Source organism: Dipteris shenzhenensis, chromosome 2 (genome assembly GCF_047967505.1).
Source record: "Dipteris shenzhenensis isolate YYH24624 ecotype China chromosome 2, Dip_SZ_1.0, whole genome shotgun sequence".
Taxonomy (NCBI): Eukaryota; Viridiplantae; Streptophyta; class Polypodiopsida; order Gleicheniales; family Dipteridaceae; genus Dipteris; species Dipteris shenzhenensis.
The window spans coordinates 4563298-4707476 of record NC_141597.1 but is presented as its reverse complement, the minus strand read 5'-3'; the positions used below and the strand labels follow the sequence as shown (position 1 = coordinate 4707476).

The following is a 144179-nucleotide window of genomic DNA, read 5'->3' as shown; positions in this document are numbered from 1 at the left end:
CGTACTCAGTATGAATTTGGCCCTTGTCCAACAAGCCTTTTCACTTGCATAAGGCTCACACCTCCACACTAGCCATTCTCCCCAACCTCTCCTCGACAAACTCCATTATCAAAAATACATCTCGCAGTGCTAAACGAAAGATGATAAAGTAGTCCCTCACACATGCCGAAAACCACTGCTAGTTCGTTGCATGTGCTAGTGACGGATTGTCCATTGCAACATAAGATCGATAGGAGCTTTTCCCATGAGCCTCCTCTACATATGGCACCCAAACATGGCCATTGCCCCACATTTTCTAGCACATTTGAAGAGCCCGAGCCCGAGCCCAACCTCCAACTCTTGAGTATATACCTAGGAATGTTCATTGATGATAGTTCTTCCACCACAACCACCAATCATTCATCACTTGAACTCCAACCCACAGAAGGTGATAACCAAACTGACATCAACAATTGGATACATGTATTAGCCACAATAAACAACTACAAAACAATGCATCGAATGTTGCTAGATGTGGATGCACAAATGATACAGCTAGAACCACTAATTTGGGATGAAGAATCAAAGGTGCTAGATGTACCCATCTTCATGGTAGGCATAGAATGATATAGTGATCCCGAAGAGGACATCATTGAAGGCTATGGTAGAGATTTTGATTGGGATCTATAAATAAAAGTGGTGAATGCCACATTAGTTGAAAGGATGCAAGCAAGAGTGGTGGAACTACACTCAACCAAGCCCACCCAAGTGAAAGAACTACCAAAATTGAAATGGGACCCAAAGGTCCTTGAGGGCGCATGCATGGTAGAGGAACCTCTTTGAGAATTCAGTGTCAGTTTCCCAAAGCAAGAAGTTTTGTAATTTTGAATACAATGTGTAGTGGATGAAGAATGAGTTGGATAATACACACAAAAAATAAAAGCAACATGGTATCGATTCAACAAATCAAGCCTTCTTTAGAGCAAGCAGTAGCATGAATAGTTAGGCTACAACCTCACAATGCTATGAAAGCCTTAGGGAAGTACCTATCTATTTAAAAAATTATACAAGGAGAAATGCAACAATCACCATGCCTAGACCAATCAGGGAATTAGAGATCAAGGAAAGGGAAAATCCTAGTTTATGAGGGACTTATCCAAGGCCAAATAATAGGATCTTGCCTTGGAAGGAGAAGAGGAAAAGCCTGTGTAGATCAGTGAGCAACTCACTAAATAGGAAGAAAAAGATCTTAAAGTGTTGTTGATGGAATACAAGGATTGAATGGCTTGATCCATTGACTATATATTTTACAAATATCATCAAGCCCTAGTGTATCTTGTGAATCAACCATGTACCACTAGTTGGATAACTGGGATGAAGCTACAGTAGTGATAAAGGAAGATGCCAAAAGCACAACAAAGTTCTTGTATGAAAATTTGATTACATGATTTGGATGCTCCATTGAAATTTTGTCAAATAGAGGCACACATTTTGTCAATGAGGTAATCCAAGTCAGTAAAATGTAAAAATTGACATAATTGATTCTTGAAAGCTAGAACAAGATTCAGAAGTTGATCCAATGTGATTTGAAATTTGGAATCCAAAAGCTCTTTAAAGAACTCGTCATGTTCATGCTTGGCCTTTTCCTATATCTGACTTTTGTTTTTCAGTGTGGTGTCTGCAATTGGAACTATATGTTCCTCTTTGATTTCTGTCAACTTGACTCCTGTCAGCACTATTTTTCTGCTCTGTTGAGTCCGAGCTGTGGTTTCAGCTAGCAAATCATTTTTATCTTTTAGAATATATCTCTGGTTGGAAGAAGCTTGTACTTTTGTTTGTGTATCTCGAACCTTGTTAAGTTGTTGTATGTTGCCATGCTGAAGTTGATTAGCTACTGCAGCTTGACATCGGACGTTTTCTATTCGAAGACTATCGGACTGTTTTTGGAGTTGTCCGAGGTCAATCTTGGCCTTACCCTTGTTTTGGAGCTTGGATGTTCTTGCTTCTATTGATGCATTGTTGTCAAATATTTGATGTAGAGCTTAATTTATGACCTGTGCCTGATTGGGCTAGTTCGTTGGTTGTGTTGTCATTCTTGGTGCATCTCCAAGTCCGGACATGGGTTTTGTACCTTTAGATCTAGTCACTACTAGTTCATGTATATTAACCTAAATTCTTTGAGTTTGTTGATTGTAATCCTCATTTATAGGATCCAAGTACATGATGTGAACACCTGGTGGTGGCTGTTGCTGCTGCTAATTCTAGTTACCTCTTGCATTTTGCTGATGGGAATTCCTCTTTCTCCTCTGTGCTTGCACAAAGCTCACATTGAGGTCCTTTTCTATGGCCTTCCATGCCACAGTATGTGCATGATTCATCTTGGTTTTACCCTTGTTGATATCCCCACACATCGCAGTATAAACACTTTGCGACTGATTTTGTGGTGTTATCCCACAAGGCCCAAGCTTCCACCCATTTGGTACAATAATTCGTGGCTACTAGAGTGTAGCAATTCCTTGTGTGGCAGGCAGCTGTGGGCTTGAGTGGACCCATGAAATCTAGGCCCCATTTCTAAAATGGTTCCAGAGGCAAGATGGGATTATGTTTCATGCGGTCTCGATCAATGGGCTGCTGTCCCAACCGTTGGCAAAGGTCGTAACTTTTTACAAACCGTCGAGCATCTTTCTGTATGGTCAGCCACCATAACCCTGCCCACAGAACTTTTTTTGTGATGACTTCACCCGCAAAATGGCCACCCGAAACCCCACAATGGGCTTCCATCAACACTGCTTCCTGCTCATGAGGTGGAACACACCGCAACAGTGCCTCAGTTAGGTGTCATCGATACAACTATCCCAGGACTACTTTAAAGGATCGACTCCGCAATTCTAAGCATTTCCTCTTATCTCGATTCATGTACTTGGCCATGATGCCAGTAGACAAGAATGAGAGCATCTCATCATACCATGAGCATGGTCCTTCTAGGATGACTTCAACCTTGCCTGAAAAATTGCCGCTAGCTCCGCATCAGAAAACTCATCCTCCACTCCCATTGGTAGCTCTCCAGACTCCAGTCGGGAGAGGTAATCTGCAACTGCATGCTGTGAGTCCGAGTGATGAATCACAGCAAAGTCGTATTCCTACAAGAGCAACACCCATCATGCCAATCAGCCCGTAAGCTTTTGGTGCTTCACCAATTATAATGATGTGGAATGATCAACATGGAAGACAAACAGTTAGCCCAACAAATAATGCCAAAATTTCTTGACAGAATAGATCATGCGTAGTCCTTCCCGCTCCGTGATAGAATAATTCTTTTTGACAATTGAGAGCCGTCGGCTTGTGTAGTATATTAGTCGATACCATTTATTCGCATCTTCCTGCATCAAGATGCTCCCAATAGTGCTATCTGAGGCATCCACGAACACATGAAAATTCTTCTCCCAATTTGGAGATAGCAATACCGATGCTCTAGAAAGCTGAATCTTCAGTTGCCGCTGGTATGCTTGGTCACACTTTGCGGTCCACACAAATGCCTTCAGTTCCACATGTGCCAATCCATTCAAGGGAATCACCATGTGAGTCAGGAACTACAGATGTCTACCATGCCATCAAATTTGGCACAAGAACCACAAGCATTCCTTAGGCATTATTGGTGCTGAGGCTTGCATAATTATTGCCACTTTATCAGGATCCATTGCAATTCCTTCTGCCGAGATCACATGCCCTAGGAGTCGGTCATTGCGGACTGCAAATGCACATTTCATCAAATTCAGACTGAAGGAGACTTCCCTGCATCGTTAGAAACATTTCTGCAAGTGCTCCAAGTGCTCATCGAATGTGCCAAACACACTAAGGTCATTCAGGAAAATCCTCATGAAATCTATCAAATAGGACCCAAAGATCTCCTGCATTGCCCGCTGAAATGTCAAGGGAGCATTCTGCAATTCGAACCACATGCTGTGTAGACATAGACCCCCCATGATGTGATGAATGCCGTTTTGGGCTGGTCTTCTGGAGCCATTCGGATTTAGTTGTACCTGCTATATCCATCCAAGGAGTACACCTCATGCCCTGCCACTTCATCGAGCATAGATTCCATCTAGGACAAGGGAAATGGATCAGGAACTATGGCTGCATTAAGCTTGCAGTAGTCACCACAAATCCACAATTTCTTATTTTTCTTTGGCACAATGACAATCGGGGAAATCCACTCTAGATTTTCAATTGGTGTGATGAATCCCACCCACAACAAGCGCTCCAATTCTTTGCACACTTGCTTGGCCACGTGCATATTCATACAATACCTCTGTATCTTCGTCGGAGTGACATCTGGTTTGAGGTTGATCCGATGTTGGTAAAACTTTGGATCTAGACCCTTCATATTCGCATAGTCCTAGGCAAACACATTGGAAAATTCCTGCAAGAGGGCAATCAATTCACTGTAGAATTTAGTTGTCAACAAAGTGCTGACTTTGACTAGTTTATATGCTCCATCCGCAAGATAAACCATATCCATAGCATCTTGCTGAACTTGCGTGACTCTACTCATTTGTTATTTGAATTCCCTCTCTTGCTGCAGGAGATCCCATATATCCAATTCTACTACTACTTGCTGGGGCTCAGACTCCTCCGAAACAGGGCTGACCGCATCTGCGAGGAAACTTTGATGCATGTAACTATCCATAATTCCTTCCACATCGATGGTGAAGATAGGAGCCAACTCTGGATTTTTGCCTTGAGAAAGGCTTCCTCCTCATCATCCTCCAATCCGTCCACCATGTTCACTGTCTCTGCCAACACAGGTCAGCAGACCACATCCACCAATGGTGCTACCACTCCCATTGTGACCTACACTTTCTTCTTTCCTCTCCGTACTGAAATGACGTTCTGCTCCCAATTTCGCTTGACTTTTGCTTGCCGCAACCAAGGCCTATCCAAAAGGATGCTATACTCTGGTGTTATGGCTTCCATGTTGAGCACCACAAAGGACACCACAAATGATATGCCCACCACCTCTAGAACAATGGCCTACAAGATTTTGAGTGGTTGAACCCGGCGTTGATTAGCCATGCAGACTAAGAATGGCACCGGCTCCCAAGACATCCATCCCATTTCTTGGCAGGACTTCAAAGTGACAATATTGACCCCTGAACCGCCATCTACTAGCACCTGAGCAAAAGTCCGACCTTGTGCCTTTGCGAAAATCACTAGGATTTTCATGTAGGTCAAAGGAACTACTGGAACTGGGCATGAATCAGCTTGACATAGCTCCACCTCTTCTGGTTCAGACTCCATGTGCAGGGAATGCAATAATTGCCGGTGGAATCCCAAAACCAAATTAGCAATCTGCCCAATGAAATTTGGATAGGAGCCTCCAAAATGCACTCCAACCCCGGCTCCCTTTGTGGAGAATTAGCTTGCCTCTTAGCTTGGTTAGCTACCAACAATGGAGTTGCTTCGACCACCTTCGGACCATTTCTTGCTGGTAAGTGTAACTTGAACTTGGCTTGAGTCTCCACCTCCGATTGAACAACTGGTTCTGCAAACTGCACCTTACGTGCCTCACTGGGTGTTGTTACGAACTATGGCAGAGCCATCAATGCTGGCTCCTTCATCACCAACTCGTAGACTTGGCATCCAACATGCTCCTAAGCTAACCAATCCAACATCTTGTCACCGTTCTTGGGAGTTGGTCCTTGTAGCTTGGTACCAGCACAGGTGATTAGGCTAATCTCCGAGCAGACCCATGGATCATCATCAACAATGTGTGCCATCAAAGTGCTAGGAATTTTCCCGGACATCTTTTGCCGCTCCGCACATTGCTGATCCCATTCTTGAGCCTCCAGGCATTTGTTCTGCCAATGGCCTTTGCCCAAGCAAAACAAACAAGTTTTTGATCAATTCTGACCATGACCCCTGCCTCCACGTCTAAGTTCGGGGCCACCGCCACCTTCGCCTCGTTGTTGGAACATTTGTTGCTGGGACTGGAATGCTTTCTGCTGCTATGGCTCTTCTTGCACAAAAGATGTAGCCACATCTTGCTGTTGACCAATCGCTCTCTGATCATGCCCATTGCAGTGGCATCCCACCATGTTGTGTGTATTAGGCAAGCAAATTGCACACCAATTCGCATTAAGAGCACACTCGACTACGGAGTGACCAGGACTGTGGCAATGAGTGCACCATATACCCTTTAAGCCTTTAGGTATGAACACTTCCCTGGAAGCCACTAGCATGCCCTTACCCCCTTTAGAGGCTCTCCGGGTCTTCATCTCTGCTTCCGAGTTGGAATCCTCCAAACTGGTACCTTCAGACCTTTTGTCCAAACTGGTTGCATTCGAATCTTCCTCACTATCTTCTGACTTCTTTGATTTTGACATTTTCTTCTTGGATTTGCTCTTCTCATATTTGTGATTCCTGGATGTCCTCTCGTGTAGTGATTCCCTCGCTCACATTGCTTACACCATGATCGCCTTGTCTGTGTCCGATCCACTGTGGCCAACACCATCCACCAATCCCGTCACAGCCCTCCTATGCCTCGCATTGATGAGCTCTTTGATCAATTGCAAGGGGCAAAATACTTTACTAAAATTGATTTGATATCAAGATATCACTAAGTACAATTAGGGAAGAGGATGTTTCTAAGACATTATTTCGTACTAGGTATTGGCATTATCAATTTAAAGTAATGCCATTTGGATTAACAAATGCTCCAGCAACTTTCATGACACTTATGAATAGTGTCTTAAGGCCATATCTAGGGAAATTTGCTATAGTAATTTTAGATGATATCCTTATTTATAGTAAAACCAGGAAAAAGCATTTGGAACATTTGCGAAAAGTATTCCAAGTGCTTTGAATAATTCACTCTTTGCTAAAGAATCCAAATGTGAATTCTTTGCAAAAGAAGTGAAATATTTGGGACATATAATATCCCAAGAAGGGGTTTGTATGGACCCTAACAAAGTAAGGGTCATATTGGAATGGCCACATCCTACAAATCTGGAAGAATTATAGATATTCTTAGGTTTGTTAGGATTCTATAGGAGAGTCATCCAGGATTACGCAAAGATTGTTGTTTTGAGGATGTAAACCATTCTTAAGGGGAATGGAATGTTATGTTAGCCATAATTCTGGAACCATGTGGTGTGATTGTGGAATTAGGTGGGAAACCAGAGGGCTTAACGGTGCTTGCATACTATGCGGCCTAGAGGATTTGGGTCTAGGTCACACCTAGGCCTAGACATTAGTTAAGAGGTGCAAAGGGGAGCCCATGAGAGGGCTAGAAGGGTAAGGTCCCTTGTGGGACACATGGCACCAAGTGAGGAGGCCACATTGCAAGCATTGGGCTAGGGGGAGGTTTACAAAGAGAGATCTCCATGGTGATGGAAAAGGAAACAAGACTCATGAGATGGGGGATCATTGGAAACCATTGCTGGGAGGCAATTAGCAAAAAACCCCTCTATGTTGGAAAGATTGTGACACCCCTGCAAAACAAAAAACAAAAAAAAATTGCATCTAGCGGCCACCCAATTTGTGTTTTGGATTGGAAGGGGGAGGGGTGAAGGGAAGATAGGGGGGGGAGAAGAGACAGGGAGAGCGGAGAGGAAGAGAAGGGATAGAGAGGGGAGACAAAGAAGTGGGAGAGGGAAGGGAGAAAAGAGAGGGAGAGGGGACCAAAAGGGAAGAGAGGGACATGAGAGAGGGAGAGAGAGAGGGGAGAGGAAGAAGAGGGAAGAGAGGGAGAAGAGGAAGAGGAGAGGGAGAGGGTCGAGGGAGAGGGGAGAGGAAGAAGAGGGAAGAGAGGGAGAAGAGGGGATGAGAGGGGAGAAGAGAGAGAGAGAGGGGAGGAGAGAGGGATGTGAAGAGAGTGGGAGAGAGGTAAGAAGTCTCACTTGCAGCTTTCTCACATACACAATGGGGGAATACACACAAAGGTGGGGGCTGAAAATACTTTTCCTCTTCTTAGTTGTGTAAGCTAAAAGAACTCTCTCTTAGTACAAGAGGAATAGATGAACCCTATATGTGGGTCTCAAACCAAACCCAACTAACCTAGGTGGCATACTAACTGAGCCACTAACTAGAGTACATAAAGATAGCTGTCATCCAGCTATTATTCATGGGCGGTGTACCAACCGCATCTACAACTAACAAGTTGGTGACATAAATGCACAACGGTCACTCTAGCATATCACGAGTGGAGCTCGATATCTCAACACTCCCCCTCAAGCTCAATCCCAATTCCTGCACACCAAGTAGGTCTCTGAACTTGCGCAGCTTCTCTGTGCCCAATGCCTTCATGAATATGTCAGCTACTTGATCCTCTGTGCTGACATAAACTAGGTCAATAAAACCTACTAGAACCTTCTCCCACACATAGTCATAATGCACCTCAATGTGCTTTGTTCTAGCATGATAGACTGGGTTATTTGCCAAGTGTATACTGCTCATCATGTTGTCACAATAAATGATAACTGGCCCATGCATATCATAAAGTAGCTTATGCAACCAAGCTACCTCACATGAAGCCATTGTTGCACTCCTGTACTTAGCCTCTTAGGTTGTTTCTTGCTACTCAAGTGACTGTAGCACTCCCAAAAGAGAAAACATGTCCACTGGTAGATCGTCTATCAGAAATACTAACAACCCAATCAGCATCAGTGTATCCATCCAACCCTAATCTCATAAAATACTCCATACTGCAATGTGGACTTCACATACCTCAGTATGCGTCTAGCTACATCCAAATGCGGTTTCCTTGGAACCTGCATAAACTGACTTACCAACCCAACAGCATAGCTCAAACCTGGCCTGGTAATAGTCATATAAATCAAACTTCCTACTATGCATCTATACATAGTAGCGTCTTCCAGAAGCTCACCTGCATCTGCGCTCAACTTCACATTTTGCTCCAAAGGAACTGAAATAGGCTTATAGCATGTCTTCCCATATTTGGACAGCATGTCCAATCCATACTGCCTCTGCAAGAGCCATATCCCACTCGTGGATCCAATCACCTCAATGCCCAAGAAGTAATGCAGCTCACCCAAATCCTTCATCTCAAACTTCTTCTTCAATAGCATTTTCACATGAAGGATATCTTCATCACTATCACCTGTGATGATCAACTCATCAACATAAATGACAAGCAGCATAAAACCTTTCTCTATTTTTCTCACAAAAAGTGAGAAATCTGCCTTGGAAATCTGAAAGCCAATACTGACAAGATACTATCCTATCTTGTCAGACCATGCTCTGGGTGCTTCCTTCAAGCCCTATAAGGCTTTCTTCAACCTGCAAACAAACTCAGGATGAACAGCATGCACATAACCTAGTGGCTGCTCCATATAGACCTCTTCTTGCAAATCACCATGCAAGAAGGCATTCTTTACATCCATAGCAATCACTGCTCTTACGGTTGCCATCCTTGCAACCGGACTGAATGTTTCTTCATAATCAATGCCATATGTCTATGCATATCCCTTGACAACTAATCTTGCCTTGTATCTGCTCACAAAACCATCCAGTGGGAGTCATGTCCATTATGTAGACTGCTGTAGCAACTGCTTCAGCCCAATAATAATCTGGCAGGTCTTTTTCATTGAGCTGGCACGAGATACCTCTCCAATATGGCTGTTTTTCCTTTCTGCAAGTCCATTTTGCTGTGGGGTATGACTGCATGAATATTGCTGCTTTATGCCATGCTCCTGCAGGAACCTTGCAAACTCATTTGAGAGGTACTCTCCCCCTCCTTCTGACCTTAGGCATTTTATTTGCAGGCCTGTTTCTTTCTCAACCATAGCTTTAAAAGCTTTGAAATGCCCAAACACTTCACTTTTCTTTTTCATAAAATACACCCAAACTTTTCTACTGTAGTCATCAATAAAAGTGACGAAATAATGGCAGTCTCCAATAGATGCAGCTTTAGTAGTCCACACATCAAAGTGGATTAATTCCAATGGCCTCTTACTCTCTTGAACATGTCTAGGAAATGGTTTCCTTGCCTGTTTTCCAAATTGACAAGCTTCACATACCTTATGCATTTCTGCAACCTTGAACTTAGGCAATCCTGCAACAATATTTTGGGCCTGCATTAATTTAAGTCTCTGTACATTAACATGACCAATGCATTTATGCCAGATATCAATATCTACAACTACACTGGTCCCATGTGCAAACATTGCTGCACTCAATTCAGGCATGTCCACATCCAACGTAAACATCATGCCCTTCTTCTTCCGTTTTGCTATCAAGCGACCTTTATTTTTCATATCCTCAACAAAGCATCCATGAGGATTAAATCTGACCTGCAAGCCCTGCTCAACCATTTGACCAACAAAAACCAGGTTCTTGGTGATATTTAGGACATGAAATACATCAGACAGGTATTTATTTTTCCCATCTTGCATAGACAAAGGAATTTTACCAATCTACACAATAGGATGTGCAGTATCATCACCAGTCTCCACAAATCCTAGTCTTTCCATTCCTTGCATCCTGCATCCATTTTGCAAGACCTGTCATGTGGTTTGATGCACCTGAGTCAACATACCACACATCATTGCTTTCTTCTGCACTTGTCACCGAATTGGTCATGTGCTGCACCATAAACAAATGCTCATTTCTGTCATCACCCTGTCTACTAGAGGATGCATAATTGCCTTGCTGCAATTTTCCATTCATGATGTCATTCTACTTTTTGTAGCAGTCTTTAGCCATATGACCCATTTTACCACAGTAGAAGCATTCAACATTGTTGTTTGCATTTTGGCCTCTCTACCATCCACCACGACCTCTTTGGCTCCCCTTGCCTCTAAGGTTACCACGTCCTCCTCCATAGGACTGGTCTTCTTGAATTTGCTGCATATTCTAATTTTTGCCACGGCCTCCAAATTGGCCTGCTCTACCTCTGCCTCTACCTCTTCCAGCATTTGAGTAGAAGACAGCTTCTTTTGAAGTTCCTCCTGAAGAAGATGCACCACCATTTCTCTGTTGAGAGTTCACGCTCAACATCATGTGATCATGTGTGCATAGCACCATCACGTGATCATATGTGCATAGCACTAACTTTATAGAGTGCTATAAAGGAAAGGGTTAGATCCCCTAACCCTAACCCTAAAAGGGTTTGTATATATTCTATTTTTTCAACTAATTCTAGTGTACAGTTAGTCATTTGTGGTGTGCTCTCTAGCTGTGCCCTCTCTCCTCATCTCCACTCTTCTCCTCTCCCCTCTTCATATTTTGTCATGGTATCAGAGCTCCCTTGTCTTCCGCTGAGACATTGCGATTCTTGAGAGTGTGAGAGAGATTGTGAGATTTGAGAGTTTTTTCTTGAGTGATCTTCTCTTCCGTTGAGAGAAACTTCCGTTCACTTGAGAGATTATTCCGTTCATTGTGAGATTTCATTCATCAGAGATTTCCGTTTGTTTGAAAGAACATCTGTTCTTTCCATTGTGATTTGAGAGTGAGAGAGGTGTTTTCTTCTTTAGAGAAGTTCTTTGTAAGGTTCATTTCGAGATCTCTGAGAGAGAGATAGGTGGGAGGATCCATCCAAACGTGCACTCCCAGCTCTCGGGCTTCTTCAAAGGCTACTACAGGTGCATCTACTCCATCGACATCTAAGGCCCTCCAGTGATTAGGAGCTTCGATGTGGCTGGCTGACCACCGGCTCTGCAATGAGCCTCTACATACAAGCGCAACTAAGCTTCTCCAACGTGCCTCGCCATAGTTAAACGCAGCCAAGGTTCTTTTTTGGAGAAGGCCCAACTCTCGACCGGGTTGCTCTTGCTTTGCTGCTGCTAGCCAAGTTTGAGGTCGTAGCGGCCGAGCCAATCCCTCCAAAGCAGTTCTCTGCCACCAGGCACGTCGAATGGTGCAGAAGACAAGACTCCTCCCTGACGCACGGCCGATGGCAAGCCATACTCAGTGTGGCTGGATTCTCCAAAACCGATGTAGGCGCAGGTTGCTGAGGTTCGAGAGGAGTTAGTGTAGGGCGCAGGCGCGCAGGTGAAAGCAGGACGGAGCTTCCGCAACATGGCTTCAGCACCATCCACGCTATTACTCGGTCGCAGTAGTGCTCCAGTCTTCGAACGATCGCGGCTCCTGAGGCGCAGCCCAAGCTCCTTCCACGCCCGCGACCTGCAACGGCAAGCCTTATTGAAGCGTAGCCACAAAGCGCGCTTCCTCTTCGACAAGGTCGCCTCCGTCGACTCTTTCTCTGAGAGAGAAACTGCCACGTGGCAGATAAGGCCACGTGGCACTCTTCAAACCACACCCACCTTGGGTTAAGGTAATCTGGGTAGCGTTACTCTGGTTAGAAGTGGATAGGGTTGGTTACATTAACCAGAGTCTAGTTAACCTAGGATAAGGTTATCTCACCTACTGCCACGTCAGCTACCACGTCATCACTGCTACGTCAGCTACCACGTCAGCTGCCACATCATCACTGCCACATCAACTGCCACATCATCACTGCCATGTCAGCTACCACATCATCACTGCCATGTCAGCTGCCACGTCATCACTGCCACGTCATCAGTGACACATCATCAGGCCACGTCATTTGCCACGTCATCTGGCCACGTCATCTGTGCCATGTCATTTGCCACGTCATCTACCACGTCACTTGTGCCACGTCATCTGTGCCACATCATCTGCCACATCACTTGTGCCACGTCATCTGGCCACGTCATCTGGCCACATCATCTGTGCCACGTCATCAGTGCCACGTCATCAGTGACACCTCAGCACTGCCACCTCAGCACAGAGCTTCACTGGCACACCTCTTGCTAAGCACAGTGCCACATCATCACTACATGTGACTCACAGTGACACATCATCATTGAGCACCATTTGCACTCCTTTTGCCCCTCCACCTAGATCAAGTCATATCTCTTGATCCAGGAAGAATTTGAGGGTGCTCCAAAAAGGAAAGTCGCTCGATTTTTCGTGCTCTACGCGCTCGTTACATCACGCGCACATTTCGACGCAAGTTACACTCACATTTGAGCCTCGCTGACAAAACCACTTCCTTCACGCACATTTGCCTCTACATCGACGCATCTGACCCAGCACTTAAAAAGAACAAAGGAAAAGGAATTATTTGCTGCTCTTTCATCGATCGACGGTTGGTTTAGATCTAGATCAGAGTAGACTAGATCGCCATAGAGGGGACGCTTTGAATTCCCCAAGTTGCCAATCTAAGCCATGCCCGAAATTCCCGACTAGTACCTACTCGGAGTCAGTCCATACGCTAACATCCGATTTCATATCATTGCATTACCTGAAACCTTACGTTCATCAGTTCAGTGAGCAGACTTCAGAGTTCAGAGGCATTGCAGATTGATTCAGTGGGCAGATAGCACTTGATTTCACACACACATGCCACCATTGTAAAGCCTATTTGGCTATCTCACGGCATCGTGCACATCATTTTTCAGCCTTGTAAAGCCTCTTGGCTATTCCCGGCATCATTGCCACAAGCCTTGTAACACAGGTCAGATCTTATTTACTGCAGTTCTATCTTCACCGACGGTACAGAGATTTCACTTGGCATCTTCAGTGTATTTGCAGTTGATTCATACAGAGTTTTCCAGGACACTTTTGAGTACATTGCTTGCACCATGTCGACTAGCAACCTCAATCTGGAGGCATCTGCTAAATTAGACAACTCCAATTACGGTACATGGAAATACCGAATGGAGACCATTCTTGTGCTTCAGGACAAATGGGAGTATGTTGATGGATCCATACCTAGACCATTGGCCGATCCAGCCACCAGTAGCTCTACTCCATCTGTTGTCACAGCACCAGCAACGGGATCTACATCTACACAAACAGTTTCCGCACCAGTAGCAGATCCTGCCATTGCCCGAGCTCAAGCAGAATGGGATAAGAAAGACAAGTATGCCTATCACCTGATCAAGCAGAATGTGCAAGATGTCATGCTAGGACAGCTCAACACAGTCAAGACATCAAAAGAAGCATGGGATATGTTCGCAGCTCTCTACGAGTCCAAGAACACATCCAGGATTCTCACCTTGAGAAACCAGATCAACCAGAGTTTCCGCAATAGCAATGAAACTGGTCATGCTTATGTACTCCGCATCAAAGACTACAACAATCAACTTGCAGCAGCAGGAGAGACTATGAATCCCGCAGAAATGGTTCAAGTAATCCTGAATGGACTAGGAGAAGGATATGAGAATCTGGTCCAGAGTATTGCCATCCAACGGCAAATTCCAACACTTGAAGAACTTCAGTTAGTTCTACTTGGTGAAGAACTCAGGACTCAGGCCATTCAAGCACGTAAAGTTCATTCTAATGATCAGGCATTCACCGCTTCAGACAGAAGCAGAGGCAAAGGCAGAAACAGAGGTAGATCATATCAGAAAAGTGGTCAAAATCAAAGTTAGAATCAGCATCAGCATCAGCAGCATCCTCAGCAACATCAAAATCAGCAAAGAGGAAATCATTCCAACCGAGGAAGATTCCAAGGACGAGGGAATGCATCCACCAATGTGTCAAACATTCAATGCAACTATTGTCACAAGTTTGGACACTATGAAAGAGATTGCCGCAAGAAGCAGTATGACCAAAGCGGTCAATCCAGCAGTAATCGAGGGAATTCCCGAGGAAGAGGAAATCATCGTGGTGGACATTCTAGTCACAGTCATTTTGCAGATGAACATGGGAATATGTTTCTTGCAAGTGAGGAATTGCATCAGACTGATACAATGCACCTAGACACTGATTTCAATCCCAAAGAAGATTTCAGCTATCAAGTCGACCAAGTGGAACAAGATCCTTGGTACATAGACAGCGGTGCATCATCTCATATGACAAATCATCAGGAATGGTTCACAGAAATGAAGCCATTAGAAGGTCAAAAGAATGTCATCTATACAGCAGACAATACACCGAATCCGGTTCAAGGGACAGGTGTTATCCCTATGAACAATTTCACTGGTACAAAAGGATTAGTCAAAGATGTGCTCTATGTTCCGAAGCTCAGCAAGAACCTTTTGTCAGTAGGTCAAATGACGGAACACAACTACAAAGTCATCTTCGACGGTGATGAATGCACTATCAGAGACAAATCCAAAAGAGGTCAGCTAGTAGCAAAAGGTGTCAAGGAAGGACGCTTGTACAGGATGCTAGCTACCGTACCAGATAAACATGCCATGTCAGCTCAAATGCAACAGATGCCACTATCTGCAAAATGGCACAAGAGATATGGTCATGTCAACTTCAAGTACTTGTTAGATCTAAGGAATCAAAATATGGCAATTGGGATTCCGAAGCTACAGTTTCTTGGAAAGGTTTGTGAAGCATGCTGCTTCGGCAAACAAAAGCGAACCAACTTTGTCAGAAGTACCTCTCGTGCACGAGGTATTCTTGATTTAATTCATACAGATGTATGGGGTTATGCCCAGACCCGCAGCATCAATGGTTCACTTTATTACTTGACCTTCATCGACGACTACAGCAGATATTGTTGGGTCTACTTTCTGAAAGAGAAATCTGAAGTGTTTGCCAGATTTCAAGAATTTAAAGCCATGGTAGAAAACCAGACAGGCAGAAAGATCAAGGTCATGAGATCAGACAGAGGAGGTGAATACGTGTCTTCAGCATTCATGAACTTTTGCAAAACTCACGGCATTCGAAGACAATTCACATGTGCAGATACTCCTCAGCAAAATGCAATAGCTGAAAGGAAGAATGGGACTTTAGCAGACAGTGCTAGAGCAATGCTTAGTGAAAAGCATCTTCCGAATCAGTATTGGGCAGAAGCAATAGCTACAGCTAACTACTTGCTTAATCGGCTTCCTACCGAACCGATACAAGGTATGACTCCTTATGAAGCATTCACTGGACACAAGCCACGCATTGGGCATCTCCGCATATTTGGTTGCATAGCATATGCCCACATACATGATGATCATCGCAGGAAATTGGATGCGAAGTCACGCAAATGCATCATGGTTGGCTACAGTGAAGAAAGTAAAGCATACAAATTGTATGATCCCATCAACCACAAAGTCATCATCTCCAGAGATGTAATCTTCGATGAGGAATCAGAATGGAAAACCTCACCTACACAGGAGATAGAAGCATCGACTTCACAGTCATCTACAGAACAGGTTGATGAAGAAGAGCAAGAATTGCCAGCAACACCCCAATCAGCGTCACAGCAGCTTAGACGGTCTACTAGGGAAAGCAGACCACCAGCCAGATTGACATATGCTCAGAAAGGCAAAGCAATTCAGGTGGAAACCACCAACTATGCTCTTATGACTACCATCATGGCTACAGAAGAGCCAGTGTACTTCGAAGACGCAGTAGATAAGCCAGAATGGCAAACTGCTATGAATGAAGAAATGGATGCTTTGTATAAAAACAACACTTGGGAATTATGCGACCTTCCACCAGGAAAGAAGGCCATAGCCAACAAATGGGTATACAAAGTGAAGTACAATCCAGATGGCAGTATTCAGAGATACAAAGCCAGATTAGTTGCAAAAGGATTTGCACAACAATATGGCCAAGATTATGATGAGACTTATGCTCCAGTAGCAAAGATGGATTCCATACGGTTCTTGATATCACTAGCGACACTCAGTAAATGGAATGTGTATCAGCTCGATGTCAAGAATGCATTTCTCAATGGTTATCTAGACGAGGAAGTCTACATGCAACAACCAGCCGGTTATGTTGAACCAGGACAGGAGAACAAGGTTTGCCATCTCAAGAAAAGTCTCTATGGCTTAAAGCAAGCACCCAGAAGTTGGTACAGCAGAATTGACAAGTATTTTGCTGATCTGGGATACATGAAGTCCAATGCAGATCATACTCTCTACTACAAAGTTCAAGGGGAAGATATTACTATTGCACTTTTGTACGTAGATGATCTGATTGTGACAGGAAGCAAGGATAGCTTCATCAGAAAGCTAAAACAAGACTTATCTGCAGAGTTCGACATGAAAGATCTTGGACTTATGCACTATTGTCTTGGAATTGAGTTCTGGAGAGATTCAGATAGCACATTCATGAGTCAGCTCAAGTATGTTGACAGTCTCCTGAAGAAGTTTCATATGGCAGATTGCAAGATTGCAGCCACTCCCATGGAACAGAGTTTGAAACTTACTAAAGATTCAGAAAAGCCTACAGTCAATGACAGATACTACAGGCAACTCATTGGATCTCTTATATATCTGACAATCACACGGCCAGATATTTGTTATGCAGTAAGCTCACTAGCACAGTTTATGGCAAATCCAAAACAGTCTCACTGGAATGCAGCCAAAAGAGTCTTGAGATACATCAGAGGTACAAGACAATTTGGGATAGAATACAGAGGAAGTCATCCACGATTGCATGGATACTATGACAGTGACTATGCTGGAGATCATGAGACCAGGAGATCGACACAGGGATATGCATTTTTCCTTGGTCAAGGTGCTATATCATGGTTGTCAAACAAACAGCCAACTGTTTCTTTGTCTTCGACTGAAGCAGAATATAGAGCACTCACTACAGGTGCATGTGAGGCTATATGGCTCAGAAGACTATTGTCAGAAACAGATTACTTTGATGAGTCAAAGCCAACAACAATATACTGTGATAATCAATCGGCTCAAGCATTGGCCAAAAATCCAGTATATCACTCCAGGACAAAGCACATTGATGTCAGAGAGCACTTCATCAGAGAAAGAGTGTTACTTGGTGACATCACACTGCAGCATTGTGATAGCAAAGAAAATGTTGCAGATATCTTTACCAAACCACTCGGTAAAGAGCTATTCGAGAAACACCGACTAGCTCTTGGTTTGATGCAGAGGAAGGACATTCCCATTAAAGGGGTGTGATGGAATGTAATGCTCAGTCCTTCTTCGATTCCCCAGAATCATCATCTTGAGGGAAGGCCTACTTCATGATGTTGATCTTGAGGGAAGGTGTTGAGAGTTCACGCTCAACATCATGTGATCATGTGTGCATAGCACCATCACGTGATCATATGTGCATAGCACTAACCTTATAGAGTGCTATAAAGGAAAGGGTTAGATCCCCTAACCCTAACCCTAAAAGGGTTTGTATATATTCTATTTTTTCAACTAATTCTAGTGTACAGTTAGTCATTTGTGGTGTGCTCTCTAGCTGTGCCCTCTCTCCTCATCTCCACTCTTCTCCTCTCCCCTCTTCATATTTTGTCATTCTCTACTCTTTAGAAATTAGAAGAGCAATCAACTCCCCAAAATCAAGAAAATTCTCATGGATGGCAATGGATGTCCAGAATTGTGCATACTCTTTTCCTAGACGATTCAAGGTCATAGAAACTAAATCATCATCTTCCATTGGTGACCCAATGCAAGCAAGTGCATCTGCAATCTTCTTCACCTTCATGTGGTAGTCATTGATGCTCATATTTTCTCTCTACAGAGCTACATTTTCCTGGCTTGCATATTTGTGCTATACATTTTTGTCAAAGTATCCCACGCCTCCTTTAGCGTGCTTGCATCCTGAATGCATCCTGAATATGCATAATCATAGAATCTAAAATATTGATAGACAGCCAGTACATAACTTTCCCGGCTCTCTCATACCAGCCTTTAAATGCCTGCAACTCCTGTTGATTGGGAACATTAGGAATAATTGGTTCTTGTTCAACTCCAGTAATGAACTCCCAATAGCCTTTTCCCTTAAGGAAATTCGTCATTCTAAACTTCCATGTTGGGAAGTTGTTCTTGTCAACCTTTTTAGTGACTATTTCTGAAAGAGCATCAGACGCCATTAAGAACATTGCACAAATATTATGTCACTGCAAAAAACACAACTTCTTCCTCACAAGGGTAAATCTGCAAAACTGACGAAAGTGGTATTTGACCACAAAGTCACTTCCTAGTGATGATTTTGCATCAATAGGCAATAAGAATGATTTTGTCACTCCCAATATCTCTGCACATAGGCATACAATGCAATTTCTATGTCAACTTTTCACCGACCTATGGAACAGTGGTCGCACAGCAAAAATAGGGCACTTTTTTGAGTGCTTGCAGAAAACTTCCGCCACCAAAACGGGCCTCAAAATGGCCTCGAATCAAAAAAATAATGTCCTCGTGGGCTTTGCCCTCACCCGCAGCATATACTGCCCTCTTGCCGCACTACGAAGGGCATCCCAATCTGAGACAATGCACTCTTGCACTTTCTAGCTGTGCTACCTATAGAGATTTGCTCCCAAACTCCAAAAAGGAAAGCAACACTGATCCTCTTACCAAGACACCACGAACTTGGTTTGCTTTCTTGAGCTCCTTACCATGAACCGAGCTATGATACCATGTGAAGAGAGTGGGAGAGAGGTAAGGAGTCTCACTTGCAGCTTTCTCACATACACAACGGGGGAATACACACAAAGGTGGAGGCTGAAAACAGTTTTCCTCTTCTTAGTTGTGTAAGCCAAAAGAACTCTCTCTTAGTACAAAAGGAATAGATGAACCCTATATGTGGGTATCAAACCAAACTCAGCTAACCTAGGTGGCATGCTAACTGAGCCACTAACTAGATTACATAAAGATAGTTGTCATCCAGCTATTATTCATGGGCGATGTACCAACCGCATCTGCAGCTAACAAGTCGATGACATAAATGCACAACGGTCACCCTGGCATATCATGAGTGGAGCTCGATATCTCAACAAGGGAGAGGGCGGGGAGAGGGAGAGGGGAGAGAAAGGGGAAAGCTAAGGGAGGGAGAGGGAAGGGGAATGTGAGAGGGGAGGGAGACGGGAGGGGAATCTTGATATATAAGGCATGAAACCCTAAAATTTTTGAATTCAAATGGGGAGAGGATAGAGGAGCAAGAATTTTTGAATTCTAGGAGAGGGAAGGGAGAGAATGGCAAGGAGAGAGTGAGTGAGACATGAGAGTGCTCTCAATGGAAGCAAGAATGGAAGAAGGAGAGAGAGAGAGAGGGAGACAGAGAGCCACACAAGTTTTTGGTGGGTGCAGAACCACCCTAATCTTCTTTTTCATTCATTTATATATGTGTTTGAGTATTGTACATAACCGGGGTAAAGGCACAGTGACCTTTAACCCCCACAACCTCCCACTTAAAGGACAATGTGCCTTTAAGAGAGAACAACTAGTGAGCATACTATCCAATGCCCATCAATACACGACAATACTCAAACCGCTGACTAGGTAGACTCAATGGATCTCCTACTATCCACATGCCCTGCATAGTCTAAATCTGTGTACCCAAGTACATGCATGTCTCCTTTACCAAAGCAGATGCACATCTCCTTGGTACCCTTCATGTACCTCATGATGCACTTAACTGCCTCCCAATGCCTCTTTCCTGGATTAGCCATATACCGGCTAACAACTCCCACTGCAAATGCAATGTCTGGTCTAGTAGCTATCATAGCATACATAAGACTCCCAACTACTGATACATAAGGAACCTTGGCCATCATGGCCCTTTCCTCATCTGATTTGGGACTATCTGTATGACTCAGTTTCACATATGGAGGTATGGAGTACTCACTGCCTTCCCCCCCTCCATATTGAAATGCTGTAATACTTTTGTAACATACTCTTTTTGTGAAAGCCAAAGGAGTTCCCTACTCCGATCACGCGTGATGCGCATACCAAGAATATGACCTGCAAGTCCCAAATCCTTCATATCAAAGGCCTCATGCAACTTGGCCTTTAATGCATCTAGCTCATAAGTATTCTTGCTAGCCAATAGCATATCATCCACATATAGTGCCAAGATTATCAGGCTATTATCCTTAGCCCTTTTAGTGTAGAGGCAGTGATCAATTTCACTCCTTCTAAAACCTTGGGACCGAATGAAAGCATTAAACTTCTGATACCATTCTCTAGGTGCTTGCTTAAGACCATAGAGACTCTTCTTTAGCTTGCAAACTAAATGCTCTTTGCCCTTTTCTTCAAAGCATTCCGGCTGCACCATGTAAATTTCCTCATGCAAATCCCCATGCAAGAAATCTGTCTTGACATCCATCTGCATAAGCTCCATATCCTCTGATGCCACTAGTCCAAGCATGCATCTAAGTGTGGTCATCTTCACAACCGGAGAGAATATCTCATCAAAGTCCACACCCTTCTCTTGCTTGAACCCTTTAGCAACCAAACGGGCCTTGTACCTAGGCACATCATCACCTGTGACCTTCATTTTGTAGACCCATTTACATGGCAATGCTTTCTTTCCATGTGGCAAAGAAACCAAGTCCCAAGTCTTATTCTTCATAAGTGAACTCATCTCTGATTGCATAGCATACTCCCACTTGCGTTGATCCTCACGCATCATAGCCTCTCTATAGCAAGAAGGCTCCCCGCAATCAGTAAGCATCACATAGTCTACCCCTAAAACAAACCTATCAGGCGGTCTAGACACTCTAGATGATCTTCTCAAGGGCATTTCAGCTTGCTGTCCCACTTGCATATCAGCCACATTTGGCTCATCATTTCCATTAATAGATGATCCATCATCTACCCTTGATTGTATACCTGTGGGAGTACTTGGTGGTACCATTTCTTGCACATTTGGTGCATGGACAGCTTGCTGTCTATCAACATAGGCAGGTGGATTCACATCCTGGAAAGTGATTCTCCTCATTTCCACATCCCTCATGGGTGCCTTATGCATCTTCTTCTCATTGAAGACCACATCATGGCTGTGTATGATCTTCTTTGCTTCTGGATCCCAGAGACGATAGCCCATCTCTCCACTTTCACCATAACCTAGAAAGATGCATTTCCTAGACTTAGGATCTAGCTTCTTTCGAAGCTCTTTTGGCACATGTGCATATGCCTCACACCCAAATATACGCAAATGAGAGTAAGAGGGCTTCTTTCCACTCCATGCCTCTTCAGGAATACCACCATCCAAACTCTTACTAGGTGATCTATTGATCACATGCACTGCAGTCTTCATTGCCTCAGCCCAAAAACCACCAGAAAGACTTGCATTGGAAAGCATGCATTGCAACCTTTCTTGAATGGTACGGTTCATCTTTTCTGCAACTAGATTTTGCTCTAGAGTACGAGGGGATGTAAGCTCCCTCTTAATCCCACGAGTATCACAGAAATGCTGAAAGTCATGAGAGAGATACTCTCCACCATTGTCAGTCTGTAGGCATTTAAGCATTCTACCTGACTGATTCTCAACCAAGGCCAGCCATTTCTGAAATACCTGGAACACATCACTCTTCCGAGCTATAGCATAAGCCCACACTTTCCTAGTTGCATCATCAATGAATGTCACATAGTATTTAGCCCCGCCTAATGACCGTGTAGGCATGGGACCACATACGTCTGAATGCACCAAATCAAGCATTTCAAACTCTTTCTTTCCCCTTCTTTTATGGGCTGATTTAGTCTGCTTCCCATAGAGACAGTGCTCACAAAAATCAAAATCAAAGAAACTCAAATGCGGTACATAACCCAAACGGCATAAGAGTTTCATTTCATTCTGGCTCATGTGCCCCAACCTGCAATGCCACAAAGAAGTGCTTGGCTGCTCGGTTATTGCAACAACATGATCAAATACCCCTGATACATGTAAGGGATACACCCCTGATACATGTAAGGGATACAAAGTCCCACACTTGGCACCCCTAGCCAAAAGCATAGAGCCCTTTTGAATTTTCCAACTCTGAAAGCCAAAAGTGGTGTGAAAACCAGCATCATCTAGCTGACCCACTGAAATAAGACTCTTGGTCAACTTAGGCACATGTCTCACATGTTTCAAAACAAATGCAGACCCATTTGCAAAAGAAAACTTTATGTCACCTGCTCCCACTATGTCACATGCATAGTCATTTCCAAGATGCACACAACCTGTCTTTCCACTATCATAAGTGGAGAACCATTCCCTATGGGGAGTAACATGGAATGAAGCACCAGAATCCAAAATCCAATCCTGGGAATATGCATCATCTGAAGTGGTAACCAACTCTGTAGATAAACTAGACATGAAGAGAACATCATTGTCACTATCATGTGTGACTGCATTGATCTCCTCGATCTTCACTTTTCCTTTGTCCTCCCTTGGACTTTCTTCCTTTTGATTTGCACCCCAATTTGCATTCTTTTTCTTATCCTTTTGCTCTCTTTTCAGCTTGTAGCAATCCTTTTTTATATGGCCCTTCTTGCCACAATGGTAACACTCAATGTTCCGTGCCCTGGATTTGCTACGAGACTTCCCTCTTTCTTGGGACTTCCCCCTGAACTGTGATCTGCCCCTTTGCGCATTTAAGGCTGCATCCTGCTTGTTGCCATTCATAAACTTCCGTCTAATCTCCTCGGCCAACAATCTACCCACAACATCATCAAATTTCAGTACTCCACCAGGTGCAGAGTTATCGACAGCTGTACGGAAGGTATCCCATGAGGATGGCAATGAACATAACAGAAATATTGCCTTAGTCTCCGCATCAAAATTCATTTTCTGAGCCTGAAGCTGAGCCTGAAGCTGGCTGAAAATAATATTGAATTCATTCAAGTGAGAAGCAATGGAGACCCCTTCCTTCATCTGCAGCTCAAACAACCTCTTCATGAGGTAAACTTTATTAGAGGCAGTTTCCTTCTCATAAGTAGCGCACAGTTTCTTCCACAAATCTTCAGTAGTCTGCTCATTTACTACTGTGAAATAAACTGACTCTGCAAGATGAAGTCTAATAGTAGACTTTGCTAATGCATCCAACTCATTCCAATCATCCTTAGACATATTTGCAGGCTTAGCTTCAATCCCTGCCAAGGGTTTAATCTGCTTCTTTTGAATAAGCACATCCCTTATTTGTTCTTTCCACAAAGAAAAGTTTGTCCCATCAAACTTTTTAATGTTGAAAAACTCCTTTTTAGACATGGAAGAGGATGCCATGATGCAAATAAAGCAAAATCCCAAATGCTAGTCCCTGCAAGAGAGAATCACACCAAATACTAGGTGCACCCAAATGTGTATGCCACAATAGACTGAAATATCACAAAAAACTCAAAGCTCAAAGCATCAAAAGATGCATCTGACTCATGTGCATATACTATGCATCCATATGAGCAAATCTGGCCCAAAAGAAAATGCCAATAAGTGCCAAATGACTCAAGCATAAACACTGTCCACTGGCATATGCATCAATAATATCTCATCCAAGAGAGCATAGCACTATCAGTGCAACACCAACAATGTGTCAAAGCTGTCCCTCAGCATAAAATAGCATCCATGTGCAAAGCGTCCATAAAAAATAGCATCCCATAAGGCAATTTGGGCCTATCAGTGCATCCAATAAGGACCGCAATACCACGCACCATCCCCCAAACCCTCCAAATGCACTTTGATATACTCTGTGCACAAAACCTCATCTTCTGCTTAGACCTCACAGCTCCAGTTCCTCCTAACACCCTCCAAACCATCCTCCACCATAACCTCGACCATTGCTGCCCCATCCTAGCCATGTCATACTTCTCCTTAGATCTCTAACCCACTTCTCTCTCTTTTCTCCACCCCTCTGACCTCCACGCAAAGCCCGAGGAACTCGCCATGGATTTGCACCCCTAAAAGTCTACAAAAGCAGACATTAATTGGATGTAGACCTACGGCCACCTCTGCAATCCAATCCCAAGGGCCCCTTGCGGCATTCTAGTCCACCACCTACAAACCCCTCGGCATAATAATCCTCTTCAACACGGTGCTACAAGATCTCCAAGACTCACTTGACTCCTTGGTGAGAGATGTAGTCCATGTGAGAGGAAAGGGAGTGGCATGGAAATTGAGCGACACATGGTTTAATTTTTGCAATAATTAAGCTATGTGAGTGATTGCGAGATAGAGCCGAAGAGCAAAAAATTAATCTATTTTTGAGATGAGAGTGATTTTGCCAATGGGGCAACCTTATTTTAGAATAGAATAGTTTCATTTTGGTGTTAAGTAGAGTGAATTTGCATATAGTGTTGCCCCAAGAGGTAAAGTGTGGCTCCTAAATAGTTCGTGGGTTACCTATAGGAAGCTTAGGTTCGAATACTTCAAGGGCCCACTAGGATTATGGCTATTATCGCCAATAAAGTTGAATTTACTAGTGGTATATGGAATGGTTCACTGGTAATTTTTTCAGGCTACCAATGTGATGACGTTATTTTAATGCTATTTTGCACCAAAAGGACAATTGTAAATGACACATCAAGTTTGTAAATGTGAAAATGCCCTTAGTCTCTCCCTTTGATAAACCTTGTCTATTCTCTATCGACAACTATCATTCATAGTCCCAAATATTAAGAGATAGGGCCATGGCCAATATCTTATGATGTGTTTAGCATGTGATGGGTCTCTAATCATCCACTTGCATTCTCGACTGCTATTTCAAGAATAATTCACCAAAGTCTAAAAGGTTAAGTAGAATTCAATTGTAAGCCCATCAAGGCCTAGATATTTCTCCTTCTCCTTAAGACTCAAAGTGACCACAATAAACTTATCAGTTGAAAAAGACCTAGCCAACCCAACTAGCTGGCTTCTAGTGACTTTACAATTAACCCAAAACTGCAAGCTAGAGCCATTTTCAAACAGAAGGAGTTCAAAAAATGCTCAACCAATATACTTATTGTATGTACATCTATGGAGGGGGCTTTTAAATTCCAAATTACAACTTGTGTATGCGCAAAAAAGGGGTAGACAGTTATTTTTAAAAATGTAAAATTTTAAATTCCAAATTACAAACTATATATGCATGGAAAAGGTGTAAACAAATATTTTTAAAAATGTAAAATTGTAATTTAGGGGGTTTTTAAGTATGCTCTTACTCTCACAAATTTTCTAGTTTTTAGAAAGTGATTTCCCTAGGCTCTCATGTGTGCCTCGCATACTATCTCAACCACTCCTTAGCACACCACATCACCCTTCTTATGGTGTTATCCCACAAATTATAAGGTTCCCTCTTCTTTGGCTGGTTTTGTTGCCAGGTGATAGCCATCAAACTACAGAACTCCTTGCTTTTCAACTGAAAGTTATCTAACTTAAAAGGGAGGCAATAAGATCTTCCTACTGAAATGAAGAGCTAGAACAACTATACAAAACAAACGTATAGAGAAAACATAGGTACCTCTTAGAGGGGGCCGTATACACCACCCCTCTCTAGAGATATAGAAAAGATCAATTTCACCCATCTCAAAATTTAGAACGCTTCCTTCTATTTGCACATCGGAACCCACTCCCCTTGAAACGAAGTCCCCCCCAAACCAACTCCTCCCAGGTATTTGCCTACTAGCACATGAAACACGCTTGTTGATGTGCGACTTATCCTCCAGGCTCTCAGTTATATTCTAGTCCCCCCTAAGAATCCACTTAGATCTTAACATCTTCGAAATCAAAAACTCCTAACATTAGATAGGAGCGGGTGTATTTTATGAGCAATATCATGCTTGCATGTGGCCAAAGGAGTAGATCTAGGCTGCACAAATAGATTCTCAGAAGTTGGAAAAACCATAGATGGGGCTTAGTCACGAGAAGGGGTTTCTATATTGTTGGAGAATATCCCTCTCCCCCCAATGGTGAGTTAGCGTTTTTTCTTTTCAAAGAATGCTAAGTTAGTTACTATGCCAGAAGAGAGAAGCCGAGGTCCAAGAAACCATTGTAGGGCAAGCAGAACAAATTCTCGGTCGCTACTGTAAGAAGTCGTGTGCTCCTCTCAAACTCTAGTGAACAACCAACTTTAGGATGGGTTTGTGGCTAAGGCAAGTTACATTATTTCACACTTGGAATTGGTGCCTTTGTACAGGTTGGTATCTCAAGTTCAAAAGTTCATGGGGGCTGGGGCCTTGCAATAGTTTTCTCTATTCTCAACCACAACAAATTTTATATGCACAATAGAAGAAATTCATAAATCAAAGATTAAGGAACATTTGATATGTTTCAATGACAGTATTGTCACTAGTCCTTGTGTATTCTAAGTTTAAGTGCCTTGAATTCCAGTGTTTATTTCTCCTTTCTACCTAATGATTCCATGCCTTTGTAATTCAGAAGGGTTGTAATGCATTGTTTTCTTCGCTAAAGAGTTGATTTGGACGTTCAATTTTATTCGAGTCATATGTACATGATGCATGGCGTACCATTTTTCATTTTACACATTTCCTAAGGTAGAAAGGAGGTAAATGTGGTCTTCCTAATACTAATGCCATTATCTCCATTGGCCTAGGTGTATGGAATATGATAATGCCCTACCCATACAAGTAGCAAGCCAAAGGAGAGGCTTTACCTTTTATACATTTATAAGGGTCAATTATGAAGTTTAGACACTAATTTCAAACAAATGTGGCCTATAAAATGGACAAAATGGTTTAGGATGCATAGTAGTTGAGTAAGTATTACCTAAACTACTTCATATCCTTAAAATGTTTCCCAATTTTCTAGCAAATTTCCCATTATTGTTGGCCATGGATTGCCATGGGGACTCTATTTTGTTAAGAACTTGCAACACAACAAATAACCCACAAGCCCTCAAGATCAACCTAATTACGCCAAGGGAAGTTGTGAAATGCTAAACATAGGCGTATCTTTGAACTTGCCATACAATAAATAAACCAAAAGCCCTTAGCCTCAAGACCCCGACATAATAGGGAACCCCAAATTGAATTTGGGCCCCTATTCATTAATTTGTGCAGGGGCGAAGTCTGTGACGATTAACATAGGGATTGCGATGTTTGCTGTGATGACGAATTAAAGCAAGGGCCGAATGATTAATCAGGGTTGAGCGGCACTAGGTGAGGCTTTTGGAAGAAGCTTGTGGCTTCTGCATCCAAAAGCTTCCAACCTGAGCATTATAAAAGGAAGGGGGCATAGAGTGCAAAAGTGCAGGCAGGGGGGCTATGAAGCCCTCCCCAATACAACTAGGAAGAGACGGGAGGAAGGGGGAGAGAGGGAGTAGAGGGAGTGAAGGAGGTAAGGAGGGAGGGAGAGGAGGAAATGAGGGAGCAAAAAGAGGGGTAGGGAGAAGGGAGAGAGAGAGAGACAAACAGACAGATAGAGAGACAGAGAGAGACAGAGAGAGACAGACAAAGGGGCAGCATGAGTGTGAGAGTAGGTAAGCATAGTTATTAATTAGTTAGCTTAGGTTAATTGATAGGTAATTAGTTAGCTTAGGTTAATTGAAAAAATAAGGTAAGCATGAGCGTAGGTAATTAATTGGTAGGGAGCAAAGATGCGAATAGGAGATTCGAATACACGGTCGATTTTGCAGAGAGCTCTTGCTTGAGTTGGTGAGCGCTTTGCTTGGTGTATGGTTGCACATACAACTGATGCAGGAGCCTAAATCATTTGTGTAGAGACCTAGATGATATGAGCATGAAGGTCATGAGTGCAGGGGGTGATGAGTGTGAGCCTTTCCCAAAAGGCATGGAACATAACTTGGTTGTAGTGTCAGAGTATGTCCAACTATTAAGAGATAGGGCCATGGTCAATATCTTAAGATGTGTTTAGCATGTGATTGTGACGAGAGTGGGAGAGAAGTAAGGAGTCTCACTTGCAGCTTTCTCACATACACAATGGGGGAATATACACAAAGATGGAGGCTGAAAACAGTTTTCCTCTTCTTAGTTGTGAAAGCCAAAATAATTGTCTCTAAGTACAAAAGAATAGGTGAACCCTATATGTGGGTCTCAAACCAAACTCAGCTAACTAAGGTGGCATACTAACTGAGCCACTAACTAGAGTACATAAAGATAGCTGTCATCCAGCTATTATTCATGGGCGGTGTACCAACTGCATCTGTAGCTAATGAGTCGGTGACATAAATGCACAACGGTCACCCTGGCATATCATGAGTGGAGCTCGATATCTCAACACTCCCCCTCGAGCTCATCCCAATTCCTGCACAGCAAGCAGGTCTTTCAACTTGTGCAACTTCTCTGCACCCAATGCCTTCATGAATATGTCAGCTACCTAATCCTCTATGCTGACATAAACTAGATCAATAAAACCTACTAGAACCTTCTCCCACACATAGTGATACTGCACCTCAATGTGCTTTGTTCTAGCATGATAGACTAGGTTATTTGCCAAGTGTATACTAGTAGCTCATGTTGTCACAATAAATGACAACTAGCCCATTTGTAGATTGATGCATATCATAAAGTAGCTTACACAACCAAGCTACCTCACATGCAGCCATTGCTACACCCCTGTACTTAGCCTCTATGCTCGACAAGGCAACTATAGGCTATTTCTTGCTGCTCCAAGTGACTACAGCACTCCCAAAACAGAACACATATCCACTGGTAGATCATCTATCGGAAATACTACCAACCCAATCAGTATCAGTGTATCCATGCAACTGTATCTGAACCCGAGTCTCATAAAAGAGTCCATACTGCAATGTGGACTTCACATACTGTTGACTCTGTGCCAACATGAACTTATGAAGAAAGAGAAGGTGTAACAACTTTGTGATACAACTTTGTGATACAACTTTGTGTTACAACTTTGTGTAACAACTTTGTGTTACGAGTTTGTCTACATGAAGAGAGAGAATGTGTTACGACTTTGTGACACAACTTTGTGTTACAACTTCTACATGAAGAGAGAGAATGTGTTACGACTTTGTGACACAACTTTGTGTTACAACTTTGTGATACAACTTTGTGTTACAACTTTGTGATACGACTTTGTGTTACATGCAGAGAGAGAAGCTCTCCAACTTGTATAAATACCCCATAATGGAATGAAGCCCATACTCTTGGGGCATTGTGTTGAGTCTACATTGGTATTCCAAGAATTTGTCTCAAGTGTCCATGCTTCCTTGCACTGCACGTCCAAAAGCATGTCCTAACCTTGGAACCCTTCTCCCCTCTCCTCCAACCCTGCAACCCACCCTCTCCCTCTCCTCCTCCCTCCTCCTCCTTCCTCCTTCTTCTCCTCCTCCCTCCTCCTCCTCCTCCTCCTCCTCCTCCCTCCTCCCCCTCCCTCCTCCTCTTCCCTCCTCCTCCTTCCTCCTCTCTCTTCTTTCACCCATGCTCTTACACCTTCTTCCTCTCCCACTCCTATGCTTTCCTAAAACCCTTAAACTCCATGATCTACGAGGGAGACGAGTTCTCCACCATGTACTCTACTCTGAACCTTGGATTCTCCTTCTAACCCTGTACTCCTTCTAAACCTTGGAACCTCCTTCTAAACCCTGGAACTCTTTCTAACCCTGAACTCTTTCTAAACCCTGGATCCTCCTTCTGAACCCTTGAACTCTTTCTAAACCCTGGAACCTCCTTCTGAACCCTTAAACTCCTCCTAAACCCTACAACCCCCAATGAAGGTGAAAGCCTTCATTACCCCAACAACGATGGTTTACGTGCCTTTTACATATGCTTGCACTTTGTTCGCTTACCACACTTAAGCCTACGTCTCTCACCGGAACATGACTCGAGGTCCTAAGCTACACATATACTACAATGACAATCCCAACATATCTATAGGTGACAAAAAGCCTCGGAACCCTGCAACATAGAATACCCAGCTCTTCCTACGAAAGCAGTAGGAAAGAGCCTACATTTGGCGCCGCTGCTGGGGAGACTAGTGTCTCAAGTAGTGAGTAAACATATGTAGGTATGTGTAAAACAAGTCACTACTTCAAACTTTCACGAACATAACACTCAAGGGCAAGGAGAGTAAAATTTTTTTCCAAATCTAGCCAAACATATCAACCCCAAACATCCACTTTGGGTTACTACCTTAAGAAATTTTCTTAATTTCTTAAATAGAAGCCACATGATCTAAAATCAGGCTAGGTAGTGGACACGGATGCGTAGAGCTTTCAATTTCAATCATTTTACCTTTTTACAGAAAAGCAAACGAGCTCTCCATAAAGAGTTATGGCTCGGGAAGAGTTTTAGGGGTTAAACCCTAAACCTAAACCCTAAACCTAAATCCAAACCTATAAAAACCTACTCCACCCCCCTCATTCTTCATCTTTCACTTTTTGCCTCCATTCTCTTCCTCATTCCGAGCCCCACGCAAGACACTCCTCCCTCTCCATCGACCACCCCCTTACTCCTATCCTCGCATAATGTAAGTGACATCGAGCCCCTTCTCGCAGCAATGACCTAGCCTTCCACCCACCGTCCATTGTTCCGCAACAATCCCGTTACATCGAGAAAGACTTGGAGAGCGTTCAGGTAACACACTTCTCCCTGCTTTTCGATTTCAGTCTTTTAGGTTTTTTCCTCTTTTTTCCACCCCCCCCCTCCCCCTCCCCCACCACCTCCCCTCTCCCCCCCACCTCCACCACCCCTCCCCTCTCCCCCCTCCCCTCCACCACCACCTCCCCACCCCCTCCCCCCTCCCCCACCACCTCCCCTCCCCCTCCCCCTCCACCACCACCTCCCCACCACCCCCTCCCCCTTCATCTCCACCCTCCCCCTCCTCCCCCTCCCCCTCCACCTCCCCCTCTCCCCCTCCCCCTCCACCACCACCTCCCCTCTCCCCCCCCCCCTCCCCCTCCCCCTTCAACTCCACCTCCCCCTCTCCCCCTCCCCCTCCACCACCACCTCCCCATCACCCCCTCCCCCTCCCCCTTCATCTCCACCTCCCCCTCTCCCCCCTCCCCTCCACCTCCCCCTCTCCCCCCTCCCCCTCCACCACCACCACCCCCCTCCCCCTCTCCCCTCCCCCTCCCCTTCATCTCCACCTCCCCCTCTCCCCGTCCCCCTCCACCACCACCTCCCCACCACCCCCTCCCCCCTCCCCCTTCATCTCCACCTCCCCCTCTCCCCCTCCCCCTCCACCTCCCCCTCCCCCTCCACCACCACCTCCCCACCACCCCCTCCCCCCTCCCCCTTCATCTCCATCCTCCCCCTCTCCCCTCCCCTCCACCTCCCCCTCTCCCCTCCCCCTCCACCACCACCTCCCCACCACCCCCTCCCCCCTCCCCCCTCATCTCCACCTCCCCCTCTCCCCCTCCCCCTCCACCTCCCCCTCTCCCCCTCCCCCTCCACCACCACCTCCCCCCTCCCCCTCCTCCCCCTCCCCCTCCACCACCACCTCCCCCCTATCCCTCCCCCTACATCTCCCCCTCCCCCTCCCCCCTCCCCCTCCCCCTTCATCTCCCTCTCCCCCTCCCCCTTTCTCTCTCTTTCTCCCTCTCCCCCTCCCCCTTTCTCTCTCTCTCTCTCCTCTCTCCCCCTTTTTGCCCTCTCTCTCTCTCCCACCCCCTCTCTCTCTCACTCGCTCCCCTCTCCCCCTCGTTCTCTCCCCCACCCCCTCTCTCTCTCTCACTCTCTCCTCTCTCCCCCTCATGAGCCTCCAAAAAGACTTCTTTTACCGGTCTATGGGGCCTAGCTCTTACTAGCATTGAGAGTGGACAAGATAGCTACCGCTGGTGTGATATGGGAATCTCCAAGTCTCAAGTTTTGGGGTACATGAAATTAGATCATGCTAACGGTAACTCTAAGAGGTTCCAAAGGCAGGCAACATTCTTCATCATAGCTAACTCAAATGCAAGGCAGTGAAAATGCCAGGAGAGTTGCTAGGTAGCATTGATTTTGGGAAGGGATATGATGATACTTTGTTGTGTTACGTAGGATATTAATTTCCATTAAATTTGGGACATGTTAGATATAACTTCATAAAATCCTAAGTCATGAAATTAATACATTACAAGTTCAAGCATAAATAATAGTTGTGAAGTTAATGCATTAAGTATTCAAGCCTAAAGAAGAATTAATCAAGACCTAATGCACCATACCAGAGACTTTGGCCTTACCCTCATTCCATAGACTTGCCAACGTAAGGCCAAAATTTTCATTCTTAAGAATATGTGGAAAGACCTTACATTTGGCCCACTTTTGGCGAAAAAATTTCATTCTAAAGAATAGATGGAGTGAAATTGTGTTTGATAAGTACAAATCAATGCTCAAGTTTGGACATAAATAAAGGTATCCTTTTGAAGATATTGGAACACATGAGAGAAATAATATTGAAGATACATGAATTTTTAGACATACTATTAAAGACAAATGAACATATAATGGATGAAATCCTATTGATGATACATGAATTTTCAATAGAACTGTTATTCAAAAGATTTGATGGATTGAATGTAGCTTAATACATTATCCCTTTTACAAGGGTGTTTGAGTTTGAGGCTTGAAACATAAGAATGAATTTGTGTTGAAGCCTAGTGGTTTGTTAAGGATATGTGAAAATTAAAGTAAAAGTACTTACAATGGAAGGGATTATATCAAGATCCTATTAAGGACATGTGAACATATAGTAGAATAATTCTACATAAAAATCAGTGTATCAAACTTAATGGCTCAAAAGCAAAAAAGGATGATGGTGCAACCTAGGGGCTATTCTACAGCATTATGGCAGCAATCTTTGTAGTTACTATCAAAGGTAGTGTAACTTTTTTGTCAAGGAAAGAGACGCGAACCACTCCACATGACCTAGATCTGTATGACCTAGGTTGCACCGACTTGTTTCTTTTTATGGATAAAAAGTGACCCTTAGGTGATGCTATCGCACTCCCTTTTTTGGTCCATTATTATAGCACAATTGGGGCCTTTTGACCTAATACTAGCTACCCATCAAATATTTGTTGTAGATGTTAGGGGTAATTACCAAATACTAGTGGTAGTTTTATCACCACCATTAGTAATTTTATTTGAGTGCTCCTTAATGGTAGTTCTCCTACTACTACATACAATATTACCAAATAGTAGTCCTAATCCCAATGATAGTACACATGATATGATTATGACCGTCCAACTTTAATCATCATTATATCTATGAATGCATATATATAGGTCTATCTATATCTATACCTATTTATTCCTCATCCAATACGTTTGCATTTATTTTTGGTGCTTTGCTTACTTTGAAACTAAAGATAATGTGATTTCATTATTGTTTGCATTCTTGTCAAACATGAGGAGTTGGAATGCATAAGAGTTGGGAGGCACATTATAATTTCTGTGCAGATTTGAGCCATTGAATAGCATATTGATTTTGATTGTTTTCTTTCTTATTAAATCCTTAATTTGGTTATTTCACACCGAACATCGCCATATCAATTCATTTTTTTTTGTTCTAGTAATGTCCTATCGCAGCATAGTCTAGGGTTGATCATACAAGATAAATGGGTGCTCATATTTAATATATTTTTGAGAGTCAGAGGATAGTGGCTGTAGACTACAAAATCATCACTTTGAATAAATTTGGCAAGATTCTTTTGATAGAAGGAATAATTTCTATTGCACTAACGATGAAAGAAAATTATCAAAAGGCTGATACAAGGCTCAAAATCACACTAGTGCTACTAGGCTTAATAGTCGTAGGCTAGTAGTAGTACTAGTGTATTTACTAAGTAGTGTGCGTGCCTCTCCTCATTAAAATTCATAGTCTTCAAAAATATATAATACATAAGTCAAAATATTCTAATTAGTTTTATCATCCTAATGTTGAAACAGACTTGAATTCATAGTCTTCAAAAAGGTATAATACATAAGTCAAAATATTCCAATTAGTTTTATTGTCCTCATGTTGAAACTGACTTTCTCTTCCTTCATCTCCTATGAGCTTCAAACCTTTAATCCATTAATCTCTCAAATAGTAAGAAAGGTCTTGTATTAAGAGGCGATGATATCTAAAGTGATCTACAAATACTAAGAATGGTCTTATATTAAGAGGTGATGATATCTCAAGTGTTATACAAACTGTAAGAATGGTTTTGTATTAAAAGGTGATGATATCTCAAGTGTTCTACAAATAGTAAGAATGGTTCAAGTGTTCTACAAAAGTATTAGGTACCTCTTAGTGGCTGAAGGGAAGGAGTGATGATATCTCAAGTGTTCTACAAATAGTAAGAATGGTCTTGTATTAAGAGGTGATGATATCTCAAGTGTTCTATAAATAGTAATAATGGTTTTGTATTAGGAGGTGATGATATCTCAAGTGTTCTATAAAACTATTAGATACCTCTTAGTGGTTGAAGGGAAGGGGTTGGAAGTATGGGCAAAATCTCTAGGAACTACAGGATGGTTGCAAGAACAATTTTGAATGTCATAAATGACACGGGTTTTTCAACATATGGGTGAACTATTTTTAACATTTTCTTTCATGGTTGATAACACTTTTAATAAGAAGAACCATTTTGAATGTCATAAGTGTTGATGCAATCCCATGCTATGAAGTCTACAGACAGTTTTTTTTCCCTGCATATGGGTGAAGTGATGTTTACGTTACTAAGTTCAACATATCAAGCAACGCATTTGTTTTGATTATTGAAGGAGTTTGATAATAAGACCCATTTCAAATGCAAAAGAATTGTTGTATCAGTAATGGAATCCGCTTTGGAGTGGAAATTCGGTTTCTTTCAAACCCACATACTATTGGTTGCATAATGTGAGTATGGCTCCAATTGGAAGTTAAGGTAGACTATAATTCACAATATTAGTATAGTTACACATAGTAACATAAGTTTTATTTTCGAGAATCTTCCCAAATAGTGGTTTTCCACAAAGCTATGTTGAGTACCTCGATAAGGAAATTGTGGAAAAGCTCGCTCGCTTTTTTGGGCCCGCTCGCTTTTCCTCGCTCGCTCTATCGACTGCCTCGGGAGGGAGGAGGGGGAGGGAGGAAGGGGAGGGGAGGGGAGGGGAATGGGGATGGGAAGGGGAGGAAATGGGAGATGGGTGAGGAAGGGAAGGGGAGAGAAGGGGGATGAGGAGGGAAGGGAAGGGAGAAGGGAAGGGAGGGGAGGGGATGGAAGGGGTAAGGGGAGGGGAGGGGGAAGGGGAGGGAGAGGTGAGGAAGGGAAGGAGCAGGGAGGGAGACTCCCTAATGCATGCTCTGGTGGCTACGACCACAAAGCTCCTAATGCATGATCTTGGAAGGAAATGGGAGGGGTGAGGAAAAGAAGGAGAGGGGAGGGGGCTCACAAATAGATGCTCTTGATAGCCGCGGCCACCCAATTTGTGTTTTGGATTAAAAGGGTTAAAGGTGAAGGGAAGAGAGAGGAAAGGGAGACAAGAGAGGGAGAGAGGAAAGAGGAAGAAGAGAGAGAGGGAACGGAGAAGAGAGAGGGAGTGGGGAGCAGAAGGGAAGAGAGCAAGAAGAGAGAGGGAGAGGGGAGCAAAAGAAGAGGGAAGAGAGGAAGGAGAGGGGAAGGGAGGGGAGAAGAGAGAGGTACATGAGAGGAGAGAAGTTGAGGGGAAAGGAAGGGGAAAGCAAAGGGAGGGGAATGTGAGAGTCTTATATAAGCCATTTAACCCTAAAGTTTTTAATTTCCCTCTCTTTTCCCTCTCTCCCTCTCCCGTTCCCTCTCCCTCCCTAGAATTTGAATGTCTCACTCTCTCTCCTCACCATTCTCTCCCTTTGATAGAGGTACATGAGAGGAGAAAAGTTGAGGGGAGAGGAAGTGGAAAGCAAAGGGAGGGGAATGTGAGAGTCTCTATATAAACCATGAGACCCTAAAGTTTTGAATTTCCCTATTTTTTTCCTCTCTCCCTCTCCATGAAGGGTGTAGTCGTGACCCTCATAGGCGAAGCGTGAGTGCATGATGCACGCATCCAATTCTTGGAGCTAGGCTTCTCCCAATGGTGAGTGCGACTTGGAGTGCACGACCTTGTATTCGCCTGCTGTTGGAGTTGGGGTGTGCTTTCTTAATCTTGAGGGGGGCGTACCAACTGCTGTTGTACCCTCCTAGGTGGCCTATTTGTTGGACACTTCTTCTTCCCCTTGCAAATCTTCTATGGGGAACTTGGAAGGCATACAGATTGTCGTAGAAGGGGTGCTTTAAGAATCTGAGGGGCCAGTGGCCTAAGGGATAGGGCAGGGGCAGAGTCCCAAATCTGTTTCAAATTCGAAGAATTCATGTTCAGGATCCATTGAAAAGAGTGATGGCAGTTGAGTGATGAGGGAGTTGGTGGATGAGGAAGAGCAGGAGGACATAAACAGGATGTTCTGGATGGCAGTGAAAGAGGGCAGGAGACTGTGAAAATTCTAGGAAAATTTTGCAAGAGTCTGGGGGAAACTGGTATGGTGACGACCCGATAGGATAGGGACTATTTATATAGATTTTGCATCCCCATGGTCAGCGGGATATTTTGATGGTGACGATAGGTGAGGTATGTCGATGGTGATGGTCGGCAGGGTATGAGAAAGTTGCGATCAGCTTGATACGGGATGGCAATGGTCGGTGTGATTCGGGATTGCGATGGTCGATGGGATACTTCTATAGAAACGACTGGTAGGATACTTGATAGCGCCGCTCAACAAGATCCAGGATGGTGATAGTCCGATGAGATATTTCTATAGCAACGATCGGTGGGATATTGATTTTGTAGAGTTTTAAACGGGCCTTTTCTACCCAGAGAGAGTAAGCTGCACGCAACCTTGTCTCTTCTAACCTTTTGAGGTCAACTAGCCATTCTACTAACACATTCTCATTAAGTCTTTCCTTAATGGTAGGACAAAGGCTAGGCACTACATACTCCATTGGCATCACTGCCTCCATCCAGAAGGCTAGGTTGAAGGGGGTACAATGCGTGGCCACTTTGTAGGAGGCTCTGTGGGCCTATAATGTTGCTATGAGCTTATGATCCCAGTCGGTGCGACTGGCTTCTACCATATAGGAGATGACCTTACAGCACGTTTTATTGGAGCTCTCGGCCAAGCCATTTGCCCTAGGGTAGTATGGTGTTGACTTCCTATGTATGATCATAAACTCACTAGTTAGGATTGCTATCATTTTATTGTTGAGGAAGTGAGTTCGTCAGTTGCTGACTAACTCCAATGGACATTCGAACCACATGATGACTTGTTCATATAAGAATTTGGTAGTGGATCTCGCATCGGCCTTCATCGTGGCTCTCCCTTCTACCCACTTGGTGAAGTAATCAGTGGCTGGGATGATGTATATGGCCCTGGTTCCCTTAGTTGCTGGGCTCATGGGTCCAATGAAATCGATGCCCCATTTCTCGAAGGGTTGACCGATCAAGATTCCGGTCAGGGGCATCATGTTCACCTTGTGTGGTATTTGGATATGTTGGTACGGGTCGCATCATTTGACGAATTCGGTTGCATCTCTAAAGAGTGTTGGCCACCAAAGACCAGCTTGCAGCACCTTACGTGCTGTAACATCAGTAAAAATGACCTCCTACGATTCCTGAGTGGGCTTCTTCAAGCACATATATGTGTTCGTGTTTGCACACACATCTTCGTAGGATGCCATCCTTGCCCTTGCGGTATAGTTGGCCTACTATCAGTTTTGGTATGGCGCTACATCCTTAATGAGTTTATGGGCTCGATCCTTCTTAAGGGCCTCACCTAGGGGTAATTTGTTCGCCAAGTAGTGGCCGATTTTGGTAGTCCATTGTCAAGGAAGAATAGAGAAGTGTTGTGGAGATCATCTTCTACTCCCGTTGGGGCTTCACCATTTGGGATTGGGAGGTATCATGGTTTCCCCACCTATGGCAGTGTGTGCAATAGAGTGCTAGCCTTGCCCTTAGGCACGGACACTCATTGGAGGGGTGGTTGCCATTGCATACACCATAACAGACGTTGTCTCTCCATGTAAAAAATGTGGGGGTTAAAGGTCACTGTGCCTTTACCCCGGTTATGTACAATACTCAAACACATATATAAATGAATGAAAAAGAAGATTGGGGTGTTCTGCAGCCACCAAAAATTGTGTGGCTCTTTGTTTCTCTCTCTCCCTCTTCCGTTCTTGCTTCCGTTGAGAGCACTCTCAACTGGTATCAGAGCCCAGTGATCTAGCTGAGCGTGCATGAATGCTTGAAGCTTAGTAGCTCTGTGGGAGGAAGGAGAAGCTCTGTGGGAACCTTTGTGGGTGACTTTACTTGCATCTGAGTGTGTAGAGACCTTGGAGGAACCTTTGGAAAAGTCACTTTGGCTTTGCGAAGTGGTTTTGAGAGCCTGTTAAGTGTTTTCAAAGAAAAAGTCGTTTTTTGAGGCTTTCCCTATTCCGTTCGATGATAGAGACTCTGTATTGACTTGTAGAGGCAACTATTGCTTGCTTTTGGTGTCCACTTCACTTCAAAAGCTTGGAAACACCTTCATTCTTGAATCTGGGATCATTTTATTAGATTTCTGACTCACTGTGTCAGTTTCTGCGTTTTTCTGCCCGGGTGTTGGAACTCATTGATGGACTCAGGAGTCCTAAAACTTCTATGTTGCTCATCATTCGCACTCCGGTGGAGTTTACAAATAGCTCTGTTTCCAAAAACGTTTTTCAATCCGTGTGTTGGACCCAATGATTGAGACCACGGTTTCCAAAACTGTCTGTCCCATTGCATTCTAACACCCAAAAACCCCTACCTGCCAGTTCTTGTGCGATTCGGTGAAGGATTTTTAGAGTTATAGATCTTTGTGTATTCGATTTCGTCTCTCTGTTATGCATTTTTCATTCTAAGGTTTTGAAACCTTAGATTTATGCCATGGCAGTGAATAAGTGTTGACTCCCATTTCTCACTCATCGGTTGGGATTTTGGAGTTCCCACAGAAGAGAGATATTTGTAGATTTTCTTGCTGAGTCCAATTATGCAATGACACCCATGTTTTGAGGCATCTCAGGTTCTATTTTCACTAGCGGTCTTTTCCGTGGGACCATGATTTCTTGAGCATACCTTATGCAGATCACTCTGGTTGTAGTTTGAGCCATGTGCGCTCATTTGTGGTGTGCATTCGGTTGCAGTGAATGATTTATAGGCCATTTGGATGTGTTGCGGTCCTTATTGGATGCACTGATAGGCCCAAATTTCCTTGTGGGATGATATTTTTATGGACGCTTTGCACATGGATGCTATTTTATGCCGAGGGACAGCTTTGACACATAGTTTTCTTTTGGGCCAGATTTGCTCATATGGATGCATAGTATATGCACATGAGTCAGATGCTTTGAGACATGAGTTTTGGTGATATTTTACTCTATTGTGGCATACACATTTGGGTGCACTTGGTATTTGTGTGATTCTCTCGTACAGGCACTAGCATTTGGGATTTTGCTTTATTTGCATCATGGCATCCTCTTCCATGTCTGAAAAGGAGTTTTTCAGCATTAAAAAGTTTCATGGGACAAACTTTTCTTTGTGGAAAGAACAAATAAGGGATGTGCTTATTCAAAAGAAGTAGATTAAGCCCTTGGCAGGGATTGAAGCTAAGCCTGCAAATATGTCTGAGGATGATTGGAATGAGTTGGATGCATTAGCAAAATCTACTATTAAACTTCATCTTGTAGAGTCAGTTTATTTCATAGTAGTAAATGAGCAGACTATGGAAGATTTGTGGAAGAAACTGTGTGCCACTTATGAAAAGGAAACTGCCTCTAATAAAGTTTACCTCATGAAGAGGTTGTTTGAGCTGCAGATGAAGGAAGGGGTCTCCATTACTTCTCACTTGAATGAATTCAATATTATTTTCAGCTAGCTTCAGGCTCAGAAGATGAATTTTGATGCGAAGACTAAGGCAATATTTCTCTTATCTTCATTGCTTTCCTCATGGGATACCTTCCGTACAGTTGTCAATAACTTTGCACCTGGTGGAGTACTGATCCAACATCCATCACTAATGCTTTCACATCTGACATGGAGAATATCACATCCTTGGACACAATTTCCATCAGCAGTTTAGATCGACACATCAGTCTTTAGGACATCTCAGCATTAGCTCTGTCATGCCACATTGCATCACCCTTGGGTCCAGTTTATTACCACCTTCAATCAGCATATCATTCCTCAGCATGAGGATATTTATGCATCAATGCAATCTTGCTCCAATGCAGTGGACATCATTAGGTTTAGCCATAGTGCAACTTGGGGAACCTCAGTGTTTCATCATGCACTTATGGATGTCGTATACAATCCATACTTGATAGATTAGTGGTTAGATCTAGGACTACATATATATCTCGACATCAACATTCAGCACCTCCTATTCCTCAAGGACATCTTATGCACTCTCACTTTTATTTCAGGCTTCTAGGTCTATATATTATCATCTCCTTCTTGACAAGCCTATGACAAATGCTACATCCCATGCCGATGGATGTTTAGCCATGCACACATTAGCTCACCTTCAGCTCATGACAGTTGAGCATACAAGTTGGACAGGTTCCTATACCTTCTCAGTTGTACCGGCCTCTTCTTCAACAGACTATAGTATTATACTTGCACCTTTGGCCCCATATTTTCAGCCCTTGGATCAATTTCTCAACACTGACTATGCAATCTTCCATGATCATGCATCATATGATAAAGATTACTCTATTGCAGTTCTTTTGGGTTGGTGACATTCTTGTATGGCATAACCTATTGGATTCTTTCCCCATAGCTACATCGACTAGCTTCACATCCGGATGTCTCTTCTACAGAGTAGTTGCATAGTCCAAGATGACACGTGACATGTTTGCCATGCAACCATACACACCGTTCTTCATTGATCGACCAGTCTTTGATCTAGGAGGGCATCTTATTTTTTGGATTTCCGTCCTCTTCCCTTCAGTTTATATTTTGGGCTTTGTTCCCAAAGGTGAAGGATGACCCACAACTTAAGAGGGGGAAATGCACTTTTATGTACAGGATCATAAGTTGTACTCATTGTACATGCTTTCGCTACGTAGTCACTGTGCTCACACATGCACATACTATGCTGATTCTTTTCAGTTTTCTTTTCTAGTTTTGGATGCAATCATATGCACCAAATGAAACACAAAAAGATGTTGTACATGCACTCTCTACTTACCTAGTGCAATTGAAGAGGGGTTGTTGAGGATGGTGTAAATTGCACCATAGCTCAAGGGCATTAGGGGCAAACCCTAACCCTAACCCTAACCCTAACCCTAAGGGGTTCTCATGTATATATTCATGTTTATGTTCAATACAACATAGTGTACAGGTACCGATATAATGTGCACTCCCCCCCCCCTCTCTCTCTCTCTCCCCTCTTTATCATTGGCATCATTATCAACATCTTTTTTTATTGACGATGCTTTGGAGGCTGCAATGTAAAATTAACTTTGAATGAGAGTCTTATGGAAATTGTAATGTCCTTATCAATGCTTTAAATCGCAATGGTTCATTAATAGTCTATTGAGTCTAAATAACCATTCTGACTAAGGACATTCTATGGGAAAAGAATGAACAATTAAAATGTCACAAAAATCCCAAATCCTAAGCAAGCAATGAGCACTTTCAATATAATTATAGTTGAACATGTTAAAGTTTGAGTATGGGGTGACAAAAAGCTGAGGAAGTGGATTTGAAACAAAGTATAGAAATTCAATCCACATAATTTGTCACTTGAAACTCTAGCTTCTAATGTAGAAATGACCACAATCACAAGTCCAAACTCCTACGCAAATCGCACAATAGACCATGATGCAAAAAGAGAATAGAAATAAAGTAACTGAGATGAGAAAAATGATGTTCAAGGAAAGGTAGGCTCCCGGTAGGCTACTCAAGTAAGCTACTCTTTGCAACAATGGCACACTAGACATACAAGGAATGCCATAGAACACAGAGACTTCGCACAACTAAGGGGGTTCAAATCTTCTCCACTACGAATTACAAGCATGACCAAAACAAACTCCACATTGATGCAACCAACAACCTGCTATGATCCAAACCTTTTCTATAATCTAGGCCTTTGTTGTGAAATAAGAGAAAGGACATTTCTTGAATAAGAGTCAATCGAGTGATACAATCAAATGCTTCATGGATGTTTGTAATCAAGGTCATCAACTCACTTTAGTTAGAATACCTATGAAAAATTTGAGTATGAGATGAATTTAACAATATGCCATGAGTAAAAGTTAGTCAAATTAGCATGATTGTGTTGTACATTAAAGAGCTTCAAATATGTCTTTACACCAACTTGGGTAACAAATGAAAAAGGTAAATGATTTTGAAAGGAGTTGGGTTTTTATATCTTAGTTTTAACCCAAGTTTGTTGAGAGTTGTGGTGCCATGAGCACATAATGAGAGGCTAAGGTATGGCGTAGGAAAGAATCAAAGTAGCCACCCTAGGATGTGGACTACATGATATGGAGATGTGAATTGAGGATATCCACAAGGAAAGATGTGGATGAGAGGATCCCACATGTGTTGACTATTCAAAGGGCACTCTCTATATAAGAGGCCTATCATGTATGGTTGAGTACACACACACATTGCAAGAGATATAGATTTGCTATCTCCCTCTCATGTCTTATTTAGTGTGCTTTGAGCCTCCTTAGCTCTTCCCGCTAATCTTGTGTGCACTAGGCTAGTACGATCCGCACTTTGACATGGTATCAGAGCTTAGGTCTAGTCTCCTAGATTCGTTGTAGGCTTGCCTTAGGAGCACATGTTTTCTCCTAGGTTAGTTTTAGTTTTAGATTGAGAGAATTCCGTCCATGAGAATTTGAGATATTTCCGTTCTTGTGAGAACTAGAATTTCTTCTTCTTTCTTCTATGAGATATTGAGGTTCTTTTGAGTGTTCACTCAATTGGTTGAGAGAGAGATCTAAGTTCTAGATTTGAGAAAGAAAGACAGAGAGCATTTCTCTGAGGACTTGTGAGTTTTGAGGGAGAAAGAATCAATGGAGTGCGTAGTAGGAGTAAGTGAGACTTTGTGTGAGAGACTATACAAAGAGCAAAAGCAAAACTAAGGCTCTAAGTCCTTCCATCGACTTCAGCCCCGCTGCCATCTCTGAGCGCCCACGTTTTTTCAGCCACCTCTCCATCCGTGAGAGAAACGATGCATCTATCTGCGCTCCCTACGTCTCTCCAACTGGTTATGTGAGAGCACCTCTCCAATTGCGCTCAGCCAACGTCGCAGTTATAGCCAGGGACAATGCCTCCCATCAACTTGGCTAGAACAAAGCTCCTATGACTCCCTAGCATTAGCGACTCTGTCTGTTGCAAAAAGACCGCGACTCCTGGCTCACAGAACAGCAGCTCAGCTATGCCATCCACAGACTAGCAAGCCTTCTAAGTCCCTGCGGCAGTGAACCTTTGCTTCTACCACGGCTGGCCCTTTGTCTTCGCCTTTGCAATGAGCAGCGCTCCATAGCCTTCGCTCAGAACCTCGTTAGACAATTGGCTCCTGCAACACTAAGGTAGACGGGCTGCCCATAGCAATGCTCAGAGCCAACTGCACCAACAAACCGGCTGTTGAAGTTTCCACAATGAAGGCGAAGGCTCCAGCACCTATAGAAGATGACTATGAGCTAGCCAGCTAGCCGCTTTTACACAACCAGCTTCAACGACACCCTGACAACCAGTGCCCACACCAATCTCCAACCACTGAGCTGCCTCAATGCAAAAGCAACGTATTATTCACGTTGGTGGTGATCTGAGCCACATGGTTATCCTTAGCTTCGCCTGCACCAAACTGTCGGATTGTAGCGCCAATGTTCTTGAGGGATTGGATGTAGGAGGTGACGCAGTGCAAGCTTTCATCTCGGGTCACCCACGGATGAGCCAGCCGCCAAGCAACGCTCCCTCCAACATAAAAAGCCTTCACAGGGCTTCCTCCACCAACGGAGACGCACTGACAAAACAGGCAAAGCTCCATCACAAAGTGTCCTTGAAGGTTCTCTACCAAAAGCCACATGGTAGACCGTGGTTAATTCTAGGTTAGGTTTAATGCTTTGGTTAAAATTTTGCCACGTGGCAAATAAGGCTCAATCAGGGTCTGGTTATATTAATACACCATGGTTAGAGTTAGGGTTAGTTATACCACATCAGCATGCACAGTCAGCAGTGCCTTCTAAGCACACGGCCTCTTGTTAAGGACAGTTTGAATTCTACATGTGAATCCATGTGCCACATCATCAAGGCCCCTCTTCTTCACAAAAACTTCGACAAGGCATAACTTGCAATCTAAGAGGAATTTGGACACAATCCAAAAGGGAAAAGTGATCATCTTTTCGAGCTCTACGTGCCTATCAAGTCAGAATCATTGTTAGCAATTAGACACTACCAATATTGAAAGAATTCAATTAGTAAGACCTTTGCAACAAATGTTAAAGCAAAGCATGAATGCACACATCATTGTCATAACCATGCTGAAAGCACAAGTGCATGAGATGACCATAGCACAAATCATGGCATCCACACATAAAGCATCAAGGCACATGGAAGAACAAAGCATCATGCATCAAGCTACATCGAGTAAAGATGCAAACGCCGTCGACATCTAGAATTGAGACGCAACAACCTTGCTTACCTTGCCTATATTTTGTAATCAAACCTAACCACTTGAGAGTAGCTACTATGAAAGCACCCAAGGGAGGTATTGACATGTAAAAACCACTCTTGACCACCTTACGTAGCAATGCATGCACTAAGGGGAGGTGATGGAATGTAACTCACATCTGACCACCTTGCAGTAGCCAAAGGATCATGGCACCAAGGGGAGGTGTTGAGAGTTGTGGTGCCATGAGCACATAATTAGAGGCTAAGGTATGGCATAGGAAAGAATCAAAGTAGCCACCCAAGGATGTGGACTACATGATGTGGAGATGTGGATTGAGGATATCCACAAGGAGAGATGTGGATGAGAGGATCCCACGTGTGTTGACTATTCAAAGGGCACTCTCTTTATAAGAGGCCTATCATGTATGGTTGAGTACACACACACACATTGCAAGAGATATAGATTTGCTATCTTCCTCTCATGTCTTATTCAGTGTGCTTTGAGCCTCCTTAGCTCTTCCGCTAATTTTGTGTGCACTAGGCTAATACGATCCGTACTTTGACAAGGTCATCAAAAAGAACCCCCCCCGGCTCCTTGGGTCTCACATATTATGAAAAATATGTACAAATCTTAAAATCTTTCATATTCTTTGAAGTATAAACCTTATGCTTAGTGGTAGGGAGGACTGGAGATTGTCATATTTTTCCCTTGCACATTCAAAACTTTTGTAGGAAATCTATGCATATTACATATGGACCTTGTTCCCCCATACGCTAGATTTTGGACGAGGGTAGTAACATAATACATCTTGAGTTGGCGCCCAAGGACTTTTGGTGAGAACTTTAAATGCATCAATACACAAGGGTTCGTGCCAGCAAGAGCTATACTTGCAACAATAAGCTGACAACCTACTATGGAGTAGAAATACCCTTGCGAAGGATTCATAGACAAGTCCTTTAGAAAACAGAATTGACAAAATGAAATGACAAACCTTCTACGTATGCCTCACGTGCTACCGCTTGAAATAAGACCTCCGCGCACTTTTATTAATTTCTGAATGCTTACCTTCGGGCTTTACCAAGCCCACTCATAAGCAGAGGCACACTTAAAGCACATGCAAAGAATGAATTCAAGCTTGAAGAGATGAAACAAAAACATCGAAAATGGATTCAAGTTTGGAAATGAAGTCAGAAGTCAATGCATCCCACCTCGACTAAAGTTGTTGCTCACAGTCTCCATGGAATCATGGGAAGCTTGACCTTCAACCATTGTTGTGGACATATTCGAAGGAGAAGAACAAGTGTTGCAGAGATTGCAAATTGTGCAGACCGATACTTGCTTCTTATAGACATCAACGACATCTTCAACCTCCGTCAATCTTACCGAATAAGCATGTGCGATATCAATGGAAGATAATATCTGTCGAAACTCAAACCAAAGCCAAGCGGTGATGAAGTTGAAATCAATAAAATGGGTGCCATTCAACAACTTGGTCGAGCTACTCACATGACGAATGAGAATTAGCGATGATGAAGCCGAAATCAAAGAAGATGAAGCCATTCAACAACTTGTTGGACATTGCGGACATGACTAAGGAGAGATCAATGTTGCCATTCAACAAAGAACACTAAACATGCAATGGATTGAGCAGTAGTGGTAGAACATGCAAAAAATGAGGATGGCAAATGACTCGTGGGGATAAAAGAAGATGACCCACGTGGCTGCACATGCCCAAAAAATGCAAGGTTGCAAAATTTATGGACGGCAGCCTAGCCAATGAAAAGTGTCGCCCAGTGCAACTAAGGATGTGTTTGCTCGTAGCAAAAAAAAAATGCCATGGCATCTGTGTCACGCCTGGCCTTCAAAAAATTTCAAGGCAATGCCCAAGTTTGCACCCGAGGAGTTTAAGGCAATCAACGCCTTGCTTAGGATTTGGGGCCCGGGACCTAGGGAAGTAAGTCTGATTGCCCTATCGCCTGTGATAGTAGCTGTTTTGGTTGCAAACAATGTGCAACATTTTATATATTACGGGAAATGTCTGCCCTCTTCCCTAGACACACGGTAAAAAAAAAAACACACCCACACCACACTTATGCACCTGTGGTCCTATTGAGGGGCACCCCGCCTTGGACTGGTGGGCAATGGGTCCACAGTTGTGGCACTCACACACACCACACACACGCACCCAACCACAAGCTAGGACTCCATGCCCTAGCCACCAAGACTTGAACCCATGACCTGGGGGTGGGTAGCCCGACACTCAAACCACTAGGCCAAAGCCTTGGAGGCATGCATTTTTGGGGATGCCTTTGTGTGCGGATGCGTGTGAAACCCTCCTGGCCAAGAATACGATCCACGCTGTACGATCTCGAGGAAGATGAGCGAACGCGATAGAGCCAAGTGGAGTGAGGAGGAAAAAGGGCAAAAATAGCTTTTAAAGTTTAAACTGAAATTTTGGATTTTTGGAAGAGAGCTTATAGAGATTGTGTAGGTGAAGGTGTATGCGTTGTGTTTCCGATGCATAGGCAGCTGGGGAAGTGTCACAGATTGCATCACTTTGCGATCTCATCCGGCTTCTGCTCTGCTGGAACAATTCATGGAGGACGACGGCAACCCTTCGCGTTACGTAAAGCTCGGCAAAGAGCAGGAAGCTCCTTTGGAAGAGATCCGACCCGGCGAGCTCAATCAGCCCGTTACTGTCCCTCAGGTTCTCTGTCATCCCTTCTTTCTCGGCCTCTTGCCTGGATTACGAATGAATGCGGCAATGTCCGATCAATCAGTTTCTCTCGATCGCTACCATGGCTAGAGCTTGAGCGCCCTTCTATTGTGCCTCGGATCCCGGACTTCCCAAGCTTGATTGCGGTCCAGCCAGATCAGATCCTAAGTCCCTGCTACATCCTGCACCCACCTCGAGCAATTGACCTTACTTCGAGTATTCATGGTTGCTGTTTTTTTTTGGGAGCAATGGTCTTACTTCCCAGTATTCCCACCTTCTGGCGCATGGTGGTTATTGTTGTGTTTTTTTTTTTGGACATTATCTGTCAGCTAGGTTGCCCTTTAGACCGTACATTGTTATATTGAAGCTGCCGAGGCTCAGGATTTGCGTCAAGTCGCGGAACTGCGCTTATGTTTTACTGGCTTTTTTTACGCCACCAACAGAGACATACGCTCACCAAAGACTGAAGTTGATGTGATTGGTCAACGTACACGCATGCTTTCTTCTGCCAATTGAAAATTGTAGCGTCTATCATGTCAATCACCTCCTGGGTTGACATCACAATATCATGGTAATGGTTCCCCTAAGGTACTTGGCTCTCCATACGCTTAGACATCCAAGTGCCTGGCTCGTAGGTTACCGAAGACACCCACCTTGGATATGTTGGGATCTAATTCACCTCCCCACCTGTGATCTCGCAAATGAGGAGGACATGGGGGAGGATGACCTGTTTGAGACTGGGTAGAGAAGAAGACTACCACGGGAACACATCTGAGAGAAGAAAGGGACATAATGGTTGTGGCTGCCATGTGGGCAGCAGCATAAGTTGCCACATGGGCAGCATAATAAGGCCCGCATCAGGCTTTAGGATCAAGGGCAGCAGAGGCCCTTCAACATGCATGATGCAGGGCAGAGGGTCTTTATAGGCCCTGGAATGGGAAGCCTGCAGCAGATAAGTGGTCCCGGCAGATAGCAGTCTACAGGCAGGTACAGGCGGCCGTACAGTCTGCAGAAGTAGAAACTGGGTCTGTGAGTCTGTACCAGGTCGGTTGGGGCAGGAGCCTGGTCGGCCAATCTTAGGGTTTCCTTGCACTATATAAAGGTCCCCATTGGGGGTTCTTGCCATTCAGTATTGTGCCATTCTGTGTGCAGATCTCAACCAGGGAGAAAAGCCTGTTGTTCTGGCAGCCTGCTAGCAGGAAACATTACAATTCTATTTAGAAAAATGCATTGTTGTTTTGTACTGCCCAAGTTTATGCAATCTTATGTAGGCTGAGCGTTCGGAATCTCGTTTTGTACTGCCCAAGTTTATGCAATCTTATGTAGGCTGTGTGTTCGGAATTAGGCAGCGTTAGAACTTAGCCTGTGCTAGGTAGCATGTGTTAGAAAAGACCCAACAGAGGGTATGCACAGTGTGGTGTGGGTTGTGGAATCACAAACTCCTGGGCATACCCAACAGAGGGTATGCCCAGGAGCTCACACAGTGTGGTGTGGGATGTGGAATCACAAACTTCTTTACTTATGTGCATTCAATATAGATGTGCAGACTCATCAATAGACAATGAACCAGCCAGATAGAGAAACCACCAAAATATATATTTCCGTCCAAAACTATGGACACAATACAAAATAGATAGATCCAGAGTCCCACCAATGGTGTGGTCCTCTGATCTTACCACAAGGTCCTTCTCCTATCTGCTGGCTATCTCTAGACTTGAGTCCGCGTGCTCCACCTCGAGAGTCTGTAGACTTTCCGTCCAGTGCGTTCTTCTCCACCTTACTGCCTGTAAATCAGCCTAGGTGGGCAGCCCCTGCCAAGCTTTGTCTGCAGCACACAGGTCCCTGTTCCACTGCTCCAACCTGCTTGTGAATGGCTGCTCCAGAAGGTATGATGATCACAACACCTTGCTGCCCTAGAAGACAGCCAAGGTCCCAGCCCTTAGGTAACTCAGTCTGCAGCACTCCTTCAACTCTCCTTTACCTCCAAGATGAGGCCAAAGGGAATGCCCTCAGGCTGCTCCTGTCTGCTCCACTTTCTGCTAGATGTTGGATAAATAATGGGGCATGAAGCCCCTCCTTTTATAGGCCTAGGGGCCTGTCAAAAACCCGACCAGTCTGTCCCAATCTGGACCAACTGGACAGACCAGGTTGGCTGGCCCAACCGACCTGGTTGGCCCAGCCCAACCAGCCCTTTAAGGGCTCACAAAACTAGGGCCCATTGGCCCACACTTCTAGGGCTTTTGGCCCTCCAATCAAGGCAAGGACCCAGCCCCTAGGTCAGCCCTATATAAGGCTTGGTTGGCTGCCTTAAAGCAGCCCAACCAGCCTCTCTCTTGGCCGACCCATGTGCTGGTCTGTCCTGCCTCTGTTGCACCACTCGTATGCAGAGCCGCACTGTTCTGTACATTGCTGATGTCATCGTGCCTTTCATAGGGTCCTGCTGCAGTCCACTGAGTGCCTCATGCCAGGCCTGATCCAAGACACTATGTCCCCGCCATCTTCCTGCACATGAGCTGCTCCTGATGCAGCCTTTTATCCTTGGGATACCCCACCAACCATGAATGCTCCAGATCTGTCCCAGATCCACACATCCAGGTAATCTCTCTTTGGGCACATCCTGCTCTAGGTCTCCCTCCCCCATGCTCTCCTCATTTGGGGGCTTACAGATGGGGAGGTGACCATTCCAACACCCCCGCTCACCGACACATCCAGGCCCAATGCCAACACGTCGATGAAGATGCTCCAGTAACTGCCTGGTTGTAGTCCTCTGGAACTTTTTGATGTCGAAATCTTTTCCTAGCTTTTCATCCAGTGGCTCCTGCTCCACTAGGTCCGGTTCCGCTTCCGCACACCATCCTGGTACACAAGTCCATCTTTGGTAGCACCTCCTGGCACCACCTCCTTTAGTCACGTTCCTGCCTTCAAATTCGAGCAATCCAACCGTCACGATCTTCCAGTTGTCCCCCTCATAATGAGTGAACAACCTGGAGTCTTCCAGGCACCATGCTCTGAGGGTCTGTTTCAACCCGTCCTTCCTTTGGCAAGGTCTACAACAAAAGTACATCTCCAGATAACCTGGACTGCGAACTTTAAACGCACTTGACTGAACCTGAGTCACCCTCCTTCTCGCAAGGGCACAATCCTCCAGTCGTGGAAGTCGATTCCCTAGAGCTTCTAAATGAGGGTCGTCCTTCAGCAAGGTCCCTTGCCTTCAGGCTCCCACACCTGTGAGCCTCCTACTTGGGCTCTGATACCATGTTAGAAAAGACCCAAGAGAGGGTACACACAGCTGAAGACTTATAGTAATGCCCAGGAGCTCACACAGTGTGGTGTGGGGTGTGGAATCACAAACTTCTTTACTTATGTGCATTCAATATAGATGTGCAGACTCATCAATAGACAATGAACCAGCCAGATAGAGAAACCACCAAAATATATATTTCCGTCCAAAACTATGGACACAATACAAAATAGATAGATCCAGAGTCCCACCAATGGTGTGGTCCTCTGATCTTACCACAAGGTCCTTCTCCTATCTGTTGGCTATCTCTAGACTCGAGTCTGCGTGCTCCACCTCGAGCATCTGTAGACTTTTCGTCCAGTGTGTTCTTCTCCACCTTACTGCCTGTGAATCAGCCTAGGTGGGCAGCCCCTGCCAAGCTTTGTCTGCAGCACACAGGTCCCTGTTCCACTGCTCCAACCTGCTTGTGAATGGCTGCTCCAGAAGGTATGATGATCACAACACCTTGCTGCCCTAGAAGACAGCCAAGGTCCCAGCCCTTAGGGAACTCAGTCTGTAGCACTCCTTCAACTCTCCTTTACCTCCAAGATGAGGCCAAAGGGAATGCCTTCAGGCTGCTCCTGTCTGCTCCACTTTCTATTGGATGTTGGATAAATAATGGGGCATGAAGCCCCTCCTTTTATTAGCCTAGGGGCCTGTCAAAAACCCGACCAGTCTGTCCCAATCTGGGCCGACTGGACAGACCAGGTTGGCTGGCCCAACCGACCTGGTTGGCTCAGCCCAACCAGCCCTTTCAGGGCTCACAAAACTAGGGCCCATCGGCCCACACTTCTAGGGCTTTTGGCCCTCCAATCAAGGCAAGGACCCAGCCCCTAGGTCAGCCCTATATAAGGCCTGGTTGGCTGCCTCAAAGCAGCCCAACCAGCCTCTCTCTTGGCCGACCCATGTGCTGGTCTGTCCTGCCTCTGCTGGGCCACTCGTATGCAGCGCCGTACTGTTCCGTACATTGCTGATGTCATCGTGCCTTTCATAGGGTCCTGCTGCAGTCCACTGAGTGCCTTATGCCAGGCTTGATCCAAGACACTGTGTCCCCGCCATCTCCCTGCACATGAGCTGCTCCTGATGCAGCCTTTCATCCTTGGGATACCCCACCAACCATGAATGCTCTAGATCTGTCCCAGATCCACACATCCAGGTAATCTCTCTGTGGGCACATCCTGCCCTAGGTCTCCCTCCCCCACGCTCTCCTCATTTGGGGGCTTACAGATGGGGAGGTGACCATTCCAACAGCATGCTGTATTAGTTGTTAGGTCGTTTGGGAGAGACTAAAATGAAATCGTTTAGACGTCACAAGCAGTTGTAGCTTGAATGAAGAGATTTTGGACTACCTTTTGATTAGCCTTCTCCTTTAGTGCTAGCCTTCGTCATGGCTGAGTCTGCCCTTCACCTCCGGAGTGCCGACAGAAACCCAGTACGAAGACTTTGTATACATGGATGCTCAAGTATGTGTGGGTGTGTGGATTTGTATGTGTAAGAGGATATTTTTATACTATGGTCTACACCCATTGTTTGCCAGGGTTGAATAGGTAAAGGCTGCAGCAGTCCAGCTGGATTTTTTCTATCATATTTCACCTTCTTGCAGGTGATGCATGTCTTGACATATGCCTCGACGTCCTTCCTCAATGACGGCCAAAAGAAATAGTGCTCCACAGCTTTGATGGTGGAAGCTGATGGTGGCATCAATGCCTCTGTGTCGTGCATAGGGGGGAGCATGACTCTCTGTCAACACTTTGGGCCTCAATTGTTTCGTGACACACAGTCTGCCATGCATCATCAGAAAACCTTCTTTGAGAGTAGTGATCATGCCTCTGTCCATCAATTAATTGATCATAAATCCGTGAGAAATCAGCATCATTGGCATATTGATTCTTCATGGCATCAAGCTCATCATGATATGCAATGGTCACTGCTGAAACTTGTGGCTTAACAGACACTGCATTTGGAGTGGGCTTTCATGAGAGTGCATTTGCAATAACATTCTTCTTCCCAGGCGGTGCACAATCTGAAAATGAAACATAGAAATAGTATTTGCCCACCTCATATGCTTCTCAAACAACTTTCTCTGAGTGAGAAAGTACTGCAGTGATTGATGGTCGGAAAGTCAGCACCCTAAAGATAATGCTTCCAGGTCGAAAGAGCAGGTATGACAGCTAACATCTCCTTCTTATAGATGCCAAAATTCATTCTAGCATCTTGGAGCACTCTACTCTCGTATGCCACGACTCTACCATCTTGCATAAGTACCCCTCCTACGCTGTTTCCATATGCATGTGCTTGGACAGTTTGCGAAGATCTAGCAAAATAATCACAGGATTTGAGCAGAGTTTCTCCTTCAGTAGGTCAAAAGCTGCAATTTCTTTGGGACCCCATCTGAAAGTGACCCCTTTCTTTTGTAAGGCACGTAAAGGAGATGCAATCTCTGCGAAATATTGAATGAACCTCTTGTAGTACGAGCACAAGCCAAGCAAGTTGCGTACTTTATGGATGTTCTTCAAGTGGGGCCAGTTCCTGATGGCCCCTACCTTGGCGGGGTCCATCCTAACTCTATCCTTGGAAACAATGTGCCCGAGAAAATGGATCTCATGCATGAAAAATTCACTTTTCTTGGCATTGACAAGCAGCTTATGCTTCCATAGCTCCTCAACAACAATTGCCAGGTGCTTCTTATGTTCAGCCTCATCTTGAGAGAACACGATGATGTCATCGAAGAAAGTGCCAACAAAGGCTCGGTGTTCTCTAAAAATCTTGTCCATCATTCTGTTGAAGGTGACAGGTGCATTGGTTAACCCAAATGGCATGACAAGAAACTCGTATAGACCAAATGTGGTACGAAATGTTGTTTTGTGAACATCGTCTGGCTGAATTCTGATCTGGTGATAACCACTCTTCAGATCAACGGCTGAACATTCCAGACCCCTATAACCTATCCAAAATATCATCTATCCTGGGTATAGGGAATCTGTTCTTAATGGTAATTTTATTGAGGGCTCTGTAGTCAATGAACATCTGCCAGGATCCATCCTTATTCTGGACCAAGAGCACGGGAGAGCAGTAAGGTGAAGAGCTGGGTTGAATCAGCCCCTTCTCCAGCAGGTCCTTGACCTGGTTCATAATTTCCTCTTGCTGGGCTGCAATGACCTTGTAAGGAGGTCGGTTAGGAGGGATTATATCTATTGTGTGGTCTTCTGGCCTTTTAGGGGGCAACTCTTGTGGAAGTGAGTTAGAAAAACAGTCCCTAAACTGAAAAAGATAATCTGTCTGCTGTTTTTCCAGCTTAGAAAATGAGACTCTTCTTCTATTGACTTGTTTTGAGATGCAAACACTAAGTACGCTGAAAAATGCTTTCTCATACGTTGCCAAAGGCAGAAGCAGATACAACAGGGATGGATTCTCCTTTCAATTTAGCATCAAGGACATGGGTTTTGCCAAGGTGAGATTGTGATTGTTTGATTTTTTGTATCCAAAATAGCCCCAACACGAAAGTGCCAAGGTATTCCTTGTAACACATCACAACCATTTCAACGGCATAATATAGAACTCTTCTGTGTCCACATAGCTCTGAATATGCATCTGCATCATTGGAGTAATTGGCTGGCTGAGTCCCGGACAAGCCATATCTGCATCACACAAGGGACCCATCTCTTCTGTCCGAATTCCCAACTTTCCAGCCAACTCTGGAGAGATGAAGTTGGCCTTTGCTCCTGGATCGAAAACCATCAGAGCTGTCTGATCTCTTATCTTGCCCCATGCCCGGCATAACTCTGTAGCATCTGTAGTTTGAACAGCCCCCAATCAAGTCTGGCAAAAGACCAGCCGTGGGCTTGGGCTTTTTATTCTTTAGATCAGTCCTCTTTTCCTCCTTGTGCTCACCCTGCTCAGTAGGAGGGAACTTCCGCTTCTTATGTGGGCATTCAAAAGCCGTGTGGCCTTCCTTCTTGCAAATATAACACTTGTTGGCATCATAAAGAATTTGCTTTTCCTCATCAGACATGCGGGTCGGTACTTGCCTCTGCCTTGCAACAAACTTTAACTTCATGGGCTGCGAAAACTTTCTGAACTTCTTAGGGGATTCCGTCTTGCTGCCCTTTGACCTTGATGTCTCTTGTGAGCTTCCTTTGAACCCTGAAACTTTCCCTTGCATTAGTGCATAAGCGGTAGTGGCATTCTCAACCAACTGGGACATATTGGAGACCCTTGTCTTCGTACAGTAGTCCCGAATCTCCTTTGACAGCCCGTAGCAATATCTTTCAATTTGCTCGGACAGCGGTACATCTTTGTAAGAATTCACTGGCAGTAGGGCTTCTCAAAACTTCTTATTGTAGCTCTCCAAATTTTTGCAATTTGCAGCATCTAACTTGTACCATAGATATCCACCTTAAAAGTAGTAGTGAGCCATGTTGCTGAGAAGACCTGCTTGAATTCGACCCAAGTGGTAGGTTCTCTGCCTTGCAAGAGAAGTTTGGTCCACCATTGGAGCGCATTGCCCTTCAAAAAGGTGGCTGCCTTTCGGACTTTGGAGGATTCTATAAAGTGTCCACCTGAGTAGGCATCATCAAATTGTTGTACTAATGTCAAATCCTTCAATCTGTCCTCCATCCCATTGAAGGTCTCAAACTTTACAGTTTCCCCTCCCTCCTTGTAATCTTTCAATTTGCCTTTAGGGGTGAGATTGTCATAAATGGGGGGCTGAAAAAATGGTGGGGGCATCATTGCTCCCGTATTTTGAGCCATCCCACCCGTACCCATGGTGGGGTTTGGCTTCTCAAGAATGCAAATGTATGCAATGCATGCATAATTTGAATGCCAATTGGCCCTCCAATGGGGAAGAGCGCCCGCGCCCTCGTGAGAGTACTTGTTTCTATTTTTTGACCTACATGCAAGGTGGGAGAGAGATGGTGGATGAATGCAAGGTGAATGAAGAATGCTACGTGAGATTTACAATAAAAGGGTGATACCCAGTGTCACAAGAAACGTTTCTAGAAACGCGTTTCTAGATTTTTACAGGCGTTTTGTCTAGAAACGCCTAAAAATACTATATTTTATAGAAGTTATATATACTTCATAAATAATTGTCTTCAGATTCTCTCTCTCTCTCTCTCTCTCTCTCTCTCTCTCTCAAAAGAGCTCTCAGATATCCATATTGTGCACACAATGCACACACATATTACACAGTTGAAAGAGTAAAAAGATGCGTCACGCAGCCTATAGATTGAGGTTTACAAAGACATAGATCTTCCAGTTTACAAATTGCTATTAACTAATTAGTTGCAAGTGCATATGGCTGCTAGCATATGCCATGGCCCATAGTTCAAACAATAAACTTTTAACTTTATAATTCAAATTTCAGAATCAAATTTCAAGATTCAAGATTCAAGATTCAAAATATAACAAAATTCCTGCTGTGAGTGAGAACACTCCACATTCTCGGTATCTGACTGGGATGATGTGAGAGTGACGGTTGCCTCTATGCCCAACTTCTGCTGCTCAACCAACACATTAGCTTGAAGAACTTGATCTGTGATCACGGGATGGAGGAGGGATCGAATCTCAGCAAATTTGGATGAGGTACCTCCATATGCCAAGAAGATCCCCTCTGGAATGGCATGGCAAGCACTCTTACCCTGGCCTCCGATCCATAAAAAATATGCTCGAACTCGAGGGGCAGATCCCGTCAAAGTGTCACCACAAAACTTGCATACTGACCTCCTCGTGCCAGATGTGCCATATCTCTTTACAAAAATGGTATCCTGCCGTAAATCCCCTTTTGTGCTTCCACTCGGTCCACCGGCACGTCTTGAGGCCATGGTATGAGAGTGGAGAGTACAGTAGAGTAGATTGTAGAGGGTAGACCGTAGAGGGTAGAATCTAGACTCTAGAGTAGAGGGTAGAGTAGAGAGTAGAGGCTAGAGGAGAGTAGAGGATAGAGTAGAGTAGAGTAGAGTAGAGTAGAGTAGAGTAGAGTAGAGTAGGGTAGGGTAGGGTAGGGTAGGGTAGGGTAGGGTAGGGTAGGGTAGGGTAGGGTAGGGTAGACCGTAGAGGAAAGTAGAGGGTAGACCGTAGAGACTAGAGTAGAGTAGAGTAGAGTAGAGTAGAGTAGAGTAGAGTAGAGTAGAGTAGAGTAGAGTAGAGGGGGTAGGGTAGAGTAGAGGGTAGACCGTAGAGGAAAGTAGAGGGTAGACCGTAGAGACTAGAGTAGAGGGTAGAGTAGAGTAGAGTAGAGGGTAGAGTAGAGAGTAGAGGAGAGTAGAGGGTAGAGTAGAAGGTAGAGTAGAGGGTAGAGTAGATGGTAGGCACTAGGAGCAAGGCAAGCAATGGAGCGGCGCGGGAGAGGAGCGAAAAAACGAAAATGGTGGCCAAATTCAGAAAGAAACCCGTCGCGGCAAATTTTTTGATAGCCAGACGTTTCACCCTAACTGCCCGTTTCGGATGTTTTTAAGAAACGTTTTGTCTAGAAACATTTCTTCGCATTTCGGTGCCCCGAAACGCGTTTTTTGGTGACTGGGGTGATACCCCTTCATTAATGTCCCTTGAGATCACTCAAGTTCCATCTTCCCATTTACACCTACCCTTAGCCTATGACCCATGCATCTACCATTCAATACACCTTAATGCACCCTTTCCTTCCCACTGCCCCTAGGACCTAGACACGTGTGTGCACATTTTTATTAATAGCATAAGTGTCACATGTCCAAATTCGATGCTGTCTGAAGCAGTGTCTTTAGCTCGACTAGTCCTATCTACTCAGATGATCTACCGCCATAATAAATCGGTTGGTGTCCATCATAAATACAAATACATGTTACACCATTGGCTTATAATATATAATAATATTTTAATGTCTACTAATCACAGATTAGTGATTTCTCGTCATGACACTCCCTCTTGCTTGAATGGGCAGAAGTCCTCTTTTGGATCCTCTCTTGTCTCTTTCTCTCGCATACGCTTCTCTTTTTTTCTGCATTTGCATCTCCTCTTCATAATTTGCAAATAATCTTCTCTTGGTAGTACACGATCTCTTCTGAATTAGAACTTAAATCTCATCTTTAAGTTCTGGTTCCTCTTGATGCTGAATATTCAAAATGCAGAAGTACCACTGAAGTGCCTCTTCAGTATCTCTTCATGCTCAGAAATCTCTTTTGAATACCAAGCTGTTGAAATCTCTTTATAGTAACCTGCTCAATAAGCTGAAACATATTCTCAACAAACTGGTCAGTATTAAAACGATTCTCTCACCCAAATGTTTCATTGAACTAGGTAGACCTTGGCTATAGATGATTTTGCGATGGAGAGCTAAATAGTCTATAGAAACTATAGGCCTTCAATGTCTTTTTTCAACTCTTCTATTTCAGCTCTATTCATCCTATCAGACGTTCTACGTGGAGGAGATATTTATTCTCTGTCCATACTCTTGTGAAGATTGTGGGAGAGAGGGAAGAAGTCTCACTTGCGGCTTTCTCACATGCACAATGGGGGAATACACACAAAGGTGGAGGCTGAAAACAGTTTTCCTCTTCTTAGTTGTGTAAAGCCAAAAGAACTCAAGTACAAAGAAATAGAAGAACCCTATATGTGGGTCTCAAACCAAACTCAACTAACTAAGGTGGCATACTAACTGAGCCACGAACTAGTGTAGATAAGGATAGCTGTCATCCAGCTATTATTCGTGGGCAGTGTACCAACCGCATCTCCAGCCGCATCTCCAGCTAACAAGTCGGTGACATAAATGCACAACAGTCACCCTGGCATATCGCGAGTGGAGCTCGATATCTCAACACTCCCCCTCGAGCTCAATCCCAAATCCTGCACACCAAGCAGGTCTCTGAACTTGCGCAGCTTCTCTGCACCCAATGCTTTCGTGAATATGTCAGCTACCTGATCCTCTGTGCTGACATAAACTAGATCAATAAGACCTAGTAAAACCTTCTCCCGCACATAGTGATAATGCACCTCAATGTGCTTTGTTCTAGCATGAAAGACTGGGTTCTTTGCCAAGTGTATACTGCTCATGTTGTCACAATAAATGACAACCGGCCCATCTGTAGACTGATGCATATCATAGAGTAGCTTATGCAACCAAGCTACCTCACATGCAGCCATTGCTGCACCCCTGTACTCAGCCTCTGTGCTCGACAAGGCAACTGTAGGCTGTTTCTTGCTGCTCCAAGTGACTGCAGCACTCCCAAAAGAGAACACATATCCACTGGTAGATCGTCTATCAGAAATGCTACCAGCCCAATCAGCATCAGTGTATCCATGCAACTGTATCTGAACCCCAGCCTCATAAAATAGTCCATACTGCAATGTGGACTTCACATACCTGAGTATGCGTCTAGCCGCATCCAAATGCGGTTTCCTTGGAGCCTGCATAAACTGACTTACCAACCCAACAGCATAGCTCAAATCTGGCCTGGTAATAGTCATGTAAATCAAACTTCCTACTATGCGTCTGTACATAGTAGGGTCTTCCAGAAGCTCACCTGCATCTGTGCTCAGCTTCACATTCTGCTCCAAAGGAACTGAAATAGGCTTACAGCCTGTCATCCCATATTTGGACAGCATGTCCAATCCATACTGCCTCTGCAAGAGCTGTATCCCACTTGGTGATCTAATCACCTCAATGCCCAAGAAATAACGCAGCTCTCCCAAATCCTTCATCTCAAACTTCTGCCTCAATAGCATTTTCACATGAAGGATATCTTCATCACTATCACCTGTGATGATCAAATCATCAACATAAATGACCAGCAGCATAATCCCTTTCTCTGTTTTTCTCACATAGAGTGAGAAATGTGCCTTGGAAATTTGAAAGCCAATAGTGACAAGATATTGTCCTATCTTGTCAGACCATGCTCTAGGTGCTTGCTTCAAGCCATACAAGGCTTTCTTCAACCTGCAAACAAACTCAGGATGAGTAGCATGAACATAACCTGCTGGCTGCTCCATAAAGACCTCTTCTTGCAAATCACCATGCAAGAAGACATTCTTTACATCCATCTGATGTAAAGACCATCCCTTTGATGCAGCCATAGCAATGGCTGCTCTTACGGTTGCCATCCTTGCAACCGGGCTGAAAGTTTCTTCATAATCAATGCCATATGTCTGTGCATACCCCTTGACAACTAATCTTGCCTTGTATCTATTCACAGAACCATCTGCATTGTGCTTGATCTTATAAACCCACTTACAACCAATTGCATTCTTGCCTTTAGGCAAAGGCACCAATTCCCATGTAGCATTAGCATCCAAGGCATCCATTTCTTCATCCATGGCTTTCTCCCATTTTTCATTTCCCATGGCTTGCTCAAAAGAAGTGGGTTCTGGTTCCTGTATCACTTTGACCATATAGGCATAGTGAATGGCTGTAAATCCATCATATTTCAGCCTATCCACAGGATACCTAACCTTGGTAGACCTGCGCAAAATAGGCTCACTTCCAGGTGCTCTCAAAACATCCCTGGTCTTCCTTACTCCAGGTGTAACAACAGAAGGAATACCCAACTCATCATCAATGCTCTGTTCTGAGCCACTGGATTCACCATCCACATCCACACAAGAGTGACCTGCATTCACATCATACATGGGCTGATCTACCTTCTCTTTTCCTTTTCGTGATACCTGCGTACCACTCTCTGCATTGCTTTGAGGGGATTCTCCTGATCTCAATCTGCCTGTCCATGGCGAAGTATGTGAACCACTGGTAGAGGACACTCCAGGTCCACTGATATTTTGTGATTGCTACTGTGCATTCTGTGCAGCATTACCATTTTGTGCATCTACATCAATCATCGCATTTACTGGTTTATACCAGCTGCTCATCTCATAAAAAAAAACATCTCTGCTCACTGTGAACTTACGTGTAGAAGGGTTATAGCATCTATACCCTTTCTGCTGCAGAGAATAACCAATAAAGACGCACTTCTCAGCTTTTGGATCCAACTTGGACCTTAACTTATCTGGCACATGGACATAGGCAATGCAACAAAAAATCTTCAAATGAGAAATATCTGGTTTCCTACCAGTATACATCTCCTCTGGCGTCATGCCATGTATTGCTGCAGTGGGAGTCCTGTTCATTATATAGACTGCTGTAGCAACTGCTTCAGCCCAATAATAATCTGGTAGATCTTTTTCATTTAGCATAGCTCGAGATACCTCTCCAATATGCCTGTTTTTTCTTTCTGCAATTCCATTTTGCTGTGGGGTATGACTGCATGAATATTGCGGCTTTATACCATGCTCCTGCAAGAACCTTGCAAACTCATTTGAGAGGTACTCTCCCCCTCCATCTGACCTTAGGCATTTTATTTGCAGGCCTGTTTCTTTTTCAACTATAGCTTTGAAAGCTTTGAAGTGCCCAAACACTTCACTTTTCTTTTTCATAAAATACACCCACAGTTTTCTGCTGAAGTCATCAATAAATGTGACAAAATAGTGACAGCCTCCAATAGATGCAGCTTTTGTAGTCCACACATCAGAGTGGATTAATTCCAATGGCTTTTTACTCTCTTGAACATGCCTAGGAAAAGGTTTCCTTGCCTGTTTCCCAAATTGACAGGCTTCACAAACCTTGTGCATTTCTGCAACCTTGAATTTAGGCAATCCTGCAACAATATTTTGGGCTTGCATTGATTTTAGTCGCTGTATATTAACATGACCAATGCGTTTGTGCCAGATATCAATATTTGCAACTACACCGGTCCCATGTGCAAACATTGCTGCACTCAATTCAGGCATGTCTGCATCTAACGTAAACATCCTGCCCTTCTTCTTTCCTTTTGCTATCAAGCGACCATTATTTTTCATATCCTCAACAAAGCATCCATGAGGATTAAATCTGACTCGCAAGCCCTGCTCAACCATCTGACCAACAGAAACCAGGTTTTTGGTGATGTTCGGGACATGAAATACATCAGACAAGTATTTCTTTTTCCCATCCTGCATAGACAAAGGAATTTTGCCAATCTGCACAATAGGATGTGCAGTATCATCACCAGTCCCCACAAATCTTGATTTTTTCATTTTTCTTGCATCCTGCATCCATTCAGCGTGACCTGTCATGTGGTTTGACGCACCCGAGTCAACATACCACACATCATTGCTTTCTTCTGCACTTGTTACAGAATTTGTCATATGCTGCACCATAAACAAATGCTCATTTCTGTCATCACCCTGTCTACTAGAGGATGCATAATTGCCTTGCTGCAATTTTCCATTCATAATGTCATTCTGCTTTTTATAGCAGTCTTTAGCCATATGACCCATTTTACCACAATAGTAGCATTCAACATTGCTGTTTGCATTTTGGCTTCTCTGCCATCCACCACGGCCTCTTTGGCTCCCCCTGCCTCTAGAGTTCCCACGTCCTCTTGCATAGGACTGGTTTTCTTGCGTTTGCTGCATATTCTGATTTCTACCACGGCCTGCAGATCGGCCTCCTCTACCTCTGCCTCTACCTCTGCCAGCATTTGAGTAGAAGACAGTTTCTTTTGAAGTTCCTGCTGAAGAAGATGCACCCCCATTTCTCTGCTCTTCAGAAATTAGAAGAGCAATCAACTCCTCAAAATCAGGAAAGTTTTCACGGACGGCAATGGATGTCCGGAACTGTGCATAATCCTTTCCTAGACCATTCAAGGTCACAGAAACCAAATCATCATCATCCACTGGCGACCCAATGGAAGCAAGTGCATCTGCAATTTTCTTCACTTTCATGTGGTAGTCATTTATGCTCAAATTTTCTCTCTGCACATTGTGCAACTCCTTTTTGAGTTGCATTTTCCTGGCTTGCGTATTTGTGCTATACATTTTTGCCGAAGTATCCCATGCCTCCTTTGGCGTATTTGCATCCTGAATATGCACAATCATGGAGTCCGAAATACTGATAGACAGCCAGTACATAACTTTCCTGGCTCTCTTATGCCATCCTTTGAATGCCTGCATTTCCTGTTGACTGGGAACATTAGGAAGAACAGGTTCTTCTTCATTTCCTGTAATGAATTCCCAATAGCCTTTTCCCATCAAGAAATTCGTCATTCTAAACTTCCATGCCTGGAAGTTGTTCTTGTCAAGCTTTTCAGTGACAATCTGTGAAAGAGAATCAGATGCCATTACAGAACACTGCAAAATATTCTGTCACTGCAAAAAACACAGCTTTTGCCTCACACGAGCAGATCTGCAAAACTGACGAGAGTGGTATTTCACCACACAGTCACTTCCTAGTGACGATTTTGCATCAACAGGCAATAGGCATGAATCTGCAACTCCCAGTATCTCTGCACACAGGCATACGATGCAATTTCTGCGGCACCTTTCCACCGACTAGCCGCGCAGTGGTCGCACAGCAAAAAACAGGGCCTTTCTCTGAGTGCCTGCGAAGAACTTCCGCCTTCAAAACGAGCCCCGAAACGGCCTCAAATCAGAAAAATAAAGTCACTGCAGTATATACCGCGCTCTCGCCACACCGCGAAGGGCGTCTCAATCTGACACAGTGCACTCTTGCACTTCTGGCTGTGCTACCTGCAGAGATTTGCTCCCAAACTCGAAATAGGAAAGCAACACTGGTCCTCTTACCAGGACACCACGAACTTGGCTTGCTTTCTTGAGCTCCTTACCACGAACAAGGCTCTGATACCATGTGAAGATTGTGGGAGAGAGGGAAGGAGTCTCACTTGCGGCTTTCTCACATGCACAATGGGGGAATACACACAAAGGTGGAGGCTGAAAACAGTTTTCCTCTTCTTAGTTGTGTAAAGCAAAAGAACTCAAGTACAAAGAAATAGAAGAACCCTATATGTGGGTCTCAAACCAAACTCAACTAACTAAGGTGGCATACTAACTGAGCCACGAACTAGTGTAGATAAGGATAGCTATCATCCAGCTATTATTCGTGGGCGGTGTACCAGCCGCATCTCCAGCTAACAAGTCGGTGACATAAATGCACAACAGTCACCCTGGCATATCGCGAGTGGAGCTCGATATCTCAACAACTCTACAATGAATATGCCTACTCTCTATTCAGTTCACACATCCATACACCAATGTTGGCTGAATGAATAGCATTCACTCTTGGTTCTATGTTCACCGTAGAGTCTTGGGATGAGGTAGAAGCCTCACCCTTCTGCTTGGATGCTTTGCCTTTCCCTTTTATAGAATTCATTTTGGCAATTTTGGCTAATAGAGTAGGACATTTATGCCATGGATGCCCTGGCTTATGTTTCTTACATCCGAAACATTTGCCCTCCTTAATTAGCTTTTTCTTCTCATCGTCAGTCATGGAAGGAAATGGTATCCATCCAGGATGTGATTGGCTGTTAACATTTTGTACAATAGCTTTCTCCTTTCCTTTGTTGAAGGGTTTACGAGGATTCAATTTTCTCTCAATAATCTCAGCCACTTTAGTGAGGTCTTTCAAGGTGGGTTGAACATTTCAACCTCATACCTCACTTTCGGGGTTAGGGCTGCTAAATACTTCTTCCTTCTATCATCCTCGCTCTTCTTAGGTAACTCTAAAGAGAGTTCCAGAACCTAGCTGTAAATTCAGCGTTACTCTCGTTTTCGAATTGCTTGAACCTTTCCCAGCGGAAGGTCAATTCTTCTTCATGTCTCGGAGGCATGAAAGTGACTTTAAGTTGCTCTACAAACATAGACCATTGAAGAATAGGCTCTTTTTCCGTTTGTAATAAGGACCACCATATCAAAGCATCCTTCTGTAGATGCAGTGTGGCAAGAGCAAGTTTCTTGTGGTCGGTCTTATCTTGATGGGCAAAATATAGCTCAAAATAGCGAATCCAATTAAGGATTTTATCTGCCTCTCTGGCTTCATCATACTTTGGGAACTCTATTCTCTCAGGTTGAAATTTGGCTCTCTTCGAGGGGGTACCTGAATCTTCATCCCCAAAATTCAGCACTCTCTTAGTACCAAATTTTGTCATAATGGACTATTCAATCATATGGCTAAGCTGAGAAACCAGCTTATCAACAGGGGACTCCTCTCTCCCTCTTGCACTTGGATTATAATCCATGTGTACGGGATTTTGAGTTAAAGGTGTAAACTCAGCGCCTTGATCTTGGATGGACTCGTTTCTCCCTTCATTTCTAAACGAAAACTCCCTATTAAGAGATTCTTGAAGGAGAGATGAAGGTAATTCTATACGTGGGTTATCATATTCATTATGTGTGTAACTCTCATCTACATTATCCTCTTCAGGAGGAGGTGATGATGTTTTCTCCCTATCTTGTTATGCTCAAGTCGAGGTAACATGACCTCGGAAGGGTCAGTCGACATTTTCCTTTAAAGGATCAATGTTTGTATTATATTTGTTTGGGCTTCATGTAAATGATAAAAAAGGAATAAAGGTCAAGGTCCTTGGTGAGGGTGACATGGCACTAGACTAGGTGGATCTAAGGCTAAGGGACCTAAATGCATGAAATGTGTCTAGGGGCAAATGGTTTCAATGATATCCCAAGAGGGGTAAATGATGCATTAAGGACTTGGAGCTTGGTGGAGATTTAGTAAGCAAGAGCTTGAACGAAAATTTTTAGCGTGAAAGCTTACGACCACTGAGATCGGCTGGGAGGATAATCGATGTGCCTGCGCCTATGATTCGACGTAAGAAGCTAGGAGCAAACAGATTTTCGCGTATCAATTGGTATCAGAGCGGTCGTGATTGGGTTGGATCGAGGACTCACCAGAGACTGAAGCACACGTTAGTTTTACGGGTGGTTACTTTCGGAATCCGTGACAACGTGTGGAGGCGTGTTGTGGTGCATCGTGTTAGAAGTCGTTGGAGAGCAGTGCGTAGATGCGATGGTCCGTTGTGTTGCTCGCAAGGTCGTCTGTTGACAGATGTTATCACAGATTTGCAACTTGGTGTCTTCAGGGCCCTTTGGCGTCATGAGGGGAAGGAAGACGAAGATAGTACAGCTGAGACGTTGCGTCGTTTGACAGTTCGTCAGTCTGGGTAACGATTCTGAAGTGAGTGAAAACTACTATCACCGAGATTAATATTTGACGAGAGCTACTGTTGTGGTCACGGAACTCGTTGTTGTGATATTTCGGGCATTGATTATTCACGGACGTCATCGCCATTCAAAGAACCAAGGAGAACGGTATTAACCTCCAATATCGAATAATCAATTTGCAGGATATCAGGGTGGCACACACGCTGGTCACGGTTATAGAAGAGTCATAGCAATGAAACTAGTTACCATACAATATTTGTAAGAGTTCTAGGTAAGTTAGCAATGTCATCTAGTAAGCATGCTTGGAGCACCCAAATCATAGCATATCAGATTGATAGTGTGGCATTCGATACTATAGGGTAGCATACTATGGCGCTATTAGCATACTAACAAGTGCTAGTTAGCATACAATGTTAACAAAAGTAAACTACATTACTAGTTAGCAATGTAGCTATGCATAATGAGCTGCTAGTTAGCATTATCTAGAGCTAGGTATCATAGAAGACTCATAGCAATGAAACTAGCTACCATACAATATTTATAAGAGTTCTAGGTAAGTTAGCACAGTAAAGGTCAAGATGGAGCAACCTGATCATAGCATATCAGATTGCTAGTGTGGTGTTTACAATTACTCACCATCATTTGGTGTTTTAAAAACCCTTTGATTGCCATTGTTAAACCACTTAGAGGTTATCGTTTGCCCGCAACTTGAAACCCTGCATCAATCCCTAGTGAGCAAGAAGTCACAAAGCATAGAAAGTGATACATATGCCTACAAGGCAACATGACCATGGCAACATGCTGATCAACCTCAAGTGACAGGCCACAACCATCACATCCGCTGTGGTGCAACCATTTTGCTACAGCTGCCACAAATTCTTTCTGCACAGGGCAGCCTCCTACAGATGTTGCAACTGTGCCCATAGCCAAATTATATAGGGAGGTGCCGATGCATGGGTCTGATGATTGTACCTTCCTCTCCGTCTGCAACATCAGCTGCAACTGATGTTTATGTTTCTCGACTTCTCTTTCCTTCAACTCCACATCAATCTATAAAAAAAGGAGACAACAATATTAATTGCCTCTAATTCATGTTGTGCAATTATGAGCTCCTCCCGAGCCTTTCTCAAGCTCCCCCTAGCCTGAAGGACAGTTGTCTTTATTTTGTCTAGGTCATTAGGGTAGTTGGGGCATTGGAGACCAACCATGGCATACTCCCTTCATCTGGAAGAATTCACAAGGTGTTTCATGAGAGGGGGTTGTGGCTTTTGCAACAACCGTTGCGACGGTGGTATTGATAGGGGACATGCCATTTAAGGTCTTTGGACCTTAAGAGAGAGCCACATCATCCATTCATGACAGATTATAAATGTAGATTTGGAGTGGCTTACAGGGTCAAGTTAATCTCGTCATGCAGCAGAAATATGACCAAGGAGCTCTCTATGCCTTCTAGGTTTATTTGTGACACGTCCATCTCTCCTGAAACCCCTGATCTGCAAAACAACCACACACAACATCAGATCTGAGCAGGCTGCTCACCACCCAACCGTGACATCTACGGGATGTGAACCCGAATCAGAAGATGTCCCCTCCGAGCCACGAGCTGAGCTACTGGCACGAACTCCCAATCAGATCCAAACCCGCCTGGTGTCCCATACCACCAGGTGGCGTTGTGAAGCCCTGGATCTGTCATTGGGCCTTGGGCTACGCTAAGATGCAGGCGCGCGTCCGCGACTAAATCCAGGATCAGACCTTGCACCTGGGAACGAGACTTGCTCCCAACTGCACACTGAGAACTGAACCCCCTGGGCCTCTTTTATAGACTCGGGCCCCGGCGCCAAAAATAGCGAAGACCTATAAATAGTTCGTACCCTTGCCACTCAACCCGAGAATCAAGCCTGCCTAGCTCTAAGCCTCCCCAGGCTAACCTGAGCTAGTGTGTACCTAGTACACGTCAGATGCCAATCCGTGCACATGACATACTCCCCCTCCTCTAAGAACTCACTCCTGAGTTCGCTAAGAAATCCGGAAATGTTCTATGGAGGTTTTGTAATGTCTCCCATGTTGCATCCTCCTCAACACGATCCTTTCACTTAATCTTGTATTCCGTGATAGTACAATTTTGAATCTGTCTTTCACGAAATTCAAGAATAGATTCAGGTTCGTGAGGAATAAAAGTCAAATCTGTAACTTCTATAATCTCATGAGGAGAAACAAGTTGATCATCTGCACCCAATACTTCTTTCAGTCTACTGACATGAAAGACTGGATGTACTTTAACATCAGGAGGCAATTCTAGTCGATATGCAACTGGTCCAATTCTTTTAATGACCTTGAATGGGCCACAGTATCTGGGGGATAATTTCGGAACCAAACCAGTACTTAGGCTCTTGGATTCCTTAGGAATTCTCAAATACACCATCGTTCCTTCAGAGAACTCTCTGGGTGAACGATGTCTATTAGCATAAAATCTGTCCCAATCTTGGGCACTTCTAATAGACTCCTTGGCAAACTGCAACATTTCCTGCATGTCTTGCAAGAAGTTCTTAGCAGCATCATTTTGAATCCCTTTTAATCCAACCATAACTGGTGACTTAGGTTGAAACCCGTACATAAGCATAAAAGGACTGTAACCTGTACTAGAATGCTTTGCACTGTTGTAAGCAAATTCAATCATGGGTAGATAATCTTCCCATGAAGACTGTCTCTTAGATACATATGCCCGAAGCATGTCTTCAACCAACTGGTTGACCTTTTCTGTACTGCCATCGGATTGTGCATGATCCGAGGAACTCGTACTTAGAGTAGTTTCCAACTTCTCAAATACAAGTGTCCAGAAGTTACTTGTAAACTTTGAGTCCCTGTCACTGACTATGTCAGATGGCAAACCATACAGCTTGAACAAGTGGTCCACAAACTCGTGAGCCAACTGAATAGCTGAAATAGTTGTTCTTGTAGGTAAGAATCTAGCCATTTTTGTCAAACGGTCGACTATGACCCAAATAGAGTCATGACCCTTGCGCGTTCGAGGCAAACCAGTAATAAAATCCATGGAAATACTTTCCCATTTATTACCTGGAATCTGTAATGGCTGTAATAAGCCCGCGCTTCTAAGGCGTTCTGCCTTAGTAACCTGACAAACCCAGCAACCTACTACATAGTTCTCTATAAATGCACGCATCTTAGGCCAATAAAAGGTATGCTTCACAAGAGACAGAGTCCTATGTATACCTGGATGTCCTGCACTAAGAGCATCATGACACTCCCAGAGAATCTTGGATTTAAGGTCCAGAACATCAGGCACACAAATCTTTTCATTCCGGAACAGCAAGCCGTTCCTAATCATCCACTGACCTCCCGCCGCCTGTATCCTAGGTGGCACAATCCCTGAGTCCTGGTCAACCATGGAGCTCCCATCCTGGACTCTTTGCCAATAAGAACTGAAATGACTATCAGTTGCGTATAGCCCTCTCAAGGATTGAAATAGGTCTGAGGATATTTCCGTAAATGACAAAGCATTTACAAACTTAACTCGACTTAAGGCATCCGCCACACTATTCAACGAACCCTTACGATAACGTATTTCGAAATCAAAATCTTGCATTAATTCTGCCCATCTAGCTTTCCTTCCCCTCAATTCTGATCCATCACACACATACTTAATTGACTGGTGATCAGTCAATACAAGGAACTTTGAACCATACAAGTAGTGTCTCCAAACCTTGAGAGCATACACTACAGCATAAAGTTCCTTCTCGAGTGTGGGCCAACGATATTGAGTGTCGTCTAGCTTCTTACTCTCGAAAGCTACAGGTCTGCCCTCTTGGAATAGAGCTGCCCCAATCGCATAATCACTCGCATCGGCCTCCAAAACATAAGGCCGGGTAGGATCGGGTAATGCAAGAACGGGTGCTTCCTTGATAGAAAACTTCAAGGTTTCAAAAGCCTTTTTCATTGCATCATTCCAAGAGATCGGCTGGGTAGACCTGCGTCCACGACCTTTCAATATGTTGGTCAAGGGTGCCGTGATATGTGAATAATCACGCACGGACTTCCGAAGAAATACCGTAAATCCTAGGAAAGAACGAAGTTGTTTCATAGTCTGAGGGATAGGCCATTTTAAAACCTTTTGGATACGATCCAAATCAATGCTAATACCTTCAGAAGAAATCTTGTGTCCTAAGTAAATGATCTCCTTCATAAAGAAGTCACATTTACTCATCTTGGCATAAAGCTTATGCTGTCTTAGAACAACTAAGACAACCCGGAGGTGTCCTATATGATCCTCAAGCGTTTTACTATATACCAAGATATCATCTAAGAACACTACAACAAATTTGCCCAGAAAATCCCTGAACAAATCGTTCATCATCTGCTGAAAAGTAGCAGGAGCATTGGTCAAACCAAAAGGTAATACGAGGAACTCGTAATGACCATACCTAGTCCGGAATGCGGTCCTATCTATGTGTTTAGCATAGATACGGATTTGGTGATAACCCGTACGCAAATCAATCTTAGTGAAATACTTCGCTCCGGCCAAACGGTCTATCAAATCATCGGAACGAGGTAAAGGATAGCGGTTCTTAATTGTGACTTTATTTAATCGTTTATAGTCTATACACATTCTCCAGGAAGAATCCTTCTTCTTTTTAGGACAGGTGCACCCCATGGTGATTTACTTGGGCGGATATAGCCCATATTCAGGTAATCCTGAAGCTGGATAGCTAACTCATCCTCCTCTACCTGGCTCATCCTATAAGGTGGTACACTGATAGGTTGAGCCCCTGGGACTAAGTCTATGCGATGATCTACTGCCCGTTCTGGAGGTAAACCTTCCGGCAGTTGAGCTGGGAATACGTCCTTAAAATTATCTAACAACATTCTCAATTCACGGTGTTCAAACACACTTAATTCATTCTTGTTAATTACCGAAACAACAAATGAAGAAAGTGGAATCAAAACACACTGATAGACATCATAATGAGAATTGTTTAATATATTCCGAAGCTGCATCGCAGATACAATAGGCCCCTGAGAAGGGGGGATTTGATCACATTGAATACAAAATTGGGTGTCCTTGTCTACAAAAGAAAGCGTATGCTCCGTCCATCCGATCTGAATATTGTGGGTTTTAAACCACTCTATCCCGATCAACAAGTCTACATGCTCTAGATGCATAACTTAACATGTGAGAGCTCCCGTGTAGGCCTGAATCTGGATAGGAAGCGCTTCAACCTTGCGATCCCAAAACTGCTTCCCAGCTGGAAGCTGCACCTCATAGGTGTGGTCGCTAGGTACTGTGGACAGCCCCATCTTCTGCACAAATTTGTAATTAACAAAATTGTGAGAGCTGCCCGGATCAAAGAGAATGTGAACCTGTTGGTCCCTAACTTCTCCATAAACTCGGAAAAGATCATGGGAACCAAACAACGAAGTATTGAAAGTACAATTACAAGAGAGTGGGCAGGTAATGACATTTACTGAAATACCTGTCATCGCGACTTGGTTTGCTCCCTTGGCTGCGGTACGGGGACCCGCCTGGAGCTTCGGTCCTAGCACCAACTTTTGGTTCTTCCGCTTAGGACACTCATTCTTTGTGTGGCCCCGCTCCTCGCAATAGAAGCATCGCCCTTCTTTCTTGAGCCTGAGAGTGCGAAGAAAACGGGCCTTACCATTCTTTGCTGGAGTTAAGCTTTTCCTGGAGGCGTTGTCCGTAGACTTCGTCTCCGCAATACCTGTCGTATGCTGAAAGAACTTGCGTTTGTTCTTTCCACTCGTATCGGTAACTGTGGTTGCCTTGGTACCGGCCATGGTATCATCATATATGCGTGCATATGTCATGGCCTCCTGCAACGTTGTGCACTTGTTGTTCTTTATCTGCAACTTATAGGAGTCTGGCAAACCATCCACGAAGAAACCTAACAAGGTTATTGGATCCATTTTAGTGGCCCTGGTTTGCAGATCCCTAAATCTTTGAAGATAAACTTCAAAGGTCAAGTTCAATTTTGACATATCGAGGGCCTTGAGCTTGCCAACGATATCGTAGTCATCCTCCTTCTTGAGGAACTCCTTCCTGAAGATGCCCTCAAAATCTGTCCAAGTATCAGGCTTAGGCTGGAGTTCTTTCCACCATAGCAAAGCTTTACCTGACATAAACTCTGCTGCAAGCTGAATCTTTTTCTCATCTCGATAGGGGTGGAATTGGAAGTGTACCTGCCACTTGTGTAACCAAGTGTCAACTACCTCCTTTGTTCTTGATTTTTGGTGACTTGGAAAAGGATCCGGAGTTATATTCGGGCCTAGCACTGAAGCCATGGCATCCACATGCGTGAGTGCCTGTACAGTGCTAGCCAGAAGAGTGAGAGTTGCTTGTATCCCCTGGAGTTGCTGTGTCAACCCCGATTGATTAGCATTGACCTGCTCGAATTTGCCATCAAGAGCAGTCGTAAATTCACTGAAGGCTTTTTTAGTTATCAGGTCATCATAGAGACCCTGATCGTCCTCTCCCACAGGAGTGTAATCCAAGTCCTGCTCTCCCATGGTGAACTCGGGATTTTGAGCATCAGACATGGCTGAAATCTGATTTGAATACAAACGGAGAGAAATAACTGACTGCAACAAAGCACAGAGGAGGATGGAGCAGAAGAAAACCGTCCCGAATGATGCTGACGGAAAGAGATGCTGAAATCTGGCGAATCGGAAGCCCATGAATCCCGTTGCCTTCCCGAACCCGCAACCCGGATGCGCGTGCAGCTGGAGTAGCTGTACGGTCTGCTGGCGCAGGCTGAACGGTCGCTGACGTGGCTGTACGGCTGCTGACGCAGGCCGTACAGAGGTGGACGGAGGCCGTACAGTGCTGACGTAACTGTACGGCGTCCGTACAGTGCTGAAGGTACAGTGCGCAGTCGGGGTTTGAAGCAGCAACAGGTGCAGGGGCTGGCGCAAATAGTCCGTACAGGCTGTACGGGCTGATGCAGGGCCTTCGATGGCTGCGCAGGCTGACGCAAGCAGGGGGCGGATGCAGGAGACTGCACGAGGCAGGGCGATGCTGGCGCAGGCAGGGTACGGACGAGGCTGGCTGGCTGGCGCAGAATTCGAGGGGAAAGCTCGAAGCTTGAGGCTGCTTGTGGGTAGGCTAGTACCCTGCCCTCACCTATATAGGGTGCAGGGCAGCCTTATTTGGAAGCTGAGCTTCCAAAAAAGGCCAAGCCCCTCCAGCTTTGGAGGGGTGCTTTTTCGAAAAAAGCACCCCCCTGCGCAGGCTGCACGCAGCCCTATACGCAGGCTGTTCGCAGCCTGTTGCGCAGGCTGTACTCAGCCTATTGCGCAGGCTGTTGACAGCCTGTTGCGCAGGCTGTCAAGCCTCTCCTTGCCCCGCCTACTCCGTACCATCCTAAGCGCTACATCCCCGCCTCCCTTGCTGCCTTTTTCCTGCCCATCTCTCCTGCTTTTCTGCTCTATTTCTCCTTCCTCTAAACTTCTCTCAGAGGCCTTCAGAGATCTCGATTTTCTCTCTCTCCTATTCTTCTTTCTTTTCCAGATATCTCTCCACCCCTTCTATCCCAGGTAGCCAGCGAAAACGCAGCAGGAAATTTCAAAATTTAGGGCATACCTGGAAGAGAAATCCGTCAAAATTCTCGCATCAGAAGTTCCTACCTCAGGAGTTGGCTCTGATACCAACTGACACGTCCATCTCTTCTGAAACCCCTGATCTGCAAAACAACCACACACAACATCAGATCTGAGCAGGCTGCTCACCACCCAACCGTGACATCTACGGGATGTGAACCCGAATCAGAAGATGTCCCCTCCGAGCCACGAGCTGAGCTATTGGCACGAACTCCCAATCAGATCCAAACCAGCCTGGTGTCCCATACCACCAGGTGGCGCTGTGAAGCCCTGGATCTGTCACTGGGTCTTGGGCTACGCTAAGATGCAGGCACGCGTCTGACTCAATCCAGGATCAGACCTTGCACCTGGGAACGAGACTTGCTTCCAACTGCACACTGAGAACTGAACCCCCTGGGCCTCTTTTATAGACTCGGGCCCCGGCGCCAAAAATAGCGAAGACCTATAAATAGTTCGTACCCTTGCCACTCAATCCGAGAATCAAGCCTGCCTAGCTCTAAGCCTCCCCAGGCTAACCTGAGCTAGTTCTGTGTACCTAGTACACGTCAGATGCCAATCCGTGCACATGACAATTTGCTTCTGTGTTTGAGTTAATTTGGATTGCAGGAGTTTTCCTAGTATAGGGAAAAGTGGTTTTGGTTACAGTGTGATATATGCTTTGTTAGCTGTAAATTTGGAAGTCGGACTTTCGAATTGTAATTACAGTTTCAAGCGGCGTTTTATTATTTATATTAAAAAAAAACTCCATTGATCTAAATGGAAGTAGAAGAAGAAGCTTCTAGGATGGATCCCGTAGAGTCGGGAGTCCGGCCGACCCCGCATGTGTCGCGCCCAGCAGGTCATACACTATCTGACAGAATTGCAATGTTAGAGGATGCCTTGCAACAGATTTTAGCGCAACAGTTACAAGCAAATGTAGGGCAATCTGAGCTCAGGAAAATGGTGCATAGTATGTTTGCTAGACCATCTCATGAGGAGAAACGTAAATCTCCAATGGAACCGGAGTCCAGTGTTCGTACGGTCGAGCCTAGGAGGGCTAAGGTGCCTAATATTGCCAATTATAGGCCAGAAAAGTATTCTGGTCGGATGTTTGACCGTAGTTCCGATATCATTGAGACTTGGTTACGCAAATGGGACGAGGCCTTCGCCATTTGTGAAATCAGGAATGATATGAAGAAAATCCGTGAGGCCACCCATATGTGTAATGAGGCAGCGGATAGGTGGTGGATAAAACAATAGAAAGATGGAGTGGCATCCACTACTTGGGAGGAATTTAAAAAAGAATTTAGAAAACACTTCTTACCTCCTGACGAAGCATCCCGAGCTTGGGATCAGTATCGAAACCTTTGTCAGAGAAATTTATCAGTGGCAGAATACACTGATAAGTTCAGAGAAAGTGTAATGAAGATTGATGAACTTCTACCTCAGTCAATTCAAGTAAAAGATTTTATCTTTGGATTGAATGATGGGATAAAGATGAAAGTCCGGGCTAAAGTATGCGAACACGCTAGATGAAGCAATTGCTATAGCCCTAAACTATGAGGATGCAAAAGGAAACAGACCAAGTGGGTTTGTGCAGGTTGGGACTCAGTATGGGTACCCGAAGAAAACTGGGTTTAAAAAGAAGTGGACAGTAAAGGGAGTGCCTCACAGCCTAGTGGTCAAGCCAAGCAGGCGAAACCAGTTGAGACTCCTAAATCAAGTACCACCATTGGAATGAAGAGAAAAGTAACACCAATGGCAGCCCGGGCTTGGTCGAAGTCTTCTTTGAACCCAGAGCAAAGGGAAAAAGTGAGGAGAGAAGGCTTGTGTTTTGGATGCCTTAAGCCTCATCAGTGGAAAGATTGTCCACGAAACAAGGATCGTCGGATGGCTGAGATGGTGGTCTCAGAATGCGACGTGGAAGTGGAGGGAAGTCCTAGAGCAGAACAGATGTAGATTCAGCTAGCGGGATCTTCTCAAAGGTCAGTAATGTGTGTCTGTTGCTAAGTTAGTAACTAGTGCACCTGATAATATCCTGTCAAAGCCCGCAGCAACGCGGTATATAGCCTTTAATGATATGGAGTTAATTAAGATGAAAGGGCAAGTAGCTAATCATGATGTCATTGTGTTGTTTGACTTAGCGTCAACGTACAATGTAATTAACTCCAAGCTTGTAAAGAGGCTGAAACTAAAGACTAGCCCATCTGACTATGCATATACAGTCAGGATGGCAAACGGAAGTTCAACTGAAGCATGGGACCAAAGGGTTACCTAGTTGGAGCTTCGAATTCAGGACTATGCTGAGAAGCTTGATTTTGAAATGACTAAGCTTGCTCATGCAGACATAGCCCTGGGTAAGGCTTGGCATTCTAGGAAGAATCCAGCCATAGATTGGAAAAAGCACATTTATCAATTCAAGATGAATGATGTGCTGTATGTCTTACGAGGTGAAAAAGATATACCTCAAGGACCGTTGGTTTCCGTAATGGAAATTCGAAAAGCTCAAGAAGAGTTTTTGTTTCTTTGTATAACATCGGTAGAGCCGATTGATGATTCTTTGGCTAGCACTAATGTTGTCCAAAATGGAGAGATGGCCAAGTTGGCTGATCAAATAAGAGAGGAGTTCTCTGATTGTTTTAGGGATGAGCTATCTTATGGGTTACCTCCAGAGCAGAATGTTCAGCATAAGATTGAACTAATCCCAGGGGCAGAACCTGTAAATAGACCTCCCTATAGGCTGAGTTTTACTGAAGAGGCGGAGATGCGAAGACAACTGGAAGAATACCTCAAGTTGGGGTAGATTCAACCAAGTTTCTTACCTTTTGCTTCGCCAGTGATATTAAAGAAGAAGAAAGATGATACTTTTCGCCTCTGTATAGATTACAAAGCATTGAATAATATCACTATTAAGCACAGGTATCCGATGGCTCGGATCGATGATTTGCTAGATGCATCACATGGGGCCGTAATTTTCAGTAAGATAGATCTTAAATGTGGCTACCATCAGATCCGTATTAGAGCCAAGGATGTGTATAAAACCGCTCTTAGAAGCAGGTTTGGACATTATGAGTTTTTGGTAATGCCCTTTGGACTTACCAATGTTCCAACTACATTCGTCATGCTTATGAACGATTTTCTACGTCCGTATATCGGAAAGTTTGTAGTACACTTTATTGACGATATTCTGGTATTCAGTAAAAGTATTACTGAGCATCATGAACACTTAAGAATAGTGTTCAGTACTTTGAGGAAAGCCAGTCTTTATGTAAATAAAAAGAAAACTATACTGTGTATGGTAAGACTTGAATATTTAGGATTCATAATTACTCTTGAGGGGGTAGAAATGGATCCAAAGAAAGTGGCTGCGATACTGACTTGGCCAATCCCTCAGAGTTTGACCGCCTTGCGATCATTCTTGGGATTTGTCTGATTTTATCGAAGGCATATCAAAGGATATTCCGAAATAGTATCGCCATTGACTGATGATCTGACCTCAGATAAAGTACCTTTTATATGGGGACAGAATCAACAGGAAAGTTTTAATGCTGTGAAACAAGTTGTGGTCTCAAGACCGGTGTTAAAAATAGTTGATCCCCAAAAACCGTTTTTCCTTAAAACCGATGCAAGTGGCATTGCGGTAGGAGTAGTTCTTCTCCAAGAGGGAAGGCCAGTAGCCTTTGAAAGCAAGAAGCTTTCTCCCTCTCAACGAAAGTGGCGAACTCATGAATTAGAGTTGTATGCTGTTGTCCATGCTTTGAAAACATGGAGACATTATTTGTATGGATTAGAGTTTTATGTTGATGTTGATCATGATACTCTGGAACATTTTTGTAAACAACCTGACTTGAGAGGCCGCCAAGCTAGGTGGGCAGAACTCATGCAGGAGTTTAACTTGACGATTCGGTACCGAAGAGGGAAGGATAATAAAGTTGCTGATGCATTGTCACACATTATGCATATTATGAGTTTCACGGTATTAGAGAGTGCTCTAATGACCGAGATTAGAGAAACTCAAAAGGTGGATGAGTTCGTCCAGAGCCTTTGGCCTAAGGCTCATGTATTAAAACCCGGGGAAAAGGATGACCTGGCATCCAGAAAAGGCCAAACTTATACAAGATATGTCATAAGTGATGGTATGCTGAAAAGAAATGGCAAGGTAGTAGTACCTAATCAGAATGATCTCAGGCAGAGAGTCATTCAAAAATGCCATGATAGCCTATGTGCGGGACATCCAGGAGTCGAGAAGACATATGATCTCGTGAGACGAGATTTCTTTTGGCCAAAGATGAAAAAGCATATTCATGAATATATGACACGTTGTTTTTCGTGTCAAGTAAGTAAGGCAGAACGGGTGAAGCCACCTAGACTTTTATAGCCATGGAGATACCACTAGGTAGGTGGGAGAGCTTTTCCATGGACTTTATTGTAGGTTTGCCTACGACACAAGGTGGATATGATTCTATCCTTGTGGTGGTTGATCGTCTTACCAAGATGGCTCACTTCATTGCAACTAGAGAATCTGTTAGTGCCCCGCAAGTGGCGGATTTGTTTATTAGACATATATTTCGTTTGCATGGATTACCCAAATCCATAGTGTCAGACAGAGATGTCAAATTTACTGGTCATTTTTGAACTGCGGTGTTTGAGACACTAAGGACTGAGTTGGGAATGAGTAGTGAGGATCATCCAGAAACGGATGGTCAGACGGAAAGAATCAACCAAATTTTAGAGGATATGCTTAGAGCATATGTCATTGAGACAACATACATGGGACAAGTGGTTGCCATTGTTAGAATTGGCCTACAATGATAGAAAACATTCCTCTACAGGGTTCAGCCCTTTTGAGCTGAACTATGGTTATAGACCAGTGAATCCAACTATAGTTGGAATACCTCAGAAAGTGCCTAGTGCCGCGAACTTTGTGGTTCAAATGCGGAAGATGCTAGCACTTGCGAGAGCGAACATCCGCCAAGCTATGGATAGAGCTAAGGCATATGCGGATAAAAACCGATCCGCTAGAGAACATAAGGAAGGAGAAAAAGTTTTTCTCAGAGTTCCTTCGCACTCTAAGTCTGTGATTGTAGGAGAGTATGCTAAGTTATCACCTCGATATTGTGGGTCATGGTTGATTCTAAAAAGAATAGGCAAGGTAGCCTATAAATTAGAATTGCCACAGGGTTGTAAGGTGCACCCAGTGTTTCATGTTTCTCGTTTAGACTCACTAATTGAGGGTGTTGTTTTGTTTCAGGAGATAGAGGATAATGCAAGACGCAAACCAACAGGAATCTTGGACCGAGGAACAATGCAAGTACGCAATCGGAAGATACCCATGGTGTTGGTTGCATGGCATGGTCTCTCTCTATCAGAAGCTACCTGGGAATCCGTATAGCAGTTACGGAGAGTGTTCCTAGACTTTATCATCGAGGATGCTGATGCCTGAAGAGGGAAGGAATGTTACACTCAAGTCGAGGTAACATGACCTCGGAAGGGTCAGTCGACATTTTAATTTAAAGGATCAATGCTTGTATTATATTTGTTTGGGCTTCATGTAAATGATCAAAAAGGAATAAAGGTCAAGGTCCTTGGTTGGGTGACATGGCACTAGACTAGGTGGATCTATGGCTAAGGGACCTAAATGCATGAAATGTGCCTAGGGGCAAATGGTTTCAATGATATCCCAAGAGAGGGGTAAATGATGCACTAAGGAGGGACCCTAGAATAAAGACATGTGGCATACTAGATGTTGGAACACTGAAAGGAAAGAGTAGAGTGGACACAAAATCAGAATACTTGCTTATAGAATGAAGAAGAGTGAGGTCCTTAAGTAGGCACCTCATACATGCTCACTGACATCACTGATGACTTCAGAGCTCCACAATCATCTCCTCAATCTACTCCTAGATTCTCTCAATCATCCTATGTGGCTCTTCCACCACCTAACTGTGCTTGTGGGCACCTAACTGTGCCTCATTCACTCACACATAGAAACATACGGTGTGCCTGAGGCATACACCTTGAGATATCCCAACAAACCCCCCCTCAAGGGAATGCCTCAGGCTATGTCAAGGATACATCTAGTCTCATAGTTTCTCATGCCATCTCATGGTGGTCAAGGATAAATCTATGGCTAGGTTCTCATGCTAGCAAGGGTTCCCATGGGTGTAGGTAAACAAAAAGGGATACAAACAGACCTTCCAATGGTTATCTCCCCTGCATGTACATGCACACAATGTCTGCAGGAGGTACCATGGAACAAAACATACACATGGCCTACATCATAAGGTGACCAGAGGTGTTTACAAAACACACAAAACACAATAGTTTATTTCATTCATTTTGGAGGACTATCCAGGCTGAGTACCTTGACATAAAAAGAGAGATCTGAAGCATACATAGAGATGTTTTAAAATGCATAATCTTCATGGGATGCCTCATCTTGTGGAGGCAAAATATCCATGTCGAGGCAAGGTCTTACCACATGGGCAGTGTCTAGTGCCTTATAAGATGGTACTATGATAGAACAAGTGGATCTGAAAGTCATATCCTTCAAGAGAACAATTATCTTGTCATCTCCATAGTTGTGTAGAGAAGCATATCTTAGGTATCTGACCTTCATCTTTTTCTTGTACTTGGAGTCAAATAAAAGTGCCATGAGAGGGTAGATCTCTGTAGTTGCTTCCTTTTTGGCAACCATTGTTTTGGCAATCTTCAACAAGGAAGTCAGGTTGGCATTTTCATCCTTTGTAGCATAACAAGACATTGCTTTATGTTTTGGCTTTTCACATATTTTGCATAAGAAAGCCATGAGAGGCTCTAACCCAGGTATTGGGTAGTGTCTTCTCTCTTACAGGGCTTAGAATAACAACTGAAATGCTTCAAAATATAAGCATTTAATGTAGCAAAGTCTTGTGACCAAATTTCAAACAATGATGCTTTCACTTACATGCTTCATAGAAGTGGCTAAAATGAATACTTTCCAATCAAAACCAGGTCTAGTAATTCAAAACAAAACTGAGGCCACACTTGTACTGAAGTTATTGAAAGCTTCAAAAAACCAGAAATGCTAGAGTAGCATTTTATGTAGCATCATCTTCAAAAGCTTGTCAAAACTGTCAAAACTAGAGAGCTGAACTTGGAGGGCTTATAGCACACTCTTAAAAGAAAGGGGGCTTTCTGAGGCAAAAGAAAGCTGGTATACCACAGTAGAACCTCTGGGAAGAAGAGGCGAAAAAACGCGTCAGGCCGCCTTCTCCTTCTTCAACAAAGTCGACTGGTTTTTCTCTGTTTTCTCCTTCAATATGCAGCCATTGCTGCTCAGATTTCAGCACAAGGTAGCCCAAGGTATGGAGAAGCTTGCCCTGAAAGGAATTAGAGAAAGAAAGAGCAGGCGCAGAGAAAACGCAGCAAGAAGAATCGACGACCTTCCTATAATGGCGACGAGCAGAAGCGAAGATTCCTCAATTCCTTGCAGCCAGAAGTTCGCCCCAACTAGGTGGATCTTCAGCTGGAAGGGCGTGGGAAATGGCTGAGAATCGGAGGAGAACAGGCTTAAGCAAATTTTTGGAAGAAGAGGGAGAGATGGTGAAGAAGAAGAAGAGGAAGAAGATGATGATGTGGCAAAAATGGGCTCAAGGAGGATCAAATGGCTCTGATATCATGTTGGAACACTGAAAGGAAAGAGTAGAGTGGACACAAAATCAGAATACTTGCTTATAGAATGAAGAAGAGTGAGGTCCTTAAGTAGGCACCTCATACATGCTCACTGACATCACTGATGACTTCAGAGCTCCACAATCATCTCCTCAATCTGCTCCTAGATTCTCTCAATCATCCTATGTGGCTCTTCCACCACCTAACTGTGCTTGTGGGCACCTAACTGTGCCTCTAGCACTCACACATAGAAACATACGGTGTGCCTGAGGCACACACCTTGAGATACCCCAACACTAGATCCATCTGATGGGATATCTCAAGGTGTATGCCCCAGGCACACCTTGGGTTCTATGTGTGTGTGCTAGAGGCACAGTTAGGTGCCCATAAGCACTGTTAGGTGGTGGTAGATGCCACATAGGATGATTGAGAGATTCTAGGAGCTGATTGAGGAGATGATTGAGGACATGATTGTGGAGCTTGGTGGCTCATGTAAGAGGTGCCTACATGTGGATCTCACCTTTCTTCATTCCATAAGCAAGCAAGCATTCTCATTTCGTGTTCAGCTTCATGCTTTCCTTTCAGTTCTTCAACATGGTATCAGAGCACTATGATCCTCCTTGAGCCCATTTATGCCATGTCATCATCTTCTTCATCTTCATCTTCACCATTTCTTCCCCAAACTTGTGAGAGCAGCAAAAGTCAAGTGTTGTAGAGGCCTTTCTTCCTTGTTTTTATGCTGTAAACTGGTACACTCCGTTTGGGCTACTTGTTTTGAGCGGATTGGTGCTCTAGATACCGTTATAGGGGGTACTTGATGGGTGGATCACCCCCTTAAAATCTTGTTCCAATCTGAATTTCCGTTGGGGAGAACGGGGGGTTCTCTTTTCCTCATGGTTTAAGGGTTTTAAGGATCTATTCGCACGGGAGGGGGGGCGGTTCCCCATCCAAGGGGGGGGGGGAGGGGTCACCCCGTTCCCCATCCAAAGACCCAAAAAGAGAAAGCCCTTACCTCAGAGGCTCTATAATTCAGAGATTGCCTTCCAAAAGCCCCTTCACAGAAAAAAAACAAGAGACCGATCTAGTGTCGCAATTTGCTGCCACTCTTCTATCGGTTTTCAGTCTACAATTCTCGTGCGCCACTGGTCAAAGCGTGACCTCGTTGTGCACCGTCTTATGGGCGTGGCGCCTCTTCTATTCGTTAGTCTGTCTTTCGCGCGCACGCCTTCTCACGCACACGGATCTGCTTGCGCGTGACCCACCAGTACGGGCCCTTCTTCTACGTTGCGCTTCCAGTCCTCGACTTTGTTTTGCATGCTTTCGTCCTCTGTCTCGTTGCACTCTTTCTCTTCTCCTGCTGTCCCTTTCGTGGATTGTCGCTGCTCTGATACCAAACGTGAAGAAACAACCTTCTCAAGAATGCAAATGTGTGCAATTCATGCAGATTTTGAATGCCAATTGGCCCTCCAATGGGAAGAGTGCCCTCGTGAGAGTACTTGTTTCTATTTTTCGACCTACATGCAAGGTGGGAGAGAGATGGCAGATGAATGCAAGGTGAATGAAGAATGCTATGTGAGATTCACAATGAAAGGGTGATACCCTTTCATTAATGTCCCTTGAGATCACTCAAGTTCCATCTTCCCATTTCCACCTACCCTTAGCCTATGACCCATGCATCTACCATTCAATGCACCTTAATGCACCCTTTCCTTCCTATTGCCCCTAGGACCTAGACACGTGTGTGCACATTTTTATTAATAGCATAAGTGTCACATGTCCAAATTCGATACCGTTTGAAGCAACGTCTCTAGATCGACTTGTCCTATTTACTCAGATGATCCATTAACATTGGCCATTGTCGTAGGATATATATATTTCTAACACTGATCACGTCAGAAGCTGCCATTCTGATGTTCATTGCCAATGCCTTTGCATTCTTTTTCTTCGACTCTTTAACCTTGTTTGGATTTGCCTATATTGTTAACTTCTATATCGCATTCATAGTGTCTTGAGGTTTGACAGATTTGCTATTGTCGTCACCTTCCATAACTACAGTGCCACCATGTGTAGATAAGTTAGTTATCCCTGTCTAATTTGCTTGCGTCTCCAAAGTTTGGAATCAATCCACGTGAAGCCATTGGATTGAAGATCTTGGAATAGATTCAACATGATGCAACTAATACAAACACTTGCAATCCCTCACTTGACCAATACATACTTATCGGAATCTTGGTCATTTTGCTTCTCTCGAAGGTACTTGGAGGAGTTGACTTCGATTCTACAAGCCTGAATTTCTACAAGCTTGAAGTTTCTTTTTGGAATCGTGGTCTCCTTGCTTCTCCCGAAGGTACTTGTCCTTTAAATGGAGGAGTTGACTTCTACAAGCCTGAAAAGATTCTCACCTTTGAGCTCCATGCACTCGTGACTCTATGTCAAGGCTCTGATGCCATGTTAAAAACAAGGATGGAGGTTGCTTGTTGTAGCCTACTCTGCCGTAGCAAAAGAATATAGCCCAAGAATCACACAATTGAATCACACTTTACTGTCACAATTTTTCATTAATGCTGTAAAAAAACCAATCAGATAAATCAGTCAATAGTGGGTTGTTGATCGTGGAAGAAATGCTAGAAAAAGAAACTGGTTATCTTTGTTCAAAGAACCCAGTTCATTGCCTAGGGAATCTTTGAAGTAGGGACGAGCAACCATGGCGGAGGATTATACATCCAACGAATGCCCCGCTCCTTAAAACACACCCGGCAAGTCTAGCCTTGCAGAAACACACTCGCCTCTCAATGGTCGTCCAAGATCCTGACATCCCACACTCCTAGATGGCACGCAAGATGTAGATGGTGGTCTCTCATCACAAGATTATAGTAGGCAATCCATATGTTCCAAGCAATGATGCTGGACACTGTCTTTCATAAAACATCCTCTGGCGATGGCATATGGTGTTGTCGAGAAGGAGGCGTCGTGTCTAGACCCTCTATTTGCAAGACCGGCTAACCTTGGATCCTATAGGCTGGAGATGTTGGATTGATGGAAAAGACATGAACCCCCTCCGTCAGCTAAGAAGCCATCCACTAAGTGAAGTCCCGTTGCATCTTCTATGTCCGAGCAACAATTCGAAGGGCCCCCATCCAAATCCTCTGTGCTACGGGGTAGCTCCAAAGACAATGCAGGATCGTCTCCATATCTCTATCTGTACAGCGGTGGCGTCTACCATCTATGCATATCTGCTTCAATCATGGACCAATGGGCAAGCCTCCATGGGCCACCATCTAGAAGACGTACAAAATCTTCCGTGGTCAACAGAACAAAATGTGGGGATCACCTCTTTCTCGAGGGAGTCCAAGTTGTAGCCTGTAGCTATGTGAAGAGGAGCGTCTCCTCACCCTCTGCAATGCCCTATCATACAAGCTAAAACCACTCTCTCGGATCCCAGGACACCTCGTAGAACCCACAACCAAAGATGCCATTGCGACCCCCTCTGCCCATCGAGACTTGAACTCGATCAGGCTCACTACCCTAATCCTCTGCCACTCAAGCGTATCTAGGGCCCCATCCATCTGTGGGTTGCCCTCGAGCCTTACTTTGTACCTTCTAGAACAAAAGGATCCAAGGGTCTGGAATCCCAATCCTAAAACCAATTGGGGGGCCGAGACTGTGTACAAACTTTCCCACCATAATTTTGGGATCGTGGAGTCGATCTCTAGCATCCAAATATCTGACCTCCTCACATGAGTGTTTCCACTCATGCCTCTCCCTCGATGGAGAGGCAGCTCATGCCTTTGCCTCGACGGAGGGCAACTCATGCCTTTGCCTCGGTGGAGAGGCAGCTCCATGCCCCGAATGAGCTGGTTGGGCCACTATCCCACTGTGCCCAACCAATGTGTGTCTACTGCCCCAAGATGAAACCGTCCTGATCTCAAACCTCCGTGTGCCATATGAGGGGTTGTGTCTCAAACGCCTCATGGCATCGGGGGCTGGCTCGAATGAGTTGTCCTGACAAGTGTTGCCAAACTCTATGAAGACTCATTAGGGGTGAGGCCTTGTCTGTGAGTGGAACCTCTGAAAAGATTCACTTGTTGGACTCTTGGCATGGACCTCCGTTGGAGTGAGGCCTCGCTCTATTTCTTAAAATGGCTCCGCTCTGCATCTTCGGGTAAATGATGCCAAGTGCTCCCTCTTCTTGGGGCAAGATGACCGTTTGCCAAGCAGCCTTGGCTCTAGTGCTCCTTGTGCCATACGATCTGGTCCACAAGTAGTTGCACACTAAGCACTTGAGCTATCGAATGCATAAAACACAGCACGAGGCTGTGGTGAGAAGGAATTGGTTGGCAAGGAGGACCCTTAAGCCGGGGAGAGTTTGGCCAAGCTCGAATACAAAAGCTTACGCCGCACACGATCTAGCACGGTGGCAATTGCTACTCTGTCGAGATGTCATACCAATATGACAGCCTAAGTATCTCGTTGTCTATCCTTGCGAGATCCAATGGAAGCCCAATGTACCCCCTGTTGGAAGGTCACCTCCCCATCTGTAAGCCCCCATATGAGGAGAGCGTGGGGGAGGGAGACCTAGGGCATGTGCCCAAAAGAAAAAGAGAGGAGGGCTGCCACATGGGCAGCACATGGGCTGCCATGTGGGTAGCACACCTCAGAACATACTTGGAAGGTTGGAGGGGCTTTGGAAGCCTGGATCTACGCGGATCTGCCACGAAGGGACTTGCAACAGTACGGAGCTTTGGAGCTGTTTGTGCAGAACAGTGGCGTGGGATCACAGGGCTGGAAGAGCCTTGAACAGAGGCGGAGATGCTGCAGCAGATGAGCAGGCTGGATGCGCCTGCATGGCGGGCTATCTGGCAGAGAACATGGGCAGGCTCGGGACCTGCATAAGGCGCAAAGGCAGCAGCCCAAAAGGGCCTGCCAAAGGCCCTTTTATAGGGCCAAGTCGGCCAGCATGCTGACTGGTCGGCCAGTCTGGTCGGCCAGAATAGGCATGGCTGGTCAGTTCTATTGCAGCCCCTTGGGGGCCTATAAAAGGAGGGCCTCCAGGAGAAGATAATTCTGGACAGAAAGTCCACGGACGCTCGAGGTTGAGCACGCGGACTCGAGTCTAGAGATAGGCGGCAGATAGGAGAACGACCTTGTGGCAAGATCAGAGGACCACATCAATGGTTGGACTCTGGATCTATTTCTTTTGTATTGTGTCCATAGCTTTGGACAGAAATATATTATTTTGGTGGTTTCTCTATCTGGCTGGTTCATTGTCTATTGATGAGTCTGCAAATCTATTCTATGCACATAAGTTTAAGAAGTTTGTGATTCCACACCCGACACCAAACTGTGTGAGCTCTTGGGCAATTCTATCAGTCTTCCGTTGTGCGTACCCTCTGTTGGTCCATTTCTAACACCCCCGTAATCTAGAATCTCTGAACCTTTTAGTTGCTATGAGGTACCCAATTGATTTGGTCTAGTTGATCATGGCCCCGGAGGCCAAGCAATACCTCTCTAGGGCTCCTCGGAACCCCTCTAGGCTCTCTGCTGGCCCTTCAAACTACGATGGTCGCACCTGCTCTGGAAGTGCTTTGGAAACTGGAAAGCCTCGAATGTGAGTCTGAATTGCTCAAGGAAGAAACTGAAGGGCCATGGGAGCTCTACGAGACCTGTGGGTGACACAAGCAACTGCTATAGCTAATTGGGGTATTGGCGCTCAACGTAGGAGCTGAAGTGTTCGTTGCAGCACTATACAAGCAGTTGGAGCACTCGCAGGACTGCAAACAGGTCCAATGCAGATCACTAAGACTCTGAACAGGCAGCACAAACACTTTGAGCAGCAGATGTGAGCGCAACTAGTAGCAGATAGCTGTATGGTGTGGGCAGCGCAATGCAGCCTGAAAGTCGCCGTCGCTATTTTTGCAAAATTCTCCTGCCCCCAAAGTCGACCAGTCAACTAAGGACTAAAATGTCCTAAGTGAACTAGTATACTAGGACTAAATGTCCTAACTAGCCTACAAGGCCATACAAGGGCTAAGTGCTAACAATGATCATGATCTTTCTCTTTGCAAAGTTCACATGCATTCTTGAGTGCTCACAATCAATTTAGTTATACAAGTGTCTCTCTAGGCTACCTTTTGCGTAGAGGACTACGGTGTTAGCATATGATAGTAGAAGTAGGGCATAACAAGTAATTTGTTCTCCCTCTGCACTGTGAGGCTTCGTCCATTCTTCTAATTCATCAATGAATGGACCAAAGAAAAAGTTTATGAGAGCGCACACCCCTATTTGACCCCCTTCATCATTGTTTATGATTATTTTTTTCTCTGCGTTTGATTTGTTAACTGACGGCCTTGCGAATTTAGCAAATACCTTTTCGTACAACTTGAATCAATGGTTGGGGTATTTTTCAAATTTTCTTTCCTTTCCCATAGTTTCTTGTGGGGTATAGTGTGAAATGCTTTCTTGAAGTTTATGAAACAACAATGTAATGCCTTCCTGCTGTTGCCCAAGCAAAAGATGATGAGAAGCTCAATCCAATATAAATAGGGCGTGCTCCCCTTTCTGCTGTATGCCAGTAGCCTCCAAGCACTGTTTTGAGGTGAAAGATGTGACAGGCTGGGCAAATGCTTGGGGTCACTTCAGCTCTCCAAGGATTGGAGGAGTGAACTATTGTATGTGGTTGAGAGGGGAGTGAGAACCCTTTTCTTTGTAGCATGTCTCTTAGACACATCAAGACACTCTTAGACACTTATGAAGATACATATGACACGTATCTTTTTAATCAAATATTTAATAAAAATATATAAAAGTATACACAATAATAGATTTGGTTACTAGTATAGCCATAGCCAGACGCTGCCATATATTAGTAGTTACATAGAATCTAAACATTCAACACATCACGTATTAAAGTTTTAACTTTAAAGTCTACATACTTAGTGCACTATACATGCAATATTTGAAGTTAAAGATCATAGAGACAATAGACTCTACTAAAGAGCTTGCAAGTCACAAGTCAAAATTTCAAATGAAATTCCAAAACCCAAGTAACAAGCGGGCTGGCCTGCAACGCAAGGCTACTACCAAAATGAACATGAAACACCAGATCGACTATCATAGGTATAATAATGGAAGTCTGATACATCATAAAACAAACACCAAAATAATAACTCAAATGAAAGTCTCAAGTCACATATCAAGGGTGAGCCATGACAAGTGACCGTGAACACAAGGCATAGGATTTTAAAAACTAGCACACGTTTAGTATTACCCACCTACAAACAAAAAGAATGCAAAAAAAAAAGGACGTGTCTGAGGCTTTTCTTAAAGACATATACTTTTCTAAAGTGTCTTACATAGAAGACCAGGCCCCCTGGCTAAACCAACCAAGAGCAGGGCTAAATCGACCATCGGCTGACTTGCTGCGTGGCTGACTGCCATGCAGGACATTGCACGTGGTCAACCTGTCATGTTGTCATCTATTGACATGCCGTTTGGTGTGAATGTATGTCAGCCACCAACGTACCATTCTACTTGCCGACCTACCACATCAGTGTATCGTCCACATCATTAGATCTGGTTGTCATTTTGAAATATGACCACATGAAATGATTGTTACACTCACTGTTACTTCAAAGTATCTTTTACTAAGTGGATAAATGTAAGGTGGGACTGTGATCTGCTGTTCTTTTTTGCTTTTAAAGTGTCGTCTTGGATTACCTGCAAAGTTATATGTCTAAGTTCTGCCATGTACTGTCTATGCAAAATGTACATCAATTGGTAAAAGCTTCATGTTATGGATTGCTATCTGGTTTGATTATTGACTCAAATTTGTATGATTGGACTTATTCTAGTCTTACAAAGGTATATATGATCATTGACTCAAATTTATGACAAACTCTGCCAGATTTTATTCTCAAAGTTCAAAAGGCTTTCTGGTTAAAGATTTGGTCAACATTTGATCATTCTGTTTGTCGGTGATTGGCAGCTTCTGGTGCATCGCTGCAGAGAGTGCGGTCAACCACTTCCAGAGAGCTATGAAGCTCCCCGAAATGAGCCCTGGACAACAGGCATTTGTGGCTGTGCTGAGGACATGGATTCTTGTATGTACTTGTCTACAGAAGCTCATTCATTTTATATTCTTTTTCTTTGTTGTGGCTAAGAGTTTAAAAAAGTTTGGGTTCAATGCATAAGAATTTGAACCTCATGTTTGACTGTTTTTGGTGTATTATTAAAGGAGGAGGAAGTGGATTTTTGTATCAGTTTGATTTTTATGTGTTTGTTGCATATATTCATTAACTTTAGGCCTTTTCCTATATTTTGCATTTCTTATAAATCTTGTAACCTGAAAGTCTGAAGTTCATCATTACAAGCAAGAGATTAAATCTAGGTCATCATCAATCTAAGATTGAGCTGATTTGTAAGATCCAACGTCCTCAAGAGTGGAGGTGCTTTTTTACAAGTCCTATGGCACTCCTGACTACATTGATTGGCACCTTGATTGTCCAATAGTAGCCAATGTGTCCCTAGATTCTTGGAATCAATACAAATTACACGGTCAAGCTGTTAGAGGCAGCAATGCTCTCTCTGCTCATCTTTCGTGCAGACGCTCGTGAATGTCAAGCTGTTAGAGGCAGCAATGCTCTCTCTGCTTATCTTTCGTGCAGATGCTGGTGAATGTTACATTTTCATTTTTGGAGACACCTGAGATGTATTGTATTGTAGGACCCTGTGGTAAGGCACCACCAGCATGTATACCCTAGGCTGGTGTGTCATGGTCTTAGAGTTATAGAAGGGATGGCTCATTGTAGCCAAACACCCAAAGTGGAAGACTGCTCAAGAAGCACACAAAGTGTAAATCAAATCTCTCTCTCTTGTAAACTTATGCAATTAAGTATTTCCGATGTCAACCAGAAATAAAAATCTAGAGCATGCTCATGAAGTAGAGTAGCCAAAACACGTAATATAGATAGCAGAAAATAGTTAAACCCTGTTACAAACTGTTGTGCCCAATCCACAACATCTAGTAGCCTGTGTGCTCCCTAGATGTGCACTATGGGCAATCCCATTGGCTGCCTCCTACCTCCACGGAGAACCTTTTATCTTTGTTAACCTGCATGCTCAAATGGAGCAGGGGGCTGGAAAGATCTTGCTCTAACACCTTTCTTCTTCCTGTTGAAGATCTACTGTTGCAGAGAGTATTATCCTGAAGTATCCCTGGCCTCCCTGTTGCTGTAGATGCAGCCAATACAAGCATTATCCTTGGCCGCACTTCTCCTTGCCCAAACATGGGTATAAGATGATTCCTGGACCCCAACAATGGGGTCCTTTTATAGGGGAGCCTGATTGGCCAGCCAGATCCCACAGACTGGCCGACTAGTCTGTGGAATACCTGACCAGCCAGCCCTACTGCTGACTGGTCTGCCCAACCCTGCCACATCGCAGGTGCCAACTGGCCTGCCACGTACTGTGCTGCCAACTGGCCCTGGGTGGGCCTACTACATAGAATTCAATGAATTCTTTAGATTAGTATTCTCCAACACTATTTGAGCTAAGAACTTTAATATCTTCGCCAGTTTGACTTTCCACTGAACATTTTCGATCGGACTTGTGTAAAATCATATAGCCTCAAGTCTTCTCGGAGAAATCATCAAATGAATGTGCACTACCCATAGACCTGACCTCAAAGGGCTCCACAATATCTATGTGTCTTGGAAAAGTCACCCCCCCATCTGTAGGCCCCCATATGACAGCGGAGGGGAGATGTATTTAGGGTTGATGTGGCTGCCACATGGGCAGCACAAGCTGTGGGCACCATACTCACAGAAAAAAAGAAAGAAAGAAAGAAAGAAAGAACGAAAGATTTATTAACGTCTGCAGGAGGCCTTGCAGGCCTATGAGACAAAGTACAAAAACCAAAAGGTAACTCATACAAGCCGCTATGGGCTGAAGCAAAGGGCTCACTTAGGCCCTTGATGAAAGCTGAAGCAGAAGAGTATCGGGTGCTCAAAGCTAGTGCTCCTAGTGTATGCCCAGGCTCCATATATCCAAGTACCCTGGTGGCTCTTGGATGGGATGTGAGTAGCTCTCGTATCTGCGTCTGTCTAGCTGTCTCTTGATGTGGTGGAGGGTGTGGTCTCGTCGATCTTTGTATCTGATGGGCTACATCAAGGGTGACGACTTGTCTTTGGCGGTCTCCTCTGAGGAGGGCTGAAATAGACCAGACCTCGATCATGCGTGCTCTGGTCACTCTCTATGTAGGATGTGGAGTGTGTGCCTCTCATCTGGTAGCATCATGGCGGAGACTCTCACTGTTAATCCATGATGCTCTCATTTCATTAAGCTCCTCTCCCTCAGCCTCCCTGGTGGCTGACTCAGATGTATAGAAATCTGTAACATGGCTGACATATGGGCAGAACACTTACTAGCAGGCTGTTTGGAGCTGATCTACTAGGCAGAAGCTGCACAGAACTGAGGGTGTGGTCTCGTCGATCTTTGTATCTGATGGGCTACATCAAGGGTGACGACTCGTCTTTGGCGGTCTCCTCTGAGGAGGGATGAAATAGACCAGACCTTGATCATGCGTGCTCTGGTCACTCTCTATGTAGGATGTGGAGTGTGTGCCTCTCATCTGGTAGCATCGTGGCGGAGACTCTCACTGTTAATCCATGATGCTCTCATTTCATTAAGCTCCTCTCCCTCAGCCTCCCTGGTGGCTGACTCAGATGTATAGAAATCTGTAACACGTGTCTGTCCTCTGTCGATCTCGGGGACCTATGGCATGACCCCCTGTTGCTCTCTGGTCTGTCGCATCAGTATATCCATCTGTCGTCACATCTCAGCCCAACACAAACTGGGTCGGGAGAATGGATCAACCGTGTAAGTAGACCAAAGCCATGCCCCTCTTGAGAGAAAAGCAAAGAGAGGGAGCTTCCACATGGATAGCACATAGGCTGACATATGGGCAGAACACTTACCAGCGGGCTGTTTGGAGCTGATCTACTAGGCAGAAGCTGCACAGAACTGAGGTGGAATCAGCAAGAACGGTACAGAGCAGTCAAGTTCAAGAAGAAGGGCTTGGTAACGTCTAATATGGAGGCGGCTACTGCTGGATCACTGATGGAGAAGTCACGGACAGTCTGGGCTTGGAGAAAGTGAGCAGATCAGGCCAGAAAGAGGCGGCAGAAGGAAATCTGCCACGTGGCAGCAGGACACTTGGAAAAGGATGATTTGATGGGCTGCATCTGGTCAAGGATATGCAGGGTCTGGTCGGGTATAAACCACGGGTATAAACCAGGCCTGATCAGGGCTGGTCAAAGCCAGCTAACCAGGGTCAGGGGGCAGCCAACCAGCTTGGGCCCCACAGACTGGCAGGTCGGCTGGTAGGTGCTGCCTGGGTTGGTCCACTTTGGGGACGCCATAAAAGGAGCCCATTGGGGTCTTACAATCCATCCATTGGAGGCACCACTTTAGGAGCACATACCAGCTAGACTTGGGACTTCATCCAAGGTACTTGGAGGAGCATAGAAGGAGGCTGATTCCTGCAGAAGTTTTCGTCCAAGTTGCAGCTTGCTGGTATTGCAATAATTCTTTCTATCTTAAATGGTGCGTTGCCCTATCAACTAGATTTAGATGCTCGTTTGGGAGAGACTAAAATGAAATCGTTTAGACTTCACAAGCAATTGTAGCTTGATTGAAGTGATTTTGGACTACTTTTTGATTAGCTTTCTCCTTTAGTGCTAGCCTTCATCATGGCTGAGTCTACCCTTCACCTCCGGAGTGCCGACAGAAACTTAGTACGAAGACTTTGTATAAATGGATGCTCAAGTATGTGTGGGTGTGTGGATTTGTATGTGTGAGAGCATATTTTTATAGTATGGTCTACCCCCACTATTGGGCGTTGATGATGTCAGTGTGGGGATGTCATAGTAGCTAGTCCCTGCTATGCGTGATGGAGTTTACGGTTTTCAATCTTATGAGTGACTATTGTGAGATTGAAACTGCACTATATTGTGTTTTTAGAGGATGAGTTTGGGAATCTTCCTTGATTCATCTAGATATATGATTCCTGCAGACAAAGACCTTGGAAGAAGTATTCATCCTAGGCTGACATTCAGGGCAGCAAGGATGGATCGAAGGGGGAGCTTGGTCCTTACCACTTGCTGTGCAACCAAGGTCAAGCACTGCCTTACCAGTGATTGCTGTCCAGGAGGATCAGCTCGAAGGTGTGTTTGTGGGGCATGAAGCTCGCCTAAGCTTATAGGGAGCACGCAGGCCGAGTGTTTTGAGGGTGCCACGGAGGTACAAGAACAACTGTTGGTTGTGCATAGGATTCCACACCTAGGTAGCACTCTTTTACTAGAGGGTGGGACAATGGGCATACATTTTGTATTGTGAAGTTTTCGTCCAAGTTGCGGCCTGTTGGTATTGCGATAATTCTTTCTATCTTAAATGGTGCGTTGCCCTATCAGCTAGATTTAGATTTAGATGCTCGTTTGGGAGAGACTAAAATGAAATCGTTTAGACTTCAGAAGCAGTTGTAGCTTGAATGAAGAGATTTGGACTACTTTTTGATTAGCCTTCTCCTTTAGTGCTAGCCTTTGTCATGGCTGAGTTTGCCCTTCACCTCCGGAGTGCCGACATAAACTCAGTACGAAGACTTTGTATAAATGGATGCTCAAGTATGTGTGGGTGTGTGGATTTGTATGTGTGAGAGTATACTTTTATACTATGGTCTACACCCACTGTTGGGCGTTGATGATGTCAGTGGGGATGTCATAGTAGCTAGTCCTTGCTATGCGTGATGGAGTTTATGGTTTTCAATCTTATGAGTGACTCTCGTGAGATTGAAACTGCACTATGTTGTGTTTTTAGAGGATGTGAGTCTGGGAATTTTCTTGGATTCATCTAGGTATATATATTTTGTATTGTGTCTGTTGTAGAGGGAAATATAAATTTTTTTGGCTCTACATCTCTCTTGTGCATTGCTCACTTACTTCTTGCACATGTATGTTCAATACACATAAGGAAAGAAGTTTTAGATTCCATATGACCCCTGTGTTAATTTCTGGGATGCTCTGATAGTGTTTCCACTGCACATACCCTCTGTTCCGGCGTTCAATTTTCTAGCACGGTGTCAGAGCATTGATGGAAGTGACGGAGGCTCAGGTTCAGACAGGTGTACGACTTCCTAACTTTATCTCTTCTCATTGTCATTGCCACGAGATATGCTATTCCTAATTTTGGGGAAACAGACAAGTTGGATGGGACCAATTATACATTGTGGAAGATGAAGGTCCGGAGCCATTTGGTGTTGAGGGAGACATGGGATATTGCGAGGGGTGTTAATGCCTTAGTCAAACCATGACTCCAGCCATTGCGATCGCACCGGCATTTACTGTACCGGTATATGCTATTTTAGTGAGACCTTGGCAGATGCGTGATGTGGAGGCCTTGGCCATTGCCAATGTTGGCCATTATCGTTGGCATTATGGCAGATGTGGTACTTCCTCACTTTCAGATGGCAGACACTTTCTTTGTTGTGCGGACCACACTGAAGGACATGTACAAGCTGAGCAACGATGAGAGGATTTTTGACCTCGAGACAGAGCTCTATGGCATGAGCATGGATGAGAGAGATTCAGTACAACATCACATCAAAAGATGAAGGTGGTGAGGGATCAACAACAATTGGTCAAAGGACGTATTCGACCAGGATGGCTAGGCTATTGCTTGGCATGCTTCCAAAGAGGTAAAATAGTTTCGTTACTACTTTGGTTGTAGGCCAGAGGATGGACTAGGACATTCAAGGTCTTGCTGCTCCTTCTTTTCTCTTCCTCCAGGGCTTCAGAGATGATCTCTTTCTTGGGGCCTGCTGCACCCTTTTTAACCACATTCTTCCATTCTAGTATATCTGCGTTACCTTTAGTGATTTGCTGTGTGAGCTCAGCATGCTTCCCTTGTATGGTCGTCTGTAGCGCTGCCATCTCCTTCTTAAGCTTCTCATTCTTGGCTCTCATCTCTTCCATTGCCTTGCACGTACCTTCTGGTACCCTCTGCATATCCCTCAATTGCTGTAATTATGTCCCCATGGCCTGCATTTTGTCCTTGAGGTTGACCTTCTCATCTTCCCATGTCTCCTCCTTTTCCCATTTGTTCTTCTTCCCTTTCTCCTTCCGCCATTCTTCTTGCATATGCCCCCCTTGCTTCTTGATTTCATTTAGGGTCTTGTCAATATGTGTCTTTTCTGCCATCAATGCCACATTAGTGGTTTCGAGGCTATCGACCTTTTCGATCAAGGCCAAGCAAATTTTGCTGAGGTGGGTCAATACCTCAGAGGTATTCTTGTATCCTTGGGGGGTGTTCTTGCCATGTACACTTGCATTGCACTTTCGAGAGCCTTAACATAGCTCCGTGTCTTCATGTTTCGATAGTTGATTTGCTGGTCTTTTTTTTTTGCCCTGACCTCTGAGTTTCTTTCTGTGCAGTTTGCTGGTGGAGTGGAGGCAGCAGCTCACGGGGGGCCTGGGGCACTTTCTTGACCTCCGGGTTCAGTTCGAGGGGGCTTCTATGCTTTGTCACAGGTCGGGGGACCTGCGTGCCCCTGGTATTAAAATTCGGGGGCCTTTATTGGCCCTGGTGCAAGCCACGATAGGCCATCGGGCCTTTGCTGAGTTATATTGTGTAGGTAGAGCAGTTGCTAAGTTGCTGTGGTAGGCGAGTGGTGGGGTAGGTAGGCGTGGGCTATAGGAGGTGGCACAACAGGTTGGGCTAGGGAGGCAGGGCTAGGGGCTGGGGGCGGGGCTAGTTATTGAGGCGGAGAGACTAGGAGCTGAGACGGAGAGGCTAGAGGCTGAGAGGCGGGGCTAAAGGAGGTGGCGCAGCAGGCTAGGCTAGGGAGGCGGGGCTAGGGGCTGAGTGGCGGGGGGCAAGAGCAGCAATACGGGGAGCAAGAGCAGCATGGTGAGGAGCTGCTAGGCGGAGAGAGAGAGAGTAGCATGGCGGGGAGCCTGCCAGAGGAAATCGTCACCAGTCAGGGCCAGTACCAATGCATCTAGGGCCTGCCAAAGGAAAACACATCAGATCTAGAGTCTGTTGCAGATTGCGATTTTTGCCAGGGTGTCTTCTGCAAATTGTGATTCTGTTTCCAGGTCCTCCGGGCTGTGCGAGGTGACTGCGTCTTGTTATGGTCCTGTTTCCAGGTGTTTCTAGGTTGCTATAGGAATTGCGATATGTTTTCAGGAGTTTCCAAGCTTTCCCAGGGAAATTGCGATTTGTTTCTAGGTTGTCCAGGCTGTGCAGGGAAGATTGCGATTTGATTTCTAGAGGCTTCTGGGCTGTGCCAGCTGATTTTAGTAACGTTTCAAGCGTGAGTGTTCGCTTCTAAGCTGCTTGTGGGGCTGTGCCAGAGTAGAATCAGCTTATCTCCGCAGGATCTAGGGTTTTCCAGCCAGGGTGACCTTTCTTTTGTGGATTTCGGGTAGAAGAAGGCTTGTCTTTGCCTACTTTTGCTGCTCCCTGATTGGTTGCTGGCTAGTTATTGCGTTTGGGTTTCTTTCCTCGCGAAGAAGGATTGATTTATGCTGTTGGGCAGTGGCCATGGAGGCTATAGATTGAGGCAATCCGCTGGGAAGTGTTTGGTTGTTTGATTGCACCAGAGTTCAGCTGCTGAGGGCTTTGTCTTGCAGTTGTTCAGGCGTGTGTGGGCTGGTTGGGCACTTGGTTGTGCGATTGTAGGAGTGGTTCAGACAGTGGATGCTATTGGGGTCTCTGTTGCATGCTTTGGTTGGTTGAAGATACATGCTTGCCTATTGATTGGATGCCGTTCACTGTTTGAAGTTGAGCAGGGAATTACAAGGTGGGCTGGACGGGGAGCCTGCAGGCATTGGTTTGCTTGTGGTGCAGCTTCCCAGAGACTTTTGTAATCAGCCGCTTGGCTTCAAATGAATGTTAAATAAATACGGCAAGGGGCGCCAACATTTGGGGCCAATCGGTGTCCTTGTTTCTGAGTAGGAGTGCTCTAGCTCCCCTGTGATTTGTTTTGTGGTGCATATTTACACATCTATCTTTGGCTTGGGTAGGACTCTTGGTGTAGGCTGTCCGATCTGTCTCAAAAGTGTCTCTCTATGTTGTCACATCTCCATCAAATGAAGACCGACACAGCTCTGGTCCTGGAAGTGGATCAAGCGAGATAGTGGTCCAAAGCCGGGTCCCTCATGTTTGAGGCAATGGTACCGCCCTCGAATCTCATAGTATGCCCTACATATGTGTAGAGAATGCTCCTCCATCTTCACCTCCCCTAGTATGCAAAGTTTGCATATCCACTGCTCCCTCGGTATGCCATCAACTCTACCTGCTTTTATCTCCAATTGATGGGATAAGACTATCGTCTGTCCGATGGCAATTCTCATCGAATGTGAGACGCGTTTGTCCTCTAGGTATGATAGTTTGATGACCAATTTGTCCTTTGATATCTTGAGGAAGTGGTCGCGATAGAATCGGATCTTGGTGGGGAACTTTTGGTCCCCTCCCCAAGTCCATGTCGTGCAGAGCTGTAATGGATCCAACTGCATGATACGGTTGATCTCATCTCATAGGATCAGAGAGGACGGGGCATCCAAGTTGTACTGAAAGGGCGGGAGTCAACTCATCTGGATCCCTTGGCTATGAAACCATCTGGAGACTCATGCATACCAAGATGTGTTGACCCCCATCGTGATGACTCTAGTGCTAGTCTTGGAAATCTCCAGCTAGGCAGAGCCCAAACCCTATGGATATATGTCACTGTCTGAAAGATAGCATCAATCTAGAGTTGATCTCGCCTCCTCAATGATGGCCCGCAAAGTGAAGATGTGATCTAGAGTAGAGTGCCGTCTCCTGACCAGGCCTTCCCTAAAGCTCGCTGCCCATGTATTTCTGCTATCAAAATTACGGAACGGTTTCGTTCAAATTGTACGAAATGTGTTTCAGTAAATGTTTTGGTAACATTATAGTTGTAGATGCTAAACGAAGAGAGAGAGAGAGAGTGTGCAGTACAGGACGAGTCGAAGAAGAAGTCACATCAACTTAGATAGATAAGGTTCCTAAACACAAGTACAAAGTACTTGTATCTAGGCCTAGGACTAAGTGTCCTAGGTGTCACATAGGACTAAGTGTCCTACGTGGCATAGTAAGCACTAACACAATAAGTGCCTACACTTATGCCTACAAGGCACATACCATGGCCTATAGGGCATCACTAGAACCACCAAAAGATGGCCTACAATAGTCAGAGGGAAAGTCATAGGAAAGCAATCAAGCCAAACACAAAGTACCAAAAGTTAAAGAACCCGAGTAGGATCTATGCCTGAGAACCACTTTGACCGCTTTGACGAGTTGGCTGTCATGAGAGTGAAACCATTTGGTGGCTCGTGCGTACAAGTACTTCTCATCCCCTTAGCTTCAAGCTGCATGGACAATGAGAGAGCCCTCCATGGTTATCTTTGGCTGCACATGCTGGGTTACAATCTAGCTCAGTCTTTACTAGATTTATATCCCGACGTCGAGAGTTCTTTTTTTTCAGGTTCACTTATCTCAACATAGATTTATATCAGGGAACGGCAAAAGCAGGCTGTGTGTAGGGGCGTTCATGCAAACTCTACAAGATTGATTTCATATGGAGTGCATCTCTTCCTTTGTTTCATGTGTGAGAGCATCATGACCTGTAACCTTTCATATCCAACCGAGTGATCCTCATCCTCTTTGAGTCCAGCTGCCATTCTTCTTTCGCAACTCCTGGTCCCTCTTTCAGCCCCTTGGCTTCCCTCAGCCCTCCAGTCACCTCCTCGTTGGTCACTCTCGTCACATACTTCTTGCTCTCTCTTACAATGACCTTGAATAACAACTAAAAAAAGGCATATTGAAGTGTCTTTTATGATCAACTATACAATATTGAGTGGAGAGTGCGGTTGGCGTAAGTGACTAGAGACATATATTTCCCTACAAGTGGAGAAATAGTAGATCTTAAACATTCCAGGAAGCCAAGTCAAGGATTTTGAAACATGTGGTTTGGCAACATAAAGCTCATATCAAGGAAACAGGATGCACCCTTGTATCATAGTTACCGCGGAACGGGAACGTTTCGGGAACGTCGGATGCTAGAACGGGAGCAGATCGGGAACGTCGGGGAACGCCACGTCATATGACATGTCAGCATATGACATAAAATGACAAAACATTTAAAATATCCAAGATTAAACTTTAAAGTCTTAAACATTGAAAATTTAAAGACTCCAGAGTCCAGACTCCAAATTGAAACTGAAAAGAAAGTACATTGCATGAGGATATATAATAGCTGAAAATACAAAAAGCTGGCTGCTGAGTACAATGTACATATGACAAAAGTATTAAGTATGACAAGTACAAAACTAGCCTCAAGGGCCAAGGTAACTGGTGAGTCAAAGACTAGTCATCAGCAAGTGGGATCTCATCCTCTTGTCCAGGCTGTCCCTCAATCTGCTCATCCTCATGCTACTCCACATCATCCTCTCCCTCTGGCTGATCCTCACCATCATTGTCATCAAGATCAAGGGAAAATCCAATAAATGGCTTTGGAGTACACTCAGCCTTGAACTTGTTAAGCAAACGCAAGTTCGCATTAACAAATACAAGGTCATTTGCCTTCTGGACACCAAGCCTGTTCCTCTTCTTGCTTGCAATGTTCCCGAAACTGCTCCATAAGCGCTCACAGGGCGAGGAGCTAGCACCCTGGCTAAGCACTCGAATGGCCAATCTTTGCAGCAATGGTGTATCTGCCCCATAATCCTCCCACCACCTTGCACTGGATATCTTGAACCTATCATTTTGTGCATCTTGCAAACCGAAGAGGCCTCTCTTTTGTCGATAGAAGGAAAGGTCTTCACGAACCCTCCTCCTATCATCTCCACTGGGTACAAGCCTCCTCAAGATATCCTCCCAACCCTGCACAACCTCTGCATCTGTCTCTTGTCCTTTACCTTGAAATTCTGGATCCACCACAAATGCAGCAGCCTCTAATGCAGAGTGATACTCTGTCCACCTCCCTGTTGCAAGACGAGATAGCTCTTGTCTCCTACCCCCATCCAAAGTTTGTAGAGACTCTAGAGATAGGATTTCCTCAATCATCCTGTCTATCCCCTCGTACACCTTGCCAATGCAAGGCTCATCTCCATCAAGAGGCCTCAACATGAGAATGATTGGCCGCACAACCTGCAACAATGCCTCAACAGTGTCCCAAAAAGTGTCATCAAGAACTATGGACCTACATCGAATACTTGCCACTGAGGTGCGCTCTCACCATGCATCCCACTCCTCACAAACTACAAGCTGCCTCAAATGATTCTTCACTTCAAAAAGACGCTTTAGCATAATGAAATTATATGCAAAGCGTGTTTCTGAATACTTAAAGAGATCCTTTGGGGATCTCTGTCGAAATACAGCCAAAATGTAGTGGTGGCGAGTGATAAATGAAACAATGTGATTGACCATTTCAATAAAAGGCTCCACCCACTGCATCTTACTAATATCTTTGAGGAGATTGTTGAGCCCATGTGACATGCAAGGAGTGAAGCAAATATGTGGGTACCTATCCTCAATGATCCTCCCTGCTGCCCTGTTTGAGTTCTCTCCATCAGAAACAAACTGGATGACATTATTGGGACCCACATAATCAATGGCTTCACTCCAAATATTTGCCAATCTCTCTGCAGTTTTGCCCGCCTCTGAATTGTCAATAGCTTTAATAAAAAAGCTACATCCTCTGGAGTATGCAAGGATACCCTGAATGGAGTGGCTCCTACTATCACTCCAACCATCACCCATGATAGTGATGCCACATCTACGCCATACATCCTGAATGGGTCCCAAGGCATCCTCTATGGCCGTCCTCTCTGTGGCTAGAAGTGTAGTGCGCAATGCCTCGGATGAGGGTGGAGCATAGCCAAGTCCGAAAGAAGCAATCTCCTTCACCATATCTGCAAAGTATGGGTTGCGGGACTTTACCAATGGAACATCTGCAGCATAAAAAAACCATGCCACTGCTGCATCTACTTTTGCCCTCCTCCAAGGGTGCCATGATGCCACAAGACTAGCCTGCACTGGACCTCGTGAAGCCTGGGTCTGGGAAGCATTTGTTCCATGCGCGGATGGCTATGGAGCAGCCCCAAATAATGGGGTAGATGCACTCGCTGAAGATGCCGCGCCTGTAGGTGCAGCTGATGATGATGTACCTAGAGGATCAAGAACAGAGGGCCGACTCCTTGCTGCATCAAGTCTATCTGCAAGTGCCTACAATCATATGATATCTGCTCCTGACACTGTAGGGAAAACAGAAATGCCTTTGCCTCTAACCCCCAACAAATGGGCTCGCACACGATCCGTTTCTCCACTCTTAATGGAACCACAAAAGTGGCGCTTCCACTTGCGTGACCCTCCTCTTGCACTATCATATCTGGACACAAGATCCACCTCATTCCACCAAGGGGATCTGTTTTCTGCATCTATGCCACGAGGAGGTGCCATTGAAATTGATAAATGGCTGAAAATAAAAAAAACAATCAAAATGCCCTTGCATGAGACATAACTAAAGTGTCCACTAAGTATTAAAAAATGCAGCAAACTAGAATATCCAAATTCCAATGTTCATTGCGTCAAATTTTAAATTTTACCTGCTCAAGAGTCAAGTGCCAACCAAGCAAGAGAAGGGGGCAGCCAAGAGGACTTAGGCAGCAGGGACAGCAGGGACAGCAAAGTAGGAAGGCAGCAGGCTCAGCAAACGAGCCAAAAAACAGTCGCAGCAGCTTATCTAATCGCCACCGCCGCCGTTGCGCAGGAGCACACAGGCTGGAACGCCCGGGACGGGCGTTCCGCCCTACGTTCCGGCACATTCTGCCGATTTCGCACGTTCTGCTCCCGTTTCGCCCGTTCTGGGCACGCTTGCAGCTCCGGACCGGCGTTCCGGCGTTCCAGGAAGGCGGAACGCCGTTCCGCGGTAACTATGGTGAGGATGAGAGGACGGTAAGCGGCTAGGTGAACGGAGCAAGAAACTAAAGTTGTAGGTCTAAGGGCCCTTTGTCCCATGTGAAACTAAGTGTACACTCATAAATTAAATATGCAATACTGATGTGTTTCGTAAAGCAACACATGGTCTTGTGCCTTCAAATAAATTGTGCTTTTCTTTAAAAAAAAGGAACCTTCTATATTATGCTTTGAAATTTAATACAAGATCAAATATTTGTGGGGGTGCTGACAACAAAAAGATTGGATGTGAATGTATGAAACTCTATGAGTGACTCACTTGTCTCTCTCTAGTCTTCTAGAGCAGAATAACTCTGCAAAACTATGCACTGCAATAAAATTTGGATTTTTTCCTTTAGGTTTTGGTAGATCTTTGCAAAGAGTTTGAGTTGTATACCTCCTGGCTTTTGTTTCAGGTTGGTTAGGCCTAGCTTGCCCATGTGTATTGTTCGGAAGAAATGTCCAAAGAATGAAGGAGCACATACCATGGACTACACCTTGCACATGCCATGCTGTTTTTGTTGAAGGTGGATTGGCACTAGGAGCAGCAACTTTGGCATTTCATGGGATGGATCCACGTACTGCTTTCCTGATAGGAGAAGGATTGCTGTTTGCTTGGTGGATGTGTGGCATATATACGGGTCTCTTCAGACAAGAGCTGCAAAAGAAATACCATTTGCAGGTACGTTTCAAGCTGGCAGACGCAAATTACATATAGCAGTAGGTAATCTCCACTTACTCTCCTTTCTTCTGATATTCGTCTGGAATGGATTCTAATATTCAAAATGCAGCAGCCATTTGTGATATTGGTAGAGTGTTATGAATCACAATAAGCCTTTTCTTTAAGCCCATTGGTTGCATCTTAAAGTTTAATAGTCTTGATTGAATAGATGAGTGTGGCTAAAAAGTTGATAGGAACGTCATGTCTGTGCTGCAGAATTCTCCATGTGATCCATGTCTAGTGCATTGCTGCATGCATTGGTGTGCTATATGTCAGGAGCACCGAGAAATGCAGGGGAGACTTTCTGATGATGTGGTCATGCCCATGACCATCATAAATCCACCTGCACCTCAAGAAATGCATGTGCCTGGAAGTCCAAAATTGGACACTGCGAATGGGAAAGAAGGCGACATTACAGTTGAGGTACAAGCTCCTTGAAATGCAAAATGTAATTGAAAATGCAGGATTCGGATTTGAATATCTATATCCAATGCTACGGTCAATTTGTTGAATGGGGGAATGTTGGATTCTCAAAGCTGAATTGTTGGCCACTCAGCTTGTACTTTTTTGCGAACTCGAGTGGGGTATATTTGGTCATGCTTTAAATTGTGAATTCGTCATAGATTTTATGAAAAGAAAAGGGCAGTGGATGTGCAGAGGGCAAATGGTGTTTTGAAGGATCCAAAAACAAGAAATAATAGAGGGTATGCCATATGTATACCTTGAGCATTTTATACCAATCATGGTTTGGATGCCAATCATGGGTTTCCAAACCACTTAGCTTTTGTCTTTTGTGAAGCTTCACAGTGATCAAGCATACCTACTTGAAGGTTGGAGCTTTTGTATGGTCTTTGACAGATGATAACACATTTTTAAACATCGAACTAGTGCTTTGTCATTGCTCCCATCATCCCCTTCTTGGTTTTCCAGAATTTCCTCTTCATAAAATTTCAAGTCAAAAAGTCTAAAATCAGGAAAATCCATCATGTGTTTCCACAGTTTTTGAACATTGATAACATTGGCTCCAGTGCTAAGTCTTTCAATATGGTAGTGCATGCCAATTTTAGAGTGTTACCATCCCTTTCATTGATTTGGTAGAAGATGTGTAATATTTCAGCCACCATGCGTATGTCATTGAGATTAGTGGTACGTCACTAAATTAGCTCTTCTATTGTACTGAGAATCTTTAATTGAGCTTCTAATAGTCCTCCACAATGTAAGAGCAAATATCCATGATTGGATAATCATTTGTTTGGAAGTGCTTTGTAATAGTTCGGTTAATAGCCATGATGGTGGCGCACTATAATAATCTATCACCTAGAAGAAGAAATGCAATAAGGGATTAGGCAACTTTGTGATGGAGTGTCTATAATTGTGAAAGCCTATGGTTTGGTTATGGCGAGGCATGAAACTAAAGGGCTTGACAATGCTAAGACCTAGGGGATATGAAGATTGTGGGAGAGAGGGAAGGAGTCTCACTTGAGGCTTTCTCACAATCACAATGGGGGAATACACACAAAGGTGGAGGCTGAAAACAGTTTTCCTCTTCTTAGTTGTGAAAGCCAAAAGAACTCTAGTACAAAGAAATAGAACCCTATATGTGGGTCTCAAACCAAACTCAACTAACTAAGGTGGCATACTAACTGAGCCACAAACTAGAGTAGATAAGGATAGCTGTCATCCAGCTATTATTCGTGGGCGGTGTACCAATCGCATCTTCAGCTGACAGGTCGGTGACATAAATGCACAACAGTCACCCTGGCATATCGCGAGTGGAGCTCGATATCTCAACACTCCCCCTCGAGCTCAATCCCAATTTCTGCACACCAAGCAGGTCTGTGAACTTGCGCAGCTTCTCTGCGCCCAATGCTTTCGTGAAGATGTCAGCTACCTGATCCTCTGTGCTGACATAAACTAGATCAATGAGACCTAGTAAAACCTTCTCCCGCACATAGTGATAATGCACCTCAATGTGCTTTGTTCTGGCATGAAAGACTGGGTTCTTTGCCAAATGTATACTACTCATGTTGTCACAATAAATGACAACTGGCCCATCTGTAGACTGATGCATATCATAGAGTAGCTTATGTAACCAAGCTACCTCACATGCAGCCATTGCTGTACCCCTGTACTCAGCCTCTGTGCTCGACAAGACAACTGTAGGCTGTTTCTTGCTGCTCCAAGTGACTGCAGCACTCCCAAAAGAGAACACATATCCAGTGGTAGATCGTCTATCAGAAATGCTACCAGTCCAATCAACATCAGTGTATCCATGCAACTGTATCTGAACCCCAGCCTCATAAAATAGTCCATACTGCAATGTGGACTTCACATACCTGAGTATGCGTCTAGCCGCATCCAAATGCGGTTTCCTTGGAGCCTGCATAAACTGACTTACCAACCCAACAGCATAGCTCAAATCTGGCCTGGTAATAGTCATGTAAATCAAACTTCCTACTATGCGTCTGTACATAGTAGGGTCTTCCAGAAGCTCACCTGCATCTGTGCTCAGCTTCACATTCTGCTCCAAAGGAACTGAAATAGGCTTACAGCCTGTCATCCCATATTTGGACAGCATGTCCAATCCATACTGCCTCTGCAAGAGCTGTATCCCACTTGGTGATCTAATCACCTCAATGCCCAAGAAATAACGCAGCTCTCCCAAATCCTTCATCTCAAACTTCTGCCTCAATAGCATTTTCACATGAAGGATATCTTCATCACTATCACCTGTGATGATCAAATCATCAACATAAATGACCAGCAGCATAATCCCTTTCTCTGTTTTTCTCACATAGAGTGAGAAATGTGCCTTGGAAATCTGAAAGCCAATAGTGACAAGATACTGTCCTATTTTGTCAGACCATGCTCTAGGTGCTTGCTTTAAGCCATACAAGGCTTTCTTCAACCTGCAAACAAACATAATCTGAATAGCATGAACATAACCTGTTGGCTGCTCCATAAAGACCTCTTCTTGCAAATCACCATGCAAGAAGGCATTCTTTACATCCATCTGATGTAAAAACCATCCCTTTGATGCAGCCATAGCAATGGCTGCTCTTACGGTTGCCATCCTTGCAACCGGGCTGAAAGTTTCTTCATAATCAATGCCATATGTCTGTGCATACCCCTTGACAACTAATCTTGCCTTGTATCTATTCACAGAACCATCTGCATTGTGCTTGATCTTATAAACCCACTTACAACCAATTGCAATCTTGCCTTTAGGCAAAGGCACCAATTCCCATGTAGCATTAGCATCCAAGGCATCCATTTCTTCATCCATGGCTTTCTCTTATTTTTCATTTCCCATGGCTTGCTCAAAAGAAGTGGGTTCTGGTTCCTGTATCACTTTGACCATATAGGCATAGTGAATGGCTGTAAATCCATCATATTTCAGCCTATCCACAGGATACCTAACCCTGGTAGACCTGCACAAAATAGGCTCACTTCTAGGTGCTCTCAAAACATCCCTGGTCTTCCTTACTCCAGGTGTAACAACAGAAGGAATACCCAACTCATCATCAATGCTCTGTTCCGAGCCACTGGATTCACCATCCACATAAGAGTGACCTGCATTCACATCAAACATGGGCTGATCTACCTTCTCTTTTCTTTTTCGTGATACCTGCGTACCACTATCTACATTGCTTTGAGGGGATTCTCCTGATCTCAATCTGCCTGTCCATGGCGAAGTATGTGAACCACTGGTAGAGGACACTCCAGGTCCACTGATATTTTGTGATTGCTGTTGTGCATTCTGTGCAGTATTACCATTTTGTGCATCTACATCAATCATCACATTTACTGGTTTATACCAGCTGCTCATCTCATAAAAAACATCTCTGCTCACTGTGAACTTACGTGTAGAAGGGTTATAGCATCTATACCCTTTCTGCTGCAGAGAATAACCAATAAAGATGCACTTCTCAGCTTTTGGATCCAACTTGGACCTCAACTCATCTGGCACATGGACATAAGCAATGCAACAAAAAATCTTCAAATGAGAAATATCTGGTTTCCTACCAGTATACATCTCCTCTGGCGTCATGCCATGTATTGCTGCAGTGGGAGTCCTGTAGTGGGAGTCCTGTTCATTATAGAGACTGCTGTAGCAACTGCTTCAGCCCAATAATAATCTGGTAGATCTTTTTCATTTAGCATAGCCCGAGACACCTCTCCAATATGTCTGTTTTTTCTTTCTGCAATTCCATTTTGCTGTGGGGTATGACTGCATGAATATTGCTGCTTTATACCATGCTCCTGCAAGAACCTTGCAAACTCATTTGAGAGGTACTCTTCCCCTCCATCTGACCTTAGGCATTTTATTTGCAGGCCTGTTTCTTTTTCAACCATAGCTTTGAAAGCTTTGAAGTGTCCAAACACTTCACTTTTCTTTTTCATAAAATACACCCACAGTTTTCTGCTGAAGTCATCAATAAATGTGACAAAATAGTGACAGCCTCTAATAGATGCAGCTTTTGTAGTCCACACATCAGAGTGGATTAATTCCAATGGTTTTTTACTCTCTTGAACATGCCTAGGAAAAGGTTTCCTTGCCTGTTTCCCAAATTGACAGGCTTCACAAATCTTGTGCATTTCTGCAACCTTGAATTTTGGCAATTCTGCAACAATATTTTGGGCTTGCATTAATTTAAGTCGCTGTATATTAACATGACCAATGCGTTTGTGCCAGATATCAATATCTGCAACTACACCGGTCCCATGTGCAAACATTGCTGCACTCAATTCAGGCATGTCTGCATCTAACGTAAACATCCTGCCCTTCTTCTTTCCTTTTGCTATCAAGCGACGGGGACGAGCATTTTCTGAGCGAAATCTTCCGAGCGTCCGAGCGAAGGAAAAAAAAAGCTTCCAACTATGCATAAATATGGCAAAAATCGATCAGAAGAAAACATAGTTTCACTTAGAAATATGCAAAGTATTATAGCAATGCCTATTTTATACAAAAATCTTTAGGTGAATCTGTAGAAATGGTGAGAGCATAATGGGATGGCTTTTGAAGAAACCCACATGTAGAGTAGACTTCTCTATGAAAATTCCCTTATGATCCTTCTTACAACTTTTACTTAATAGGGGGTGACATTGAAAACCCTCTCTCAACCTATCTTCATGAAAGAGTTTCTTCAAAGAAAACTCATTCAAGCAAGCCATCCAGGTAGTTTCGCCAGCGAAACCCCTTTGAAGCAAGTCTCCCAAGGTAGTTTCGCTGGCGAAACTACCTTGGACAGCACTTTTAAAAGTGACATAACTTTCATATCCAATGTCCAAATATAGTCATTCAACCACTTAAATTGATCGGAACACCCCATTTGAGCACATCTACGGAGTTATATTTTGGAAAATCTTTCATATATAGTATTAAATATTACATGTATTTTATGAGAGTGATATGTAAGCCCAAGTTAATACTTATTTATAGTAATTTAAACTTCTTTAGAAACATGTCCATAAATATGCTATAAAAACACTAAAAAGATATTGCCATATGATATAAATGTGTTAATAAGTAATTATATATGCATAGTATTATTACATTGAGAGTGATTATGAGGAATGTTTCTTAAAGGAATCAACACTTTTTTAAGGTAATAACAGGGGTACAAAGGGATGTCTCTAAATAAGAAAATTATGTTGTGTAAAAATGAATGAGTGACTAGTCTGTATATTTTTATGATAAAGGGATCTAGTTCTAGTGAAAATAAAAGTGTAAAAACCATGTTTCCTAAAGAAAAACATTTTTAAAAATCTCTTGAAAAACACGCTCGGATAAACCTGCTCATAGGTTTTTGCTCGTAAAATTGACGCATCCTCAAGCGACCATTATTTTTCATATCCTCAACAAAGCATCCATGAGGATTAAATCTGACTCGCAAGCCCTGCTCAACCATCTGACCAACAGAAACCAGGTTCTTGGTGATGTTCGGGACATGAAATACATCAGACAAGTATTTCTTTTTCCCATCCTGCATAGACAAAGGAATTTTGTCAATCTGCACAATAGGATGTGCAGTATCATCACCAGTCCCCACAAATCCTGATTTTTTCATTTTTCTTGCATCCTGCATCCATTCAGCGTGACCTGTCATGTGGTTTGACGCACCCGAGTCAACATACCACACATCATTGCTTTCTTCTGCACTTGTTACAGAATTTGTCATATGCTGCACCATAAACAAATGCTCATTTCTGTCATCACCCTGTCTACTAGAGGATGCATAATTGCCTTGCTGCAATTTTTCATTCATAATGTCATTCTGCTTTTTATAGCAGTCCTTAGCCATATGACCCATTTTGCCACAATAGTAGTCAATATTGCTGTTTGCATTTTGGCCTCTCTGCCATCCACCACGGCCTCTTTGGCTCCCCCTGCCTCTAGAGTTCCCACGTCCTCTTGCATAGGACTGGTTTTCTTGCGTTTGCTGCATATTCTGATTTCTACCACGGCCTGCAGATCGGCCTCCTCTACCTCTGCCTCTACCTCTGCCAGCATTTGAGTAGAAGACAGTTTCTTTTGAAGTTCCTACTGAAGAAGATGCACTCCCATTTCTCTGCTCTTCAGAAATTAGAAGAGCAATCAACTCCTCAAAATCAGGAAAGTTTTCACGGACGGCAATGGATCTTCGGAACTGTGCATAATCCTTTCCTAGACCATTCAAGGTCACAGAAACCAAATCGTCATCATCCACTGGCGACCCAATGGAAGCAAGAGCATCTGTAATTTTTTTCACTTTCATGTGGTAGTCATTTATGCTCAAATTTTCTCTCTGCACATTGTGCAACTCCTGTTTGAGTTACATTTTCCTGGCTTGCGTATTTGTGCTATACATTTTTGCCAAAGTATCCCATGCCTCCTTTGGCGTATTTGCATCTTGATATGCACAATCATGGAGTCCGAAATACTGATAGACAGCCAGTACATAACTTTTCTGGCTCTCTCATGCCATCCTTTGAATGCCTGCATTTCCTGTTGACTAGGAACATTAGGAAGAACAGGTTCTTCTTCATTTCCTGTAATGAATTCCCAATAGCCTTTTTCCATCAAGAAATTCGTCATTCTAAACTTCCATGCCTGGAAGTTGTTCTTGTCAAGCTTTTCAGTGACAATCTGTGAAAGAGAATCAGATGCCATTAGAGAACACTGCAAAATATTCTGTCACTGCAAAAAACACAGCTTTTTGTCTCACACGGGCAGATCTGCAAAACTGACGAAAGTGGTATTTCACCACACAGTCACTTCCTAGTGACGATTTTGCATCAATAGGCAACAGGCATGAATCTGCAACTCCCAATATCTCTGCACACAGGCATACGATGCAATTTCTGCGGCACCTTTCCACCAACTAGCCGCGCAGTGATCGCACAGCAAAAAACAGGGCCTTTTTTTGAGTGCGTGCGAAGAACTTCCGCCTTCAAAACGGGTCCCGAAACGGTCTCAAATCAGAAAAATAAAGTCACTAAGGGCTTTGCCCTTTCCCGCAGCATATACTGCGTTCTCGCTACACCGCGAAGGGCGTCTCAATCTGAAACAGTGCACTCCTGCACTTCTGGCTGTGCTACCTGCAGAGATTTGTTTCCAAACTCGAAATAGAAAAGCAACACTGGTCCTCTTACCAGGACACCACGAACTTGGCTTGCTTTCTTGAGCTCCTTACCACGAACAAGGCTCTGATACCATGTGAAGATTGTGGGAGAGAGGGAAGGAGTCTCACTTGAGGCTTTCTCACAATCACAATGGGGGAATACACACAAAGGTGGAGGCTGAAAACAGTTTTCCTCTTCTTAGTTGTGAAAGCCAAAAGAACTCTAGTACAAAGAAATAGAAGAACCCTATATGTGGGTCTCAAACCAAACTCAACTAACTAAGGTGGCATACTAACTGAGCCACAAACTAGAGTAGATAAGGATAGCTGTCATCCAGCTATTATTCGTGGGCGGTGTACCAACCGCATCTCCAGCTAACAGGTCGGTGACATAAATGCACAACAGTCACCCTGGCATATCGCGAGTGGAGCTCGATATCTCAACAGGGGACTCCATAGGTCTAGGCATTAATTGAAGGGTGCATTAGAGGGCTAAACAGGTGAGGTCCTTTTTGGACATGTGGCAAGATGTGATGATTCTACTTGTGAGCACTAGGCTTGGAGAGAGGGTGTTAGAGAGAACTCCAACATAGGAGGTTGGGCATCGTTTCAAGTCGGGAGAGTTCGAGGAACCCATCGTTGGATGGTGAGCCAGATTGAGGTTCTCTTATGAAGTTGCTGTTACATTGGTATCGGAGCAGCAGCTATCTTAGAATCGAGTGTAAAGCTGTTGAATCTTCCTTGTGGTAACTCACCATAGCTAAGCTAGGCACTCTGAGGGTGAAAAGGTTGCTTACAGACTTCTTTGAATGTTTTCTAGACCTATGCTAAGAATGATATCAAGCTGCACTTGAAAGTAAAGGGTAATTATTTTGAAAGAAAGTTCACAATTTTCTAGCCAAACCAACTCGTTTTTTGTAGCATTGTCGTCATAGCTTGCTGAGGTTCTTTTGAGTATTCAACTTGCTCTTATTAGGGGCTAACTAGTAAAAATCTTGCTCACTAAATCTATCAATCTAATGAGATGTAGCTAGCACATTGTATGAGTCGTCATAGATTCTGTCACATTGATTTACCCAGAACTAATATGCTTCTATGTTTTGTAGTAATACAAAGCTTTATTCAATTTCATAAGAGGGGTAAAGATCCAATGTGAAGGAACATAAGAAACTTGTTTGGTAGTTGTGGCTGTTTGTTCGTTTACTTCTACTTAGGCAACTTTTATCCTTTCTCACGTCAAACTCGGACTATCATTTCCTCAATCTTTCTCTCTTCTAGAAAGCTATGGACATGATTATATCTTGAAGAGAAACATGTAGAGATCGCTTTGAGGTGATGTAACTTGCAAGAAATACACAGAGAAGTTGAAAATCCATGTCATAAAAAGGCACTCTAGCCTTTTCAAAAAAAGGCACCTCATCAATCATTTCTACCTATATGTTCCTCTCCACAGTTTCCTCTCTTTCTTTTGCCCAACCTTTCTAGTTCACTAGCCTCCTCGACTTTAAAGCAAAGGATTGGAGATCAAAATCAAGGACATCTAAATTTGGTGGGTTGGCATTGGAGAGCGAAAATTGAGGGATCAATTGTGTGTCAAAAAAAGAGAGTCTACTTGAAAGACAAAATTTAGGGCCTCGATCAAATAACAGTGAAATGGACATCACATTGTTCTTTCTTGGATAAATCTTTTTGCTATAACGTTTTCGAAGAAACCTTCATTTCATAATGGTGAGTTTAGAGAGAGAGATTGATTATCGAGAGTGATGAACGGGTGAGGAATGGAAAGACAGATGTTGAGGAAGATACACCAGCACGTGTAAGCACTAAGGCTGCAACAAAGATTGGGAAGGGAAAAAATAAGGTCATCATCCAAGATGGGTCGGATGAAGATACAACCTCCCTAGCAACATCATCTTCCTTTGGTGATACCCTCTTAAACGATACCAACAATAACCACCGGCATGAGGCAAATGAAAAAACAATAACACCTTAAACCCCTGGCCAAGCCATAACACCTAAGGGTCATGGTGAATATCCCAACCCATGAGTGGGGAAACAAGGTCTCACCAAGGCTTAGAAATTGGTACGAAAGGGCCACAAGCGATGTGAGTAGAGGCTCAAGGCAAGCAAGAGTGTTGATACCATTCATCCAAGACATGAGATAAACACTTGATCCTCAAAAGCATTGCAAATACATGAAGTGGTAGATGAAGAAGATGTGCCATGTCCTTCAACAGAGGGATCCACCCTAATGCAACGGATGATTGAAGAAGACCTCGCCTTGCCAACAACTAAAGGAGGATGACACAATGTCCTTATATGGCTTATACGAGTCAAAATCAATAGGCATGAAATCTATCACTGGTCCTCAAGAGATTACAGGATTAGCCTCATTCTCGTCCACTGAGATCAAGATGCCCATCATGATAATATTATAGGGTAATCCTACTCTATGGAGAGACCTCTCGGATTGGATGAATGGGCAAATAGTGACACCCCAACCCACAAATCCTGATATGCTGAATCTCCCAATCATGCTCAAGACCTTCCAAGGGTGCCAGTCAACAAATTGGGCCAATATTTTGAGAGTGATGATAGGAATGCAGTGTTACCCATCTCCTTTCGTGATAAGAAAGCTATGGAAATCTTACACGGAGAAGCAAGTGTTAGCATACAAGAGTGGCTACTATATGGCCCCAAAGTCAATTTGTTAACTAGGACTAGGAGTGGAAATGAAGTCAATTTGTTAACTAGGACTAGGACCATGTTAGCCTAACTCGGGTGCGAAGAGAGTACTTGCAAATGGATAATGAAGAAACTATAAGAGTGGCTACTATATGGCCCCAAAGTCAATTTGTTAACTAGGACTAGGAGTTGAAACCCCAAATAGGATGCAATGAGGTACCAAGTGCTCCAATGGAGTCCCCCTTTGTGGGGCTAAAAACCTCATCTCCATGGCAAGGGACTAATCATTTGGAATATGGAGGTAATTCTAGGGTCTACTAGTGGTCCTTAGACCTGAAAGCTAGGAGCAAATATTGTCTGACTCTGTCAGCTCCATGGGGATCGAATCTTGAGCCAAGAGAGGGATGGTTTGAGAGTGAGAGGAAGAGACTAAAGTTGTTCCCTTGCTAGCTATCCTACTGGGGCATAAGGGGCAGGCGAGAAGAGGACCTATTGAAGAGGAGGGGAAGCACTCGCATAGAGGGGGCAAGTAGAGGGTGAGTGGTGAGGGTGATTGTGGGGCAAGGGAGGCAGATAGGGGCGAAGTAATGGAGGGAGGAAAAGAACAAGGGGAGGGGGTGTAAGATGGGTTCTCATGTGTCCTGTTGTCCTATGTTCTACCTCTATACAACCGCCTAAGTGGTCCATTGGGAGGTCAAATAATATCTCACCCTCAGGAATCTGGGGCCGTGCTATGTCTACTTGCTTCCTTTGAGGCAGGGTGTTGGAGTAATAGGGTCAATGCACCACTTGTAATCCCCCAATTGTGATACCCCAAAGTGAGGATAGCTCAACGGGTTGACACCTCACCATGTAATTGGGTAGAAGATGGGTTGGACCAAGGCTAACACATGGGGAACAAGGTGGTTGGACCAAGGCTAACACATGGGGAACAAGGTGGTTGTCACATGGGTAGTAGACAGGGATCCTAGACAAGGTTTGCTTGGGGCAACATCCTATAAAAGAGCTAGTACCAGAGGGTTGGTCAGGTACCTGGTAGCAAGGCAGAAAAACAAAGGAAGAAAGAATCAAGGGAGACATGTGACTCACCATTGGGCTATCTTCATAGTAGCACAAGGATGTCAAGGATCCAGGAGCAAGCACTGCCTTATGATAGTCTATCCAAGGAAGGTGAAAGAAGGTGTGTTTGCGAGGCACATTTACGAAGCCCACTACAAAGCAACCTAGGCTGAGTGTTGTGAAGGTGTCATGAGGAGGTAGGAGAACAATTTTAGGCACCACTAGGGTCCACATCACCCAGCTGATCGCAAGAGTGGGGCACACTATGCGCATCTTTTGTATATGATTTGGTCCATAGTGGACATATATATGTTGTTATTTTTACATCTCTCTCTAGCATATTTCATTTATTGTCTACACTTCTCTCTTGCTACACTACTACACATCAGGGAAAGGAAGTTGGATTTGAAATTGACAGTGTGATTCCTAGGTGGAAGCATTGGCATTAGAAAGCAACCTCGAGGTCCACTTTATCTTTTCTAACATGAGGGAACTAGTGCTGACATTGCCTACTCTACCAATGTCTAGCTTGTTGCATGTGGTTCTTTGCGGCCTTCTTGCTAGGATCCTTCCTTCCACCTACTCTAGGCCACCTCAAAAGGCTCCAATGAGGGGCTTGCTATAGCCTAGATAGACACTGAGAGGACATTGAGCTCTGTTCTCATGAAACTCCAGGTGCTACCCTTGGTAAGGTTGTGAAGGAGGGGGTGCCTGATCTACCCCCTTGGGATAGCCCACATATGCTTGTAACGATGGTACTAACCCAACGGGCTAGAAACCTAAACCCTCTATCAAAACTCCCCCTCATCTAGTTTTTCAAAGAAGACACGGGAAGCAGAGGGTCACTGGGATGGCACATGATTTGTCATGTTCATGCCATCAATTGTGAGCCCATCATACCTAGGAATGAAGAACACTAGGTGGGGGCTGAGGAAGATGGGACTCTGCTCCACCAAGGCCTCAATTGTGTCCAGGGAACTCAATTAGAGAAGAAAAACTCTCCTCTCATAGATGGTGACATCTTGAATGTTCTCAACCTCTAACTCCAAGCTAGCCTGGATCCAATCATAAACCTAGCTCCTCATATGCGTCAGGCCAATGATACGGCCCACTAGTGCTCTATCCTAGAGGGATTGAGCTATTGTCTTCAATTGCTACTTGTCTTCTGGGGAAAGAAGAACCCGAATGACTGTGGGAGTTGAGGAAGATGCCATGAGAGCCCCTTTGGCTACACCAACATGAGGTCACCACCGAGGCATGCGAGCCCAAAGAAAACAAATCCAAGAACTAATCCTGCTAACTAAGTGAGGAGAGGCGAGAAAAGGGGCAAGAAAAAGGAAAAAAGGAAGAAGGGGGGAGTTGGTAGGTGTGGCTCAGAAGGGTAAAAATGGAAAAAGGGGGAGCTACGAAGCACCAACAACCCAAATAGACCCCAGCAAGGGAAAGTAGTCAAAAGCCTCAAGTGATGGATAAATGAATTCCAATGGTAGAGGGGCATTGGACGTTTCACTATTTGTGTGTGGCTTTTCTAATGGAAAAAAGTAGCCCATGAGCTAGAAGATTAGTTCACTGTACGAGCTCACCCTATGGAAAACTTTTGTTAAAGTGGCAAATGTCACATGGAACCATAGGGTAATAATTTGTATGGATCCCAGATGGAGGGAATAGCCTCCAATAGGGAGCTACCACTAGGGAGGGGGAGCTTGACATGAGAACCAGGGCGGGGGAGCTACTACCAAGAGCTGGCAAGTGGTAACAACAGTAGCTGGCAAAAGGCAAAAGAGGCAAGTAGAAGGAGTAGAATCAAAAGGGGCAGGGAAAGGTCCACATGGGAGAGGGGGCACAAGGGGGGAGGTGGCAAGAGTAGCAGCATCAATCACCAACATTGTTAAGCTAGGACTACCGAAACTTCATTAAAATAGAATTTGGGATGGAGGATGTGGAATTTTTAAAACTCCTAGGATTGATGATCTTAGATTGGACATTAGGTACCATGACTAATTCTCCTTGGTCTATTGGGTAGAGTACCTTGGGAGTCATGCTTGCATCCTTAGATACTTATAAGGTTGAAGCTTGTGCTATCTGAGACATATAAGAGGAACTTGTAGCATCATAGTACAATGCAGATGCTATGGGGAAACATGAATGAACAAATAGCACAACATCTACTGATGAAGAATATAGAGAATATGATAAGATAATCAAAATAGTGCGTAACTCTGTATTCTCAGAGCAAGATCTCATACAACATATGGAAAGAACAGAGAGGGAATGCTAGTAATAGCATGTCTACAAGAACCAACTATTGTTTAGAGACTGTTGAAGACTCGAACCTGAACTGCCAACCGTGGAGTTCCATATGTTATGCAATAACATATGGCACTCCACAGTGGACTGTGTGAATCCACGATAGATACCCACCATCCCCGACATCCCCGACAGACATCAAATAATGCATGTGCATCAGTGCAACAATTATTTTGGACAAAGCCTCAGTAGAGAAGCAGGTGCATTAAAGTCATCATAATCCTTCACTAAGTACACATGAAAAGAAGCATCTCTTTCCAAATCTATCTGAAATTGAAGAAGTAAACATCAAACTGTCATCGCTTGCTTATGCCTGTCTAAATGTTCTAGGTTGTCATCGCCTGCTTGTGCAATAGCACACCACACTTCGAGTGCTTTTCAACCTACCACCCAAACCCCATCGCTGAAAACTCTACTCTTCATTGGAACTGGAAATGCACCATATAGGTGCACCAGTTACCCCAACTTTGCTCGGTCTTGAATCACTATGTTCATTCAACTCCATTTGCAACTGCTTTGTAGGCTTAGCTCCACTCAAAGTTGCATTAGCAATTTCCTGTTGCCTCTTCTGCAACCAGAGCTTCAATTGCCGATACTACTCCATATTCATCAACCACTGTAAAGGATGCGGCCTTGACCTATCCATCGACTGATGCTTAGGCCACTGTTCAGTAGGAAGAATCTCCTCAATCTGCGCACCCTGTGGCAATTGTTGTTGCCAGCATTCTTCTTGTGTAGTTGGTCGCTGTTGGATTACCAAAGGCTCATACGAGGGAGGATCAGGCAACCTCGGAAAAGAAGTGTGCTTATTATAAAATTTTTCTAAAAATCGATCCACTTCATTCCACCAAGGAGGGCAAGGAGGCAAAGACATATTGAAAGAGGGGGCATATAGCTCCAACCAAAAACAGAGAACGCCTTTGCCGCTTCAACATCTGAACTCTTCTGCCTAGGCAAGCAACAAATTCTACAATGTCTTGAGCCAACTCTTCATATTTTGCATGCCAATCTTCCCCAGTAGGTGTTGACTCCGCAACCACTCCTTTACCCTTATTCACATTACCGCTCCCATCTGTGGAAGTACTAGATCTCATCAGCCCAGAAACTGTTTATGTCTAAGGACCACTTTGTGGCCTTGACCCTGCACCAGCACCCATATCACCATCAGTCTTGGGGCGACATTGATGCGGAACTACATCCCGACATGTTTGTAGAACCATTGCATTGCGCTAGCATGCAAATTGCCTATCCCACTCCACACGGACATCCCCTTGGAGAGCATCAAGGAGCGAACCCATCTACTCTATATTGACACTGACTATGCCAGGAAAAGCCTGCAACTACTTAGCCAGCCCATCAGCCTACGGCAGATAGTAGGGAGAAGACTTCTTGTGAATCACCATATAGAAAGAATTCATGCGCTTAATGACTTTATTGACAAAGTGGGTACCCCTGTCGTCGTCGCTGACAATCTCGATTGGGCAACCAAACCAGGTGAACACATCTCGGTAGAGGCACTTTGCAACAAAATTTGCAGTGTTATCTTGCAAAGCCCAAGATTCCACCCATTTGGTTCAGTAATCAGTTGTTGCTACCAGCGTGTAACAATTTCGTGTGCGGGCAGCAGAGCTGGCCTGAATGGACCCATGAAGTCCAGACCCCATTTTTGAAATATGGGGTTAAGAGGCATCCGATCGCAATTTGTGGGTTGACCCAACCGTTGGCAGAGATCCCAACTCTTTGAAAACCACTGAGCATCCTTCTGCATGGTTGGCCACCATAGGCCTAACCTGGAGGATTACCAAAGAGCGAGCAATGAAAAGCGAGCGAGCCCAATTAAGCAAGCGTGATTAAACAACAGGCTCACAAGCAGCCCTTCATCCACTATATGATTAATCAAATTTCATTGGAGAGAGGAGTCATGCCCCAAAATGATATTGCTTCCCTCCTTCCTCCTCATGCTATCACATTAGACTCATTATGGAGAGAGATTCAATAGTATATAGAATATATGATTCACAAAAACAAAGACTACTCAGAGGGCACATTGTTCGAATTGCAATCTCCTTCCTTCTCATATATTTACATTACAATAAATTTGGCAAACAAACACATAGTGGTACTGAATACAAGATTTGAAAAAGAACTAACATTGCACACAAGTTTTACATTACATATCATGCCTGCCATGCTTATATGATTACATATTCCATACATGCATCATGAAGACAAATATCAGGCTACACATCTCCTTCCTCCCCATACTTGGTATCTTCCTCCATACACTCATCCAAAGAAAAGGAGTAGCCTACACATCACATTAAATACCTTTCTCTCCTTACTTTCACACTAAAATCCTTATGGAGAGACAACAACATAGGAGCAGGTAGAATATATGATTTAAAATAGCCAAAACGTGCTCATATTCTACATGTACATATCATGCCTTCCATGTTTGTAGAAGTACATCTTCCCAACATCTGATCCAAAAAATGGAAGGCATGTAGAGCAAAAAAGCACATTACATCTACTGCATCTTCTATTAAAGGTTGACATATCTTGCCTCCAATGCTTGCAGAAGTATATCCTTACTTCCATTAGAAGGATCCCTACCTCTATAATCCGCATGTTCACAAAGAACAGCAGAATGTCTTTCACATCATCTAGTCTATGGAAGATGGATTTCTTTTTCCAGCCAGTGCTTGAAACAACTCAATCTTAGTCAAGGCTACTTGATGCATAAACTGATGCACTGTATCACTCAATCCCAGCACTACAATGAACACAAAGTATATGTGCTTGCAAGGCATATAAGGAGTTTTATTTGTCTCCCTTTGAGTGAAATCAAGACATGTACAACGTGGGAATTCTGAAATTGAGACACAATATGTTAGCCCCTTGGAAATTCAACCTGACGTACGAATGTGGAAAGATGCACCTCATTTGGAATAATAGTGCTCTCTCTTACAACCTCCCCATTCTTTGTAATTGTCTTGCTTATCCTTTCTTTGAATTCTTTATTCAACTTAGTTCTCCATGACACAAGCTTTCCATCATGACGAGATGGGCACACATGGCTTGGCGTACAGATTTTTTGCATACGAGATGGGAAGCTCATGACACCAATAGCATCATCAGTCTCAAATACAAATCCTGTCCTTACTAGGCTCTCCCTCTCATCCACAGTAATTGATGTCCCACATGCAACCTTCCATAGTTTCTAGGAACACCTTGAATGGAATTATCCACCTTCCATGTATGGGTCACAGTACTATTGCAAAACCAAACAAATTGTTCGGTCAATCCATTGGAATGTTGCCTTCTTCCCTTAAAGCAAGGTGCTGGCACACCATTGCTTGCACTTCCCTCTCTATAAACTACTTGGTTTGTAGGATTTAAAAAATCAAGTTGTCGTCTTTTTCCAATCACTCTCTTTGTCGTGACAGTGATGTATTCAGGGCGATGACTATCAAGTGCATGGACCATAGTTGAACATGTAGAACTCCTCTTTCTTCTCATACTTATCGGTTCTATCATTGGTCTATCCATCTCTGGAGAGTGTAGCCCAGCCTCTTCAATCATAGTGTGTGATAAATCAACAAGCCTATTTCTGTCTCCTTTACTAGATCCACCACCATCAAGTATTCTTTGTCGTAGAAAATCCAAATTCGGACTTGTACCCATGTTTTCCATTCAAAAAGGCATTATAGTAAGCACTTTGAAGGACACTCATTGCAAGATCTGTAGCACAAGCTTCATACAATGTTATATGTCCTGCATACCGATGCGTTGCTCTCATGCTAGACTGTTTTGTCTCCGAAAGATTGACTATAGGAACAAAGCCAAAATTTTTCTCTTGCTGCAAAAAACATTCCCCCCCATTGGTTGACTCCAACATCCCACCAAGCCAACCATGTGTGAAGTGCTAGCAACTCACCCTCTTTCACATGCAATGGAGACTAATACAAGGTCAATGTTCTCTTGCATTGGTCCGCAGAAGCAACTGTCGTTGCCTCTCTCCATTTCCTACATAGAACCTTATGCTCCTCTTGAAATTGTGGCTTAATGCACCTTTTGGTATGCTCAACCATTCTCATCTCCCAGTGAAAACCACGAGTCGTTTCTTTACCCGCCATTACATTTTTAGGCCCACCATTGTAAACTGTGAATTTGCTCCTGCTCCATCTGCCATGAATCCTCGGAATTCAGGTGGTTCAAAACCATTCTTCTCCATTTGACTATTCAAAAGCTTCCAGAATTGCACTTGTGCATGGGTACCTTCCAACTTGAATTCACATATAGCTATTGTCAAGAGTTCCCTAATGTAAGGGTCATACACATGAGCACCCATAGTTGACCATCCTTTTACTCACGCATTTGATTCAAAAAATCAACCCCTGATCCTGGACCAATGGTCGACATTTTGAAAATATGTGATTGTTGTTCATCTTGCAACTACCCAGGAAACAAGATACTTTGCACATATGGATATTTGCATCTCTTTTTCAAACCCAGTATTGAATCCATTCCGCCATCTCCTCTAGCATCACATCTTGCACTCTGCACTATTCTCTGAAGCCTTCTCCTTTGTGTCATTGGTGTGATTGTATCCAAAACCTCTTCAAATTGTTGGTAATCTAGAGGTTCCATAGCAACCCCTCCTTTGCAAGCAACATATCCATCATAAGGTCTTGTGTAACTGAGACCTCGATGTTTTGCGAGATGAATTTGCATTTATCCTAGCACACATTGAAACAAGATCATCCACTTGCAATTCCTTTGCACGACTTTTTCCTTTCTCAACAGGATGGTCATGGAACCCAACATATGTTGAGATATCAAGCTCCACTCGTGATATGTTAGGGTGACCGTTGTGCATTTATGTCACCGACTTGTTAGCTGCAGATGCGGTTGGTACACCACCCATGAATAATAGCTGGATGACAGCTATCTTTATGTACTCTACTTAGTGGCTCAGTTAGTATGCCACCTAGGTTAGCTGAGTTTGGTTTGAGACCCACATATAGGGTTCATCTATTCCTTTTGTACTAAGAGAGAGTTCTTTTGGCTTTCACAATTAAGAAGAGGAAAACTATTTTCAGCCTCCACCTTTGTGTGTATCCCCCCATTGTGAATGCGAGAAAGCTACAAGTGAGACTCCTTAATTCTCTCCCACTCTCTTCACATGGTATCAAAGCTCGGTTCATGGTAAGGAGCTCAAGGAAGCAAACCAAGTTTGCGGTGTCTTGGTAAGATGATCAATGTTGCTTTCCTTTTTTGAGTTTGGGAGCAAATCTCTGCATGTAGCATAGCCGGAAAGTGCAAGAGTGCACTGTCTCAGATTGGGACGCCCTTCGCGGTGCGGCGAGAGGGCAGTATATGCTGGGGATTGGGCAAAGCCCTCGGTGACATTATTTTTTTGATTCGAGGCCATTTCAGGGCCTGTTTTGGTGGCGAAAGTTTTCCACATGCACTCAAAAAGGTGCCCTATTTTTGCTGTGCGACCACTGTTCTGCAGGTTAGTGAAAAGTTACCGCAGAAATTGCATCGTATGCCTATGCACAGAGATATTGGGAGTGACAGAATCATTCTTATTGTCTGTTGATGCAAAATTGTCACTAGGAAGTGACTGTGTGGTCAAATACCACTTTCGTCAGTTTTGCAGATTTGCCCTTGTGAGACAGAAGTTGTGTTTTTTGTAGTGACAGAATATTTTTGCAGTGTTCTGTAATGGCGTCTGATGCTCTTTCACAGATAGTCACTAAAAAGCTTGACAAGAACAACTTCCCAGCATGGAAGTTTAGAATGACGAATTTCCTTAAGGGAAAAGGCTATTGGGAGTTCATTACTGGAGCAGAACAAGAACCAGTTATTCCTAATGTTCCCAATCAACAGGAGTTGCAGGCATTTAAAGGCTGGCGTGAGAGAGCCAGGAAAGTTATATACTAGCTGTCTATCAGTATTTCAGATTCTATGATTGTGCATATTTAGGATGCAAGCACGCCGAAGGAGGCGCGGGATACTTTGACAAAAATGTATAGCACAAATATCAAGCCAGGAAAATGCAGCTTGCATAATGTGCAGAGAGAAAATATGAGCATCAATGACTACCACATGAAGGTGAAGAAGATTGCCGATGCACTTGCTTCCATTGGGTCGCCAGTGGAAGATGATGATTTAGTTTCTATGACCTTGAATGGTCTAGGAAAGGATTATGCACAGTTCCGGACATCCATTGCCATCCGTGAGAATTTTCTTGATTTTGGGGAGTTGATTGCTCTTCTAATTTTTGAAGAGCAGAGAAATGGTGGTGCATCTTCTTCAGGAGGAACTTCAAAAGCAGCTATCTTCTACTCAAATGTTGGAAGAGGTAGAGGCAGAGGTAGAGCAGGCCGATCTGGAGGCCGTGGCAGAAATCAGAATATGTAGCAAATTCAAGAAAACTAGTCCTATGGAGGAGGACGTGTTAACCTTAGAGGCAGGGGGAGCCAAAGAGGTCGTGGTGGATGGCAGAGAGGCCAAAATGCAAACAGCAATGTTGAATGCTACTACTATGGTAAAATGGGAAAGACTGCTACAAAAAGCAGAATGACATCATGAATGGAAAATTGCAGCAAGGCAATTATGCATCATCTAGTAGACAGGGTGATGACAGAAATGAGCATTTGTTTATGGTGTAGCACATGACCAATTCTGTGACAAGTGCAGAAGAAAGCAATGATGTGTGGTATGTTGACTCAGGTGCGTCAAACCACATGACAGGTCATGCAGAATGGATGCAGGATGCAAGGAAAATGGAAAGACCAGGATGTGTGGAGACTGGTGATGATACTGCACATCCTGTTGTGCAGATTGGTAAAATTCCTTTGTCTATGCAGGATGGGAAAAAGAAATACCTGTCTGATGTATTTCATGTCCCGAATATCACCGAGAACCTGGTTTCTGTTGGTCAAATGGTTGAGCAGGGCTTGCAGGTCAGATTTAATCCTCATGGATGCTTTGTTGAGGATATGAAAAATAAAGGTCGCTTGATAGCAAAAGGGAAGAAGAGGGGCAGGATGTTTACGTTGGATGCGGACATGCCTGAATTGAGTGCACTTGGAGATTCTTCGCAAATAGTGGATTTCATAGAGCTATGTTGGCTACCTCTATAAGGGATTGTGAAAAAGATCGCTCGCTTTTTCTCGCTCGCTCTATTGACTACCTCTGCCTCTTGCTCATGAGGCTGGACACACTGTGGGCTTGGGGCAAGATCATTGTCTGCTAGGCTACCTTGGCTTGGCTAGGTTGAAGTGCCTTTGTACGTCCAAGCCTATGGAATCTAGTGTTGGAAGGAGGGTGAGTGTTGAATGAGGCAGATGGCACCCTATAAAAAGAAGGAAACCATGGGTAGAACACCTAAGAGCACTCATTTGCCAAAGTGTTGGCAAAAAAGCTCTCTTTTCCCCCTTACTTATGATGAAGCTTAAAAAATCTTGTAGGTAGAAGTATCACATCGAGACAAGGAGGTGTCCAGATATGATTGGTTTGAGATGAGACGTAGGCTCTCCCAAATGATTGGTTTGAGATGAGACGTAGGCGCTCCCAAATTTGCAATCTGGTCCATCTCTCCAACGTTATTGTGCATCTCTTTTTTATCAAGAGGGTCCCATCCATGGAAGAGCTGGCCGCGCTACATACTTTTGTATTTTTTAGTTTGTTTTGAATACATTGCGTTGCTCATACCACTTCATTTGATGTTTTTAATTTGGGTTCACAAGCATCCTTCATGACAGCTGCTCGCAATCCCTGGTCATCTTTTGCCCTCTTCGCGGCTGGAGAACCTGAAGGGGACCTGGCTTTCATGGGTCGTGGCACAGAGCCGCCCCTCGGCGGTAGGGAGCTTGGAGGAGCTATGGCCGCCTTCGTCTTCCTCACCTCAGTTTCCCGCCACAATCACTCAGAGCTTTTCATAAGTAACGATCTTAAAATGAACATCCTCAAAATCCTCCAGTTTTGAGCTTTGCATCCGCCATAGCCAACCTCCATAGCCATTTCTCCCTCCCTCCCTTCCCCTCCTTCTTGCCCTCCCATGCCTCTCCCCCTTCCTTGATCGCTTCCTTCTTGCTCAACCCCTCTGTTTCTCCTTCTTTAGGCAATCCTGGCTCGGAGGAGAAAAGACGGTTGGAAATCCTGGCAGCTAGCTGTGCAGTCCCGTAGCTCTTTGGATTCTGTATAGACCTTTGACCTCCCGTGCCAAGCCTTCCAGATCTAAAAGGATACGAGGAGAGGAGGTACTACTACGAAGTGGGTGCATGTTTCCAACGAGAAGGATAGATCAATACCTCCTACGATGGCCATTTGCAGCACTGGAAAGGGTGGCAGCTCGGATTCTTAACCTTGCAATTTGCAGATATTAATCCCTTTAAATAGTATATCCAAACATTCCAAATGGGTTCTCACCGGAGATTGGAAACGGAGCTGGATACTCAGCTTGCATTGGCTAATACTTTTTTGCTGTGGAATTTGCTATCCATCTCACAACAGTGGTAGCTCTTTCTATGATTCTGCTATGCTTTGATGGTGTTTCCAGTGACTATATGATTGCCAGTATGAATCTGTGTTTTTCTAACAATTCCTGTCACATTTTGGGGTGCCGGATTAGCCTCAACAAGTGGACCAAGTCGGATTTCTACTTCTGTTGCATGTGCTTCACAACGGCGTAGATTCAGTAGAGCTTTTGTGTTGTTATCACAAGGATCGCCCTTTTGGATGAGGGGCTCTTACCCAAGTAAGGTCTCTGCCCAAACATGCATTTTCTACAAGCCCGTGGTTCATGTTGTGGATGCCTTGGACATTGATGGAGTTCCCAATACACGAAAACCATAAAAAAACGGAGTGTTCGTTTGGATTGTTGCTTTACAGCAGTATGATTGTGAATTCTTGATTCTTTTCATCATAAACTTATTGCAGCCGGGCGGCCTATGGATCTGGGTCTACAGGTATAGATAACGCCTCCATAGCTGACAAGTTTTTTCTCTACAACTTTTCAGGCCTTCATCTTGCCGGCCGATGTGCTGGTCACGAATCAACAGATGCCTCCGCTTGTTTTTTTCATCTAATATATCCAGATGTTGATGTGCATAATGCTAGGCACATCACGGTGAATAATATAATGCGTGACATGAAAAATAATCTCTAACTCCCCGCAAGGTACGCTCCCCATCCCCATTTTCATTCTGTTGTTTGGTTTGTGGGATCGTAGTGTTGGTGATGTCCTTCCAATCAAGCCTTTTGGACAGTAAATTTCTAGATTGATTTTTGTGCTTTCGACGTCGAACTCTACTTTAAGTGTGAAGAAATGGGGAATTTTTTAAATATAATCGTCAATGAGCATGAAGAAAAAATTGATAACATACATCATGCTTTTGGTTACATACAATGTTAGTTCCTTGATTGCACGTTATGTGAGGCCTATGTTCCATTTATTTGCAATGGCTTGCAACAGCAATAGTTTGTATGAAAGCCTTCCAGGATCATGTTTTGCATCACTTAAATGTCATGTATTGTCCTCTACTTCCCCAAAATCAAATTAATGGTTGTGAAGTAAAACAAAAAGTGTGGCTGCCATAAGTGTAGCATTGTGTTTGATTTGTGATAGTAGAGCTTTCTAGATAGAACAGGACATTCATGGTATAAGTTCAAGCAAAACAATTTTAGCTAGCATTCAATATGCTTTCAAGATCAAACATGTGAAGCACCCATCATGTGAATAGTGTGGGAAGGAGCTTCATATGGGACATTGAATAAGCCATATGAGATATCGCTTGAGAAGCTCACAACATGGTTCTTGGGAATATTGTCACTAGGCAACATGGAGAAGCCTTTGGTTAAAATCGTGGCTATGTTTGAGGTCACTTTGGAGATCTTAGAAGACCATCGATGAAGGCCTTATAACATTCGCCAGCATGTGGGAAATGTCTTTTAAAGAAGGCCTCTTTGTTGTCTGCATATGAAAAGTTGTTGAAGAAGTCTATGTTGCGGGGCACTGATTTTTGGCTGGGAGTGTGGTTTCTTGGCTTGGCTAAGAAAGTGCTACATCACTTGTGTTTGGGCCATAAAACTGATGAAGTAGTGCCACTATAGAATCGATTGAAGGCTTTGAGTTATATCCCAAGAGATTTGCTCAATGACATAGACCTTTGCAGACAGAACTACAAGCTTACCATTGGAGGTAGGAAGGCAATTCTACCAGGAATTCCATTGGGTTTGTAAAAAATGGAGGTGATTTTGGCCAATCTATAATGCCGCAGCAAGGCGCGGGTTTCCTACTTGTGGTTGCATTAATCTCTCACTTAATGCAACGGTGGTTTAGGTTTACTTTTTTTACTTTTTATTTTTTGCGGAATTACAAAATTTAGAATACAAAAAGAGAAACTCCTGATACAGCTAGGCAAAAGCCAGTAGTCGCTTAGCGAAAGGCTAAAACAACACACGGACCCAAAAATGTAGCAACAGTTAACTCCAAGAGTTCCTGACCGCAAAAAGTATAACACTGACAACTAACGCCGGCCACGTAAGTACTAGTAACCTATCACAAACGTGTCGACTTCGTACGCAGCATGGGCTTCTTGCGAAGCAAATTTGCCCAGATAATTACAGACTTGGTGCGCACGCAGCTTGCAGGGGCTTCAAAGGGCTATAACGCAAAGACACGCGATAATTAGCTGAGCTTTACAGAAACACGAGGAAGTGAACAAGCCTATGGTCGTACAGGAATTAAGGCGCGGAATTAAGCTACTGCCCCTCATTTAGATTGATTGCTCAAGACTTCAAGGTAAGGGTTGCCTCATTGATATCAGACCAATGCTTAAAGTTTCCGCTGGATCGATTAATTTCTAGTCTAAAACATCCATCAATTTTATTCTCAATAATCCCATCATCGCCACGACTTATTTTTACAATATTATTCTCAACGATCGCAACATCACCAAGACTTATGTACAATGACGATTCTCAAAATCTCCTGCTTCGATGGAACTATATATACCAATCCAGGTTTTGCAAATTGATCCACCATATCAGCTTGGCTCGCGGCTGCAAGAATCTCCAGCAGCTCGTTTGTCACCGACTAAGAATCACCGTCAAGGAGTCGAATTATTATTACGTGAACTGGCTTTTCAGCCGAAATTGTTCCTTCTTCACGTACACAATGCGAGCGCTGTCTTTCATGGTTATAAGCGTGCATAGTGATGACCTGAGTTAAATGCATTTGCGAGCTCTAGATGGGCATTTAAACCCTTAAGCAAATATAAGTACATCGGAAAACCATGTATCGCAAAGGTACCTAAGAGGCTTCGTGTTACCTGTGCGTTGAGGTTAAGCCAACAAACTATTTCTTGTAAGGTTGGGGGGGTGGCGGTGGGGACAACAAGGTGTAGGCAAAGGCTGGAGGGGGAAGGACGGGGATAGCTGGGGGAAGGAGGGGAGGTGAATAAGTGGGGAAAACGGGAGGGGGGAGAACGGGGATAGCTGGGGGAAGGAGGGGAGGAGAATACGTGGGCAAAACAGGAGGGATAGGTAAAGCAGGGGTAGCTGGGGGAAGGACGGGAGAAGAATAAGTGGGAGGAGTTGGAACAGCGGGCAGCACGGTGGGAGAAGCGGGGGGAGGGATAGCGTAATAGTAATTGTAAGGGAGGGGAGGCAGCGGCGGGAGCTGGGGCAGGACGGGGGGCAGCAGAATGGGAGAGGGTGGCGGAGGGAAGGCGTAATAGAAGTTGGGAGGGAGTGGAGGAAAGGTGACGGGCAGGAGGGGAGGTGGCGGAGGAGGATAAACGATGGGTGGCAGAATGGGAGGGGGTGGTGATTTGTAGTAGTAAACGATGGGGGGGAGGAGGGGAGGCGGGGGAGGGGGAGGGGGAGGGGGAGGCGAGGGGGGAGGTGGCGGCGGCGATTTGTAGAAGTAGATGATGGGGGGGAGGATGGGCGGAGCTGGGGCGGCGCCGCCGTAGGGAGGGAGGTAAGGATCTAGGAAGCGCCGCCACGAAGTATGAAGAGAACGGGGCGTCGCTTCCACTTCTCCGCCGCCCCTCCGCTCTCGCTCATTCAGTCCACGACCCGCTGCCGCCGCCACCACCACCCACGTAGCCAACATGAGCATCGCTCGCCACCACCACCTCGCCATCCCTCTTCCTCCCCTACACCCTCTTCCTCTCCCTCCTCCTCTCATCCTATCTGCAGCCACATTCTCTGCCTCCTACACCCCGCTGCCTAGCTTTGCACTCCTCCGTTTCCACATCCCACCCCCCCTATTTGTACATGCCTATACTCACCTCCAGTGCTCCACACACTTCGTTCCAAGTTTCTACCGCCCACCCACATCCACAAGGGACCCCCAACTCGCCGGCCCCCTCTTCCTCCACGTCTGCTATACCTCTCTCTCTCTCTCTCTCTCTCTCTCTCTCTCGCTCGCTCTCGATCTCCCTTTACGTCACCGTTCCGACGAGCCTTTTCGACTCTCCATAGAGCTCGCTTCCTTGCTTTCGATCAGTGACTCTCTACGGTTGTCCGGCATAATGCAATGCCGCTTCTCAAAGCCTGAAGCTGTATTATATCTCGCACTTCTAACTTTCTGTCTTCAGATGAGGTTCTCCTTTTGAGCTCACTTCTTTCGCGAGTCGCCCACGCTTGTCCAGAGCTCAAGATTTTGTCAGCGACCTCCAGTTGTCCGACATTACTGTACACCAGCTCATTCAACAAAGCTTACAACTTAAATGCAAGCTTCAACTTGATTGCGGCCTGCACATTTTACACCTTTCCGGTACCTTGTGATTGTGAATCGTGACGTTCGCAGTGTATGTTGTGCTTGCACGGTGCACCGATTATTATTTTTTATTGAAAGTACTTAAAAAAAAAAAAAAAGCTCAGAAGTCAGCAAACGACAGCTCATACAAAATGCTCTCAAGTCGAGCTATAACAGCCTCATTGGGACAGCTGACAACCAACCATCTAGTTTGGGAGGCGATGTCTAAAACAGCCTTCTTAGATGGTAACGAGAACACCATAGTGCTATTGATCGAGGCCTTGTAGCGGGCTAGCCAAATCCTATGGAGTGTTGCGTACCTAATAACATCCCATAGTATGGATTTGTCTGGACCAAGGTCTGCCCCAAAAATGGCAGCTTCCTTGGAGATAAACTCAAGCCCCAAGGTCTTGGCACACCAGGCATGGATTAGACCCCACATATTTTGAACCCACGGGCACCTTGAAAACAAATGCGTGAGTTTTAGCAGCGGCCCTACAGAATTTGCACCTTTCATCCACATTCAACCATGGAACATGGCTTCCCATCAGGAAGTGGCCCCCTACTATCCTCTAGAGGAAGAAGTTGACTCTGCTATAGGGTGAGGCTTTCCATACACGCTTGAATTTGCCTTTCCACCTAGGCTCCCCGTCCTCCCTCAGCCATCTTTCATTATATCTCTGATGACAATCCTCCTTGTAAGCAAGCAGCTTGTCCATTTGCTTTGCAGGGATGTTGTTAATGGGTAATCCTATCCCCCCATTCCCATTTATCTGGAACTGATGCCTGGGAGGGGTGTACATTGGTAGGCCAGTCGGTCGGAATTTTGCATAGTATTTCTGATAGAAATACCACTCAGCAAGGGAGAGGCGAAAGTCCACTTCGAGCTTTGCCAAGTGTTGCCAGTCTTCTGTCTGGGGGTCCCATAGATCCTCCAAGTTGTGCAAACCCTTGGCCAAGCTGCCTGCCACCACATTGAGAGTTTGGGGAATAATCAGCAATACCTGTGGGAAGGCCCTTCCACTGTAACAAGGTGATACCTTCCTTCCACATTGCCACCAGTCTGCTAAGGAAGCTGGATTTTTAGCCTGAGTGGGGCTATTGAGAAGACTTTAGTCCACATGTCCATACCCGAGAAATGGCTGACTGGCGATCTCTGAATTGCATCCTTGAGGAATCTTGTCCATGGTTCCTTAGAGTCAAGAAACTGAACCCACAACTTCATCAGAAAGGTTGTGGAGCGCCTTTTCAGATTTGGAATTCCGAATCCACCTTGCTTCTTAGGGGCACAGAGGATAGACCAAGAGAGCCATTTCCATTTGGTTCTCTTCCAAATGAAAGCTCTCAACTCCTTTTCAATCATCCCCAAGTGGATTTTAAAGAAAGCACAAACTAACAAAATGTAGGACATCGAGGCTAGGATATGCTTCACGACCGTGCATTTGCCTAGCATACTTAGAGGCATTTTTGCCTAGGCATCAATCTTAGCTTTGAACTTTGGCCACCACCACATAAACCTTTGTCGGACTGTGATCGCCACCTCGATGGGGACCTTGAGGCGTCTTATGATCTGTCCCTTGGGTACCCATTGGAGCCCGGATGATCTCGCCCATTCAGGGAGAGTTCTCTCCTGGAAACAAACAGTGCCTTGGACTTGTCCCATTGAATCCTGGAGCCATAAGCTTGACAGTGTAGCTCAAATAGCCCGAGAACCAATTGTAGTTGCTCTGGATCCGCTTTACAAATGGAGTTAGAATCATCAGCAAAAAGCTGAGCAAAGAGAGGAGCATCAGTTCCTGGAATTCGCATCGGGTCTAGTGAACCCCTTTCAATCGACCTCCGAAATAGTGCCAGTAAAGGTTCAGTAACAATGGTGCCAAGGGGCACCCTTGCCTGATAGATCTCCTTAGTTCAAAACATCCTACTTCTGACCCATTCACTGAGATTGTAGCTGTTGCATTGGATAGCAAGGCTCTGATTATAGCAAGAAACTTAGTGCCAAAGGGCCATAGTCTGCAACACCCGCACGATGTATCCCCACTCAACTCGGTCATAAGCCTTATCGAAATCGATGTTGATCAGTACAATTTCCTCTTTACTCACCCAGGCATGCTCCATTGCCGATATAACATTGAGGACATTATCTTGTATATGTCTCCCCTTGACGAATCCGTATTCCTTGGGGACAAGGTTGGCGATCCTCATTGCCACCATCTTCGCCACCAGCAACTTGTATGACACATTTGGTAAAGATAGAGGTCTCCAATCCCCCATCCTCTCTGCGGGGTACCGCTTGGGAATCAGTCTTATTAACCTTGGCGGACAAGGAACCCATTTTCCACACCGCATTGGCCATTCTGACAAAGTCTCTTCTCACTGTGCCCCAGATTGCCGTGTATAGCTCAACTGTTAGGCCGTCAAGTCCTGGGGACTTATTCTTTTTCATATGAAGTAGAATGTCATCCGCCTCTTCCACAGTAAAAGGGCGCCCTAGCTCAAGCACCTTTTCTTCAGAGATGGTCTGTTCCACACAGTCCAGGAGCAATTGACAAGTTTTCGACTTGCTCTCTGATCTCGTCTCAGCTGTACCCAGGATTGGCTCAAGAGAGGTGGTTATATGTTGATTGATTCCCTCTGGATCCATGATCCATTGCCCTATCTGGTCCTTGATCTTGCAAATGTTGTCTTTCACCCTCTCAGTTTTTAGCGTCGTTTAGAAGAAAAAAAGGAGTGGGCATCCCCAAGAGCTTGCCACCTCGCAGAAGATCTGATTCTCGCCCCTTCAGCCTTTTGCGTAAGCGAAGCCTCACATTGTGTGAGATCCCTCATGTCCTGTCCGTTCAACGAGTCTTTCTGTCGGAGCATGCTAAGCCTCTCTCTTGCTTCCGCATCAGCCTCTCTTTGCCTTCTAGCCCTTGTCTTGCCTAGCTGCCTTGCTTCCCTAACCACAGCCTCCACCCCCTTGTCAAAAGCCCTCCGGCTCACCCTCGACCCCATTCCTCCACGCTGCTTCGAGTGCCTTGCAATTAGCCTCATTTAGGAGTGAGGCGTGCACCTTGTAAACTTGCTTCCCCTTCTAGATCGGCATGCTGCCTACCACAAATGATAACAAATACAGCATATGGTCCGAGAACGGTCAACCAGTCCCTCCCACGGTGGGCAGATCCAAGAAGCCCCTCCACTAAACCAGAAGAGGTCCATTACTGCATGCTGAATGCTTGAAGCCCTCCTCCGATACCAAGTAGGGCGATTGTCCATCATCATCTCGCGGGCTTCGACCAACACATGTTGCTCTTCCATTGCAGACCAGGCCTTGCTGCGGGTCTCCGAGTGGTTGAAGTCCCCTGCAATCACCAATCTAGCTTATACTCCAAGCTTAGCATCCAATCCCACATCTCTTCGCACTCCCTAGGATTTGTCGGGGCATACATTGACACAACTGTCATGGGGGCTCCTTCCGTGTCCATGGTGACTCCAATCAGTAACCCAGCGCTGTGAGCGAAAGCCTTTGTTGCCTATAGCTCCTTGCTGCACAATATTACAGAACCCCCAGCTCCCCTTTTCTTACAGGCGTAGAACACATCAAATCCTTTGAATAGGGTTGCCAAAAAAGAAGCCTCGTCTTCTCCTAACTTGATCTCCTGAAGGCAAACAATGTTAACCTTTTACTGTCGAATTTTATCAGCAAGTATCCACCTCTTGGCCCTGAGTCCAAGGCCGTGCATGTTCCACGTCAAGAGCTGAATCTGCATTAGTGCTTGGAAGGTTCGCACTGGCCAATACTTTGTAAAAGTTCTGCCTAGAGGCCTTATGAGCTAGAATGGAATGCAACTCTTATGCCATTTGGGTTATGTACCGCATTTGAGTTTTTCTGACTTTGAAATTTGTGAGCATTGTCTCTATGGTAGTAGACTAAATAAGCCCTTAAAAGAAGGGGAAAAAAAGAGCTTGAAAGGCTTGATTTGGTGCATTCAGAAACATGTGCGGTCCCATGCCTACATAGTCATCAAGTGGGGCTGGGAATACTATGTGATATTCATTAATGATGCAACTAGGAAAGCGTGGGCTTATGCTATTTCTTGGAAGAGTGATGTGTTCTAGTTAGTTCGAAAATGGTTTGCTTTGGTTGAAAATCAGTCAAGTAGAATGCTTAAATACCTACGGACTGACAATGGTGGAGAGTATCTCTCTCATGACTTTTAGCATTTCTATGATACACCTAGAATCAAGAGGAAACTCATATCCCCTTGTACTCTAGAGAAAAATCCAATTGCATAAAAGATGAACCACACCATTTAGGAAAGGTTGCAATGTATGCTTTTCAATGCAAGTCTTTCTGGTGTTTTTTAGGTTGAGGCAGTAAAGACTATAGTGCATGTGATTAATAGATCACCTACTAAGAGTTTGGATGGTGGTATTCTTGAAGAGGCTTGGAGTGGCAAGAAGACGTGTTAATCTTGCTCGCATATATTTGGGTATGAGGCATATGCACATTTGCCAAAAGAGCTTCAAAAGAAGCTAGATCCTAAATCTAAGAAATGCATATTTCTGGGTTATGGTGAAAGTGGAGAGATGGGTTATGTCTTTGGGATCCGGAAGCAAAGAATATCATACGGAGCCATGACGTCATCTTCAATGAGAAGAAGATGCATAAGACACCCATAAGGGATGTAGAAATGAAGAGAATCACTTTCCAAAATGTGAATCCACCTACATATGTTGATCGATAGCAAGCCATCCATGCACCGAATGTGAAGGAAATGGTGCCACTAGGTACTCCCAAATGTACACAATCAAGGGCAGATGATGGATCATAATGAGCCCAATGAGGGTGATATGTAGGTGGGACAGCAAGCTAAAATGCCCTTGAGAAGATCAGCTAGAGTGTTTAGACCGCTGGAGAGTTTTTTTCCAAGGGTAGACTATGTGATGCTTACTGATTGTGCGGAGCCTTCTTGCTACAGAGAGGCTATGATGCATGAAGATTAACGCAAGTGGGAGTATACTATGCAATTAGAGATGAATTCATTGATGAAAAATAAGACTTGGCACTTGGTTTCTTTGCCACATGGAAAGAAAGCATTGCCATGTAAATGGGTCTACAAGATGAAGGTCACAGGTGATGATGTGCCTAAGTATAAGGCCCGTTTGGTTGCTAAAGGGTTCAAGCAAGAGAAGGGTGTGGAGTTTGATGAGATCTTCTCTCTGGTTGTGAAGATGACCACACTTAGAAGTGTACTTGGACTTGTGGCAGTAGAGGATATGGAGCTTATGTCGATGGATATAAAGACAATTTTCTTATATGGGGATCTGCATGAGGAAATTTACATGGTATAGCTGGAAGTCTTTGAGGAAAAAGGCAAAGAGAATTTGGTTTGCAAGCTGAAAAAGAGTCTTAAGAAAGTGCCTTGAGAATGGTATTAGAAGTTTTATGCTTTCATTCGGCCTAATGTGGACAACCAATGGCCACCTTTTGCTCCAAATTGCAATGCAATGCTCATCTCTTTTTGTATGCCCTTCTGCTATGCCACGTTCCCTTCAACTCTATGATCATCCCTAGTATCCTAAATTTTAGGGATAAAAAGGTTCTATTGCACACAAGAATCTATTAAATAACATAGAGTCTTGTTACATAAAACATTAACTTTTGCACCAACCAACCTTCTACCATTCTACCTTTAGGTGCCAATTTTCACTTATTTGGGCCCAAGGATTGGGTAATTAGACTCTTAATTCAAGAAATTATTTTAAAAGTTACTCACATATATGATTGAAAAAGAGCCGAGGCCACATAAACAATGCATTCCACTTTCCCATTCAACCATAAATGTTCTATTTCACACTTTCTATAAGAAGGGAGCCATGTTTACTGATTTGGGAATATAAAATGGGTAAGGTCAATACTGTCAACTCAAAAGTATGCAAGGCTCAATGACCTCATAAATTATGGTATTGAGCTTGTGGCAAAGCCAAAACGAGCATTAGATTCAAAATTTTCTCTACTTTAGCTGTAAATAGTGAGTTTTTAGATTTCTATAACAAGGAGCCATTTTTAATTGATTTTACCCTTCATAAAGGTAAATGGATACACACTTATGAAATCAGGACATAAGGACCTTATAAGTGACAAGATTGAGCTTGAGGCAAGTCAACATAATAATTTGATCGTAATCAACCCTCTAGTTCATAAATGGCTCTTTTTTTAGACTTTACATATAAGGGAGTCATTTTTCACTGATTTGATGTTTAAAGTGGGTGAAGGCCCTTTAATTGAAAATGAATGTGAGATCCCCTCATAATTGATGTTATTGGATGAGCATTGGATCCCACTTGGCACTCTAACTCAACCATAAATGGCATTTTTCACACTAAGGGAGACATTGTTTTCTAATTTGGGCATATGAAGGTGGTAAAGAGACTTGATTTAGGAAAACAAATAACAATTAATGTATCTCTTCTCAATATGCATGCTTTTCTCATGTACAACCTAGTAGGTGTAACCTACGCACCTCTAGGGGAAGTGTGTGCACTCATGGGAAAAATCATACATCAGTGTGATCTTACTATTTATGCTCGAGAGGGACGTGAAGATGCATAGGGTGAGCTTTCCATGCCAAAATTATTGATGTGCATGATCAATCATGAAAGAATGGAAGGAAATAATAGACATAGATGTCACAACTCCACCATATTTATGGTTAAAGATGGCCCATAATTGAAGAACCATGTATGCATGAGAATTGTATGAAATCGACTATGTAAGGAAGAGGATCATGAAAATGAAAGATCAAACAACTATCCTTTTGAGATTTTTTTTTGGCATAGTAGACAAGCGAAATTTTTTTTTTGATGGACGTGCAATTTTTCTTAGATACTTTCAAGTCCCTAGGCTCCAAAACTTCCTTTGCAAATTCAACAAAGGCTTGAGAAGAGGATTCCTATTATGAGGGCTTGAGATCAAAGTGGTTGGATAAGGTAGCCATTTGTATGCCTCTTATGATTATACTCACAGGGAACATGAAAGAAGATTTAGGGGTTCTAGAATTAGCCTAGACATAATCCTCATAGACCCACCACTGGCGGGTACGTGAGATCCATGAGCATATATATATAAATCAGAGTGACCTCATCGAGTTGGGGTGGACAAAACATGGGAGGGATCTGTGCGATCAAGGATTAGGCCACAAGAGTCTTGTGAGATTCATCAATTTGTAGCAAGGCTCAGGACGATATTGCTAGCAAGGGTCACTTTGATAGCATTCTTGGCTACCTAAGCAAGCTAGTCATGGTCGCTTGCAACTATTCATCATAGATATGTCAGTAAAATGATGTAGGACTAGGTGGGTGTAAGTAAAAAAGACCTCATCAGATGCATTAGGTGAGAGATCGTTGGGTTCCTTAGCCACAATGTGTTAGTACACCGAAGCCTTGGCTACATGAGTACCAAGGACTTTTGAGGGATCCTTTGTAGTGAAGTTGATGAGGTGGTCGATGGAAGCTCACACGACAAGCATGTCAAAGTGCTACATTGAACTCCTTTCAATGCTGAAGAAAGAATAGTCAAATATTGATAGGATCATCTTGGCTCTCATTCATAGGAAACTTTCAATGATTCATCCCATCAGATAGAAGCAACTCATAGTAACCAAATCTAGAGCCATTGAGATGTCTAGCCATAGTTTGGTAATGAATTGGTGACGTCTACCCCCAACAACACACTAGAGGAGCATAACCCAACAAGTGGCTCAGAAAAATTCCATATCAATGAGAATACTTAACAAGGAGAACCCATTTGAAGGGGTTCACTAAAGTATATCATGTGCATTCAACAAAAGGGGTTTTGTTTCTTGTGTAGTGACATAGATATACATAGTAATAGGTAGTTGAACCCATCCTATTGAGTGCACATGAATAGGGGTAAAAACCCCTTGGGGTCCCACTTGTGATGCCAAGATTAAAAAAAAGAGATAATTAGCAATATTGAAGAGTACTTCAAAGATATAGCTCAAGAAAAGAAACAATGGTTGCAAATAAAAAGATAATTTGGCTGCTACTCATCAAGATCATTAGATGATTTCAACATAGTCATTTTGCCTAGTTGCCTCCACTAGATTATTTAGGGCCAATGCTACCTAACCCCCTTCCCACGGAGAATCAAAGAGATGACTCCCTTGATCATTCACATTGAAGCGAACCCCAGAGAGTCTTCCTTGATAGGAGGAAGTATAGTTTCTTCTCTCTCTTATAGACTAAGGTGAACCTTAGAAGAGGGACGAAGCCAAGTCATTTGATTTTGATAAATAGTGAGGAGTTCAATGAGGACCCATCTGGCTACTTGGGTATCGTGCCATGCTTGGTTTCTGATCCTTTGAATCACCTATTGTGAGAGTTAATCTCTTTTGGTTTTTGGCTTTAGTGATTCTAGAGTTTGGGATATGGTCATGGGTTCCAAGTATATAAGTCATTATACTTTGTCCAAAGTCTAGGTTCACTTGGTCCAGATTCTAGATCCAAAAATTTCAAGGTCATGATAAGTGGCCTAAGTCCATGGTTATACTATGCCAGGCTCACTAATTCAGGTACATATGGGTATTCAGGAACATTGAAAATGAATATGATCTATTAAGTAAATGAGATGCATCTCTTATTCCAGGGAACGTAAGTTGTACTCCCAATTGATAAAATGCAGTCAACCTTGAAATTTCTTTAGGCGTAGGAGATGAGTGGGTCACAAGATGGGAATACAATTGGTCAGTAATTTCCATTAGAATGAGAATAGACTCTTGATAAGCTACACTTTAAACAAGGACCCTAAGAAAAGTGGCTATTTCCATTAGGACATGTTCTCTTGATATAGGATCTTATAATGCGAAATATCACTATCGATCCATTCCTATCTTTAACTTAAGAGTCTTGAGGTTGAAATTCGCGCACATTAGCCTCCACAAACGTCCACTGTCGAATTCACACGAAAAAATATCTCACAACGCAAGTGGCTCTTGTTTTGATATTGCTTCACAAAAAGACAGGTCTAAGAATGTCAATAGGTTCAGCCTTCAGCCATTGGTGGACGTTGAAAATATGGAGCCTTCTTGTGGAGATCCAAGTAGTCCTCATACAGACCTTACGAGACCTTTTCTTAAGAGCAGTAACTCCGCTGCACGCGAGCGTGGGCAAGTTGCAAAGCTAGCCGAAAGTTGTAATAAGTATACAAGGCTTCCATGTGAGTCGACTGCGGTGCACATCAACGTAAAGGGCATTGTATCCATCGGACTGATTTGCCAGTCAGGAAAGTTGAAATAGCAACAGCAGAGGCTCACACTCGAGTCCACGGTCTGTTGGGGTCATTTGAATTGGAGACCTATATGTGACTAGCTAGGCCACGTTTGCTTACAACCAGCTAGCTAATGTGGCGTGCCACAGATCCGCAGTTACTTCGTCAGCTTTCAATCGTTCTATGGTACAGATTTTCAAAGTGTACGATCTATGGTTCTATTTCCTATGTACATCTACTGTCATGATGTTTTTTGTGAACAGCTCGGCAAGCGAATAAAAGCGTATTTCATCGGTTGGAATCATTGACAAAAAGCCACGAGCAGACATAACTTCTCCCTTCCTCTATATGCTCCTCCCTCACACTAGGGAGTAGGAACTAAAATGATGGAGATAGTGCCTCTAGATGCTCCTCCCTTACGCGAGGGACTAAAATGATGGAGACATTTTTATCAATGGATGTTTCTATCTTATGCTTTTGGCTTCGCTATGGGGAGATGCTTGGTCTTTAGTTTGTATTTGATTTTGAACATAAGTTGAGTAGGGACATATAATGGGACATATTGGCTCAAGTTAAATCTAAACTCTTTAATGGAGCGTCAAAAGCAAGATGAACATGATTCCCAAGCCAACATTTTTGAACTTGGTTGTATCTCCACGGCTATGCCTACAATCACTTCTACAAATCTTGTGAGAATGAGCATGATCTTGTATTTCTTTCCATTTCGTGGCCCCGATAGATCGGTGTAGTGTTGAGAATGTGAAGATAGTGGGAGAGAAGGAAGGAGTCTCACTTGCGGCTTTCTCACATACACAATGGGGGAATACACACAAAGGTGGAGGCTGAAAACAGTTTTCCTCTTCTTAGTTGTGAAAGCCAAAAGAACTAAGAAATGAAAGAACCCTATATGTGGGTCTCAAACCAAACTCAGCTAACTAAGGTGGCATACTAACTGAGCCACGAACTAGAGTACATAAGGATAGCTGTCATCCAGCTATTACTCATGGGCGGTGTACCAACCGCATCTGCAGCTAACAAGTCGGTGACATAAATGCACAGCGGTCACCCTGGCATATCACGAGTGGAGCTCAATATCTCAACACTCCCCCTCGAGCTCAATCCCAATTCCTGCACACCAAGCAGGTCTCTGAACTTGCGCAGCTTCTCTGCGTCCAATGCCTTTGTGAATATGTTAGCTACCTGATCCTCTGTGCTGACATAAACTAGATCAATAAGACCTAGTAAAACCTTCTCCCACATAGTGATAATGCACCTCAATGTGCTTTGTTCTAGCATGATAGACTGGGTTATTTGCCAAGTGTATACTGCTCATGTTGTCATAATAAATGACAACTGGCCCATCTGTAGACTGATGCTGCATATCATAAAGTAGCTTATGCAACCAAGCTACCTCACATGCAGCCATTGCTGCACCCCTGTACTTAGCCTCTGTGCTCGACAAGGCAACTGTAGGCTATTTCTTACTGCTCCCAATGACTGCAGCACTCCCAAAAGAGAACACATATCCACTGGTAGATCGTCTATCAGAAATACTACCAGCCCAATCAACATTAGTGTATCCATGCAACTGTATCTGAATCCCAGTCTCATAAAATAGTCCATACTGCAATGTGGACTTCACATACCTGAGTATGCATCTAGCCTCATCCAAATGCGGTTTTCTTGGAGCTTGCATAAACTGACTTACCAATCCAACAGCATAGCTTAAATCTGGCCTGGTAATAGTCATATAATCAAACTTCCTACTATGCATCTGTACATACTAGGGTCTTCCAGAAGCTCACCTGCATTTGCGCTCAGCTTCACATTCTGCTCCAAAGAAACTGAAATAGGCTTACAGCCTGTCATCCCATATTTGGATAGCATGTCTAATCCATACTGCCTCTGCAAGAGCCGTATCCCACTTGGTGATCTAATCACCTCAATGCCCAAGAAATAATGCAACTCTCCCAAATCCTTCATCTCAAACTTTTGCTTCAATAGCATTTTCACATGAAGGATATCTTCATCACTATCACCTGTGATGATCAAATCATCAACATAAATGACAAGCAGCATAATACCTTTCTCTATTTTTCTCACATAAAGTGAGAAATCTGCCTTGGAAATCTGAAAGCCAATAGTGACAAGATACTGTCCTATCTTGTTAGACCATGCTCTAGGTGCTTGCTTCAAGCCATACAAGGCTTTCTTCAACTCACCTACAAACAAACTCAGGATGAGTAGCATGAACATAACCTGCTGGCTGCTCCATAAAGACCTCTTCTTGCAAATCACCATGCAAGAAGGCATTCTTTACATCCATCTGATGTAAAGACCATCCCTTTGATGCAGCCATAGCAATGAGTGCTCTTACGGTTGCCATCCTTGCAACCGGACTGAATGTTTCTTCATAATCAATGCCATATGTCTGTGCATACCCCTTGACAACTAATCTTGCCTTGTATCTGTTCACAGAACCATCTGCATTGTGCTTCACCTTATAAACCCACTTATAGCCAATTGCATTCTTGTCTTTAGGCAAAGGCACCAATTCCCATGTAGCATTTGCTTCCAAGGCATACATTTCTTCATCCATGGCTTTCTCCCATTTTTCTTTTCCCATGGCTTGCTCAAAAGAAGTGGGTTCTGGTTTCTGTATCACTTTGACCATATAGGCATAGTGAATGGCTGTAAATCCATCATATTTGAGCCTATCCATAGGATACCTAGCTTTGGTAGACCTGCACAAAATAGGCTCACTTCCAAGTGCTCTCAAAACATCTCTGGTCTTCCTTACTCCAGGTGTAACAACAGATCGAATACCCAACTCATCATCAATGCTCTGTTCTGAGCCACTGGATTCACCATCCACATAAGAGTGACCTGCATTCACATCAAACATGGACTGATCTACCTTCTCTGACACTATAGGTCCACTAATATTTTGTGATTGCTGTTGTGAATTCTATGCAGCATTACCATTTTGTGCATCTACATCATCAATCACATTTACTGGTTTATACCAGCTGCTCATCTCATCAGAAACAACATCTCTGCTCACTGTAAACTTACGAGTAGAAGGGTTATAGCATCTATACCCTTTTTGCTGTAGAGAATAACCAATAAAGATGCACTTCTCAGCCTTTGGATCCAACTTGGACCTCAACTCGTCTGGCACATGAACATAGGCAATGCAACAAAAAATTTTCAAATGAGAAATATCTGGTTTCCTACCAGTATACATCTCCTCTCGCGTCATGCCATGTATTGCTGCAGTGGGAGTCCTGTTCATTATGTAAACTGTTGTAGCAACTGCTTCAGCCGAATAATAATATAGTAGGTCTTTTTCATTTAGCATGGCCTGAGAGGGGCCCGAGATACCTCTCCAATATGCTTGTTTTTCCTTTCTGCAAGTCCATTTTGCTGTGGGGTATGACTGCATGAATATTGCTGCTTTATGCCATGCTCCTGCAGGAACCTTGCAAACTCATTTGAGAGGTACTCTCCCCCTCCATCTGACCTTAGGCATTTTATTTGCAGGCCTGTTTCTTTTTCAACCATAGCTTTAAAAGCTTTGAAATGCCCAAATACTTCACTTTTCTTTTTCATAAAATACACCCAAACTTTTCTACTGTAGTCATCAATAAAAGTGACAAAATAATGACAGCCTCCAATAGATGCAGCTTTAGTAGTCCACACGTCAGAGTGGATTAATTCCAATGGCTTCTTACTCTCTTGAACATGTCTAGGAAATGGTTTCCTTGCCTGTTTTCCAAATTGACAGCCTTCACATACCTTATGCATTTCTGCATCCTTGAATTTAGGCAATCCTGCAATAATATTTTGGGCCTGCATTGATTTAAGTCGTTGTACATTAACATGAGCAATGCGTTTATGGCAAATATCAATATTTGCAACTACACCGGTCCCATGTGGAAACATTGCTGCACTCAATTCAGGCATGTCCGCATCCAACGTAACATCCTGCCCTTCTTCTTTCCTTTTGCTATCAAGCGACCGTTATTTTTCATATCCTCAACAAAGCATCTATGAGGATTAAATCTGACCTGCAAGCCCTGCTCAACCATTTGACCAACAGAAACCAGGTTCTTGGTGATATTCGGGACATGAAATACATCAGACAGGTATTTCTTTTTCCCATCCTACATAGACAAAGGAATTTTACCAATCTGCACAATAGGATGTGTAGTATCATTACCAGTCTCCACAAATCCTAGTCTTTCCATTTTCCTTACATCCTGCATCCATTCTGCATGACCTGTCATGTGGTTTGATGCACCTGAGTCAACATACCACCCATCATTGCTTTCTTCTGCACTTGTCACAGAATTGGTCATGTGCTACACCATCAACAAATGCTCATTTCTGTCATCACCCTGTCTACTAGAAGATGCATAATTCCCTTGTTGCAATTTTCCATTCATGATGCCATTTTGCTTTTTATAGCAATCTTTAGCCATATGACCCATTTTACCACAGTAGTAGCATTCAACATTGCTGTTTGCATTTTGGCCTCTCTGCCATCCACCACGACCTCTTTGGCTCCCTTGCCTCTAGAGTTACCATGCCCTCCTCCATAGGACGGGTTTTCTTGAGTTTGTTGCATATTTTGATTTCTACCACGGCCTCCAGATCGGCCTGCTCTACCTCTGCCTCTACCTCTTCCAGCATTTGAGTAGAAGACAGTTTCTTTTGAAGTTCCTCTTGAAGAAGATGCACCACCATTTCTCTGTTCTTCAGAAATTAGAAGAGCAAACAACTCCTCAAAATCAGGAAATTTTTCACGGATGGCAATGAATGTCCAAAACGGTGCATAATCCTTTCCTAGACCATTCAAGGTCACAGAAACTAAATCATCATCTTCCATTGGCGACCCAATGGAAGCAAGTGCATCTGCAATTTTCTTCACCTTCATGTGGGAGTCATTGATGCTCATATTTTCTCTCTGCACACATTGTGCAACTCTTGCTTGAGCTGCATTTTCCTGGCTTGCGTATTTGTGCTGTACATTTTTGCCAAAGTATCCTATGCCTCCTTTGGCGTACTTGCATCCTAAATATGCACAATCATAGAATCTGAAATACTGATAGACAACCTGTACATAACTTTTTTGGCTCTCTCATGCCAGCCTTTAAATGCCTACATTTCCTATTGATTGGGAACATTAGGAAGAATTGGTTCTTCTTCATTTCCTATAATGAACTCCCAATAGCCTTTTCCCATAAGGAAATTCGTCATTCGAAACTTCCATGCTTGGAAGTTGTTCTTGTCAAGCTTTTCAGATGTGTGTTTG

General features: G+C 44.1%; 1 protein-coding gene and 1 pseudogene across 1 annotated transcript; one reads left to right on the top strand and one right to left on the bottom strand.

Moving 5' to 3' along the window:
• Positions 1–47618: 47618 nt before the first annotated feature.
• On the top strand, positions 47619–104050 carry LOC147904260 (cell number regulator 6-like). Its single transcript, XM_087393801.1, has 4 exons — positions 47619–47875; positions 89389–89503; positions 102848–103113; positions 103369–104050. The coding sequence occupies exons 1-4, from the start codon at positions 47765–47767 to the stop codon at positions 103588–103590; spliced, it is 714 nt and encodes a 237-aa protein (XP_087249927.1). The 5' UTR covers positions 47619–47764; the 3' UTR covers positions 103591–104050.
• Positions 99734–101252, bottom strand: LOC147904261 (uncharacterized; annotated as a pseudogene).
• Positions 104051–144179: the final 40129 nt, after the last annotated feature.

What these genes read in the sequence shown, in the direction of transcription:
- LOC147904260 (XM_087393801.1), top strand. Translation starts at nt 47,765, where the DNA reads ATGGAGGACGACGGCAACCCTTCGCGTTACGTAAAGCTCGGCAAAGAG. An exon ending in AGCCCGTTACTGTCCCTCAG is followed by an intron (nt 47,876 to 89,388) that starts GTTCTCTGTCAT and finishes GGTGATTGGCAG; the next exon opens with CTTCTGGTGCATCGCTGCAG. An exon ending in TGCTGAGGACATGGATTCTT is followed by an intron (nt 89,504 to 102,847) that starts GTATGTACTTGT and finishes CTTTTGTTTCAG; the next exon opens with GTTGGTTAGGCCTAGCTTGC.